This window comes from Amphibalanus amphitrite, unplaced genomic scaffold, assembly GCF_019059575.1.
Source record: "Amphibalanus amphitrite isolate SeventyFive unplaced genomic scaffold, NRLGWU_Aamphi_draft 000675F_arrow, whole genome shotgun sequence".
Lineage (NCBI taxonomy): Eukaryota > Metazoa > Arthropoda > Thecostraca > Balanomorpha > Balanidae > Amphibalanus > Amphibalanus amphitrite.
This window is the reverse complement of record NW_024882169.1, coordinates 1-103,639: the sequence shown is the minus strand read 5'-3', so window position 1 is coordinate 103,639 and position 103,639 is coordinate 1. Positions and strand designations below refer to the sequence as shown.

General features: G+C 50.1%; 5 protein-coding genes and 1 long non-coding RNA gene across 8 annotated transcripts; 2 read left to right on the top strand and 4 right to left on the bottom strand.

The window, feature by feature from the left end:
* The first annotated feature begins 2,848 nt into the window (after nucleotides 1-2,848).
* On the top strand, nucleotides 2,849-12,996 carry LOC122364409 (proto-oncogene c-Fos-like). Of its 3 annotated transcripts, none has more exons than XM_043334736.1 (5): nucleotides 2,849-3,061; nucleotides 6,070-6,138; nucleotides 8,244-8,511; nucleotides 10,231-10,338; nucleotides 11,458-12,996. In XM_043334736.1, the coding sequence occupies exons 2-5, from the start codon at nucleotides 6,092-6,094 to the stop codon at nucleotides 12,232-12,234; spliced, it is 1,200 nt and encodes a 399-aa protein (XP_043190671.1). In that variant the 5' UTR covers nucleotides 2,849-3,061; nucleotides 6,070-6,091; the 3' UTR covers nucleotides 12,235-12,996. The 3 variants fall into 3 exon arrangements, with proteins under 3 accessions (XP_043190671.1, XP_043190670.1, XP_043190672.1); XM_043334735.1 differs by having other exon boundaries at nucleotides 2,850-2,992; XM_043334737.1 differs by lacking the exon at nucleotides 6,070-6,138 and having other exon boundaries at nucleotides 2,864-2,992.
* LOC122364410 (D-beta-hydroxybutyrate dehydrogenase, mitochondrial-like) lies at nucleotides 12,997-43,982 on the bottom strand. Its single transcript, XM_043334738.1, has 4 exons — nucleotides 43,106-43,982; nucleotides 17,600-17,752; nucleotides 16,143-16,335; nucleotides 12,997-14,696 (listed from the first exon to the last, which is right to left on the bottom strand). The coding sequence occupies exons 1-4, from the start codon at nucleotides 43,464-43,466 to the stop codon at nucleotides 14,384-14,386; spliced, it is 1,020 nt and encodes a 339-aa protein (XP_043190673.1). The 5' UTR covers nucleotides 43,467-43,982; the 3' UTR covers nucleotides 12,997-14,383.
* Nucleotides 29,909-82,030, top strand: LOC122364412 (methyltransferase-like 26). The gene is made up of 2 exons (XM_043334741.1): nucleotides 29,909-30,236; nucleotides 80,843-82,030. Exons 1-2 carry the CDS (start codon nucleotides 30,219-30,221, stop codon nucleotides 81,530-81,532), a joined length of 708 nt encoding a protein of 235 aa, XP_043190676.1. The 5' UTR covers nucleotides 29,909-30,218; the 3' UTR covers nucleotides 81,533-82,030.
* LOC122364411 lies at nucleotides 47,638-50,576 on the bottom strand. Its single transcript, XM_043334739.1, has 2 exons — nucleotides 50,509-50,576; nucleotides 47,638-49,187 (listed from the first exon to the last, which is right to left on the bottom strand). The coding sequence occupies exon 2, from the start codon at nucleotides 49,082-49,084 to the stop codon at nucleotides 48,113-48,115; it is 972 nt and encodes a 323-aa protein (XP_043190674.1). The 5' UTR covers nucleotides 49,085-49,187; nucleotides 50,509-50,576; the 3' UTR covers nucleotides 47,638-48,112.
* Nucleotides 61,706-64,375, bottom strand: LOC122364408. The gene is made up of 3 exons (XM_043334734.1): nucleotides 64,231-64,375; nucleotides 63,477-63,627; nucleotides 61,706-62,977 (listed from the first exon to the last, which is right to left on the bottom strand). The coding sequence occupies exons 1-3, from the start codon at nucleotides 64,297-64,299 to the stop codon at nucleotides 61,815-61,817; spliced, it is 1,383 nt and encodes a 460-aa protein (XP_043190669.1). The 5' UTR covers nucleotides 64,300-64,375; the 3' UTR covers nucleotides 61,706-61,814.
* An 18,871-nt stretch (nucleotides 82,031-100,901) lies between the features above and the next one.
* LOC122364407 lies at nucleotides 100,902-103,639 on the bottom strand. Its single transcript, XR_006253548.1, has 2 exons — nucleotides 103,150-103,639; nucleotides 100,902-101,942 (listed from the first exon to the last, which is right to left on the bottom strand). It is a non-coding gene; the product is annotated as an uncharacterized LOC122364407 (long non-coding RNA).

Genomic DNA, 103,639 nt, shown 5'->3' with positions numbered 1-103,639 from the left:
ACGTTTAGCAGGGCATTTTGTCACATTTATTACTTTTACTCGTGTAGAGGGATTTCATGTTTTGGCCGGTATGCAGGTTTTACGCTGTGACGATGGTGTCGTGTCAGTTTCCAAGTGTCGTCATAAGTAAACGTAAATAATTATTTGCTTCAATGCTAGGACGAGTACCAAACTCCTCGCCATGCCTGCTAAATGCACTCACTGCTCACCGTAGTTCATATTTATAGAACTTCAGCAATAAATGCAACACTATATTATTTTCGGCAACGCCTACGAATATCTCACAACCGTGAAATGGCACAGACTACGTGAGAGGTGTCAATGCTTTGGATCTGTAGCGAATGTCGTTTATGCGACATCGTTGGCAACGCCCGACTAGTTACTATTGCTCCCGATAGATGTCAGGAGTCGTCCGCCTGAAGCGGTAGACTGTACCGCCGGGCGCAAGCTGCTCATAGTGTGGTGGTTATGCTGTACCCGCAATACACAAGCGGCTGGTGATACCAAGCGCGGCATAAGACTCTTCGTCCATTTGACAATTAGATAATCCTTTCGACAAATTACGTAATTCTATGCTACGTTTCCTTACTACGGTGATAAGAACCCCATCGTACATGCCAATAAATAAGAATGACTGAGGAGAGCGCATTATATTTATGTATTGGTTCACCTGTTTCCCCAAATTTCAATCACACCTATGTCTAAAAACACATGCGAACTAAAACCGTGGTGATGTTGTTCGATTAACTGTTGAATGAAAACCCGTTTAACCTGTCCAACACAATAAATAGGTTATCTACTTCCTGGCATTTACCGGTAGCACTTTCAGAGGACCAGTCTATTGTTGGCACGCTATTAAAAATATTTCGACATACCGCAGTTGTACGGTCTATCTCTGCAAGGCCATGCACACTGATGCTCCGACACCGAAATCCACTATCATTACACAACCGCCGCGGCCTCGAAGGCTACTCTTCACCGGTCCAAGCGTCCGTAGCAACGCCGAAAGCGGCTGCCAGCGCCGGCGCCAGCGTGCTGCGGCCTGGCATCACCGAGGCATCGCCGCTAAAAATCGCCCAACACCTGAAAAATGGCCGGCTTAGATGGTATCGGAGCGGCAGGAACGGGCTCGCACTAGCGTCATAACTGGTCGGAGCACCTCTTACCTAGCCATACGTCATGTGACGTCGCGTTCGGCGAACGATTAACCGGGCGACGGTGCGGCCCGCGCTCGAAATCATGGCCTACAGTTGATGTCACGCGCGGAAGGAAATGGATCACCGTCTGCACATAAACGTGCCGAAATTCAGTGACGTACGGATGTGTAGTTGCACGAGGAGTTCCGCCATCGTATTTTGTGGTGTGGGAGTGCGAGCTGGGAAGAGGAAGGGAGAGATATATTTTAGAGATGTCACTGACTGACTGACACTGACAGATGGAATATAGCTAGCGATTAGTTGGGAATGTGATGACAGCAGCCACCCATCACGGTAAAAGACACTGGCAGGCGCTCTTTTCCAGACAATTCAGCAAATAGCTAGCCCATTACCACTCTCTATAAATGTCAAAAGGCCATTTAATTATGAAATATGCTCATTTTATCGTAGACTCATACCTTCACTCAAGGCCTTGTAGCATATTTACGCATATCAGGACAGCGCTTTCATGTCCTGTACCTGCAGCAGATCGTTTTGGTTATACCCATGCCGTGACAGTGTGTAAAACCCCTCGATACAATGTGGCGTGCAGCTGCAGATCTTGATAATAATACTTTGACCACGGTGAAGTTGTTTTGTGTGCACCAGGGAGTATTAAACACGTTTTGCCTTGTTTAGTCACTCTTCAGGAAACATTTTTCTTCGCTTACATATGTAACAAAATGGCGTTGTTTGCTGTTCACTGTGGCTTGTTGCCGTGAGTTGGCATCGAGCTGGTTTCTAAGGATGTTGTACCTACTACATATTGAACGCTTTAAAGAGAAGGCGAAACACCGCCTTCATTTGAAATGACTGTCCATTAAAATATACAGGCTGGGATAAGGCTGGGATAAAATACATAAATAGGCTGGGATGCACGAAATTTGCTTTCATTCACAGCATCAACAGGTCGGCATTCATCGAAGGCTGTCATCCTATTCATAATAATTTTGGTTTCTTTTTATCACATGCTCATTATCTCTCACCTTTCATCAAATAAAACTATTCAATTTGCAGCCGTCCTATCTCCTCTCAATAGCGCGGTCGTTTGGCTGCCGTTCTGTTTTGATTACGTAACTGACCGACCTTTCTTTAGCCGCTGTTACGTCGCTCCACCGTCGTGATCGTTCCACACGTCACCGGCTGTCCGTGCCAACCAACCGGTCTGAATGACACCCACGCCCGGCGGACGGCTGCGTCACCCGTTCCGCTCAGTTCGTCACTCCTTCCGGCACCGGCCTCACCACTGGCTGCTGTTGCATAACTGACGTAACAGGTGACGTCACCCAGGTGCTCCTACCTGGACGAATGAATGGCACGAGCGAGCTACGTCGGGGAGACCACTAGCCGGGTGTTTTGTGTCAATTCTAGGCCACTCTTTCGTGTCGTGTTGATCTCAAGAGGTGAAGCGGATGCACCGGAAGAGTCGGGCCCTAAAGACGTCGCACGGGGCTCGCGTACCTGGCTACGACGGGCTCCGACACAACCTGTTTACAAATTACCCGAGCAGCTGGCCAGTCGACCGGGGGCGGGCCGACGCGAGCGAGAGCCAATCGCAGCGCGCGACACAGCCGCTCGCGAGCGTCGGCCAACCACAGGGCTCGAGGTGATGTCAGTTCTATTTATAGAACAGCGTTATATGTATGCCTGCCTGGCTGGGTGATGGCCAGTCGGTGGCGAATATCTGTGATGTGAGGGCGCGTGTGCGGATCGGATACAGTCAGTGGAGGCACGTGGCTTTACCGAGAGGCCGGAAAGCCGAGGACGGTGGAGTCCCGCAGTGCAGGTGGCCCTGGGTAGGTATCACCGGCTGGGAACCGCTTGCTTGTTTAATACGGCTATGCGGCGGAGTGTGTCGAGCAGAGGTGAGCTACCGGGACGGGACTGCACCCTCTCTGTCTCCTGAACTCGGCTTGGCATGATGGAGCATTCTGACTTTGTCTGCTGCTTATCTCTCTCGCTCTGAACTTGCTTCTCTGAGTCTGGCTCCTAACTCTGTTCTTGGCTTCGAAATCTGTCCTTTCGCCATCGCACTTTGTAACAAGATATATGTCAATAATGTTGTCTGACAGTTGCCTTTATTGTACTAATGCATATCAGCACGCATGTTTCGGATGTGCAATAAAACCAGCATTGCGATTTCAGTCATGCAATTTATTTAGCTAATATTTCTGTTTCACATTAAACGGCATTCTCGTGTTTTTTTGCATGTCTGCTTTGCCGAAACAAGTGTAACATTTTCAGCATTGTTCTGTTGATCATTGTGCTATTAAAACATCCTCAAATGATGATGTTGTGTGCTTCTAAATATGCCTTGCGCCGTCTGTTGTAATATATGTCATTAGTAGATACCTGCAACGTCGCTGATGCCTACTTGCATTGTTTTGTTTTGTTATCAATCAAACCAATATTTTACATAGACACACGGCATTGTCGCCATTCCACACATTAGTTCTTGTTGATATGTCGTATAAATTAAGCAATGAACTTGTGCAATGCGCGTTTAACTCTATTGGCCATATTCGGGTGTGAGCGTTTTGATGCTTATTTGTCAGCGCTGTTCAGTTGGATGTTACAGCCAAAACGAATCAAATGTATTGAAAATATGATAATTGTTGCAAAGTCACTAAGAAGTATGCAAAGTACATAATTCCTGATATTATTTTTAAGTCAAAATCATGTCAGCGAAAGTAGCAATGTCTTTCTGGATGCTTTTCCAATGAACTGTTGACTTCGAATACAAAAGCTTTGAATAGGTACCTGCAGTTGTCAAAGTAGCTATAAAAACAGCAATAACAAAAACAATACTGTGCAATGCATGCAAACATTTAATTGCGCATGAATACCTATCTTGCCTGGTTACATAACCGTAGACACTAGACAGTCATTAGATAGTCATCGGTTAGGCTGTTTGGCTCTATTATCCTATTTATGAAGCTGGCCTTTACGCTTAGTGCGTTAGTGTGCTGCGCTGAGAAGTTCCCTGGCTTCTTCAGCTGTCAAGCTCGAGCTGCGTGTCTCCACGCCCTTCTGCGAGGCCCCTCGACTCTCTGGGTGGCCGGTCGGTCTTTGACGTCACTAGCGGCCTCCTGCAGCCGACTCGAATGACCTCGAGTCAGCCGCGCCAGGGGAGAGTCATGGGGCGGGGGGGGGGGAGGGGGGACGCTGCAGCGCCGCCAACTGATGGCCTCGACTCTGCACTCGGAGCGGGGGGAGTCATGAGGGGGTTCGGCAGCGCTGCAGCGACTCGGATGACCTCGACTCGGCGGCGCCGAGTCACGACTCGAGTCAACCGGTTGGCTGACGACACCGCGGAGTCGGACGGACGGGCGGACGGTGGAACAGGCCATTAAATTCGGCAGCAACTGCTGAAACAGCAACTGAGACCTTGTCTTCATCTGATGGCGATACATTCGACATTTGCAATGACATGCAATGTCGGCTGTTGATGTGGTCTTATGTTGCATTAGATGCGCTTTTTAATCTTTTTCACTTAAATTGACCCCAAGTCTCTTTTGTTTTCCATTTAGGATAAACTCATAGAAGCCTTAAATTGTCCTGGCGCCTGGTTTATCAGTCAGAGACTGTCTGGCCATTATGCTTACTGCCCAAACTGCGCTGGCTGTGTCGGTTATGCACCCACTAGCGGCCGTTATTAGTCCTTTTCAGTTGACAGACGGTGGCGCGGTTATTGAATCAGTCTGCAGTGGTCAGGGTCGCTCGTAGACGGGCCATCAACAGCCTCCGTCCATCTCACAGCACCAGGCAGCGCGCTCTCGGCCCCGGGTGTGTGTCGGGAGAGCTGTAATTGACTGGGGATCGGCCTCTCGGCGCCAATAGGTGCGTGGGTCGACGCTCCGAGGTTCCGGTCGTTGAGAGCGCGTGGGTTCCGCCCCCGCTCCGAACGTGCCGTTTTGATTGATGCTTGCGCTTCCCGCGGTGGCCGCCTTATAAGGAGTGTCGGCGCCTGGGGAGGGCCGGGCCGCGCCGCGGGGCCGCTGCAGCCGCCCCCGGCCGGACCGCCGCGCCTGGCTCGTGTCAGTGGCAGTGCGGCCGGCCGCGCCGCAGATACCGGTACTATTATGTGTGCCGGCGGGCCGCAGATGTACCGGCCACTGGGGACCCCGCGGTGCGTGTCAGCGTGCGTCCAGTCGGCACTCCGCCCCCGCGCACCGCGGCAGGAGAGCAAAACCTCCGGCAGAGGCGCCCCGGCAAAAACAAACCATTTGTATCCATCGCTGCGACTGAGACGGCGATGGCACGGACAAATGCGCCACAATCGTGTCGCCGGCGCCGGTTTGCGATCGTTGTCGCGCGCAGCTGATGACAAACGAGCACTTTGGCAGCAGCGGAGCTCGCTGGCGGTCGGGTCGCTGCCAAACAGGCGTCTGTTGTGCGCGAGCGGTCGGAGGAGCTGCAGGTGGTAGGATGGGGTACGGTGGCTGTCACCCAAGACAGTGGCTGTAACAGGCTACCACTCGGGACAGCAACTGTCATTGGTGACAGCACATATCCGTTGGAGGTGACAGAAGTGTCTCTTACGAACAGCACGTGACAGTAGTCTTCTGTCTCCCCGGAAAATACCGTCTCTGTCGTCAGAGAGTATCCGGAGAGCGTTTACTACTTTCACCATGTGCGGACTGTTTTATTCGTCCCTCTAAAACCAGCCTGGGTCGTAACTGTCGCTGTTAGGCCACTTCTGTTTATTTAAACAAGCTCCGTTTCCCTCTTACGGTAATGACATGCAAGCAGCACTGTCTCACTGTCTCTGTGACGCAGTATGAAGCCATATAAGGCCGTGTGGCCACATGACCCTACTGTCAAACCCCGCAGCTCGAACGACCGACTGAGGCGCATGCTCCGTTTGTTGCAGATGTCCTGCGCTGGCGCGTGAGATGTTCGTTCACACGCCCGACTCGCCCACACTCCACGACGACAATGGGTGAGTGTTGCATCGACATCGACACACTTCCAACGCTGGTGTGTGCCCGTTCCGCCCCCGTTCGCCCTCCCTTCAACAACACCGGCCATGTCCAGTTCCACCGGTCATGGGCCGCCCACGCCCGGCGCCATTTTGTTTTCCCCGTCGTGCCCGATATCTATGCTACCGACGGCGCTCGTCCGGTCGGCTCAGGATGCAGAACGAGCGGAACGGAACGGAACGGTCCCTCCCAACTGCCGAGTTACGCCGGATGAATGTTTACGCTGTTATCAGAGTGAGCAGCGTTACACGTCTATGGAAAACAGGGTAAACCAATCAGAGGAGTTGTGACCTCAGTGGTTAACCGCATCATCGGCTAATCCGCAAACTGGCTAACTTTCAAAATGGCCGACATGGGCACTGAACCATTGTATAACCTGCCGATTGAGCTAGAGCTCAGAACACTGTCGGCAGTGTGCCGTCCCACGGCTCCGTCTGCCGTTCTGTCTAAAAGTGGCCGTGAGGGCGGCTGCTCCCCATCCTCTCTCTCTCTCTCTCTCTCTCTCTCTCTCTCTCTCTCCCATCTCTCCCTCTCCCTTTTCTCTCCGCTCTGCCGGCGCAGAGACGCGCTAATGAGTGCCGCTCCCTGAGTGCCAGCTAATGAGTGCCGCTCCTTGAGTGCCGGCCGGCGGCAGTGTTCGGCCCAGATGGGCTCGGGCCCGTGCAGCGGCCATAGCTCACCAAGCGTTCTGCAACCGAGAGCCGCCGGGCGCACCGCGGCCGGTCCTCCTCAAAGACAGCCGAGATCTCCCCTCGCCTTAACTCCCTCTCTCTTCCTGTCTCCTCCCTATCTCCCCTACCATTCCCTCGGACAAGCGGTACCTATACAAAAGGAGCTGTGCCGCCATGCTAAACAAAGATGTGCCGATACCTACTCAAATTATTCATGCGCTGAAAAATGACCTGCCCATATCGGTTGATCTGTTGAACGGTCCAGCGCCGGCAATAAGGATGTGTTCGGCAGACGTCGTGACGTCACGGAGGGGTTCTGGCGGAATGTTCTGCCGTCGAGTGGCTGAAACAGGTGCAGGGCGGGGTTGTTGGCGGCGGGGCTGACACAAAAGCGGAAACACCAGGCTGGGTGACAGACGGTCGCTATTTTAAAGGGACTATCCCACCTTCTAAAATGTTGTTAAAATTAGTTAAATAGTGCCCGACTTTATAGATTGAATGACCAGGAACACGGTTCTGGCATTTATTTTTCATTAAACATCTTAGGCTTCCCATATTCCAAACACAAACTTTCAAATATGTGACGTCACAGCCCAAAATTATATCCTTCCCCAGGCCACATTACTGTCATAAAGCTGATTCTTTTTACTCTGTAGGCACCACAACAAAGTTCAGACCAAGTTTTAAGCGATTTTTCAACGAACAAACCCATTTAAATCAGAATGACTAGACGAGGTGACGTCACACTAACGGTCGCTCCATGTTGAAGATAGGGCCTTGTACAAGGCCCATTTTCAAAAGAAGGGAACGAATTTCTTCAACACCAAGAGGCCGCGGGGGTTGCAACCTAGATAGATAGTGGTTTCTGAACCTCGCCGCAAACTTGGCTATCTCAACTCAAACCCCATGTTAAAGGTGGGATAGTCCCTTTAAAGTTATGATGTGACAGTAAATTAGTGCCGTGACGTTAAGGTCATGGCTTAAGTCGGTCATGCTTTAAGAATTAATGCCAGACAGTAGACGTGTACGGCAAGCACTGTGCATGACCGGAAGTCAGCATTGTTTTACCTAACAGGGCTGACCTTTTCGTTTCACATGTCTCCGCTATCAGTGCGGCTTTTCGCCGGCGCGACTTTTACCAGAGCTGCACGGTAGCTTTGAAGGTCGTGAGACAACAGCCCACTTATTTCCAGCGGTGGTGTCTGTTTTACAAAGAACCCGCACTATTTTACGGAATAATGTTTATCTAGTGCCAACAGTAGCTTGCAGCGCTTGCCTTATTTCCCGTACCGTATCTGTTTCGTCGAGATTTACCCCCTGCCGGCTGCAATCCGATCTGCCTCTGATCTCAAAGCCTGCGTGGTCTTCGCTGACCGGGTAACTCTTCGTTTCAGCGCCACGCCATTGGAGCTCGGTGGGGAGGGCAAGACGCTGCACACTCCCGAGCTGCTCAACTCTCTGATGACGCTGGCGCCGCCGTCGTTCCCGTCCTCGTACTCGCAGTACCAGGAGGCGGCGAGCGGCGAGCCCGGAGCGACCCCCTCCCTCCAGCAAACCACCTCTTCGCTCATCAAGGAGGGTCTCAAGGTGTCCATCAGGTCTCGGCGAGCCTCCACCGGCCAGGCACTCTTCACTGAGGAGAGGAGAGAAATCAAAACTGAGGTGAGGAGAGGAGAGAGAGAGTGAGTGAGTGAGTGAGTGAGTGAGTGAGTGAGTGAGTGAGTGAGTGAGTGAGAGAGAGAGAGAGAGAGAGAGAGAGAGAGAGGGAGAGAGATAGAAAGACCGAGAGAGAGAGAGAGAGAGAGAGAGAGAGAGAGAGAGAGAGAGAGAGAGAGAGAGAGAGAGAGAGAGAGAGAGAGAGAGAGAGAGAGAGAGAGAGAGAGAGAGAGAGAGAGAGAGAGAGAGAGAGAGAGGAGGCAGGGAGGGGCGTTTGGTGGACGTTTGTTGATCTGGTAGCACCTGTAGCAGAGGTGTGATATACGATCTAGTTATTTGAGCTGAAATCCGATTTGTGTATGAGAACAGCACGACGGGGGTGTTGGGCGTGCACGGCTCGAGACCCGCCCACCTGTCGCTAAGGACGGGTCAGCTGTTCACTACGGCGGTGACGTAGTCGGTAGTATGACGCGTCGTCGGGAGTAGGTTCCCACCTGTCCGCTGCCCTCTGCCGCTCTTCCGTCGCCCACGCTCGCCTCATCCGCGGCGTCACAGTCGGAAGCTGCGTCACCGCCGCCCGCTGAGAGCTCCCATTGGTCGCGGCCGCGCCGCGGTGAGGTCACCCGCACATATGACGTCGCCCTCGGACCACTGAGCGCGCGGCCGGCGCGGAAGAGGCCCGCCACCGGCGACCGGCCAAACAGGATACGTGACGTCAGCGGCGGCTGACATCACCGGCAGCCAGTGGCGGCGCGTGTAACAGCCGGGAGACCGTACGTCACACTGTGTACTCAGCTGCGGCGCCCCGGGCCGATAGCGGCCAGCCGCCAATGACTGCAGGACACGATGATGTCATGGGCGGCCAATAGCCGCCTGTTGCCGGGCCGAGCGGCACGTGACTGGCTCTACAGACGCGCCGCGCGCCTCCGATGAATGGGAACAGCGCCCTTGGCGGGGGAGGGGCGGCGGGGAGGAGGCCGCCGGGTCGCACGCCCCCGCCCGGAGGACAGACGCCCGCCTGTCTCGCTGCTCAGACAGCTCGGTGGGGACGCCGGATGCGCTGTGAACTCGCCGCCGCGGAAGTTGCGGTCGGGCCGTCCGCCGGCGCCGTTACGGACCTGATAGAGCCGTGTACGGAGGCACTTGAAGCGGCCACAATGGGGCCTGTTTTAGCCGCCGACAATGTTTACTCTCGGCGGCGTCTGGCGGGTGTGGTCGGTGTCATCAGAAAATGTCCTCCGGCCCCGTGTCGGACGGTCCTCTGAGCCCCCCTCCCCCCTCTGTAGGACCTCCCCGTGCCCCGTGGGTGCCGCCAGACCACTACTGAGGGCCTCTGACTACCCGTAAACACATTACACACTGCGGTGCTGAGCACTCCTTGTAAGGAAATGTCGGCACAGTGTGTGTTGTGGCTGAGCGTAAAACAGCGATAGCACTGTGGGCCGACATTTCCGATTATGTTTCCGTTGTCGGACCGTGACGGGAGCCCGTGATTCCCGTGTTGTTCCGTGGCGTGCAGCACAGCACGCTCACACTAGAACATGTGCAATAAATAGACATAGGTATCTGACGTAGTGACGTACCCACGTCTTTCACGTCACTGATAGATAGTTCAGTTGCCGTTTACTGACGTCTCTGAGTTACCGATGTATCTGGCGCCTGCTGACGTCTCTGACGTTACTGATGTCTCTTACGTAACTGACGTCCCTCTCTGTCCTGTTTCAGCTGACGTCGGTCGACGAGGCGCGTCGCCAGCGGCGTCGGGAGCGGAACAAGGTGGCCGCCACAAAGTGTCGAAACAAGAAGAAGATCGAGACACAGCACCTGATTGTGGTGAGTCTCGGGGAATCAGCACCGAAGGATGGTGGTTGTCCGTGGGCAGGGTGTCTGGCGGCTTGTTGTCAGGTGTTGTTTCCTCCGTAGCGAGAGGCTCAGAAACCCAGGCAAAAACAATCGCCCAAGGTTCAAGGCCGCAGACGCGTGCTGCCGAATTGGCCGTGCTGTTACATCTCACACCTGGCGTGTTTTATCCTTTCATCGCTCTCTCGAGTCACGTGCCACCTCCCGTTGCCAATCCGCCCACCCGCGTACCCTACCGGTCACTCCACTATCACCCCTGCCCCTCCCCGCCCCCCAGACCGCATGGGAAGCCAGCCGTTCCAACGGACGTCCTCCCGCCCCTCCCCGGCCGGCAGTCGCCCCCTGTCTGCGTCACTATGACGTAGGGACCGCAGACCGCTGCTCTGCCCCCTCCCCCTCCCCCGACCCACCGAACAGGTTGCCGGACGGGTGCAGCGGCCCACGCGTGGCCTTGGCCGATGACGTGATCTGGAACACTAGTGACATCTGGTGGATAGGAGTAGGGACACCTGGCGGCTGATAGGCGAAACTATAGTTTGTAAATTAAGCGTCTGGGTGCGCCCTGGTTCAACCGATTCGGCATCAGCTCATTCTGGGAATGCACTATGGAGCATGAGATGTACATTTAGGGTTCGTTAATTGTAGATAAGATGTTGTTTCGTGGCTGTCGTTGCGAGAAAGGTGTTAGTACGCCGGTCCCACGAAGTGCCTGATAAGCTGTTTGCACTCACTCGAGTGTGTGACTTGCTAGAGCCATGAGTTGAAGTTTGTACCCCAGCCATTATCATTATCAAGAACCATACCGAGAAGACACGTATGCCACGTGACTGGTATACTGTCGGATGAAGCCTCTTTTAGTGCGACCTCCACGTCATTGTCACCTTCATAGGCTCCAAGCCGCGGTAGACCAATGAAGGTCCCTCCCCTTCGTCCCCTTTTATTGTTTCCCCGCCCTCCCATACGAGCCCTACGGCCGTTCCCTCCCTCCCTCTGATCGTTTCCTCCTCTCCCTCCCATACCAGCCCTCAGACTTTTCCCTCCTCTCCCTCTCGTGTCAGCCCTCTAACAATGCCCTCCCCTCTGTCTCCACAGGACTCGGAGCGCCAGGTGAATCAGCACAACTCGCTCCGGCTAGAGATCATCCAGCTGCTGCAGGAGCGCAGTCAGCTGGTCTCGGCGCTCTCCTCCCACCTGCCCTGCTGCACGAGCGCCTGCGCCGACAGCACGGCCGCGGCCCTGTCGCGGTGTAACCATACCCCTCCGCCGGAGGTGCCGCGGCCGCTCTCTCCGCTCACTCCTCTCACCTCTCCCGACTCGGAGAGGAGGCCGTCCGGCAGCAGCACGTGCAGCTGGAGCAGCGTCGGCGAGATGGCGCTCGAGTCGGCGGCGTGCGCGCTGCCGTTCGGCGGCGGTGGTGGATTTCCGTGCGGCGGCTCGGTGATGGCTAACCCGGCCATGACGCCGTCGCCAACCGCCTCGGTATCGCCCGGGTACTGCGCCGGCGCCGGCGGTCGGCCCGCCAGCACCTCAGGGTACGGGCTCTACAGTCCGCCCGGCAGCGGCGCGTCCATGATGCTCTCTCCGCCGGCGTGCGCCGCGATGGTGGCGCCACACAGCGGCCAGGGGGCGCTGCTGTCACCGGCCGGCCAGCACCAGCCCGTGAAGATGAACATGGGCAGTCCTACGGGCGCTGGTTGCGCAATGTATGGAGGCCAGGGTGGCTACATGCCGCCCCCGGTAAGCCAGCCGGACGGCTATGGGTACTACAACTGTGGACCGGTAGCCCCGGCGCCTGCCCAGACACCGTACCCGGCCGGCTACGGCCCCAGCTACGGCCAAAATTATGCCGGCTACGGCCGCATGTGCTAGCGCACGGACGACGCTCGAGCCGCCGGTCGGCCGATCCTGATCGCAGTGCGAACCCGGCTAGCGCCGCGCCGCCCGGGCCTGAAATAGTGTGTGCCTTACGCGATACTGTGTGCCTCACGAGCGTAGATCGCTCCCGTGGTGATATGACGTCACCAACGTGTGGTGACTCATGACGTCACTACCTCGTGGTGATGTGTGATGTCACCACGCCCACTGGCTGTGATTTCTGTGGCTTCCAATGGGTGCGGGCCCGCTGGGGCAGGCTGGGCAGCCGGCTGCCCCGCGCCTGTCAAACGCAGCTTGTTGCCAGCGATGTGATCCTGGCACCGCAGGCCTCGGCGCAAAGTCTGACTAGTTCAGATCCTCTGACCGAGCCTGCGCGCGTTACTGAGAGTTGCTGTTTTGGGAGGGTTTGTTAGGGTCCACCGGCTCCACGGATCTGCGAACTCCGGGAGCTCGGTGGCAATCTGAACGCTTAGAGCTGTTGACATTGAGCCGCTTCCTCAAATGTGCGGTGCCGGTGCTTTCATGCTACCGCCGCCGTCGGCGCGGGCCTGGGCGACCTCCCGCAGGCAGCGAGCCTCGGCCGCCGCCGGTGCCTCGCTTCTCACGGGTGGTCGGGGTCCCGCCCGGCTCTGACTTCTGCTTACAGCTTCGTACGCACGGGCTACCTAGCAGGGGATGTTTGCTCGCGTAAGCACTAAGTGCTGTCAGTCTCTGGCGGATGGCTGACATTGTTAATACATATGTGAGAGATCGCTGTCTGGCTGTGTATCGTTTATTTGGGTACATCAAAGCCGGAGAGGGCGGACCAACGGCCTGTGGTCTCCACTGAAGTAGTGTGTGACGCGTAACGGGTGACGGGGTGACGCCGTCTGCGCCCATCCTGGGTGCGCGGGTCAGCGGAGTGCGGGTGGGGTCTACAGTACACTAACACCGAAACAGAGGGAAAACACCGATACAAAAAGAAATAAGACATCGCGGTGGCAACGCGTCTTCGAAACGCACAGGAGATAATATCTGTCCTGTTCAGTTCAATATGATTATCCTATTCTAAATCGGCACAAAAGTCGGCCATCCAAGATGAATAGAACGGCCGGGGCCAGGTGGGCCGTCCCATCTAAAATGGAGCTTATGGACTATCACTAAAACAGTCACCTAGTCAAATGTATCGGAGACTCGCATTCGAGCAATGCAGCAGCTGCCTAAAATCACATTTCCGTTCGAGCTAGCCTCTTCACGCTACTGCAGCACAACCAGCACATTACAACACAATATCCAGCACATTACAGCACACTATCCAGCACATTACAGTACACTATCCAATATCCATGCATTATCACCACGGTTTGTTCCACATAGCCTACCATTCAGCACAGCACATTTCACAACATATCTGCTATCCCTCCTCACAAGGGCAATTAGCACATCCAAACGCACGTTAGCATCACTCGTGTTATTAATGGCTTGTCATTTCCAGCAACCTTTACTACTAGCTACCTTAGTGTGCTACTTGATGGAGCATCGCCGAAAGTATAACCTACACGATTGAGCATTCATTTCCAGGGCTTATTGAGAACGGGGACAAATTGCTAAATCCTTGCCTAATATATATATTGCTAAAATACCAATTTTACCTTTACCAAAACCGTAATAATCTGCGTCTAGTGATAATGCATGCCGATCTGATGAATCGAATATAAGTTCTGCAAACCGAAGTAAAAGTTCATGTAGCCTACCGAAACGCGATGAAAGGTCACACACCGGGGTAAAACAGCATGCACTGGCTACCTAATCCTATCTTTATCTAGCGACATGCCTCGTGGATACAATATTTAAGATACACATGCAGGACCCGGCCCAAACAGTCGCTGTGTTATCTTGTGACGGCTGGCAGACGGCAGCCGCGGCAGCACGGTCCGGTGACTATTTCAAACAGCTCTGACCGCCTCTGTACGCTGCAGCGGCCGCCGGCACGGATCGTGTCCAGAGTGGATCCGGGGTTGGTGTTTATTTGGTGGTAGTAAGACGTAGCAGGCCTCTGGCGGCGCTCCTGCGAGTGTGACGCGTCTCCGTACGCCAAGGGAGCTGCTTCACGCTGCCGGTGACGCCGCCACCGCCGCCGCGCCGGTCGGCACACCGGCTCCCTCTACAGGTGCGTCACTTTGGGTAGCTGACGACGGAAGCGGCGGGTCACCAGAGCGTCCCGCAGGTCAGAGGGCAGCTGGGCCCTCAGCCAGCGGCCGAGCCGGGCGCCGACGCCCTCGGTCACTTGGTAGGCCCGCAGGGGGCGCCGGGTCAGCAGGGCGTCCTCGAAGGCGGCGCACACGGTCTTGGGGAGCGGCTGGGGCGGCGCCGCGGAGCGCAGCGTCAGTCCGCGGCTGGCCACCGCGTCCTGGTAGGCGGAGAACCTGTCCACCTCGGCAGCGTCCGGCAGGGCGGCCCGCATGGCGGCCACCTCCCTGGAACAGACGGACACAACGGTCAGAGAGGGTGCAACGGGATACTGCGGTCAGCGAGGGTGTTACGGACACACCGGTCAGGGAGGAGATGGTACGGAGCACTGAACACTGAACAGGGAGGGCACAAATACAGACCGAAACACTGGACCGTGAGTACGATGAACGGCGCGGGGCAGGGCACGGGGCATCGCATGGGAAGACAATAACGGCACTGAACATCGGTATGAGAGGGCGGCAGCACAGAATACTTGCCAGGAACGGTGGACACGGACAAACCGTATATTGAATAGGCAGCCCACGGTACCATGAAGTACAATATGCACCTACACCGGCCCTGACGGCGCGGAGGTAAGGGAGGACCATAGCTAATGGGAAGTGTGACATTTCACTGGTGAATGGTGAGGTTTTCACACACTACCACTAGCAGTCTGTCGTCGACTTCGCGTAGCAGGTCATTAGCTGGCGTTTAACATTAATATTGCGCTGTCATGAGCTCGTGTCTGATTTCGTGGGAATAAAGGAAACGGTAGTCGGTAGGGAAGTGGGGCAATACTACCAAAGTGTGCTGGTGATTTGGTCGAATATCATCGGACTCAGCTGAGATGGCAGGTTATCCTTGTCCAGATGTAATCTTAGAGTTTCTGATGAAGGATGGTTTGACAACAAGCATCGGCGACCCCATCGGCCGAAACGTTTGAACATTGAGACAGACTACTACAACTTCAAGTTCATCAGCGAAAAGTGCCGCACCCTGTTCTTTAACGGTTCATCGACCCCGTCTGTCACGAAGTAGACATGCAGGCGGCTGGACGGGGTATCATCAGCAGCAGGCGTGTCACCGCGACCCGCAGGACGGTCGAGGGTGTCCCTGCGGCGCTCGTGTTTTGAATGGAGTGCAGCCGGGGCGCGCCGCCGGGCCCGTTTGTTTGGAGAGGCCCCGTGACTCACTGAGGCCCCTTGTGCCGCCGCAGACGTGAGCAATGATCAACACCGTGCACCATGTGTGCTGCGTGATGCAACTGACCCGGCCGCTCCCACTGTGACCTGCGCCTGGGACGCAGACGCCTGAGACTCAATGCACCGGGGACCTGTGCTATCCGCAGGACGAGCTGCTGTGTTACAGACGGCTGCGGAATTTGGCCACCCAGAAGGTATGTGATTCATGAGTGCAACTGTGTGCTGCAGTCGGGTTGTATCACGCATGAAACGTAATACGTGTTGTCAAACACAGGGTGCGGTATAGGTGTCATTTAGGTCGAAGTTCTAAAAAGTATCACGAACTAAAGTGCGATGTGAAACCCACGACTACCGCTGTTATACGAGCATGAGTTACGTACTCCTTGCTGTACCTTTCAATAAGAGTACTCATGACCTGCGGTGCGCCCTTTGATTTGTCACTGACTTATGACGATTGACGCTACATGTATGTAGCGACCTGTTACTGACCTGTGATGTTCACTGAGCAGACCGGTGGTCAGACTGAAATCTCCTAGTCGAACCGTAGACACCTTGACCTGTCCCTGCGCCTCCAGTCTCAGACAATCAGCCAGGGCGTCCAGTGCGGCCGAGGTGGCCGACAGGAGACCAGCTCCCGGCAGTCCGCCATCCGTGAAACACGACGTCACGAAAACCACACGACCTATGAGACACAGGAGACGACTGTTAGATCGGCGACTATCGCCGTGATTATGGTGACAACAAAAAGCTAGAATTAGAGAGTGAGAAGAAAGAAACCGGCCTGTCGTAAAGTACATGACCAAGGCGAGCTAGTGGTGAAGGCTAACGACGGGAACGAGTCTAGATTGATAGGTGGTGCCGAAAATTGAGGTAGTTACCTTGACAAGTTCACACGAAATACAGTCAAACTTATGGCAAACAGCACGCTCTGAGCATCCAAACAAATGTAAAATATGACTGATTGTTTCCCAGAGCGTTGTTGGGTAAATTAATATAACGTAACGTGACGCTGATCGATTTGCGAATAATTCACTCGATCATATGCTTTCCCAGCGGTTCACAAATGCAGGAAATATTGTCAAACATATTTGAAGCATTTGATATTAATTCCAACACATGCGTGAGACCAATCATTAGAGCAGCTTTGCATTACAACCTATAGACTAGGGATGTAGTGCGGCACAGTATACCTACCAGTCAGTGATGTATTGCGGTACAGTATACCTACCAGGCAGTGATGTAGTGCGGTACAGTATACCTACCAGGCAGTGATGTAGTGCGGCACAGTATACCTACCAGTCAGAGATGTAGTGCGGCACAGTATACCTATCAGTCAGTGATGTAGTGCGGCACAGTATACCTACTAGTCAGGGATGTAGTGCGGCACAGTATACCTCCCCACCAGTCAGTGATGTAGTGCGGCACAGTATACCTACTAGTCAGTGATGTAGTTAGTGCGGCACAGTATACATACATACCAGTCAGTGATGTCGTGTGGTACAGTATACCAGACAGTGATGTAGTGCGGTACAGTCTACCAATCAGGGATGTAGTGTTACAGTCTACATATCAGGGATGCAGGGCAGCAGAGCTTATCATTCAGAAATCAGCCACGACATAAAGACTTTCCAAGGATACTGTGAGCTAGTATCCTTATCACATCACAGTATCCGTACTGTATCATCACAGTATATCTGATACATCACAGTATCCGCATCACAGTATCCAAGGATACTGTGATACTACTGTGATCTTCAAAGGAAATGCGCGTTACATTACTTCTGTCATTACAGCTCCGTGTTCATGTAGCTCTTATTTTGTGACATGATTTTCAGCATAAAACACGTTTCCATCATCGTCTGCAGTAAAATATAAAGGCAGCTCTGCAGACGTGGACGTATCTCTCCACTTTACCTGAAGGTAGCCGACGGTAAATATCGCCTCACCTTTGGCCTGTTGGAGCAGCGGCAGGAAGGTTTTGGTGATGCGTACGGCGCCCTCCAGGTTGACCTGGATCGACCTGTGACACTGCTCCCAGGTCAGCCACTGCAACTCCCCGGGGATGCAGACGCCGGCGTTGTTGATGACGGCCCACAGCTCTGAAACAAGAAATAAACAATATTGAGGGCTTGTCAGGTTAACGTTTTCAGCGTCGTTATGAACAGCATGCAAATCTTATTTAAATGATTTTTGATAACAAAACGTTAAAAACAAACGCATGCATGGAAACTTCCAAAAAGGAAACAATTCGAAATAAAAAAGTCTATCAACATTTCGAACACACAGGGAAGAATGTCGCAGTTTATTACTCAAAGACACAAGCGACACAATCCTACACTCGCCCTAAGCACTAACCCAGTGTTAACTACATATAAACTGCCTGACGATCGCTAGTGTTTCCACTGAACTGTTGGCAATAACAGATATACATCATGTCCGGAACGTGTCAGTCCATCTGTCGCTGAAAGCTTGTTCACTGGAAACACCCAGCATTCCATGGTTTACGGGCGCCTGAAGTTTGTTCGATGTCAGCCGCAAGTTTGATGCACCAACATCCGCTGCCTGCTGCCTTTTGCGCGTGCTACGTGCTATGTCTGTGATACATTTGTATCCGGTCGGACTTTGGGGCCGGACGGCAGTGGTAGAGGCAGCGGGGGTGGAGGCGTGGGCGGCGAACGGATACCGTTCTGTGTCCAGTGAGATCACCTTCCGCCACTGGCGGACGGCTGGACAGTGTCTGGAGAAAACTCGAAACATGACCTCCCGAGGGTCCTGCCGCAGACCACAGTCGAACACAGAAATAGTGGACGTTCCAAGAGAAGGCCAAGGCGCGTGCCACGGCCCACCGTCCTTACGATTATAACGGATCACTTTGCGAGACGACCCCAATGCTACGCTATCGATATTCTATTGCAGCGGCGCGTATGGCGATAGGGTTTATTTTCATCAGCTTCACGCGTCAACAGAGGTCGCATGGAGGTCACAGGTGCGCCACAAGGGGCGTTAAAAGTCATGTGAGGATAGAGTGCAGCAGCGTGTAGATTACTGCTCGAGTTTCGTTCACCGATCAATCAAATCTGTCGACGAGTCACCTTGCCAGACCAGATCAGGTGGCAGCTCTCATTACTCTCCTGGAGACACGTCACTCCCTCAGTTCGACAGGGAACGCGGACGCAGCAGAGATAGAGAGAGGTCAGCCTCCGTATGTCACTATCGCATAACAATGAACAGCACTAACGCTACTGGCATCCGCTGTGGTTAACTGACTTTCAATCGGAGTGATGGTGATACTTCTTGGAGTTAGGAATTGCCACTGGGCTTTCCAAGAGGAAGATGACGTATTTCTTCGGCGACAATTACACAATCGACCATTGGAAAAGGGAATTGTAGGAGAGCATGTGTAAAGTGTTTCTGAAAAATGAATAGTGACATAACTTTTCGAACAACAGCTATCTCAATGCTGTAACAGAATTTATAGCTAATTATGTAGTCCTATGCAATTTATTTCAGTAGTTCTATCGCCGAATTAAATTGATCAGCAGTCGTACTCAAATAGCAACAATTATTATTTTGAGGATTATCAAATTACAGATGTGACATATAAGTGCATGTATGGCCTTAACTTTTGAATTCATTTTAAAAGAGATAAAACGCAAAAAGTACCCAACGTTTCGCATTTATTGCTTAGTCGTGGATGTTAGAGCGCGATTGTGACACTTTGAATACATCATATGAAAATTGCATCTGAATCACAACTTTTTGGAGGAGAGGTCTTTTTCTGGGATAAATCGCTTTTCAATTCAAATGATGAGAAACTCCTGTGCCTCGCTTGCTCTTTTATTGCTCCATTTAGGGCGAAGCTTGCTTGGCGCTGAGTTCGTAAGGACTTGTTCTTCCTTGTATCTTCGAAAAAATTCGATTCGTTCGGTCGTTCGGTTTGCTTTCGTTAAAGATAGAAAGATTGCCTAACGTGATATGGCTCATTCATTGCACTTCTTGACATGCTGAGGATGTTTGCTTATTAGTTTGCTTATTGCTTATTCATACCCATCCGACTAGATAATGTGCGGAGTGCGGACTTCGAGGCTTAGCGACATTGGTTGAATATCCACGACGGATTGGATGATAATGTAAATAATAAACCATATTACTACAAATGCATTCTATGTTCAAAAAGACACAAAAAGCTTTCGGTTCATGGAAACAGTGATCAAAGTTCCATGAACCGAAAGCTTTGTGCATCTTTTTGAATATGTATGGATGCATGTGTAGTAATTGATTTACTATTTTCATCATCATTAAACGATATTTGTTGCAAATTCACATATGGTCTATCCGAAGTCACACACCTTCATTTGATTCCCATTCTTGTTAATTTCAATGAACGCTGCCAATCATATCACCCTAGCCTTGGACCCTGCTGACCTCTCTGGCCTCAACTGTGGCTTTCTGAGTCACTCAATCCTGCACCTCAGCAGCAGCGGAACCGGGAGGGGGCGGGGAGGGTCGGTGGGGTCGCCCGGGGTCATGGTGTCACACCCGGCGGACCAGACACCGTGGCGTCGTGCAGAGGCTCCGCCCCCCCCCCCCCCAGGGGTCCTTCCTGTCGGTCGAGTTCGATACCGATGCACCGCAGAGAGAGCATAGTCCACTGAGTCAAACATCGCAGAAACGGCGTCACAGCTCAGCACAACGCTGTAAAAGCAGTTGTACGTATGATTGATTATAGGGCAAGTTTTATAGTGCTTGTTTCATGTTTGCTTGTGTAGCTTGAGATGTAGGGCTAGGGACTTCCCGATCGGGTCCCATCCCTAAACGTTATCGAGAGCTATGGATTGCCTCTATAATACCGGCAGGGTTCGGCCCTCCCCCGACCCATGCCGACGACTCAGCGCCCTTAGAGTCCCAAGAGATCGGTGGTTCCCGAGCTACCACATAAGCCTCTGATTGAGCTTTGCTGTATATACCAGCGGAAGGGTATCTCGGGAAGCTTCGAATCTAAACATTCGTCATTCGTCATTCACTGGGTGACACATGTTATACGGCAATGCCTTCTGAGGCGTAGGTATATCATATGGCGTGTGACTTCTAAAAATAGCAACGAAGGCGTGACGTCATGCAAGGGGATGCCTTTACGTTGACAAAGTTATTACAGCAAGCTCAAGCTGACTCTTTACACTTGGTTTTCAGTGCGCACTTGTCAATCTGTCATCTCACTTCGCAACAATGTAGCAAGTTCAAAGCTCGCTCGATGACTTGAAAAAGTAGCATTGATGAATAGATAATTTGATCATACGGTTAAAGCCGTTACATCTTCACTAATATGATTGCAAATTAATTCTCTCAAATGAGACATACCTACGCTTTGAGCTCGCGGAATTTTGAATTCTGATGAATTGTGTCCGGATGTCCGGTTCGGTTCGACGCTGTCAGTGCTACGTCAGACCGGCGCGGCGGTGGTGGCAGAGGCACACCCACGGGATGATTTCCATTCTGAACCGTTATGTGGCCGGCCTGACCGACCGACGACCGATGGAGACGTCCCGGGGGGGGGGAGGGGAAGGTCAGGACAGAGTGACAGGGCGTCTAACGGTTCTCTCGGTCCCTCGGTGTCATGACACCCAGAGCTGCGTGACATGTGGGTTTGGAGACGTTAATTTTGAATATCTGCTGAATATGTGAATGTCGAACCTGCCGTTAATTTCATACCCAATGCCCATGCTCTCTATCAGCATTAGGTATGTAGAGGAAGAGACAGAGGATGAGAAGGGGCGGAGGAGAGAGGAGGAGAGAGGGGCAGAGCAGGAGAGCAGCTGCAACTCGTAAAACTGGAGCCGCGCTGTCTGCAGGAGCCATGTATGATCTGCGTGGTCTGCAAGCGTGCAGCGGGCTTCACGGGAACTGCATTCGAACACGGGCACTCAGCTGGAGGCACGGCCCATGTATAAGGCAGCTGTGAGAGATTATTCGGCTCGTATGACCAATGAAGAGCACACCGTCTAATTAACGTGACTGACGATGGCATTTGTTGGTATGTCATTCATTTGTCCCAGCATGCATTTAATTAGCATGTAAATCGAATTCGAAATAATTATCTGCTGTAAATCAGATCGAGCCAGCCAGATCAGTTATACTGCTCAGTGAAAATTCATACGAATATCTCATGAAACCCGGCGAAATTAGGATGGACCTGTCCTCAGGAGAAATAACCATCTTTGTAAGAATTACTCTTGCAATCTTTATAAAAATCATCAGTCTAAACTATCCTTCGACCAGCTCTGAGCCTCATGGCAGCCTGTGACCTGTCCTCGGTCATTCTCGGGCGCGTGTTGCGTGTAACCGTACTCGGTAGTAGCCTGGTGAAAGCTGTTATCAGTGTCCTGTCGACTGGGAATGCCACTCCGCCACCGCGGACCGCTCGTATCAGGGTAGGACTGCTGGAGATGCTCCAGCTCCCGCTGATGAAGTCATCACCTCGGGTCGCGGGGGCGCGGCTGGGACGGGGAGGGGTAGGCGATGGGACGGGGAGGGGTCATCGTTAGCACCATGGGGAGGAGTCATCATTAGGACTGGGGAAGGGTTGGAAAAGGCATACTGGGACTGATATGGGATTGCGAAGTGTAACAAAGTTTTTTTTTGTTGGGTTAGGCCCTTTCGGTCGACAAGACCATTGCAGAGCCGGAAGGATGATAGGAATTAGGGGGAGACATTGGTCTGGGCAGGCACCCTAGTGAGTCGCCGGGGCTGAGCCCGTCCAGAGGACAGGCCGCCCAGCCCCAAGGCACTCACTGCACCCGGCTACGGGGTGCGCTCCCTCAGGAGCAGCGGTGCCGCTCCAAGGGAGCCCGCATGAGATAAAGTTGCCTGTCCAGCCCGGAGGGGGGTTGCGGCGTGGAGGAGAAGGAGTTCAGTATCCTGAGGATAGAAGCACGGACAGGTGGTAACAAAGTGACAGGTTCGAGGAGTCACCAGTACCTACTACCACTTCTGTTGGGGAAGGAGTGGAGGGTGTGGAGGGATAAATTTATATATCCCCGACACAGCACTGCATCCGTGTAGTGCGCCGAACCTATTTGTGCAGGCTACAGCTCTCAGAGGCTGGTCACTGACTTCCCTCTTCAAAGTACCTGTGCAACGTTCAGTGACCAGGCCAAGGCAGCGATCTCAGCGTACTTACGCGCCATCTGGCGGGCAAGTTGCACACCTCTAGTGCCGGTCTTGCAAGTTCATGATTTGTCCACCAGGGGGTATTCAGCAGCCCCATGCCTGGCTATGAGCCCGTCTATATGCACATGCCTGGAACTTCGGATAGGTACCTACTGTTTTGAGCTCTGTTGGCCATGCGATGACTTGCTATGGAAGTCTAAATTTGCGCCCATGCACCTGCACAATAGTTAGGTATGTATAGGTAGGTAGGCCTATTACCCACTCAATTGCGCCCTAGCCGTTCAACCTAAGTGCAGCCTCAAGGCAAAACGGTCCACCGAATGCGTACTCATACTAAGATTGATCAGAAATATTTAAGGAAATAAAGGTAACGGCGAGCTTATTTTGCACTTTCGTTCCATTCACTGCCCAGAAAACGACTAGCCTCTTTTACCATGTGCATTTTGATAGCTTCTCTATCGAAGCAGAATTACGCCAGGCACCCATCAGAATAGCGAGACTAATGGAATGCATCCGTCTTTTGCCAAGTTTCAGGCTCTCATGCATGTGAAATGAAGTCGGCAAATTGCCCGCTCCCCGAATTCCTGAGCCCGTCGACCGTCCAAGTTGACCTTGGGTTTCGCGGTCGGCTGAAGACACTCCTCCAATCAGCTGAGGACACTCCTCTCTGACCGGCTGAGAGGACACTCCTCAGAGCAGCTGAGAAGACACTTCCCACATGAATTGAATCGGACCAGCATCGACCAGCTAAGATATCTAAGCGGAAGTTATGAGTGGGTTGGGACCAACTTGCACCCTCTCCTCAGAAGGGATTGGTGTCCTCTGCAGAGGCCTCAACTCCCATGAAATCTTGACCAGCCACGCGTCCATTTCGATGGATTTCAATTCTCCCTGAGACGGCGCAGTGACGGTAACCTGTCGCTTCATTCACCCAGCAGAGCCGGTCCCACTGAGCAGTTGCAAAACGACCCGCGCCATAAGCCGCATAGAGCTCCTATTTACATAAGTGAATGCCGACTGCCGTCCAGTAGTGTCCGTCGACTGTGGAAGAGAATAGCTGGCCGCCGAGGCCGCCGGCCGTGCGCCGCCCGTGTGCTCGCAGTAATGATAGCTAATGGTCAGCTCCGGACGCCCACGGAATTTCGCCCAGAACCGCGGGCCTTGACGCCACCGCCACCGAGACCGCATACAGTCACTATCGGCTAAGTCACCGCTGATCAGTCATCAGTCACAGCCACCACGACAACAGCTGGTCCCTGTCCTACAGCCTCAGCCAAAACATCAGTCGTCGCATCCGCCACTCACAATCGCGTCAGCCGCTGTCATCGCCACCTAAGCCGCTTCAACCATTCCTGATTCACGCAGTGCTTTACGCTTCAACCGCAGTGCTTGGCATTTCTCTGAGCCTCCTGTCGCCTGCGTTCATAAACCACAATTTTTTGCCGCCTTGTCAGCATCCACATCACAGGCCGCGTCTGCGGTGTTTGCGCGGCCGTGCGGACACAATATAATTCGGTGGAAAGTGGAAACCTGGCCCGGTCAGCAGGTGTCTCCACACTGTCCCCTGGCCACAGCGGCGCCGTTCTGACTTTCCCTCTCGCTTAGTTCTCATCGGAGTCTCTCGATGGGACATCCTCGATTGGTATCGTGTATTAGAAGTCCCGGCTCGTGGTCATCAGTAACTGCTGACTGAGATTGTGATAATGAGCTCTGAGGGATGGATAAAGCGATAAGAAGGTATCGGAGAAAATGGGAACGGCGAGAGAGCATCGGGGACAGTGTGAACTACTTTCGAGATCATCTGAGGGTAGTAATGAGAGTTAGATGTTATCTACCAGCGAAGATCACTGGCAATGGGGACATTAACATAAACCACGTTTAGATGAATGGAAACTGTATAAGTGTATGTTGGTGTCGCCGACAAACTGTCGTTCGGAGTTCTTTTCTGGTTGGATGTGGACTGTATTTATTCGGTGAGTTTGTGCGACATTCGTAGCCCGCCCGCCTGCTATGTGAGCTCCTGGGTTTTTGATAGTCGGCGATTTACAGTTGTAGATAGACGTGAAGATTTCCCGTAGAGGATTTATTGAAGTATACGCGAAGCAAGAAGCGGAAGCAGTTGTGAAGAAAACCGGTAGATGAAACACGCAGACACGGAGCACAATTCACTTTCGCTGTACAATCTGAAGCACTGACACTGCCCCGCCGGGCGCGGCTGCGCGCAGGAGAGTCGGTCTGCGCGCGTGCTTCTGTACTCTGTCCCCGCTCAGCCGGGCGAGGCGTCGAGCGGGGCAGATCAGTCCGTGCGCACAGCGCGACGGTCGAAGTGAGACTCTGCCGGGGTCGTACGTGACCCACATTTTATACGCAATGCTTAAGACGTGTGCAAAACGAGTGCGAACTTGCACTGCAGCGGGGAGGTGGCTGAGGGCGCCAGCTTGGCGGCCTACGTGCCTTAAAACGACGTGTCTTTAATTTATATCTCGGTCTCGGTGGTGGCCGCGGCGCTGCTGCGGCTCGGCAGCGTCGGCGGCACGCGTACCGACCGCCGGCCGCGTCTGCTCGCGCCCCGCCCTGCACAATGCCTCACAACTCATCCTGAGTCTGGACGGGGTGACGGCGGTGCGGCGGCGGGACGGCTGCAGCGAGCGGCGGCGGCGCCGCGGTGGCACGGCGGCCGGCCGGCTATCACGGCGGCACAGCGGTAGCGCGGGTTGGTTCGAGCACTTTCGTCGGTGACAGTTGGTATAGACTTAAGAGGTCTTTTTATTCGACCTGGGGCTTCAGAGGCACAGAGAAGCTAAGCCCCATGTCTTCGAGGAGTAAAATACAAATGCGCTTCCAATTCGAAGATAGGAGGATCAACGGACAGCGAATGCCATTAGACCGAACGGAGAGCACTTGCTGCCACCATCGAGACCACTCAAACACTAGAAGAGATTCAGGAGGTCAGCGATGGGCGTAAAAGATAAAGGGGGTTGGACGTCCATCGAGGCCTGTTTTAGCACGCGTCCCCGCCCGACAAGGTTGTATGATGACCGGATAAAGCGAGACGCTCACAAAACAACACAGCTGTGATCGGAATTCAGATACCGAACTAAAGAGAGATGCCTCCGCCGTAAGAACCCTGTGCAAAAAGGTAAACGTTTCGAGCACCATTCGAGATCACTTCCTTGACGTTTTATAGATGATATCCAAAAAGGCGAAGTCTTTGCCAACAGTCGGTCTTTTAACATCGGTTTGGAGGAAAGACCAGAAATGTAGCATGTGAGCGACCGGAACGGGAGACTGTTATAGAAAAATAAGCTTTATACTATCGATTGACCTTTGTCATTTACTGACTTAATCTCTTAATCAGAGATTGGGGAGTGCCTTCATTGTGCACACACTAAGGGCTAATCACAGCCCAAAAGCCTGATCAAGGGATAAAATGACCATACATGATGGAATCACATTAGCTTTTAATTAGAGCCTCGGCTTTCCAGCTTCATGGTCATATTCAGGGGCCAGAAAATTACAGCTTCGGGTCGGCCCACAGCACAGAGACTCCATTACCAACCAATCGCCGTAAAACTTAGTCAGTGACGTAACCTGGTCCTCTGGAGATAGGACTTTGTAACTCTCTGAGGCTGCAGCTGGACGTATGACGTCAGCGCGGCAGCTGTTCAGCAGCTGCAGCTGTCTCGGGTCAGAAGGGGCAGCTGTCCCGGTCACACAGGAGCAGCTGTCCGAAGCCAGCCAGCTGTGTAGGCGGTATCCAGCTGTGTGAGCGCCAGTGAGCAGCTCTTGACGGCGCCGCCAGGTGAGGACACATGGCGAGACGGTGTGACGCGACGCCCAAAACGATTGCCAACGCCGCCCGCCGACCGGGTCCGTCTCGAGTCCCATGTGACGTATGGTGATAAATGGATTGGGGAGCATGACAAAATATCGCCAATGGAGTTGCACAAGACAATCTTTGTGTACGTGAGCTTGAATACATTTCAGTCAGTTGATATGGATAGGCAGACGTTTGGTCACGGTGCGAGGGTAAACAGCTCAGGGTCGCTCAACAGCCTGGGGCGAGTTGAGCACCGTCCAGCGTCTCACGTCACATTTCGTGACCGTATTTCACGTACTAACCCGTGACATCCGCTTCAGCATATACACCTCCGCACTCGCGTGCCGACGCACACAACACGCGTGTTCTCACTGCTTCTAAATCCTTTCAGCCTTCATTCCTCCACCAGCCAGCCCCGCCGACATGCCTTCACGGGACGGCGGGCCTACCAAGGTCGCCGTGCCCGTCCGTCCGTCGGGCCCAACCGAGCCGGCGTCCGCCCTCACCGCTGATTTGTTCAACGAGCTGAAAACGGTCGGAACAGCAGCACCGGCGGCAGCGGCGACGGCGAACAAATTCAGCCGTTTGTCTCTGCAAGAGGCCAGCCAGGCTGTTGAATGGTCAGGCCGCGGCTGCTGATATTACGCGGGACAAAACGGAGCAGCAGCGTAGTGTGTGTGTGTGGGGGGGGGGGGAGGAGGACGGTGATGTATTTCAACTGCCCAGTGCCCATGTCAGTTCTTAGTCTAAGCTTCGTCAGGAAATACTGCGCAGTAGTCCAATCCAGGCCCTCGTATACCACCAGCTATGCGACCAGCCCTCGTATGCCCATTCTGCGACGGTCTCATAAGCTCCGAAAGCTCTGTCCAAGCAATCCCATCCAATAACCGTCCCCGACCCACCCATAGCTCTCCTGAAGCTTGCCTAGGCCCTCCCGTAATCCTGTCTCAACCCAGCCTGTCTCAACCCTCCCGCAGCCCCGCCGGATTAGCCCAGACCGGCCCAGCTCTGCCAAGCCCAGCCAAGCGCAGCCGTCCACCCAAACACAGCCTTGTCCTGCCCGGCCCAGTCCAGCTACCCCAGCCCTGCAGCTCAGTCCAGCCCAGTCCGGTACAAATCAAACCTCGGTCCAGTCAGCCGTCCGACTGGTCAGTCGGCGCGGTCCAGTCCGTGCCATATCGGGCCGGGGCTGTGGAAACACTCGTCATGCGGTGGCGAATTAAGGTGGGCAGCAGCCGTGTCGGTGGCCGCAGGTTTCGCAGGGGCCTCTCTCTCTCTCAGCCAGTGCGGTGTAGCTCTCGCCCCTCTCTTTACGGCAGCGGCGTGGACTGGCACCCGACCGGCAGGCTTGACCGAATCTGGACAGGAGTTGCTCGCGCTCGGTTGGCCTTTGCGTGGACAGTTGCCACTGTCACTAGGTGTCATCCTTATGGATGCCGCCATTGACCTGTGAAGAATTTTGGAGACGAATGACGATGCGAGATGAACTGGAGAGGAGTTATGCAAATATTCAGACATGAGTCAGCTGGACGGAGCTGGGCTAGTCAGGCTCCAAGAGATGTGCTGAGTTCAGAGGAGGTAAGTACGTTTCGATCTCCTGTGTACAAATGTACAATATAACTTATGGTCATAAACAATGAAAAAACGCAACGTTGGTCGGAAAAATAATCGGACATTTATGTATAAACGAAAGGACATCCGGGAGCTATGGAACTCTAAGCTTAAAACGCAGCGACTGGCACAACTGCATTCCTGAACATTCTGTAAGATATCGGACAGGACAATGGCAGGGTGCTGTGCCATCCTGGAGTTCAAGACGGGCCCAGGTCACGTAACATTGTTGAAAGCACTTAAATACACATCCTCGAGCATCGGACGACAATAACTTCGGTCACGAGTTCACTACGCTCTGGTAACAGGAAAACTTAGCATTGGTTAGGGAGCTCGAGCAAATGGTTCGTGAGTTTGAGTTAGTGAGACACCGCATCGTGAACTCTCACTGAATGCCTTCCATTAGAGGGACACCATGAGTGGCCGAGCTACCGTAAACGAGGCGTCCGACCCTGCGTGACGGCCGGTCCAGCTTCCGTGACGGTCGTCAGTCGAACGGCCGTCTCGTGACGAAGGCTGATGGACGGGTTTATGGCTCACTCATGGACCGGGGAAGTGTCGGGAAAGCGCAGTATGAGCCGATCATTAAATGAAGGATGAAACGGGGAAAGCGAGTCGACGTGCGAAGGAGCATGAGAAGATTTAGTTTGATCGTTTCAGTAAAATGACGTGGATCATCACATCAATGATAATAACCGTCTACAGCGCATGTTTTCCGCTAACTCCAAGGACAGTCTGGTTCAGCCCATCTATCGCTCATCAATCAGTTTCACAAATAGTTACTCGGAACTTCAGTTCCAGGAATATACCGCGCTTGACGTCAGGAATGCAGGTACCATCGCCAAGCCTGCCACTTTCCTCGACAGCCCCCCCCCCCCCGCTTGACCCATCCCCTCCTAAACTGACGGCACAATTGTTCGTGAAGGTCACGAAGCCTGCACCGATGTTCGGCAGTGAAACCAAAGCCTGTCTGACCTGTCCCTTCAGGATTCCTGACCATCCAACACATTGTTTGCCGTGGCATTTGAGCATAAACTCACAACGAGTGTCGACAGTATGTAGTACTCACACGTGTCATCAGCGAGTGAGTATATTTGAGCAGAATCTCGTATCATTCCCCGATAGCAGAGATCTGTTACTACGATATGATAAGCCCAAGTTCGGAGCAGTTGCCACGGAGCGCAGTTCTCTGCCGGACCGTGTCGTTAGAGGGCTGGATCTGGCCTCCAGCAACCTCTGCAGGAGCTGAATCAGTTGGAAACGGAACTGTCAATATCGATTTGAGAACTAAACGAATCGGTAAGTACCGAGCACGCTTGGCAGCGAAACGGTTCACTTACAAGTTAGAACAGTTTGCCATCGATATACCTATACGTTTGCAGGCAAGTAATGTGGTCTTCCAAACTTGCTATCGCATGGACTAGAGGATTAGCCGTCCTTCAGTGTACCTATATCCTCTCTCGAGAAATAATAATTGTGTCCGTTTTATATCCAGGTATACCTAGACACGACTGAGGACCAATCAGAGCTCGAAAGCCGTCTAGTGTGAGCAAATTGATAGCTCAGTTGTCGCTCTAAGTGAACACGAATAGTACAATTACTTCGCGCGTCGTTGACCAATCGTCTTCAGTAGATCCTTTGCAGCTCTAATGGGCTTCCCGAGTCATTCAGCTGCCTCGTCGGCTGTTGACGCATGCGCAGTGAGCAGCGTCGATCGATGAAGCCCCGGCTGTGCGGAGCCGACGTGGCTCCACGCGGGGTAGGGCCGCTCATACTTGGGCCGAACGGTCATACTAACGGTCATACCACGCGGTTATAATGCGGCTGTCTTAGTTTAGCGCTCCGTACATATGCTGAGTTTTGCTGCAGGACTGAGATCTTTAGCCCACTGGTTCGTTTGTTCTTGATTAGCTTTGTTTTGTGAGCTAGCTTCTGAAGCGATATCATCGAGTTGACAGTGCTGCACAATGCAGCTGCCAGATGAGGTAAGGAGGAGGGGACTCAGGGAGGGGGGAGAGGGTCTTAGCCTGTCCCTTCATTCGGGCATTGCGTTTCTAATGCATGCTGTGATTTAGTTACGTTATTCACTGCTCGAAGTGAGGAACGTGTTAGCGGTTTGAGGTACCAGATTATTTAGTTTTGCTTAGGACGCGGCTTTTAATAAGTACATAATTATATGTGTTGCATAACAAACGATGAGAGGCTTTAGACATTTAACAAACGGGAATACAGGTATACCCGTATTTGTAAAGCTTGTCCCATTATTTACCCAAATACAATTGCGTTCATGTGTCAGTAGTGAGAAGGAGAAGCAATTGATTCACAGGTTTAACTTACAACCAGGGACAATGTCACGCCACCGCACTATTTTTGGTTCTCGCACACCACTTCGAATGGTATTCTTGAACCACACCTCAGACATACATTCCTAATTCAAACTCTCGGTCATTCTTCTCGGAGCTACCGTGCTAATCGCCCGCCCAGTCGTCATTCTCTTCCACAACTTCTGCCTCATCGTCCACACCCCTGTCCATCTCTTCGTCATCATCATCGCCCTCGGTCGCGTCCGAGTCCAGCAGACCCATCTTCTCTCGGTGCTTGGCCGCCTTCCGGTCGATGATGTCTTGCCTTCTCTGCTCCCTCATCCCCTTCCTCCACTCCTTCTTCTGCTCCACCTCTCGCTCCAGCTGCTCGTCCAACTGACGCTCCAGACCCTCGTCCGTGGCGCCGAAGATCCCCGAGGTGGCTTCCTCGGGTCGGTAGGTGATGGCCGCAGGGGGAGGTCGCTCCGGCATGAAGCCGGGTTTGGGACAGAACCATCCGCAGCAGCGCTGCATAAGATACCCCCGCGAGGGTCCGTCAGGAAACCCAGAGATCATCGCCTCGTTGCTGGCCGAATCTAGGTACTTGGCCAGCAGAGCGATCAGCAGGTTCAGCCAGCACATGACCTCGGCCACGGCTCCCCAGTCGAGCATGGTGTCGTAGAAGCGGGTGACGTAGACGCCGACGGAGCAGTTGACGGCGTGCATTTTCATGTGCCGGTACACCTCCCAGGTGCGGGCCTGGCCGGGAGACGGCAGACAACGGTGGTCGTTCATGTCTGGGTTACAGCAGCTCCACGGTCGGATAGTTGGACAGTTGAAACATATATCAATGCTGCGGTTGGCGAGGGTCTCCACAATACGTCTACTGAGCGAGCTGAGGAATAGATGCTGCTGGAGGGTGCGTTCCGCACGCCAGGATCTGGAGTGCAGCTCCCGCTGGACTTTCGGAGGAAGATAATCCTCGTCCTGCAGACCCACCCAGTCGATGATGTGCCAGACCCAGATGGCCGAGCCGCCGCAGCACCGGTTCTCCGACTGAAGGCGGTCGACTTCTGCACGAGCCTCGTCGCTGTAGCGATAGAAGAAGATGGCGTCGTCAATCTTGTCCCCAAGTGTGTGCACCCAGTCACGCACTCCGCGGTACAACGCCACGTAGATCTCATGCTCGCAAATAGACATCACCAAGAGCCCAAACACCATGACGGATATGTACTCGTTGAATCTGGCGCGGGTCTGCCAGCGTGAGGTGTGGTAGCAGGCGACGGCGAACCAGATGTACACTGCCACGTGAATCGCGGCGTGGATCATCGCGATGGCCGGAGGTCGGAACATGTGCTCTGAAGGAGGGTAGAAGTAGCGGAAGCGGTACATGATGCACGCGACATCGATCGACATGATGACGACACCGGCGGTGAGCAGGAGTCCGACCATGCAGAGCAGGACCAGGACCAGACCCAGGCAGCGGCGACCGGTCTCGTTGAAGGGAACCGGACACCATGGTTTTACTGGGGTCAGGTAGAGCATTTTGACGGTGATCAGAGGGGCTCAGTGGCCGGCCGAGGCTCTTACGTCAACTGGAGAAGAGCTTGAGTGCCCTTACAGAGTCCGCCCAGGGTCGTAGTGTTCGAAGGAGAGTCGTGGAATGTTCATTCAATCGCCCAGGCATGTCACTGCGGTGGGCTTTCACTGTGTTCACGACACCGGCATAGACGTGGCTTCGTGTCTTGGCGACTCCGAAATTCCCGGTGATTATTGGACTTTACTGCCACTATTGTGGCTTCTGACTGGACTGGTGCGGTCAAACGACGGCGCTCGACGGTGATGAAGAAATGCGTTTCGAAATGCACAGGCTTACTGATGTATAACGAACCAAGCCAGTGGATGCACCAAACTTCACACACATTTTCTCGTCTCTTTTTGTGGAGTTATCAGTGGTCACCTTCTCTTGTTAATGGCTTTTTAACGGTACTAAAGACATTGCGTAAACACAGACCACAAAACGCTCTGTTTTGCCTAGGGCTCCTTCGTCTGTCGTGACAAACAATGCAGCTTGTGAGCCTGGATCTCGCTCCGGGCAGAAGCATTGGGCTGTGACGAAGACCTTGGAGTGCCGAGGACAGGACAGCCATAATTCCGGCTTCCTGAAATCCCGAGTTTCCCACGCGCAGGCGCGTATTCAGGGCGTTTGCTCACGGATGATGGTGGGGAACGGGAGTGTATAAATCTATGCAGAAAATGGGAGCACAGTGAGCATCAAATACCCAGCGTCCCCATGAGGCTGACAGGTGTGATGATCACTTTGTCGGCGGCACCGCCCAGGATTAACAAGAAATAATAATATTTTGCAGCATTATCAAAAAAAAATAAACCTAAATTAGACTGCATGGGACCATCGGTACTGGCCACGCTCCCATCGGTACCATTGGTACATACAAACAACGTGGCTTCCAGTAATTTAACCGAATTTATAAATACCGTCTGACGTTGCTGGTCAATTGGTTCAGCCCAGGAGCCGAGTTTAAAGTAAACGTAATAAAACTCCTAGCACTATCGGTAGTAACCGCCGAGCGCCGGCACATCCAGTGTTTGACGAGCCGGAGCTACAGGCCCTGAGGTGCCTTTTAACCTCCTGAGGAGAGGTCCATAAACTGTGTCCTTGCTCTTAGAGACTGAACCGGCCGACATCAACTGGGTCTATTTCGGTACTCACGGCGCGCGAGCGTTGCTAAGGCGGAGCTTGTTCCAATCTCTGCTACACACTGTGCGGTGCGACGGGCGCTTGGACGGCTTCCAGTTTCAGAGACTCGACATTTCTTTTAGCGATTTCCATCGCCTAAGGCAATTAATAGCTTTACGATACCTTATGAGGACTTATGTCTAATGTGTGGAGACGTCTTCTGCTACAGAAGTCTGCCGTCTTCTGCCTTTTAGAGCCGGCCGTGTCCCGTATAATATGACATGTGCGTCAATCAGCTTATTCATGACATTAATATAATTTTATGTTTTTGCCCGCCCACGATATCGCTTAGATGCCACTGCGTGTGTCGTTGCCACATCAACGGTTTCTATATTTTCAATTTTCTGCTGCTAATCGAAGATCATTTTCATTTACCTCGATAGTTGCCGAGTCATCTGGCATGATGAAAAAAGTATTTTGCTTGCTGTTTCCCAGATGTGCTTTATCGCACTCAACAATAGCCAATAAAGGCATGGAAAATGCAGAATGGACGTCGCAAGGCATGATAATTATACATGCAGGGATGGACAAGCTAATGCCGAAATGCAAAAACAATGTGGTGGTAAAGACAAATGTAGCAAAAAACCTACAGCAACTGGAATCAGTCTCTAACCACCATTTTCACGACGGACCCCGGGAACCGCGATGGGCAATGGATTGCAACGTTCCAGTCATCTGACAAATCACGCCAGAATTTGCATTACACACCATGTCCGAGCCTAAAACAACTCTATTCAGTGTGTCAGTGTGTCCACTGTCCAAACCAGACTGGAGACTGTTCAGAAAGTATGGCGAGTGTCTGCCACGCTGTCTTTCGCGTTTTTTTTTTTCACTACTCATCCCTATCTGACCATTGCGCCGCTAGAAATTTGTGCTCGTCACGGTCAACACCTCCGTGCACATACAGGAAGTCACTTCTCACTGCTGACCGCAGCGAATTCTCCGTGGGATCGGTCGAGCTACCGACCTCCCCCTCGGGCGGTCGCGTGAGAGTTCTGCCGAACCTCCCTGAGGCGAATTCGTGTGAGCTCGGTAGGTTTTTATATACCCGAGAGAATTCGTGAGAGCATCCGAGTTTATGACCACGGGCTACGGTTATCCAGAAGCGCAGCGATTACATTATTTCATAAGTCAATCATAGCAACTCAGTTTACGATAATTTGCTTGGATCTGACGCGAATCACAGCACAATCGGCGATGATTTGATTAGCTTAACCTCACGGTACCACACATAACAGCCCGCCTTATCGGGACTGGTTAGACGTTTTGGGCTGGTTACCAAGGAAATCGTCGAGCTGTGGGATTTCGGTATAATATTTACTGCCTGAAAAGGCACAGCAGTGCAGGTAGCTTGCGTGCCGATGCCGGTATCTCTACCGAAATAAAATCTCACAAAACAAAAACTGTTGCACCGTCAAAGTATGGCTAGCGATGAAACATCGTCAACAGTGGGATGGCTCCAAGCGATAGTGTCTTGTAACAATAAATCACATCCACACAAAAATTCTAAACTTCTAAGCTCCAGTTGGTGTTTGTGAGCATTTGGACGTTTTCAGGAAACGGTCTCTGAAATTGATACGATTACCCGCAGTGCCATTGTTTATCGGAATGGAAGTTCTACCACCTGTCAGGGCGGGATAAATGTTTACTGGCGCACCTACTGCGTGAATAAACACACCAGCTTATTTTGTCAGACCGTGTTTCTAAACGCGACGCCAAACAGGAATCCGAGAGCGGGAAGCGAGTCCCTCGCGGTCTCTATACCGCCGGCGCAGATGAACAGACAGACGGACAGACGGACGGACGGGCATGGACTCGAACGACCAGACGGACAGACGGACAGAGACTGGCGGACGTACAGACGGACAGACGGACAGACGGACAGACGGACAGACGGACAGGCGGACGAAAGGACGGACAGACGGACGGACGGACGGACAGACAGACGGACAGACGGACAGACGGACAGACGGACACACGGACAGACGGACAGACGGACAGACGGACGGACACACGGACAGACGGACAGTCGGACAGACGGACAGACGGACGGACAGAGGAGGGTCAGACGGACAGACGGACGGACACACGGACAGACGGACAGTCGGACAGACGGACAGACGGACGGACAGAGGAGGGTCAGACGGACAGACGGATAGACAGACGGACGGACGGACGGACAAAGGGACGAACGGACAGACGGACAGACGGACAGACGGACAGACGGAAGAACAGGCGGACGGACGGACGGACGGATGGACGGACGGCCGGCCGGCTGGGCGCGGCGCGGTACCACATCGTGCCAGCTCCGCCCGTGCCGAGCTGCCGAGCTGCGGGCGACAGCTGAACCGGCCTCTTCACTGGTCGCTGAACTGGCCTCCGAACTGGCTCGGACTGAGGCTTATCTGGGCTGGGCCGGCGCCCCGGGCCGGCTGGCGGCGGGCTGCGACCCGGTTTGGTCGGCTCCTATACATTCCGACTCCGCCCGGGAAGGACAGGTCTCGAGGTCAACCAGAGAACATGGCTCGTCTTGGAGACAGAGCTCATTACACGGATGGACAGGGCGGCCAGATATGGAGACCTAACAAATGGGACGGGAGTCTCCAGAGCTTCCTGAATCAATTAGGTGGCAGCAGCTCTACTTGGTTTATTTACATATATCACTGATGACCGCTAGTAATTCTTCACCTGAAACAAACGGTTTGCTAAATGTACTGCATCAACTTTTTTATTACATTTGTTTGTTGCGTATGGTTACGTTTGGTTTATGCTTGTTGATCAGTACGCCTAGCACGTTTTTTTTTCAGGAAAGATATCATTACATCCACACCGTATGATGTATCACCGTCTCCTCTTTATAAAAAACCTTGGTGCGCCCCTACGAAGCGTGGTCGGTGGCAGGAGCTCCCGACAAAGTCCACTACTCAGACGGGATCAGCCTTGGACCGGATACTGAATCAGAGTAAGCTACTTGGGTATAAGACGTGAATAGTATGCGCGCTAAAGCACATTTATGCCGCCTGCGGCATCTGACTACACAAAAAGTCAATTTTGTTAACAGTGCCTATAACTCATTTAAATGTTGAAGCAGCATCACCAACAAGGCTCTAAAAGCAGTAGGTATTACCTACACCTGTTGCGAAATTCACGGACGCGACAGAGCCCATCGATATTAAAATCAGCAATGGGAACATATAATTATGTCACTGTAACGAACGTGTTTTATCAAACAGTAACACCAACCCTAAATTGATTTGATCCAGTTTTATTAATAGAACGCAAATTCATCTTTTCGCGATTTTATCTCACTTTTATCATGGACGTTCATCGACAGACCAAGGCCGCTCTATTTGTAGATAAATGATTATTGATAATCAGAACTAATTTCTAACAAAATCCACTCACTCTCCATCATATAACCGATCTCGATGGAAAAAACCCAGGGGCCGAGCTGCCCAGCCATGCTTCTGGAAACACCCGGTCAAGATTCAGGTCTGTCGACGACAATGGTCCTGTGTCCCCCGGGACTTTGGCTGGTCAATGTGATAATCTCTCTGTCGGGGGCCCCGCCCTGCCGAGCGGTCGACAGTGCCGACCGACCGACAATTTACGGGGTCACCTGCACGGGCCAGCGGGAGGTGTGGCCACACCGAGAGGCCTGGTGGGAGCCAGTGGGATTGCGGTGTCGCTGAACATGGTTCGTTTACGGTGGAAGTGAGCGCTGGGTGTCTCGTGGGAGGTGCGTCGGCGTCCAACACCTCAGCCATCAGGTGACAAACATGACCTGCGCGGCGACCTTCCTGGCGCAGCTGTGTTTTGTCGCTTGTTTTCGAGTGGCACCGTCGCCGTCCATGAATGCTAATGGAGTTGGCACAGAGCTGGCGCATACCAATGCTGCGGTGGTGTCGCAACTGCCACGGGCGCGCCGCCACTGTCCCCGGTCGCAGTGGAAAGTGAGGTCCATTGAGCGGCTCTGGAGACGGAGCCGGTCTCAGCGTCCAGCGAGCTAGCTATGCGGTGAAACGGCTTCTCTACAGTCAGTGTCACCAGAGATATAGATAGGGAGATGTGTACTTTAGAAAGTCTACCGACAGAGCGCTTGTCACAACGCTCTCTGTCCAAGCTCAAAAGTAATAAGCTCTCAGTCAATGCTGCAGGAAATGTTGAGGAGCGAACAGAAGCGATTTACTTGGCGACTGACAAAGCTCAGAAAGCGCGTTCATGTGATCTACAACAAGCTCTTTCATCCGCCAGGCACCTATTCTAATGTAATTAACTATTCTAGTGTACAACCGCCACTCTAATGATGTCTTCCGAGAAGCACTGTCGCAATAAATCTTTATTGTCGCTTCAAGCCGTCAATATATCACGGCCTCCGACATCTTTGGGCCTCGATATTTGTTCTCAAACAGCAAATGACCAGTTCTTCCCATTGACAAAGCTGCGCTTTAATATGGCAGCGCTAACTGCTGTACTAAGTGAGGCTGCCGCCGTTCCTTTTCGAGCTTCTCAAAGTCTGTACCGCTTGTACAACACAATGGGAACATGTCACATCGGTAGCTGAACGTGCATCGCATGATGCAGCCAAGCATGCGCCTTGTTATCAGCGCGGACAGATGTTCACAACGCTTTAAAACGATCTTCTCCGCGATATAACCTCGAGTGCTTCGCTGTACTCAGATACAGCACTTACAACTGTACGGATCCATAATGACGAGCTATTTGTGGCTTCACCTAGACTAACCTTGGATGATTACTGTTCCAAACAGAATTAGACTTGTGGCTCACAGGTCGCCACATTCATTTATCAAATTGATTGGTTTTATTTAATGAATCGGTTCTGTATCATCATCATACGAATTGCCTTTCTGATGACTCGACGAGAGAAGCCGTGGCTAATTATTGTGTTATGACATCATCTTAGCCATCAGGACGGTGGCTGGGCCTGTGGGGGACCCGGTGACCCATTCAGAGTCACCGGCTGGGACTGCCGCAGGATACCGATGACTGTCTGTGACGGCGGGGTGCCGATGACTTGGTAGAGCTCGTGGGGTGGAACTCGCTGTGTCAGTGTTTGGGTGTGGCCGGTGGTTAACCTGTAGGACTGTGCAATCAGTGTCAGGTTGTGTCACCGTCGTAATAAATGAACTGTGTCGGTCGTAAGGTTCCTCGGCGCGGCCGGTCGACCTGTGGTTCTGGACCTCGCCGCCGTTACCAATGGTTTTGTGTCTACCGTAGGGTGTCAATGGCTGGGTGTGGTAGTCTGGTGTCAGTGGTTTGTGTCAGCCTGTAATGTCAGTGGTTCTGTATCGGCCGTAGAATGCCAGTGACTGGGCGCGGCCGGTGCTGGCTGCGGGCGCGTGCCGCTCGGCCGGTCAGCCGGGGCGATGCACAGTGTGGCCAAACACCAGTTTAGCGCGAATTAAATCCCAGCGCTGCTCGGATCCGTTGAAAATGGTTCCCTGGTTTCAAAATTGACACTTAAACCTATGTGAGACCTATTACGATGCATTATAAATGCTTGCTGACATATAATGGCATAGTTCCGCCTCTAAAAGTGAGGAGAACTAGCTTACGACGGGTGATGTGCTTACTAGGCCAGGGCTGTGAAGTCGATGGAGTTACTCCGACTCCGACTACGGCTTTCAAAAGTCAATTTCAACTCTGACTCCGGGCAAAACTGTCGACTTATACGATCGACTCGGACTCTGACTCCGCAGCCATGGCAAGTCCACGCAGGCGATGGATTTTCGGTGACTCAGATACGAGTCTTAGTCCGGATTCCAAAATCGATTCCCATTCCGACTCTGACTGCAGGGTCAGAACTGTTGACTCCGAACGACTCCGACTCTGATTACGAAATCCTGGAATTTAACCGCAAATAAGAGGCATAAAATTGTGGGTCCCAGCAATGATGGGCATGTTAGGAGGAGGAATCGTTTACGAAATTCCCATCATTTCTCTGGTAAATTCTTATGATTGTCCAAAGTTTGCTTGAGAAAAAAATCAACATCTAATTATGTTTCTGTGTGAATGTTCCTGGTGAAGCACATGAATCGGTAGATGGTTGCTGAGATACACGCACCGATAGGACTGAACCTCAGCAATGGGAGTAAAAACAAAGACTTACACCATAAGCACCTTCATGTCATTAACCCTCGCCCGTATTGGTGTTTTGCTAGCCGCGAACGTAGGTCGGGTCAGGTCAGGTCAGGCCAACCAGTCCTGCCGGGTATTCATAATTAATAAGTGTCAACCGCCAGTGACAGCTTCGTTGCATGTTCCGAAGGCACCAAAAGTTCTTCCTAAATGTTCAAATGGTTACTAAATTCGAAATCAGCTCCAAAAACTAGCCTGGAAGCATGTAAAACTAAAAAAGGTGAACCGAGGTCATCAAAGGTCATTGAACTGACCTGACCTTTAAGTGATCTTGACACCGACCATAATACATGGGACCAACATCATAATATCACATGTTTAGACGCTTGCAACCACGAAAAGACTGCAAACGCACGCACGGCTAATGCAAGCAAACATACGCCCAATCGCGCTTCCGGCCAAACATGGTCTCGAGAAATAGGTCACAGGTCAAAGGTCATTGGGGTCAGGGTCGTGAAATCTAATGGGTAGGTGTAAAATTGATAAACTCGAGGGTACTGAAAGTTTCATCGCGATCGGCCGCTTTTTACATGAGCTTTTTGCGAAAAACCGAGAGGGGTCCTTTCGACCCTCACCCTCACCCCCTATATGGGCGAGGGTTGAAAAATTGTCAAGATTTATTCATTGGCAACCGTATTCTGCAATACAACAAGTCAGAAATACAGCGGTTGAGCCATCCGCGTAACGTTACGGAGCCGCCGCCGCGCCCACCCTGTAGCCGGACCTACCCGGGCGGGCCAACCCGATACGTTCAAAGCTGAGCCAAAGGCCGGGGGGCAGGTTGGGGCAGGGTTTCTTGAATGGATCATGTCCAGAAAAGTGTGGCGAATCTTCTCATGGTAGATTTGGCGTGGAGTTTTTTGGCCATTTTCTTATATCTCTACGTTTTTAAGATGGACAGTGTTTTCAGGGGATGTTTGAAAAGGTCATTTTCAAATGAGCATAACTCATCGGTTAGTCCATGATACCTATAGAATTCGGGTATACTATCAAATATAGGCTCAGTAGTCATATGCCACTCCAATTATTTCCAAACCTTTCCGACAATTACGCCAAAATGTGTTGTAAACATGATGCGGGTTTTCGACGATTTCAGCACAGCCGGGACCGGCATTGCGTATGTCCACTTTAGCTAGCTTTTTGGACACCGAAATGAAGACATTGAACCAAAGTATTGTGATATTGACATACTTTGGACAATTTCCTATCGACTGATAGTTATAAAAAGTCAAAATTCAAAAATTCGTTTTTTGATTAAATTCGCGCTAATCTGGCGTTTGGCCACACTGTGCGATGGCCGGCCGCCAATCCAGGCCAGCCGAGGTCAAGGTCAGCCGGCCGCGGCCGCCGCAGTGTAGCTGCTGCGGGCTGTGTGCCGCGCTTGGCGGCAGCGGAGGTCGAGTGTGACTGGTGACTGGCGATTGGTGCTTAACTGGTCGTTGGTGCATAATTGGTGGATGGTGACTGGCGAGTGGTGACTATTGGTTCATGGCTGGTGATCGGTGATTGCCGCGTGTGAAGGGACCAACAGAACGGTGAGGATTGAGGAAGATAGTAGACAGTAGACACCCCGCATCTACCTCAGTCGTGCAGCAGATTGGTAGGCAACATGTATGGTGATGTGTCTCTGTCTATCCAGCTCGACATTTTGGGTAACATATATCCTGTAGGTCATCACTAATGAGACAACTAATTAAAATAACACATTAGTATGTTTCCTTAAATATAAAGCGATTGACAAATGCTATTGCCTCAAAGTGAATGTCTTCTGCTAGCAAATCCATATTTATCTGATCTGCGGTGCTCCACAATGCAGATTGGTGCTCTTTTTATGAAATATTGACACATGGTGAGCAGAAACCGCAATAATCAAAGCCATATTGCGCTGAAATCTTGCAAAATAAATCGAAAGGAAACTTGCAACAGAGATCGGCAATGTTCTGCTTTGTTGTGAGACGCAAGTAGATAGTCGAAGATTGCTGGTGTAGAGGAATAATCATAGAGAAGATTGCTGGTACTAAATAGGCTACTGATTATGCCCTCGTTTGCACTTACAAGTTATTTGTCATTGGATGTCTAACTTGGGGTACCTAAATGTTTTACCTCCAAGGCAGGCATCGGGAAAATCCTTTTTAAAAGGATTGCATTCCCAATCCACATTCCTAGTGCCGAAGTGGATTGCATTCCTACCCGCAATCCCCTTTTTTCACTTGGATTGTGATCAAATCAGCAATCCTTTTTTGCAATCCTGTTGTATCATTATGTGCACTAGTGGATCTGGGGGAGGGAGGGGGGCATAGGGCCGTGCCTCCATCCCCAAATCACCCATTTCTAGTACCTAGTCTTGCGTGTAATTCCTATCTAAGGCACATGTATTTTATGGGAAATATTTTTTGCCTCAAACACCCCCACATTTAAACCTCTACCCAACCAGTGTTTTATATTTTTAAAACTCGCCCTCAAATACGTAATTTTGCCCTTCCTATGTAGTTCATCAGCGTATATTATTTTGAGCGTTTAAATTAAAAGCGTCTAAATTATTTCAAGTTTCAATGTAAAGCCCTTGATAGCAAAGTACATTAAGCCGATGAAGCCGATCTCATAATTTTCAATCGCAACAAACCATTTCAAAGCACTAATCAAACACAATCCGGATTGGATTGCAAAAATTGGAAATATGATGCAATCCAATCCGCAATCAAATCCTTTTTTGGAATGGATTTCAAATCCAGGTGCAATCCACCAAAAAGGAATGCAATCAGGATTTTGCAATCCTGCAATCACAATCCTACCGATGCCTGCTCCAAGGTAATTGAAGCAGGAAGGATGTCTCATGGTGTCAGTCCTCAAGATAAGCTCATTAAATGCGTTTGGTTTCCACGCATGATTGCCCGCTTCTAAGGGCATTTGGCGGATCGATGTGACCGTAATCAGTTCAGGCAATCACGATAATAAGTCAATTAGCGCGAATATCCGTCCTAAGGAAACAGGAGTGCCGCGCCGGCTGTGGGACCCAGGAAACGCCCGCTGCTAAGCTCAGGATAATACCGGTGGATCTGCGGAGTTTTGTAGGAACGGTTGACGTCCCCATGGCACACCGTTTCCTGACGCTTTGCTGCCCACAAGGTGCATGAATAGGTGACAACGCATTGCTCTGGCTCCCGGATATGGGGTCACGTCACGGCAGAGGTTGTGCTGTGATTCAGTCGGTATCGGACTGATGCACAGAGCACGGCAAGCGCTAATGAGATGATTAAAAACAATCAGCTATTTGGGACACAGCGTGGGGCCAATAAGCGCATTGCTTAATCGGCGCAGGTCAGCCGTCCTTTCATTCGTGCAATGAGAAAGATCACACGCTAAGACGTTATCTGAGCTGCTGCAGTCAGACAGTCTTCAGTGTGTTATGGCATCACAAGGAAATTGTTTTCCAACTTAGCGGGAGCCTCAACCGTCACATACAGATCTCTTAAATCATTCGTCCTCAACGGCTAGCCGTCCTCCATATCGCTGAGAGAACCTCTCACATCTCGCTGAGCGAACTACCCTCATTTATCATTGAAAAAAAAAAAACAACCTTATTTATCCCTGACAAACCGTCCTCCCCTCCCGCCGAGGATCCATTCATTCTCACCTGTATCGGTCTCCTGCAGCTCTCGGCGCACCTGGCCGGCCGCGGCCGCCACGCTGACCTCTGAGGTCACATCCAGGTCCACCAGGCGGGTCAGCACCGAGGTACGAGCCTGAAGCCGAGCCGCTCCGGCGCCACACGGCTCGCGCACCCCGGCCAGCACCCTGAAGCCAAGAGAGTCGAGGTGGGCGGCCAGCTCGAGCCCCACGCCGCGGTCACAGCCGGTCACCAGCACGGCGCGGCCCTTGGAGCGCACCCGACGCCGGCAGACCAGGTGGCGGAGGAGGAGGACCCCGATGGCGGCGGCCACGGCGCTGATAACCAGCACCTGAGCGGCCACAACCAGGATCAGATCCGAGTGCATCCTGAGGGCTGAGAGAGCGCCGGGAGAGAAGAAGGTTCTGGTGCTGAGCTAGTGAGCACGACACCACAGCTTTTGTTGTTCACTTGGGATTGTTTTGGGTCCAGTGCTAGTCCTCGCACTGTCACTCTTCCTCGCGTCTCGCTTTTTCTCACTGAGCGCTTCCACAAAATCGCTGGGTTCTCGCTTATCTCTTCTTACACGTTTCTATCTCAATCTCACACAGTCCTGCGCTGTCCTTCCCAGGCTCGAAGTCAGTCACTCGACCTCCAGCGAGCACTGTCTTACTGATTACAACAATCTCCCAATTTACACTCGCACTGTCTACCCCTCCTTCAGCTGCCTCGATGGCGTCCAGCGTCCTCCGATGTCGTCTCTCACTCTCCGTCGTCGTCGATCACTGACGGTCACCGGCCGGCGGAGACTGTCTACAAGCGCGCCCGTTCCCGGCCGCGGTCCCGGTGCGACTCGCCGGCCGGCTGGGCCGACGGTTCCACCGGTCGGCCGGCCGGGCTGGGCGGGTAGGACATAGCGCCGCCGGCACCGGTCGCCTCGCCGTCAGGCGGGCGGGGACATCGGTGAAGGTGCAGTGGCACTGGCGTTCAGTTGTGGGGAAGGATGGATGTATTGTGATTGATTGTTACTTGTGGAATCACAAGCACAAGTCATGCTAACTGACTTATATTAAGAAATTGTGACGTATTACAAAGGTCTGCAAGGCGGCCAAATTGCCCCACTAGCAGGGTTATTTGGCCGGGGGTGTGGGGCAATTTGGCCGGTGTTAGTTTGCGGTCGGGCTTTTCTGTTATATTGCGAGTCAGCTTCAGATTCAGCAATGACGTGTGTCTTATGACGCATTTACCACATTTTGGAGGTTGACTCGTGGGGTCACAGGGGTCAAAATAGCCAAATTAGCGGCTCTAGATGCGAAGACAGTTTTTTTACGAATAACTTTTGAAGTAATCAAGCTAGGCCAAAACTTCGAGTACCATCGTAATTCTCTCGTCATTCCGCATCGAAGGATATTTGTGTTGACCTCGAGAAGTCAAGGTCAAAGGTTGACCTCAGGTCAAGTTACCTCAGGTCGCTTGACCTCAAGGTCACGTGATATCAAGGTCATCATGCATATCATTCGATGCGCCTTGGCGAGCTGAACAGAATGAGACCATTTGTGCGGCTGTACCATTTTTATGTAAGGATTTATTAGCAAAAAACGTTTGGTAACCTTTGATGACGTCACATGCTCTTACAGTTGACCAATCGGAAGTAAGGCATCAAAGTAGTCAAAGTTGGTCATGAATCATATCATTTATGGTACAATTGACCATGAAAACTTGGCCGTCCCAGCATAGTGACCATGAGCGCACCGGCCAAGTTGCCCCGCTAGTCCCGGCCAAATTACCCCATATTGCCATTCTGAAAATTTTTGTGTATAAAGTCATCACGGCTATACGGAATTCGATGAAATTGCTCTTGGAACCGCTGAACACCCCCAAGAATGGCGCTATAATGTCTGAAGTCGTTTTTAGCCCAAATACTACATGTTATACAACTTTGTAAACAGAAGTAAAAGTTACCATTTTCTAATGAAATTAACGTTTTATTAATTTTGAATAAAACTACGAGGGGCAAAGTTTTGACATTTGTCCTCCAGTTATTTCTACCCATGACAAATGCATAGAGACTAAAGTTATTTCACTCACTTTTATTAGACACCGTACAGGTGGGGGCGGCCAATTTACACCACCGGCCAAATTACCCCACTCTCCCCTACAATGGAGATCGTATGTACAAATGCAAAAACAAAATACAAATATAATGAATGTATTCAATGTTTTGCTAGCAAATAACGTATCCTTCTTTGATAAATCAGGTATTCCTATAATGTAAACAACAGTTTCTATCAAAGCTGAAACTTACTACGAAACAGCAGGTACAGTCCACAGCAGAAGTAATGTGCGGTTTCAGTCATGGGTATGTTCTGCTTCTGAAGCTTAATCCTCGCCCATGTAGGGGGGGGGGTTGGTGCAACCCCCCCCTGAGGTTTTTCTTAGCTACACGCCGAACCGTTTCAGATAGCCTACTCAAATTTTAAGTACCCTTTGGGGCATCCTTTGCGCAACTTTTGGTATTTTTTTTGTCAAGGTCATGTCAGGTCACGGAGTTATGACGTCATAAAGGGAACAACCTCCGGCCAGATTTACGCTAAATTGGAGATTACTTCACATTGGTATAAATGCCGACTGACCTGACACACTGATGGATTGTTTTAGAATCACAACTGGCTAGTGGCTGATTTGACATTGGCACAATGTCCGTTGACATTTTGAAGGTTACTTAAGGTCAAGGTAAGGTCAGTTACCTCGGTTGACCTGTGATCACTTCTTGCACTTGTATGCCTTTTCGGGGTATTTTCATGCCCTGAATTCGAATTTGCTATCCATTTCAGGCATCGTGGGTTGTTTCTTGTAGTTCATTTTGGGTCAGGGTCAGGTCAGTGACGTCACACGCCTGACGTGACCCAATGCACAAATGACCTTGCAGATCTCCGATGCTCCCAACGCATCATTTTTAGAGTTATGACATCGAAATACACACCAAACGATAGAGAATTGATCAAGGATCACGATAGTGAAGGTTTCAAGTCGATATCTCTTACCGTTTTGCCGCAATCGGCGCGGGAATCTGAAAAAGTTTGATTTTTCCGAAAAAATTGACCTTTGACCGGTCATAAGTAGGTCAAATATTGACCTAGAACCAAAAAATATACCACCAATCGCGAGATCTCGTTGAGAGCAATCCGTTGGTCTTTTCCGCTAAGCTCTACGACGCTCCGTTTTCAAACGCCAGGGGGGGGGTCGCACCAACCCCCCCCCCCCTGCATGGGCGAAGGTGGCAAAACACCGTTTACGGGCGAGGGTTAACCCTCGCCGGACCTACTGGTTTTCTACATACGCGCCGGCCGAGGGGGGGGGGCGGGTACGACCCCCCCTCGCCGTTTCGCCCCTGGTGGAGCTAGCGCGTCGCGGAAAAAACGAGCGTGTGTGCCGTTACAAGACGCAGAGATTGGTACCCGATTTTAAGGTCCTAGGTCAACCAGTGACCTCTGAGGTCAGGTCAAGTGCCCCAAGGTGCGGTTCAGTTTTTGGTGAATAACTTCGCAAAAAACGGTCGCAGAGCGCCGATTTTGGCAGCATCGTGTTCGTCTCGCTCAGGCGCGTCGAATGATATACTTTTTGTCCGGGTCAGGTCAACTTGGGGTGTTGACCTCAGGTCAAGGTCAGGTCAGCACCCCCAAGTCACGAAGTTGGTCGAAAGAGGTCATGTTGCATATCATTCGATTCGGCAGGTCTTCCTGAGTCCATTGGTGGCTTTCCCGACTCGCTATCTCAATTTGATCAAGAGTTATTGACGAAATACTAATATGACCTTGATGACGTCATAAATGACGTCACGCAAGGTCAACATTGCAAAAGTGACGCATCTTACCTTGCAAGGAGTGCATCAAATCACGATTCTGTGTGCTTGAGATAGTTGGAGATCGTTCCCGGCGCCAGAATAGCAGTTTGAATTTTTCCCCATTGACTTATGTATAATGGTGATTGGTGAGGTCACGAAAATGACCTGACCTCATATGACCTTTAGGAAAAATCCGAGATATACAAGTTGTGGGACTCATAATGGATACTAGATTCTGCAAGTTTCATTTCCCTGTGACATCTCCTCTGGCAGTGAGGGCGTTGCGAAGTTGCGACATCTGAAGACCGTGCAGAGGTTCACTTATGACGTCATAGGTCAGTGACCTGACCTGACCCAAAAATGCGGTTGGTGTCAAAAGATCCGGCTTGGATCAAAGGTCAGGTATGCCAAGTTTCAGCTCTCTATCGCCAGCGTGTTCGGAGCTATCGCGAAAAAACCCTATGGGGGGGGCGGCACCCGCCCCCCCCCCCTCGGCCGGCGAGGGTTAAGGAACGATTAACCAGACTACAATGAAACTTTGAATGTAGCTTATATGTATCGTCACCCTTGCAGCTGCAACTTTAGCTATTGACATCTTCTTTTCGATCACTCCGCATGAAACAATCGCCAGTCAAAGCCAACCGTTGAGATTGGTAAAACCCTACATTAGTTACTTTAGCGGTGGGCTGTACGTAGCTCTTTTCACAACGAAACATTTTTATTTTCTTACATGTAGTCTATTCAGTAGATAGGTACACTCATTACATTATCGCATCATTTTTTACCCTTCACAGTCCACACTCCACACAACACGTCGTGTGTGCTGCATTTCGTGACTTTAGAGCCAAAGATGAACAATAAGCATGTTTCCTCGGTCCACTCTAGTCCGTGCACCATCAAGGGTAGCCGTAGCGACCATTGCTGTAGCACGAGTTTTTCTTACAACTTAGCTAGTCTCAGCCTGCACTCAATATATTCATCTTCACTTTGAGATCACTTCAGCAAGTTTGCGGAAGTGTGTTTTTCAAGTCAGGACTTCGACAACCCGTTGCAGAAGTTTACTTCTTGCTCCCAAACACACTTCTCCGGTCTAGTGTATCGCCACAAAGAGGGACGCAGCCGAGTTCTCCAACCAGCTCTCAGGCTAGGCGATGTCGCTCGAGTTCTTACACAGGCACAACAGCACTACCTCAGATCAACTCAAGCCTGATGACGGGGATGACGAAGCCGCGCTGAGGTGTGTCTCGCAGTAGGGCGATCTGCAGGCGCCGCCTCCTCATCTGCTGTCGCCAGCGTCTGGCCATCAGCATCTGCAGGCACGGGTCCAGCACCCCCGACATGACGGTGAAGAGCGCCACATTGCCGAGGTACTTCTGCTTCAGACTCAGGTTGCTGGTGTTGAACGGCACTAGCAGAGTCTTGGCGATGACTGTGACGAGACAGAGCTGCGCCCAGCTGTACGCCGGCAGGTAGTTGCGAGGCCGACCGGTGTCCGGTGTCCCGCTGCTGACCTGCAACAGGACCAGACTGCAGAAGAACGTCCACAAGTGCATGGCGCTGTTGATGGTGAGGGGTATGTTGGTCCAGACCTTCAGCTCCGAGGACAAGGTGTCTGTGCACCAGAATGTGTAGGCCCCTGGTAGCATGTCGGCAAAGAAGAGGGACGAGAACAGGCCAGCCAGGAGGAGCATTGCGACCCGGTTCTGCCAGATGATGAACTGATGCGTGATGCGCCAGGCCACGGCCGGGCGACGGGCGACCGTCAGCTGCAGCAGACGACACAGACTGATGATACTGTTCGATGCTGTCACCAAACCGATCCCGTTCACTATCACCAGCCCGTGGATGGCACAGACCGGCCGCAGCCACGTCGCCGGTAGCATCCCTCGAAGGCTGTCCACCAGCAGGCTGAAGGCGTTCGTCATGGGCCAGCACATGCCGTTGATGAAAGCCCTCAGAAGAAGCAGCTCATCAAGAGCTCCAGGATCACGTGAGCGTTCAATGTCACGAACCAGAAACAGCGACGGAACCGCTGAGATCACTAGCTGAGCCGCACAGAGCAGCTGCATGGAAGGATCCAGCGGGTCGCCCTGCTCACCTGGCTGGAGCGAGGTCAGGTCCACCGCCGCAGATACGTTTCCAGTCGGAGCGCTCAGATGCATGATGGGGGCCAGCACCGTCGGACGCTCCTGAGACTCCTGAGACTCCCGCCGGGCGCTCCTGAGTCGGCGTAACTTCACTGTCCTGTCGGTACACAGACGGGAGCTGACTCCCGGCAGGCCAGCCGACGTTCAATGCCACGTCTCTGCGACGGATCACCAGCCCAGCTCCGGCCAAGATGCACCTGGGACTTACCCTGTCAGGTATTAGACGCATCTATGACAGCTAGTAGGCTTTCTGGCAGCTAATACCTTGACTGACAGTCACAAAACCATTTCTGCTGGAATCTGCGCTCTGGTGGTCCAAATATAGCAAATCAATGTGGAAAATGACGTTTTTTTATCGGTTAGCTCCCACTGGTCCCCGACCAAGTGACAAGCAGTGACAAGCAATGCCCAGGCATTGCTTGTCACTGCCCAGCAATGCCCAGGCTCCCAGGTCGAAATAACAAATACAGATAAGAAAGCACTGTATTTGGTCCGGTCAAAGGTAGAGCCCTCAGCGATCACAAAGACAAGGCTGAAAAAAGTGTTTCGGTGGTTGTCGTCCGAAGGAAAACGGGCTTGTTTGGTTGTCGACTAAAGATGTCTAACCCGCACCCCGTTGAGGGTCCTTGATTTCCACGCCCTGCTGGGCGGAGGGGGTCCAACACCCCGCTCTTTCAACCCTGATCCCGGGTCAAGTAGTGACAAGCAGAAAACGGCATTCGAAAGAGCGTCCAAATTAAAGGGACTATCCCACCTTTAACATGGGGTTTGAGTTGAGATAGCCAAGTTTGCGGCGAGGTTCAGAAACCACTATATATCTAGGTTGCAACCTCCGCGGTCTCTTGGTGTTGAAGAAATTCGTTCCCTTCATTTGAAAATGGGCCTTGTACAAGGCCCTATCTTCAACATGGAGCGACCGTTAGTGTGACGTCACCTCGTTTAGTCATTCTGATTTAAATGGGTTTGTTCGTTGAAAAATCGCTTAAAACTTGGTCTGAACTTTGTTGTGGTGCCTACAGAGTAAAAAGAATCAGCTTTATGACAGTAATGTGGCCTGGGGAAGGAGGTAATTTTGGGCTGTGACGTCACATATTTGAAAGTTTGTGTTTGGAATATGGGAAGCCTAAGATGTTTAATGAAAAATAAATGCCAGAACCGTGTTCCTGGTCATCCAATCTATAAAGTCGGGCACAATTTAACTGGTTTTAACAACATTTTAGAAGGTGGGATAGTCCCTTTAAGAACGAAAATGTGTCATTCAATTTTTAGGTCAAGTCAAAGGTCAGGTCACCAGATGCCATTAAATGAAAAAAGGTTGCCTATTTAAACTTTTTTTTCGAAACACCGTCACACAACTCGGAAACCAATTATAGTGCTACGGCGCCGCGGAAAAAATTCGATAGCCCTTTTGACCCTTTCCCGGGTCGACTTCCACTCACCTTTGAACAAAACGTGCTCAAGTTATAGTTCGTTTTTTTTTTTCAATAGGACGCTGGCTCAAAGTTCATTATCGAAGCTCTCACGTGAGTTTTGGCAACTTAAGCGTAGATATAAAACTTTATCGGAATTCACTGGGATTGTATTGCGTATGCAAGTCCAAATATTTCGGCCAATATTGTTTGGCCTTGGTCACTGGACAACTACAATAACCCTATAAGTTATTGGTCACTGGACAACTACAACTAACCCTATTAAGTTATAGGGTTATTGTAGTTGTCCAGTGACCAAGGCCAAACAATATTGGCCGAAATATTTGGACTTGCATACGCAATACAATCCCAGTGAATTCCGATAAAGTTTTATATCTACAAACATAAACCTGGGAAAAATATGACTCTAAAACAACTTAAGCGTCTGGCTAAGAATTTCTTGCCGAAAAAAAATGATTGATTTCAAATTGTGCTCGGTAAATACATGGAAATTGTGACTTCAAAAATGAGCATACTATCATGACGTCACTGGTGACAGCTGGCACCGAACGAAACGAAATGGTCCGTACGAAAGCTTTCATTGCCAACGAATTTTGGGAAAACTTTGTTTTTTGCTATTACCGAGGCCCAAATCGAGTAAGCGATTCTTTCCATGGTAGTTATGCATTGCATTGCATTGCAATGCAAGTTCCACAGCATGACGTCACCACTGTTCTCATGTCTAGTTCCAAAACGCAGGCATGGAATTTATCGGGAATAATTCACATGTTAAAATAAGGCGACGTTCGAGTTTCTCAGGTTCAGTTTTTGCCCGTTTTGCTCGCTAAAACACGTGCTTGTTCGAAAAACATACTTGGAGCCAGCGTCCTTTTGAAAAAAAAAAACGAACTATAGTACATGCTCTTTAGTCGTGCAGACGCCACGGACCTTGCGTGCGAATACATTCTAATTCCTCTCCTTCTTGAAAGCTTAGGGCGCTCAGCTGTCAGGCTCAAATGTCCGACGATCCTTATTCCTCGACCTCAGAAGTCCCTAGCCACCATATCCTCGTGGGCATGACATGGCGTGCCCTCCCCGCATCAAAATATTACCGACACTGGCGCGGTCCCACTGCGGACCTACCCCCAGGCGCCGCCGGGGGTGGGTATGACGTCACAAAAGGAGCCCCGGCGGATTGGAGGGGACGCTAACTGACGGGCGGCCGGGGGCGGCGCCGAAGGTTGCGGGCAGGGGCCCAGTGGCGCAGCCAGAACTCTGGCGACGGGGGTGAGAGACGTTTGCGATGGGCCCCCAGCAAAGTGGGCCCCCCTCAACCTAATGGGGGGCCCCTTACCAACAACGAAAGGTCAGATCATTGTCCTGATCATTACCAGCCAAATCGGGGAAAAGGACAAATATCTCTTGATCTGAAGAGGCACGTAAAAAACAACAGCATATTTACAGAAAACGACCATTCTGCCCATATTTGATGGACAGCGTGCAATTGATGGCCAGCGGCCACTCAAATGGTCGGGCTAGGTCAAAAAGCTTTTCAAAAAGCTCAACACCAGTTTTTCGACTATTACTTTTGATATAGGAGACGAGGTAGAGTAATGAAATTGTCTTGAAGGTGTTAATCATCCACACGGATCAGTTGATGACCATCATGAACTTCTCAAGTAAGGGCATGACCTTGATCTGCGGTCACATTTTGAAGTTGAGCTTTTTATGTGAAATTATGGGTGTTAACATTCGATGCATGTTAACGAGAGAATGATGACAAAGTAAATGTCTCATAATTTTTCTCACCAAAGTTCTTGCAAAAACTCTTAGTAAAACTATTTTGGTAAAATGCGACTATATAGATGGTTTTGCCCTCTGCTCTGTTGCCAAACCATTGACATGAGGCATTGAGGTCAAATCTTAAAAGCGAAAGCGTTTTGAAAGGCCTATCGAATGATTTTCCGCGAAGCTCTAGCTCTTTGCTTCGCGAGTTATACGGTTATTTGTAAAAATATTAAAAAAAATCGCCGTTATCATGTCTTTGTGTTTATTATAATTTTATCATAAGTTCATCTTCAATGACCTCAGCGATGACCTAATCGAAAAATGACCTCTGCGATTCTGAAGCATCCTACAGCTATCTGTTGCTTTTCTCGTCTTTCTAGCCTTCTTAAATTATGATCGGGTTTGGCCGATACGCCCCCCCCCCATGGCTAATTGCACGCGTTAGAGAGCTATCGAACCCACTTTCAGCGCGCTATAGCTTTATATGTCCTCGAGTGTCGAAATAGGCGAAACTTTTCCTTCGATGAACATGATGACGGGGGCTTTGTTCTGAACTGCAACATGACTGAAGCAATTTCTCCATGATTTTTGACGCTCTTTAGAAAGCCGCCTACCGCCGCACTTGTCGCTACGTGGCCCTGGAGTCAGGTTAGAAGGGAATATTCAAACCAGACTTGTAAGCGATTCAACTCTGATTGAATCGATTCTCATGAATTGCTTGAAAATGCCGACTCACTGTGATTGAGTCGGTTGAATCACCTCTTGTCACCATATGAATCCTGATTGAATCGGTCACACATGGCAACTGCAAGTGATTGAATCGGCAACTCATAGATTCAAGTTGATTCAATTAACAAAATGATTCAATCACCATGTGCTGGAAATTGAAGTTATGACCATATTTAGTACTATATTATGTGGAAATATATGTGGCATTTGCATCATAGTCACACACAATGCACTGCAAAATTTTTAGGTATTTTGTCAGTATTATAAATGCGCATAGCTATCAGTATTGAAAAAAAAACATAAAAAATGTTGTTTTAAGTTTTTAATCAAACTGTAAACACAAAATTATACATAAATGTCAATGCATGAAGATGAAAAAATGAATGTAAAGTTTCTTTCCAGTGCCCTAAAATCAGTATAGTAATCAAGTTAAAGGGACCCTCCCGGCTCCCACCTTCAAAAAAGTTAATGAATTGGCATGAAAGTGATGTCGCTCGGTTCAAAAAGAGCAAAAACGAATATCTACCAAATTTCATCGAAAAATATTCACCGGTTTTCAAGATATTTGACTTTTACTTTTGTTTACTTTTTGGGATCTCCGCTGTTCCTAGCGACTTTATTTGAAAGTGCGGCATTTGTTGCGCGCTAAGCAGCATATACCACCGCGTGCTACAAAACGTTTTAGTCAAACATTTAAAAATCGTTAGACACCTGCGCTGACGTCACACATTCAGAGGGGTATTCCTATGCATTAGCCCCTCTGAATCAAAATGCTGCAATTTTGAAATTCAATATTTCCGATTTAAGGCATTTCTCGATGTTGTAAGTGCCGAAACCGGTAATTGTGAGCCAGGGACCCCATTTTGGCTATCTCAACTCAAATCTAATGTTAAGGTGGGAGGGTCCCTAGCAGTAAGCAGGCGCACATTGCTCAACACCTCATGCTCATTATAGAGTTCAGTGCTCAACACACATGTTTTAGATACCATGCTAATCTTTATATTTTCAATACCCTGTTTCATCAGGACATTTGTGAGCAAGCATAGATTTAGTACTTTTCTATGTTTTTTGGTATTTTCCTAGTGTATTTGGTTGATATCTGTTTGGTATCAGTTTCCAAAAATGTCTTAAATTGATATCACATATGTATATATTTTATATAACATCTTGATTGAATCGCGTTGAGTCAAATCATGAGTTGAGTCATTCCCTGAATCACTGATAATGGGATGAGTCGTGATTGAGTTGAATCACAAGGTCCATGAGTCGTGATTGAATCGCTTGGAAAATCAGACTGTTTGATTGAGTTATGATTGAATCGGTCATTTCATCAAGTGAGTCGTGATTGAATTGATTGGAATTTTTTGAATCGTTTACAAGTCTGATTCAAACACCCCTCAGGGCCGTAAAACTGGAAAGCCTGGGGCCCTGCTCTGCGGGGCGCGGTCGAGCTAGGCTAGAGCCAGTTCGGGATGTTTACAAGCCCACGTAAAGCCCTCAAGAATCTGCATAGGGCACAGGCCTTCCAAGACTTGGGGGTTTAGATATCAACAATCGACATGGTCTTTTGAGACCTGCGTGGTGGCTATCAGAGGTCGATGGGCCCCTCAAAAGCCGGTGCAGGAGCCTCAGGTGTCAGTTTGGAGCCATCATGGACCGGTGTAGGGTCCTGATGAATACCTAGGCGTCAAAGCCCTAGACGTCAGGGTGGGGCCGGGCGGTGAGGCAGGCACAGGCCTGAAAGGAATAGTAATTTTCATATGTCGGCTTGGCATTTTAATTAACCTTCGCCCCAGTGGGGGGGGGGGGCATATGTTACCACCTTGTCGCGTTTTTTGCGTGTGAATAAAAAACCGCGGCGCGTAGCGCCGCGCCGCTTGGGGTACCTTTTGGTACATCAATTTTGGACAACGTGTGAAATTTTTGACCCCAGGTCATGTCAGGTCAGGTCACCAGGTCAAGTTAACTGACCAAGCCTAAAAAAAGTTTGCAATCATGTCCAGCCTGCAGTGTTTGTCAGAAAGGTTTTAAACTTGGTGGATTGCATGCTGTTATGGGCACCTACAATTTGTATATCTCAGATTTTTTATATCCGTGACCTAAGGTCAGGTCAGTGGCGTGACCTTTCCATTACAAGTCAATGGAGAAAAATGAAAATGCCTCTAGATCCGTGAGTACGCATCGGAACAGTCCAAATATTTCAGAATCACAATGATTTAGTCCACTCGTGATGACCAAGGTGTCATTTTTGCTGATAGCCTCTAGACAGGTCATCCGAGGTCACTTGAGGCTACAAACAGTTTTTTGCCAATAACTCGCGATTGGAAAGAGATAGAACGCTGGGGATGGTCTCATTGTGTTTGTCTTGTTGAGACGCATCGACTGATATGCAACATGACCTTTTCCGGTAAGGTCATGACCTTGACCTGAGGTCAAATTTTCAAGTTGACCTTTCAAGGTCAAATTATAGTTCATTCGACGCGTCTCGGCAAGGGGAACACGATTCTGGCAATAGAAATGTCGTGGCTTTTTGTAGTCGAAAGTTATTGTCGAAAAACACTTTTCGTAAAAACAGCTATTTTTGGAGTTTTTGCCCTCTGGAGGCTAAACCGTTGACCTGAGGTTAATATTGAGAATGACCTTTTCAAAAGAAGAGTTCAAAAGCTATCGTTTGCTTTTCCATGCGTTTTTCTAGCTACCATAGTTCCTGAAATAGCGGCATGTTTTCTGAAAAATATAATGACAATTGTCTAATTTTGACCTTTGATGACCTCTGGTGACCCCAATATTGCTCTAAGGTGAAAAATGACCGAAATACTTTCAAACGTACGCATTGAGCGCTATCGACTGCTTTTTACCGCGTCTTTCTAGCCCTCTTAGTTTTTGAGTTAGAGGTGGGTGGTAACATATGCCCCCCCCCCCCCACTAGGGCGAAGTTGGCTGAGACCGCCATTGGGGCGCGGGTTAAGGGCCCTGCATGGCTTTCTCAGAGGCTGACATATCGTACTGCGGGACCTCCATGAGCCTCAAAAACCTCTATGGGCCCCCTCACGCTTGGGGTAGGCTTCCTGAAGCATAAAATCTCTGAGCATTGAGATGGGCCCATTAGACATGAACTGGGCCATCAATATACATGTGGTGAGTTGACCTATATCAAACATGATATCGGCTCAATCAGGATTGGGATAGGCCCTCTCAGACCCAGACCAGGCACGGAGTACGGATCCTCCCACACATAGGATGATCCTTTCATTCCTGGGATGAGTCTTCTCAGGCCTGAACTGGGCCCTCTCAGACCTGAAATGGGCCCCTCTCAGGCCTGAAGTGGACCCTCTCAGGCCTCAAATAGGTCCTCTAGGGCCTGAAATGGGCCCTCTCAGGCCTGACATTAGCCCTCTCAGGCCTGACATTAACCCTCTCAGGCCTGACATTAGCCCTCTCAGACCTGAAATAGGCCCCTCTCAGGCCTCAAATAGGACCTCAAGGGCCTGAAATGGGCCCTCTCAGGCCTGACATTAGCCCTCTCAGACCTGAAGTGGGCCCCCCTCAGCCCGGAAATGGTCCCTATCATGTCGAAAAAGGGCCCCCTCATACCGTAACTGGGCCCTCTCAGGTCTGAAATGGTGCCTCTTATGCCTGAAATGGGCCCCTCTCAGGCCTCAAACGGGCCCTCTCTGGCCTCAAACAGGCCCTCTATGGCCTGAAATGAGCCCTCTCAAGCTTCAACTGGGCCCCTTTAGGCCTGAAATGAGCCCTCACAGACCTGAAATAGCCCTCTCATGCCATGGAAATGGGCCCTCCTAGGCCTTGGATTAGTTCAATCGGGCCTTCGATGTACAGTCTGTCTTGAAAGTACCGCAGCATGGCAGGGTGGCGCTGGTGGGCCGGCGCAGCGGAGGGCGGTCAGGTTTGAGGACCACTGGATCGCCTGACCCTTGGGGGGGGGGGGGAGGAGAGGGATGGGCGCTAGTGAGCGGGCTCTCGGTGCTGCCAGTGCGGCAGACAAGGCGCTGTTTTATGAATACTTATACAGAGACACCAGCTAAGCGTAGTAATTCTCGTCCTGACATGAAAGTTTTGATAAATGGAAAGTGATGCTTCCCTTTCGAGCCTCGCCAGACATTTACGTGTTACACATGTAATCCGGCCAGAGGGCAGCCGGTCCGGCCTCCGTCGTTTCACTCAGATTAAAGGGACTATCCCACCTTCTAAAATGTTGTTAAAACCAGTTAAATTGTGCCCGACTTTATAGATTGGATGACCAGGAACACGGTTCTGGCATTTATTTTTCATTAAACATCTTAGGCTTCCCATATTCCAAACACAAACTTTCAAATATGTGACGTCACAGCCCAAACTTACCTCCTTCCCCAGGCCACATTACTGTCATAAAGCTGATTCTTTTTACTCTGTAGGCACCACAACAAAGTTCAGACCAAGTTTTAAGCGATTTTTCAACGAACAAACCCGTTTAAATCAGAATGACTAAACGAGGTGACGTCACACTAACGGTCGCTCCATGTTGAAGATAGGGCCTTGTACAAGGCCCATTTTCAAATGAAGGGAACGAATTTCTTCAACACCAAGAGGCCGCGGGGGTTGCAACCTAGATAGATAGGGGTTTCTGAACCTCGCCGCAAACTTGGCTATCTCAACTCAAACCCCATGTTAAAGGTGGGATAGTCCCTTTAAAGGTAGTGTGCCACCTTCCAATGATTTCCCATTTTATTTTTCCTAGGATAAGAAGCTTCTGTTTTTACCTAATATCGCAAAAAAAAAATCAAAAATGGGCTTAAAATAGTGCTTTTTTCGCCTAAAAGTTTATCGGTTTTTCGATATGTATGTTACAGGGAGTTTGAGAAATCCGTGAGTTTGCAAACTCCCTAGAGAGTTTTCAAACTCCCTGACCCATCAGTGAGTTTGCAAACTCACTAGGGAGTTTGCAAACTCACTGACCGGTCAGGGAGTTTGAGAAATTCCAGGGCGATTGGGACAAATAAAAACAAGTGTGCAACATATGGCTGGCATACGTACCGTCCGTGATCTTAAAACAAAGGCGGCTAGTTGTACGGCCTATTTAACATTCGCACGCTGACAAAAAGCTTACAGATCATACGCACACCATACTTTTGATTTTAAACTGTTCAGTGATCTAGCCCAAACATGCAGCGCCGCTTTATTTAGTCATACATTTATATAGTTCACGGCCCAATGGGGCGTTCTAGGGGAAACTAATCCACCAGGTGGCTCTGCTAAGCAAAGCCTCAAAGGCGTTTGGCGCAGCTGTTACAAATCTGGCGCGCATACATATTGCAGGCTTTGAAAGGCTGCGACTAGCGAGTTGTGCGGGTGAGGAGAGGAAGGGGAGTCGATTATCTGAGCATATATTTAATTGTATTGTTGTAAAAGTTATAGGAAGCGTTCTTGCACGAACCTTGCTTTGAAATCTTAGTGCCTCGTACTATGGAGGTCGGATATGAAACGTGGAGTGTACCAAGACTGAAGGAAGAGCTGAAGCTGAGGAACAGTAAAACGTCTGGTCGAAAATCGGCTCTAGTGCAGAGGTAAGGTTTATTTGAGTATGTTTTCTTTTATGATGTTTATCCCTTCAAAGATTCTAGCTATGCCCATTGATGCAAGGGCACTCACAAAGTAAGGGCGTAAGGGCCCATGCGGAATGCCATCCCCATGGCCCATTTAAATTGGGATTTGGGGGCCTGCCTCAAATGTGTTCAGATGGCCCCTAATGGGTTCTCAAATCAAACGAGCCCTTAATTTTAAGACTGCCAAAGACCATCTAAAAATTGATGGTGAATGAAACCCCTGGGAGGGCCCATCTCGGGTGAATTTTCCGGCTGGGGCCCCTGGCATGAGGGGCCCAGTTGGCAGGTCATGCCCACCTGGCACCTACAGCTACATAAAGAATCCTTATGAGTAGTGGTCCCTAAAGGCTAAAACTATTATCTGAATGGACAAACTGCATCATATGTAGCATAACCGTGCTCTTGGCACGTAGCTTCCACCTGTCTTTAAGTGAAAAATACGGATAATGAGATAAGAGAGTAAAGAAGGCGTGTTATCATTGTGACTTTTTGTAGTTCTCCATTTCTTCAAAAAAGTTAAAGGTTTCTTTTCATATGTCGTGTTATCAAATTGTGATGCATCTCTTTTTCACTTTCATTGGAACATTTTTCCCTAACATACTGAATATTTTTTTCAGACTTCAAACTTTGGACTCTGCGTCTTACGTCCCTGGTGAATCAGAAACCAACCAGGAAAATGATCCAACACGGGCTGACTCAACTGCTTGGCCTCAATCTACTGATTTCAAGATGTATGATGGAAATCAGCAGGAAAGTCTGACAAATGTAGAAATCAGCTTTTTCTTTGCTTCACACAGTCAGTCAGTGAGCCGAATGAAAGTGGAAAATCAGGCTGGGTACAAGATGCTTCATGAGATGTTCCTTCTGTCCCTACTTCATGCAGGCAATGGTGAGGCAGACTTTTTCCGTGCACATGTCCATGCAGAAATGTCGAAGACTGTGACATACTATGCATATGTCCGTCTGCATGGTGGCTCAGTTGAGTTTTGCCACTGTGAGTGTCCTGCAGGTGCAGGGCCTCATGCTACGTGTAAACATGTTGCAACTGTGCTCTATGCCATTGAACATGCAGGCAGGACAGGGGAAGTTTTGGTGCGGAAAAGTGTGACTCAAAAACAGCAAAAGTGGCATGAGCCAAAGAGGGTGAGAGTGGCTCCGTGCGCACTGTCCTCAAGAGATATGCCACTGAATGTGTCTCAGGCATCCTCAAGTGATGAACATCATGCAAGTGGTTCTGGAGAATTTGTATTCGACCCACGACAAGAGCATGACAGAAACGTGCCAAAGGCGGAGAAACAAGCCAGGCTGAGATCTCTGCTGTTGAATTACCATGCCAACAAGTCTGGGCCACAAATGGCGATCATGCAAGGTTTTGATGACAAAGCCAACTGGGAGGCAATCATGCTAGACCATGATTATCTTGATGTTCCTCTCGACATCCAGTGGCTCTTCAGGCAGCTGAAGGTAATAAGGCCTAGGTTTAGTTTATTGATAGTCACCATTGAATATTGTATTTTTCGTTGTTATTGCTTGTTCAAAGACATATAACAACTTATATGCAAAATATCTTTATTACTATTCTGTTGCCTGGAATAAGAAAAAAACATAGCCTTTTTCCATATACAACATATACAGCAATCAAACGGTACGAGGAACTCACTGGGTGTGGGGTGATGAAGAGCGGGCTCGTCATACATCCAGAGCTAAGAGCCCTCGCAGCATCGCCCGATGGCATTGTGGGCGATAAAGTGATCGAGGTAAAGTGTCCCTATAGTATAAGGAAAAGTGCTATATCGCCCTCGAACTACTCGCATATCGAGATCAAAGAAGGAGCTCTCATGCTCAAGCGGTCGTCCCCATACTGGTGGCAAGTCCAAACGCAGATGTTTTGCACCGACAAAGTCGAGTGTGACTTTGTAGTGTGCACAAAAGTTGATACAAAGATCATCAGTGTCCCTGCTGATACAGCAACTTTCCGCAACGTAGCTCTGCCCAAACTGGCATCCTTCTACGACACCTATATGGTGCCAGCAATTCTGTCTGCTAAACTTGGGATAACGAAGCCATCATCCATGGACATAGATGAGGAGCTGGCTCTTACTTACTTTTAAGCATCGCATGCGCGTTCCCGTTTAGCGCTCTGTCTGTGCTTGCAGCGTGCCCGTTTGAATGTCAAACTTGTGTATCAATCACCAAAAGGGCAAAGAAAGTGAAACATTTTCGTACACAAAGTGTTGGTACATGCTTTAATAGTAATAGGTACATCCCTGTTCGCCTCGTTTGATCCGTGGCCCCCGCCTTACCCCATCCGGGCTAACCCGTGCCCGGCCCCCTGCATAAGCAGGGCAGGCCGGGCCGCCGGCCTGTCGCGCGGACCGCCTTTGGCCCGCGGGACTGGCCGGTGGTCAGGGGGCGCCGCCTCGCGTGGAAAGTCGCACTGAGGTGCGAGGCGGCGCGGGCGGGGGCCAGCGATCTTGTCTCAGCCACGTGTGTGACGGGCTGGGGTCCGGCATATCTAGACATGCTTATGTATGAAGGTGCGCCCCGACCGGGGAGCGTGTCTTACCGTGATCTGTGAAGGGCACTGGGAGGTGTCGGGTACATGATCAGTGTTTACTGTGAAGATGCATTGGCTCGTCAAAAACTGTGACTTGACGCGCCGTGCCTTTTCTTCTTCAGCTGGACTTCCGCGTCTCTGTGAAGTGTCGTTTGCTCTGTTCATTGCTCTCGTCGTGAAAATGACCCTCAATGCAAGGTGTATTGGTTAAAAAAGGGATATCCCTGTTTGTGTTGTGTTCGGTGGTCATGTATATTTTCCCTGTGCTGTAATGTGTCACAATACATTGAGCATTCCCTGAACGCTCCTTTGTTTTATGTCGTTTCATAGGAATTGATTGCACGGTCATTGGTTATCAAAACGCAACAATGCTCTTTACAAATGTACACGGACAATTAAGTTACGGTACATCGTTGATCTCACACCCGCGAGTAACAGCAACAAGGGTAATAGCGGCTGCCTGGTATTTGAGATTCGGCTCAACTCTGTTACTACACGCGCCTGTATGCGTCCCTGTATTACACGTTTCTGAAAACTGCAAAAATTGATGTAATATGAGACGTGTATTCATTGATCTGTCGGAACATAGTAAGTCAGAGACATACATAGGTAGACACTAGGACATTCAGAACCTCTCGACTCGCTGGAGTGTGGTACGCTTACTTCACTATATTCCTTCGGAAGTTCGCGAGCATGAAGCAGATGTACACTATTTCCGTGCTTAGCTTAACCTGGGATACACACATCCGACCACGTAGAATAGCGTAGGTCTTGGCTAACCCAATAACACGTTCCACGTGTATGCGTCGAGATGACAGGGCCCCCGATGCGGCTCTTTCGCTAGGCGGTAACTGTCCTCTACCCTTCATCGAGGCTGGGGTCACAAGCTTCACAGATCTAGACTCGGCGAGGCAGCGATCAGTGAATCCACGGTCAGCAATGACCTCCGCTCCCGGCCCGAGGCTCTCCAACAAGCCGCTTTCCTGCACTATCGCATTATCGCTGGTGCTTCCACCATATGTCTGGGAAACGTGAGTTACGATACCCGAGGGTGTTATTGCCACTAGTGTCTTCATGGTGTTTGTAGATTTGTACGTACTATACGTGGCCTGCTGCGCGATCACGTTTCCAGGCTTCACAGTTGCTACCTCTGTACAGTCTATAATCACCTTTGTGATCCCTGAATCCTCGCTGCGGCCCGCCCCGAACCCACAACCTAGTCCCATGTCCAGAAACTCGCGATACATAAAGTTCACCCATGTGATGACTATGTTGGATATCAGCGAGACTGACACGTCATACATCATGCTCAGTTCAAAAAGTTCTTTGTTTCTCTTTAACTTTACCAGTGTAATGAAGAAACAGTCTAGAGGAGGGATCACCGTGCAAGCAGAGCCATCCGGGTAATATTGAAGCCTATGCGCTGCCGGACCCAGGCAGTCAAATACGATCTGGAAGTGTTCGAAGCTATCAAACCCGGTATAGAACTTGATGGCCTTGTCATTGTTACTGAAGCGGTCTACTGAGAAGTTCACGCTACTTTGCTCTGCTTGCACGGATTTATCAGCACGCTCAGGTTGAGGTGCAGACTCATCAGCGACTTCAGCATTTTCATGGTAGTCATTCTCAGCAACAACTTCCTCAACTGTATCAAAGTTGCCTATCCTATCAAGAGTTGCATCAGGCTCTTCAGCAACATCTTCTTGTTTAGATGTGTGCTGTCTTTGTTTGCTCCTGGCTCTCCTCTGCACTTCTACCTTATTCTTTGCAGAAGTCCATGGGAAAATGCTTGGGACAGCATCTTTTTTCAGCTGCTTCCTGACTGAAAGCAAAACAGGAGGAATTGTGGTTAGATTATGCATCAAAATGAACACAATATCAAAGGTGAAATGTTAATAGGTATAAACTACCTGGCAAAGAATTGCTATTTATTGACCTTGGCGTGATATTTTATATTGAATTGTGTTGCATTCCTTAACAATCTATGGAGTTGCTGATTATGGATGTCTTTGTTCTCAAATGAATTGTGTCCTGATTTGCATTTTAAAAAGAAAGAATAGGTACCTACTGAGGCAAGGCTAGTGTAGGATTGCTTATGCTGGATCACATGTTAAGTTACATTTCTTCACATAATAAGCGAAACATAAAAAGTGATAAGTGAAAATACGGATTCATCAACATGAAAAAGCAAACATGGGTACCTGTACCTGTATATACCTGTAGCAAATGTTGAAAGTGAGTGCCAGATTTGAAATCCCATGCTTAGATGACAAATTGTTTTTGAATGAAAATTGTTTTTTGTTGACAATTTATTTACTTACCAATTCCTGCCATCTTGGATGTCCAGGATGGCTCCATATAATCATTCGGTGTGAAGTGTTTTCGACAAACTACAGATGATGCTGAAGGCTTCCACACAGATCCTCGTTTTGAACCTTCTCTCCTGATCTTCACCAACCAGGTCTTGCGGAGCTGTGGTGGGTAAAAACAGTCATGTAAAATGTGGCAATGTCTTTATGTGAGATCTGAAGAAATAGCTTTACATTTGCATTACTTGTGCAAGCAAGCATGTTAATACATTTCCAGGTCAGGGTATCAAGACCAATTTATAAGAATGTGCAAGTTGCATGTGAAAACAGACATTACGGCATCAGTGAGACATCTTTAAGCCAAAAGGCTGTGGAAAGTTCAAAAGGAGTTTCAGCAATGGCATACTTAAATGACAGGCAGCCGACATGATATACTACACATGATCAATCCATGATAGGTATGCCCTTCAGGCTGTATCAGTAGCAAACATATGCCAATTTCTTGTACACATAGCCCTTGGTGGAGAATGGTTTCAAAAGTTGGTGTCAGTGTGGCGAGGAACATCTCGGTGTGGCCTAGCATCATCTATGTTGTGGTCTGGGTCATGCCACACCTGTAATGCCACATTATCCACCCATGTACATGACTGATGCATTTAATGAGCTAAAACCTCTGACAAAATTTCAAGTCCACCTTGCCATTTGGACATAAAAACATTGAATATGTTATATGACGTGTGGTAACCGGGTTATTTACTTGGCTCACCTTCTCTTCACGTGGTATTTTGTGCCCTCCAACAGTGCTACTGCATCCAGGAACACAGCAGCCAACCATGTTTGCAGGCTTCTTTATTTTATCCTAGGCCTTCTAACGCTTTTATCTAACGCTTCCGATCGTCTTTACAACAAGCTCAATCACAATCTGATAAACCCGACTCTAAACTCTACTCAGATTCAAGTTCGAAAGACATACGCATTATATTCGAAATTTCTTCCCAGCGTCAGTCAGCCATCATTTCCATGAAACTGATTCGCTTACAATGGCAACTGAGAGCAGCTCCAGTACAAAAAAGTAAAAATGAACACGATAAGACTGCGCCGCATTTGGAACATCTGCGCAAAAAAACTTTGAGGCTTTGACTAGCAGCGACATCTATATGAGCTTCTCGTGGAACGCCCCATTGTATCTGTTCCACACAAGTGTGGCTATTCCAGAGTCAGGCTCAATATATCAAAGTAGAAACAGCTCAGTTGGTCATTTATGCTAAAGCATATAAGGCATACGTGTGGAAAACTTGTGTGGAACGGATCTATAATTGGGACGTGAACTAAATAAGTGTATGACTAAATGAAGCGGCGTTACATGTTTGGGCTAGATCACTGAACAGTTTAAAATCTTAACCCACGCCCTGGTGGGGTCTGTTTATAACGCGACCTGGTGGGGGGGGGGGCTATTTTTTGCCCCCCCCCCTCGTATATCCGATACTACTGGACGGATCCGCAAAATTCAAACGGCGTTCGAAAGGCCTGTCAAATTTGTCGAAGGAAACTAAATTTCATTGACCTCGGGGTCACCAATGACGTCACAGGTCAGGTCAACGATGAAATGTTTCACCGTTCACGGGTCCTCTAGGGAATGCGCTATAACACCGAGGAAAACGCATTTTGTCGAGAATCAGCGATAGGGCGTCAGTTGCCTAGTAGATAGGTATGTTGCTATTAGAGGTCACTGACAATACTAGGTCAGGTCACAGGTCAGGTCACCAAGGGTCACAGGTCAGGTCACATGAGCCCAACTTTACTAAGGTTGTGTGATGCATGTTTTATGGCCAATTTTTCATTTCCAACTCAATGGTGTTGGTTATAAGACTATCAGGTACGGCTTAGGTCACTTTCTAGTGAAGTTCAGGTCAAGGTCAGGTCAAGGTCAGGCCAAAAAAGGTCAAATTTTAAAGTTTATAGTTTTGCATAATATGGTTATTGATTCGATGCAGCTCGTCACGGGGAGTCTGATGGTGGTCTTTGTTTTGCGCTACGGGGTCTCGAATTGCAAAAAAAATTGAGTTTGAAAATTTGACGTCATCAATTTTGAACAGTTTTTTTGCTATAACTTCGCCAAAAAATAGGTATCAATCTCAAATTTGGTATGTGGATGGAAGGCGGTAAGGATTATCACATATATTCCGGTTTTTGCGAAATTCAAAAACCTTTTTGGATTTTTCGATTATTAAAAAAAAAATATTTTTTGATTTTTTGGGGTCAAAATCCAAAAATTTCAAAAATCCGAGATAGCAGTTTTGTAGCCCTGTTGATTCTACAGCTTTTATGTACTTATCATTTTTCTGTATTTGCAAAGCTATAGGCCTGACAGCTCTTCCCGCGAAACCCTTTTTTGGGTCGAAAACGGCAGAATATGACGTCATTCTGACGTCATTTCCGGCCAACCTATCATAGCCTTAAGAATTTTTTTTTATCACAATGTGTAAAATTGATGTCCGGGAGGGTACTGAAAGTTTGGTGACGATCGGCGTAGCGGTTCTCGAGATATATCGAAAAGTCTGGAGGGGGGGGGGCAAAAAATAGCCCCCCCCCACCAGGTCGCGGGTTAAGTAGGCATTTATGGTGTGCATATGATCTGCAGGCTTTTTGTCACCGTGTGACTGTTAACCCTATTAGTGGCAGGGGGGGTTGTTTTCATCCACCCCTCAGGTATTTCGGGAATATCTCCGAAACCGCTGAAGCTACGATGCTGAAATTTTCTGACTTTTCCTAAAACTAAATTGGGCACATTCCCTGAAAATTTCAAGTTCATAACTTTACCAGGGGCGGCTCCAGAGCTTTGGAAATTGGGGGGTCCTATTCGTGAAGCGAGTCATTTGGGCGATGATCACGATGCTGATGTATTATAACTGTATGCACCAGTTTTATCATGTGATAACATATACAAAGTTATTGTGCATCCTCTTTTGACACGTTTTTGCTATAAAAGGCGGATCCAGGCGTCCAAAAAGGGGGGTTATGTTTTACCTCCCATCATAGGTGCCCTGACACCGCCTATGCATGACCAATACAATTGTAGTCGTTCTCTCATAAGAAAATTGTAACATAACAAGACCATTACCACCCTTTTTAGAAACAGTGCCAACAAAAACCTTATTTACTATACTTTTTGTGTACCCCCAATCTAATTGATCTGTATCCGCCTATGATTTTTGAAAATGCATATTTTTAGGATCCATGTGAATTCCTGGTTCATTCTCTATCGATCGGCAAAAGTTGCGTTAAGATTGGTTCAGAAACCTGGCCGTGATAAACAGTCTAAAATGTATCTGCAATTTGCCCGTTTTTACCCCCCTTTTGACATTTTCTTAATTTTTATTTTTTAGAAATGTAGATCACGTTGAGCGAAATCGAATGCCGTTTGAATTTTGAAAATCGGCCCGTTAGATCTCGAGATATCAAGGGGGGGGGTCGTAAACAGCCCCCCCTGCCACTAATAGGGGTAGCCAGGAGCCCGCCACTAATAGGGTTAAATAGGCCGTACAACTAGCCGCCTTTGTTTTAACATCACGGACGGCACGTATGCCACCCACATGCTGCACACTTGTTTTTATTCGTCCCAATCGCTCTGGAATTTCTCAAACTCCCTGACTGGTCAGTGAGTTTGCAGAATCCCTAGTGAATTTGCAAACTCACTGATGGGTCAGGGAGTTGCAAACTCACGGATTTCTCAAACTCCCTGTAACATATATATATATATATATATATATATATATATATATATATATATATATATATATATATATATATATATATATATATATATATATATATATATATATATATATATATATATATATATATATATATATATATATATATATATATATAACGGCCCGTTTGAAAACCCGGCCCGTATTAATGCTGCCCGGCCCGCATTAATACTGACCGGAGACCTGGCCCGTATTAATACGGCCCCCGGTCAGCATTAATGCGGGCCGCCTGGCGGTCAGCATTAATACGGGCCGGGCAGTATTAATACAGCCCACTTTTTTCCTCACGGCCATATGAAAACTCGGGCCATATCAAAACTAGCCAACTAGTCTCTATTCCATGTCTAAGCAAATGCTGCGTAGGCCTGCAGTGGTCTTAATGTCTTTTATATTTTTTGACTGTTGGCTAGTAAATGTTTGTTTCGTGGTATCTTCAGCGTATAGACGATAGAGCATGTCGGTCATCTCATTCAAGTAACATTGAAAGACAGTGTGTTTTTTTTTTTTTACTTATTATTGCACGTTCTGCTCTTGTGACAACGCGAGGAGCACATCCGTCCGCTGCTGACACATTTGCAGCGCCCACGACACACACGTTTGCAGGTGCACTTCAGTATCCCTTGACCGGTGCCCCCCGACGCACGCCGCGCTGCCTCCCTCAATGTCACCGGTTCGCCATCCGGGATGAACTCTGGCGTGAGAAAGTCGACGTCTGATGGAGTGAGTGACGCACGACTGTAAACTCCGGAAAGGCGACCGTACTCTGTACCCAAGGTGTATCCGTCTTCGCGAACCTGAAACATAATAGCGGTCTTACACAGCGCCACATCATTCAGGTATGGTGTGAGAGACTAAAAGGGTCGTCAAACGATTAAAAGACAAGTGGTGAGTACCTACGAGCCGAACATGTGGGTGGAAACATACTATGCCCAGAGAGAAACCAATGTCCAATGCAATACTATGCTCCCCTCCCTTACCTCCCCTTGCACAAATGGGTTCGATAAATGCAGGTGAAGGTGTCTACTAGCGATATCGACCAGCAATGACTTGAAACAAAATTGACATCCAGATTGAACGGCTAAGTGCCTACCAAAATGGTAATTAACGTCAATACAAACGACCCATTTTATTTGAAAGATTTAATCAAAACAAGCACATCCATGCGCATAAAACGACTTGTGCATATTACCCTGCTTTGTCCAAAACAATAGTGCCTTACCTCAGTTATAATTGCCAAAATGTTTGGTGGCTGGTTCCTGGCACGGTCTACGTCGGGTATGCCGAGCCTCACGGTTTGGCCGACAAGGAGGCGAGACTGCCGCGATCTACGCAGCATCTTGGCCGCCTGCTGCTGTTGCGCTGCTGATGCCTCTCTGCGGTGACGTTTCGCTGACTTTGCTTTTTGACAGAGCCTGCAGGAGCTGTCCCCCTGCTGTACCCGCAGCCCACAGGAGACACATTGCAGGCCGCTAGGTCCTGGCTGCGGCTCAGCCGAGCCAGACGTTGGATGATGCGTGGGCTGAGATGACGGCGACCTCCTGTTCGGTGACTGTGACGGCGACGGCGATCCCCTTCCCGTTGACGGTGGGAGCGACTCCCTGTCCGGTGACGGTGGGAGCGACTCCCTGACCGGCGACGGTGGCAGCGACTCCCTGACCGGCGACGATGACGGAGACCATGACGGAGACGATGACGGAGACGATGACGGCGACCCTGTTCCCGGTGGTGGCTGCCTCGCTGCAGTCGGCGAGGTCAGCGGCCTGCTGACCGACGGGCAGTCCCCACTGACTGGCGGTGAGTCGTCGCGACGAGACGGTCCTGCTGCTGCGAGATCTTCGAGCTCCTGCTGAGTTCTCAGGGTTTTTGCGATGCTCCTGGGAATTTTGGAGTCGCGAAGTCCGAGATGAGGTTTCTGTCCAAAGGTCGCTTCGAAAGGGGTCCTTTTGATTCCCTCGTGGACCTGCAACGGGTGTTGAAATACATCGTCAGAGAGCTTTTACACGAAGCATCATTGATGACAGAAGATGAGCTTAAAAGACCAACACTAGACATGCTATGGCTTAATAAAAAATGTATTTATATATAAATATGCAACTTCGTGAAACAAAATCGTTAACACCTATTATTATTAGCAGCCTCCTGCCTCCTGGATACACCTATTTGTGGCAGGGGCTGACGTAAACCGACCCATTGCCACCAAAAGGCTTTAAAGGGACCCTCCCACCTTCAAAAAAGTTAATGAATTGGCATGAAAGTGATGTCCCTTGGTTCAGAAAGAGCGAAAACGAATATCTACCAAATTTCACCGAAAAATATTCACTGGTTTTCAAGATATTAGGCTTTTACTTTTGTTTACTTTTTGGGATCTCCCCTGTTACTAGCGACTTTATTTGGAAGCAATAATTTGGCAGCCTTAAAGTGCGGCAGACGTTGCGCACAAAGCAGCGTATACCACCACGTGTTAACGATAGGTTTAGTCTAAGATTTAAAAATCGTTAGATCTCCGCTGACGTCACAAATTCTAAGGGGGCATTCCAATGCATTAGCCCCTTAGAATCCGAAAACTGCAAGTTTGAAATTCCATATCTTCGAATTAAAGCATTTTTCGATGCTGTGAGTGCCCAAACCGGTATTTGCAGGTCATGGCCACCAATTTGGCTATCTCAACTCAAAACTAATGTTAAGGTGGGAGTGTCCCTTTAATGGCATGCGAAGTGAATGTCTGCAATGCATCAAATGCCATGGATAACGAACGACACACTGTTTAATCTTAGAGTTATGAATTAATGCGGTAAGGGTGTTTTTATCTGAAAATTAAGCAATGAGGTTGTTTTACCTGCGTGTTCATCGCCCACTGAACAAATCGGAGGCCCTCAGGCCATTTGCAGCCAGGGTTTTCTGACAGCCAGCACCTCAGCTTCTCCTGCACCACTCTGTTGCTGCGCTCCACTGATCCCTGCAGGAGAAACGTGGAAATGTAATATACATGCAATGTACATGCAGCTGTGTAATGAACAAACAGTCCGTGGATACTTTACGACATATACGGGTGTAAATGCAAATGCTAACGACTTATAGTAAATGTAACAATAATAATCGTAATTAATATTGAACGTATCCCTTTAACTGAATTACAAGTGAAATGAATTGCTTGAGTGCTTTTTACACCCAAGACAATTTCTATGCACTACGTCAAAAAGGGGAAATATCTGTTGAAGAAAGGACTCCACCCCATTTATAGTTCATCGACAGAAAGAATGACGTGTTGGCTGACCAACCTGTGACTGTGAGTGTCTCGGTCTTCCATGCACCAGCATCAGCTGTGGCCACATCAGCTTCAGGTCGTCCAGCAAGGCGTTCCGGAACTCTGCACCGTTATCAGACTGAAACAAATCCGGAAACATTTGAAACGTTCCGGGAAAGAAGTATGCGATACAAAGTTGTTTCACAGACCTGACATAATAGTTACAACAGTTGATAGCAATGCGCAATAAACAGTTACGTTATGACAACTAATTACGAAATTGTTATGGTAAACTAGTAATCTTAACTGAACTATTATTCTGCCAATTTAACCCTACAACAGCTCACTTGTATAATGTTCGGTGCACCGATCAGACAAAAAATGTCCAGGAGATGGTATGCAACCTCTTGAGCCGTCTCCTTCTTCAGTGGGCGTAAAATCACAAATTTTGACAAGTGATCCTGGAAGTTTAAGATGTACCCAAATCCAGCTGATCGCTAGTCACTAGTCCAGTCTATGAGGTCTATCTGCGCTCGTCTTGAAACGTCATCAGTCAGAATTGGCCGCGTGACCGTCTTGTCCCTTGGCCGTGCTCTCTTGAGCTCGCAGCTTTTACACGTTTGCAAGTATATCTCGATAGCCACTCGATGCACATTATAGTAACGACGCTGACACTCCGCGAGCATCTTGTTTCGTCCAGCGTGTCCCAGCTGTATGTGGACGTCGTGTATAACGTCGAACATTCTGGACATCTGTACCACCTCATTTCCAGACTTTCTCTCTAAAATTCTTTCTGCATCACCGCACGTCTCCAGTACAAAACGCTTCACCCAGATATACCCAATTTTGTTGTTTTGAGCAGGTTTGACGCCATTTTCGAAGTCTTTTAGTGTTTCTAACACATTTGCGTATTTTTCGTCGCTGTGTACCCTCACATTATTTCCTTTTCCCCTGCAAAATGTTTTGTACTTTCTCCAGAAAACCTCGCTTGACATCTGTAACATGTTACAGGTTTCAGTTATCTGCAGTTATTTGGGCTGGAAAATACGTTAAAGCTAATACAATTATTCAAAGTAGGATAATGTCCTTATGAAATCAACCTGTTCTTAAACGATCTTACACGTTCAGCACATGTAAATAAGATTATAAAAAAATCTTACTTCTTTCTCCCTTGTCTAATTTGACCGATTGCGCATTCACTATTGAGGTTTCAGGAGGACGTTAACTAGCGTCGTTAAAAAAGGTGGGGTCGATTCGACCTTTCCTGAGGTATCAGAATACCTCTGGACTGATTTTGATATGGCTTAGTAGCGTATCATTATGGTTATGATGAAGAACACCCTAACAAAGAAGTACCCAATTTAGAGCTTAGGGAAAAGGTGTGAACGAAACTGTAGTAAGTCTCAATGTTAATAGTAATGCTATTTTAACGGTTTCAATCGAGGAAGACCACGTTGCATGGAATTTTCTTCACACTTCTATCAACTATAATTTCTAGGGGGAGAACTCTCCAAATTAAAGTGCCCAAGTACTTTAAATTGTAATTGAAGAACTGTACCTTCCCAGGTATTAGAGAAATAGAGCAAAATATCTTACACGTAGAATGAAACACTTCACCCCAAAAAAATTAACGTCCTTATCTTTTAAGTGGAAATCAGTGCTAAAGTCCTCGAATTATGACATTTTCAAAATGAAGTTGCCATACTCTTTATGATCACTAGTTATTAAGATCAGATAATGAAACAGATGCGTGATACGCTGATACTCACTGTCGGTCATCCAGCGGTAATGGCAACTTAGCGGCCCCCCGGCTAAGAGGCGTTGGGCGAGGGCAGACAGATGCCGGAGAGAGCGAGGGAGAGGGAGGGAGGGTGGGAGGGAGAGAGATAAGCGGAGCGGGCGGGCTGGGGCGGGAGGCACGAGGGGAGCGCGGGATATAGGACAGTCAGAGACGAGCCAGCGAAGGGGACGGACCATCGGTCATGGTCTCAACAATTTTTTTTTGGCTTCTCTCATTGTGTGACACTCGGAGTGACAGAGTGACAGAGAGGCTATGAATAGTGACGGTGAAAGAGGGAGTGGTGGCATGGGACTCAGAAGGGCGGTGCCTTGCGATTCAGCGCAGCGCAGGAGCTGGGAGGCAGAGAATCAACCGCCTGTGACGACTCATGACGCGAGGTTTGTCAGTAGATGCCACTGACTACAGGTAAGCGAAGGGCCGAGTTCGCTGTTGTGTAACTGGCCGGGTGCTGCGACACCTTGATGGGCGCAGTAACCTGCGCTCTCGAGAGCAGGGATGCTTTTGTGGGCAGACCGCGAGGGCGCTACTTTCCAGCTCTTGGGAGCTTATTATCATGGCTGTCAGCTGTCGATGTATAATCAGCGGGTAGACAGAATTCGCGCGACTTGCGCCATTGCGGAGTCACGCGCTGTCTAATCTGGATGGTGTTGTCCGACATCTCGTGCTACAAATTGATAGGCTGGCATATCGGCTTGGGAGAGACGGTCGTGGACGTTTTTTTTCGTTGCTTCGTCAAGAGCTTTGGACGCTTGAAGCGCGCCACCGCGGCAGCTGTGGTCGTGGGAGCGCTCCGTGAGGACCCAGACTGTGGGTTAGCGCCTGCCTGGTCTCCCTTTGTCACAGTTCGGTGACTGGTTGCCAGCGCGACTGCCGACTGCGGCGGGGGAGCGGGACGGGGTCAGACGTCCCTGTGCATATGGAGTGTGGCAGCGGCTGAGGGGCCTGCTGGTTGGTCCGTGAAGCCTTTGGGGGCTGGTGGGTGCGGTGCGGTACCCTTGGGGGCGAACGCGGTCAGTGACATGGTGACCTCGGGTGACATTTTCAGGGCTGATATCAGGTTTGGCCCGTGACCACCTGCACCCTGGTATCGCTGCGCGCTGCACGGGGCAGCGGCGCTAACCCCTGCGCGCCGGCTGAGCAAGCGGAGCCGGGTGGGTGACGTCATCGAAGCACGCCGCACGCAGCTAGATCTACATAGGCGCCGGGCCAGAGCCCTGTTTGCGGCCGCTGCCAGCGTGCGCATCACACGTGCTAATTGGGTTTCCATGACATCCGTACATCCGTATCTCCAACCCTGCCAAAATGTCGTCACATGTGTGACTTCAGCTCGCAAAACGCGATAGCAGCGTGTTAGCAGCATCGAGTGAAATGCCGCTCAAAAACGGGAATGGCCCTCCCTTTGTCCGCGCGGTCCACGGGCCCGCCGGCGCCGCGACGCGGCGGACCGGGCGCGGAAACCCAATAAAGTAAACAGCCCGGCCTTATCGGTCACGGTGTCGTATGGCGGCGCCCGGCCGCATGGCTCACAGCTGGGGCATGGGTGAATGCCCGCTGGAGTCATGGGACGGGCAGTGGGACAGGGCCAAAGTGAAAGGAACATGGTGTTTGAGGGAGAGTCGAGGGGGCAGTGACCCTTCCGGAACGGGGTGATCGTGGTGGACCCAGATGATGTCTTATTGAGTTTTTTTACAGACCTAAAGCGCGCGCAGCGGCGCGCCGTCGGTTCGCAGGCACACCACGGCTAGGTCTATCGGCTGTCGCTGTTCCGGACCACGCGGGCTCTGACGTGCCCGCGTCTTTGCGTGGCTTGACCGCCTTTGCCGGGCGAGGAGCAGCCGCGTGAGCGGTCGAGGGTCAGTTTGACCGAGTGGTGCGGGTCGCTGGTTGTTGGCAGAATACAATGCGACGCCGCGGACCGATTAGTGGTGTCACCTGGGATTGGACCTTCGGCATTCCGATTTGTCTAATGTTCATTTCGGGAGATGGTTGGACAAAGGTTACACTGGCTTGGACAGCTTGAACAATCACTTGCTCGGGGGACGAGAAACGCTATTTCTTCTATCCCTGTTTCCTGGTTGATAAGAACGAGCTTAGACAAGCTTCGGCAGGGTGCGCTGAAGGAGCAGAGCGCCGGTGGCGACCGGGCAAGCGCCGCGGGATGACCGGGGGGGGGGGAAGGGTGGCAGACCGCTACGGGCGCCACTATCGAGGGCCTGACGGGCGGCCGTGGGAGCTCTTGGGAGTTTCCTGCCCTTGAAGGCGACAGTAGCTGTCCTAGCTCTCGAGCTTATTGCCCTTGGGGGCGAGCTTGCTGCCCCGTGGGGGCGACGGTAGCTGTTACAGCCCTTGGGAGTTAATTGTCTTTGGGGCGACGATGGCTGTACAAGCTCTTGAGGAGCTTATTGCCCTTGGGGGCAACTGAGGCTGCACGGGCTCTTGGGAGCTTATTGCCCGTGGGGGCGACGATGGCTGTACAAGCTCTTGGGGAGCTTATTGCCCTTGGGGGCGGCTGTGGCTGCACGGGCTCTTGGGAGCTTTGCCCTTGGGGGCGACGATGGTCGTACGAGCTCTTGGGAGCTTATTGCCCTTGGGGCGACGACGGCCGTACAAGCTCCTGGGAGCTTATTGTCCTTGGGGGCGACTGAAGCTATACGAGCTCTCGGGAGCTTTGCTCGTGGGGGCGACTGAGGCTGCACGGGCTCTTGGGAGCTTGCCCTTGGGGGCGACGATGGTTGTACGAGCTCTTGGGAGCTTATTCCTCTTGGGGGCGAGCTTGCTGCCCTTGGGGGCGACGGTAGCCGTACGAGCTCTTGGGAGCTTATTGCCCTTGGGGGCGACGATGGCTGTACAAGCTCTTGGGAGCTTATTGCCCTTGGGGGCGGCTTGGGAGCTTATTGCTCTTGGGGGCGAACTTGCTGCCCTTGGGGGCGACGGTAGCCGTCCGGGCTCTTGGGAGCTTATTGCCCTTGGGGGCGACGATGGTTGTACAAGCTCTTGGGAGCTTATTGCCCTTGGGGGCGACTGAGGCTGTACAAGCTCTTGGGAGCTTTGCACTCGAGGCGACGATGGTTGTTCAAGCTCTTGGGAGCTTATTGCCCTTGGGGGCGACGGTAACCGTACAAGCCTTTAGGTGCTTATTACCCTTGGGGGCGACGAGCTTGCTGCCCTGGGGAGCGACGGTAGCCGTACGAGCTCTTGGGAGCTTACGGCCCTTGGGGGCGACGATGGCTGTACAAGCTCTTGGGAGCTTATTGCCCTTGGGGGTGACTGAGGCTATACAAGCTCTTGGGAGCTTTGCCCTTGGGGCGACGATGGTTGTACAAGCTCTTGGGAGCTTATTGCCCTTGGGGGCGACGGTAACCGTACGAGCCTTTGGGCGCTTATTGCCCTTGGGGGCGACGATGGCTGTACGAGCTCTTGGGAGCTTATTTTTTCCTTGGGGGCGGGCTTTCTGCCCTTGAGGCGACAGTAGCTGTACGAGCTCTTGGGAGCTTATTGCCCTTGGGGTGACGATGGCTACACGAGCGTTTGGGAGCTCATCGCCCTTGGGGGCGAGCTTGCTGCCCCTGGGGGGCGACGGTAGCTTTTGGGTGCTTCTTGCCCTTGAGGGCGACGTTGGCTGTGCGGGCTGTTAGGAGCTTTTTGCTCTTAGGGGCGAGCTTGCTGCCCTCGAAGGCGACAGTAGCCGTATGAGCTCTTAGGAGCTCACCGCCCTTGGGGGCGACGATGGATGGCTGTATGAGCTCTTGGAAGCTTATTGCCCTTGGGGGCGAGCTTGCTGCCTGCACTCGAAGGCTTCAGCACAAGTCCGAACTCTTGAAGCTTGCCTTTGAGGGCGACGACGGCCGTTCGAGCTCTTGGGAGCTTATTGCCCTGGGAGCGAGCTTGCTGCCCTTGGAGGCGACGGTCGCTGTACGAGCTCATGTGAGCTTTGCCCTTGGGGTGACGATGGCTGCGCAAGCTCTTGGGAGCTTTGGCCTTGGGGCGACGATGGCTGTACGAGCTCTTGGGAGCTTATTGCCCCTGGGGGAGAGTTTTCTGCCTTTGGGGGCGACGGTAGCTGTACGTGTTCTTGGTAGCTTAGCGCTTGCTGCCCTTGGGGGTGACGGTAGCCCTATTGCCCTTGGGGGCGACTGAGGCGGTACGAGCTCTTGGGAGCTTATTGCACCTAGTGGCGACGACGGCTGTATGAGCTCGTGGGAGCTTATTGCCCTTGGGGCCAGCTTACTCCCCTTGGGGCGACGGTAGCTGTACGAGCTCTTGGGAGCTTATTGCCCTTGGAGCGACCGAGGCTGTACGAGCTCTTGAGAGCTTTGCCTTTGGGACCGACGGCAGCCGTACGAGCTCTTTGGAAGCTTATTGCCCTTAGGCGCAGCTTGGCCGGCTCGAGTAGCGCGGCGGCGCACACGCCGGGGCGCTCGCCACCCCCCTCCCTCGTCACTCGCAGGGGGGGGGGGGTAGGCGCGAACGGCTCGGCCATCTGCGGGCAGTTTGCGACGGTTCGCACGTGTCGCGGCGGCGCGGGGACCGGCGCTGGGTTGACGAGGAGGGCGTAACGCGCTGCCTTTTTCGGCGGGCTGCGTGCCAGCAATTCTTTCGTTTCACAACCGGGCCGCGGGCCGCGGCGGGTGTGAGCTCCGTATGTGTGGACGCGCCAGAGCGACCCGTCCGACTACCTGTATCTGCCGGCGACCTATTACGGTCATCTGACCGGTGCGGGCGTTTGGGCTGTACTGCAACTTGGGGCTGTGCAAGCTCTGGGGAGCTCATTGCCCTTGGGGGCAGACCGCGTGGATGCTACTGTCGGGAGCCTGGGGGAGAATGACGGGGGCTTGCGAGCTCTTGGAAGATCATAGTTGACGGTGCGAGCTCTTGGGAGCTTATGGCCCCTGGGGGCACACCGTTAGGGACGCTACAGTCGAAGCTCTTGGGAGTCTGACGAGGGGACTGTGCCAGCTCTTGGGAGCTTATTGCCCTTGGGGGCAGGCTGCATGTGCGCTACTGTCCAGGGCTCTTGGGAGCATAACGGGTGGCCGTGCGAGCTCTTGGGAGATCATAGTTGGTGGTGCGAGCTCTTGGAGCATATAGCCCTCGGGGGCACACCGTTAGTGACTCTACTGTCGAGAGCTCTTGGGGGCATGTCAGGTGGCTGTGCGAGCTTTTGGGTGCTCTTGCCCTGGGACATGCCGTTATGGGCGCTGATGTCGAGAGCTCCTGGGAGCCTGACGAAGGGAGCTGCGCGAGCTATTGGGTACGACTGCCCTTGGTGCAGACCGTCAAGGCCACTGTTGTCGAGAGTTCTTGGGAGCCTGACCGGTGGCCGGGCGAGCTATTTGGAGCTTTTTGCCCTGGGGGCTAGCTGCTACGATCGTTTTCTGTCGCGACCTCCAGGAAGCTTGACGGGTTACAGTGCGAGCTCTCGGGAGCTCATTGCCCTTGGGGGCAGGCCGCTATGGGTGCTACTGTAGAGAGCTATTGGGAGCCTGAAGGATGGCTGCGCGAGCTCGCGAGAGCTTCTTGCCCTTGGGGACAGACCGCCATGGTTGCCAATGTCTAGAGCTCGTTGAAGCCGGACGGGTGGCTGCGCAAACTCTTCAGAGCTATTGCTCTTGGGGGCAGACCGCATAGGCGCTACTGTTGGAAGCTTTAGAAGCCAAGCGACTGCTCGAGCCGGCGGGAACCTATTGTCCTTAGGAGCAGACGGATACGGGTGCTACTGTCGAGAGCTCTTGGGAGCCGACGGATGGCCGTGCGAGCTCTTGGAAGCTTATTGCCCTCGGGGGAAGCCTCTATGGGGCTAGTGTCGAGAGCTCCTGGGAGCTTACAGTTGGCTGTGCGAGCTCTTAGGAGCCTCTTGCCGTTGGGGGCAGACCGCTAAGAGTGTTCACATCGGGAGCTCTATTGAGCATGACGAGTAACCGTGCGAGCTCTCGGGAGCTTATTGCTCTAGGGCTACTGACGAGAGCTCTTGGGAGCTTACAGTTGGCTGTGCGAGCTCCGAGCTCTTGAGAGCATCTTGCTTGGGGGGCAGACCGCTACGTATGTTTCATGCCACGAGCTCTAGGGAGCGCAAGAGAGCATCACGGATGGCTGCGATTTGCGAGAGCTCTTGGGAGCTTAAAGTTGGCTAAACAAGCTCTCGGGAGCTTCCTGCCTTTCAGGACAGGCCGCTTCGGGTGTTTTCCCCTGCGCGAGCTAGGAAACATGACGGGTGGCCGTGGCAGCTCTCGGGAGCTCTCCACTTGACTGCGCGAGCTTTTGGGAGCTTAATGCCCTCGGGGCAGACTGCTACGGGCGTTTTCCTGGCGCAGCTCAAGGGAGTATGATAGGTGGCCGTGGGGGCTCAATTGGGAACTTGCAGTTGGCTGGTTAAGCTTGGGAGTTCCTTGCCCCGGGGGCAGACTGCTACGGGGGTTTTCCTGTCGCGAGCTCAAGGGAGCATGGCGAGTGGCTGTGAGCTCTTGGGAGGCTGGACCAGCTCTCGGGTTCCTGCCCTTGGGGGCAGACCGCTCCGGATGGTTCCGGACCCGATCTCTAGGGAACACTACGAGTGGCTGTGGAAGCTCTTCGGAGCTTACAATTAGCTACGTGGCCTATTGCGTGGTCGCTCCGTTTGGCGGGGTTTGGCGGGTGGTTCCAGGAGCAGGAACTGCCACCAGTGGGCGATCGGCCTTTACTCAGCCAACAGAGTGTCTAGATCACGGAGGCGTCAGGCATGAGCCCAATGGCAACTTAGCGGCCCCCCGGCTAAGAGGCGTTGGGCGAGGGCAGACAGATGCCGGAGAGAGCGAGGGAGAGGGAGGGAGGGTGGGAGGGAGAGAGATAAGCGGAGCGGGCGGGCTGGGGCGGGAGGCACGAGGGGAGCGCGGGATATAGGACAGTCAGAGACGAGCCAGCGAAGGGGACGGACCATCGGTCATGGTCTCAACAATTTTTTTTTTGTTCTTTGTTTTTGTTTTTTCCTGTCGTGACCCCACTGTGGCGGGTGGTTCCAGGAGCAGGAACTGCCACCAGTGGGCGATCGGCCTTTACTCAGCCAACAGAGTGTCTAGATCACGGAGGCGTCAGGCATGAGCCCAATGGAAGAAATGGGCGCGCGGCAGTGTCGGCACTCCCTGAGGTGACCTTGGGCGATGTGTTAGTTAGACCTGCTTTTATTACCCTGGGCAACGTCTAGATGAATATTGCTGGTTGTCTCTACAAAATTATGATAAACCCTCGTTTGTTTTCTCTAAATGGTGTTTTGAACTATTTTAATCACGTATAACGTATAATAGCATCTATTTTCTCGAGCACGTTTTGTTCCATATCATTGCCGAGCACTATAGTTTCAACTGCTTGCCCAATTCACTGCCTTTCGATCTGTTCGCTAGTCTCGGGGTACTGTTCCGGTCTTGTAATCGAATGGTTGTGGGTTCGAGGCGGGGTTGGCGAATATTTACACATGGCGCTCAACTTTTATCAGTAAGCCGCCGTCTATAAAGACATGCTAATGTAATTGATTTTGCAGCAGACGGATAAGTTTTGAAATAAAAGGTGGGCAGCATTAATACTGCCCACCTAAATCGGCCGCATTAATACCGACCGGCAAGGCGGCCCGCATTAATGCTGACCGGCCCGTATTAATACGGGCCAGGTCTCCGGTCAGTATTAATGCGGGCCGGGCAGCATTAATACGGGCCGGGTTTTCAAACGGGCCGTAACATATATATATATGCATTTTGACATTGTCTCTACCAGATCGCCTTGGGCTATCAAGGAATGACTATCGACTGCAAATATATGGCGACAGTTCAATTTATGTAGCGACGGATTGGGTCCTCGGCCGTAGCGAAATAGGGTCAGAGGTCACGAGCAGCTTTGAGAAAATAAGGTGCCGCTCGATATTCGCAGTTCACCAAAAAGATGACAGCTTTTGGGCTGGAAAGGACCCTGCGCGCCTCATAGGCGAAGTAAGATGCATTAGGATGCTTGAAGCATCCTAAGAAAAATAGTAAAAAGGTTCTCGAAAGTTGCTCCCCCCTTTTAAACAACGCTATACTTCGTCCCAAAAAAGTCCAATTCGCAAGCCCTACAATTCTTGGCATAGCTTAGCTTTTGTCCTGATCGAATCAAATCACGAACGATCTAATCTCATGATCGAATTATGAATGAAAGCCAATGTCAAAACGCAGACTGAGCTGAACACAGCGCAGCGCATGCTATAATCCTTCGTCAAGGAATGATGTGGTGAACTTTGGCCATTGACCTCGGTAAGCTGTCCTGTTGGACGTATGCTAATGCTTTTAACCGGTTTGAGTCCAGTGCGATGCAGCTCTACCTTCAGTGAAGCCGTCCGGTCTGTGGATTTGGCATAAGACGGCAATGGCCTTTTTAGAGGAGGTCAAGACTCATGACCAATGACCATGAAGCACCGACCAGCGGAGGTCAAGGCTCATGGCCAATGACCATGAAGCACCGACCAGCCTCTTTACTAGGTACAACATTCAACCAGCCCCTTACCTCTACTCCCTTTCTCACCATCTCATCCGTCTCACCCCGTGCTCCTTCTCTCCGGCAGATGCTGCACAGCCAGGTGGCCGATCAGAACAAGGACCTCCTCCTGGCCGCCGTCCGTCAGCTGAGCCTGCCCTCCGGCGGTCACGTGCTCGAGATCGCCTCGGGCACCGGTCAGCACGTGACCCACCTGGCCGCCGGCCTGCCGGAGCTGACCTTCCACCCTTCTGACGTAAACAGTCACATGCTGGCTACTCTTCGGAAACGTCTGGCCGACGAGCCGCTAAGCAACGTGTGTCCTCCTCGTGTCGCCGACGCCGCCGAGCCAGATACGTGGCCCGTGCCGGGCGACACGTGCCGCACGTGTTCTCCGGACCGCACGGCGCGCTGCGAGGCGTGCCGGACGCGCGCGCACGTCCCCGGCTGGCTGGACGCGGTGCTGTGCATCAACATGACGCACGTGGCGCCTCCAGAGAGCTGGCGAGGGCTGCTGACAGGTGCCGGGCGCTGGCTGAGGCCCGGTGGAGCGCTGCTACTCTACGGACCCTTCCAGCGGGAAGGAAAAATTCCAGCCAATCTGGAGACCTTCCAGCAGCGTCTCCAGCAGGAGAACCCGTCCTGGGGACTGCGGGACGTCAGTGAGCTGTGCGAACACGCCGAGAGCTGTGGCCTGCGGCTGGAGTCAGATACGCAGCCAGCGCCCAACCAGAGCCTGTTGGTGTGGAGGAGGAGGACGGCTGATCCGGGTAGCTGAGGAAATGGAGAGAAACAGCAGTGAACTCTGCTGACTTGGAGATGACGGGGAGATGACTCCTGCTACCCCTCGGGGTAGCAGGAGAATGGAAAGGACATTGTTGGTTTGGAGATAATGAGCGCCAGGCCTGTGTGGCTGACGATAAAGAAGAGAAAGAGAGAGAGAAGAAGGGATAAATAATGTCAAAACCGTGAAGGTGGTTATCTGCGAGATAAATCTTGCTAAAGAGGAGCCTTCCTGGTATCACGAAAAAGGGGTTGGGCATCATGACAAATTGTTGGCTCTGAACGATTCATCCGGGAAGAAGCCGGAACCGCAGGGTAGATGTGGGAAGATGTTGAGGTCTGAGCCGTTAAACAGAGACCAGAGATGTCAACCACGAGATATATGTAGTTGTGATTGGATAAGGTGGAGTAGAAAGGGTCAGATGTGATCACCTGAGGGGATTTTAGCTGGCGACCGAGTTCGGTAGCGGTTAGAGGGACCAGAGTATCTATCGTAACTAATCAGAACGGATACAACCGTCCCATTTGACATTCATATTTAGAATGACAGTCATCAGGCTTTTTTTGCCGCTGGGACAACTATTAGAAAAGTGTGCCAAAGGCGTAGGTTTTTGGTAGGTATCTATAGCTACGCGCAATGTTATAAAGGCAATTACATGACCTGACAACAGGAACAAGTGAAATACTCGTAGAGTCGAAGTAGACTGTCTGAAAGTGCCCCTAAAACAAGTACCTAATTAATTCGATGTGACTTGTGAGGGTTAGAGATTGTCAGCTGCCAAAGTCATGCCAGTCCTGAGATGCCATGCAGTTGTGTTTACTGCCGTGTAAAATTATCGAGACGTTCAGGTACGTTTATATTACATATGCTCCTATGTACTGTTTAACTTGTCTTAGCTTTTAATGCTGCTTGATGTGCATAATCGACACAGAGTATTATATGTGCTTAATATGTATTGCTGAGTGTGTTCATCATAACTGTTTAGTGTTTATTGTTATAAGCATGGATGAGTATTGTCTCATCCATGGTACCTGCATTTATGTTATGGTAATGTGCGTATAAATATGCGATCTTACTCGGTCTCGCAGAAACTGCATTATGCGTTGATGAAAATTTGCGTGCAGCAGCTGTGAAAGCTGGCTGAAGCTCATCTGACCATGTGGAAATACACCTAATTCGATCGCAATCAATTCTTCAAGTGTTTTCTTACAGATTCATGGTCTCTGACTTTCGCTTAGCGACAATAGGCTACGTAGGATCACCAGAATGCTATACATTCTAAGTTGCTGCGCTAAGTGCACTAGGTACCACTTAGCTCTTCTGTTTGTTTTGTGGGGCTAGGCTCCTTCGGTCAAACAAGACGATTTCAGAGCCGGAAGGACGATAGGAATTAGGGGGAGACAAAGATATCTGGGCAGGCACCCGGGTGACCCTTCGGGGCTGAGCCCGTCCAGAGGACACGCCACGCAGTCCCCCCCCCCCCCCCCCGACGATTACCGCACCCGACTGCGCGCCTGCTCCGATGGGGTGGGTTGCATAGGATAAAATAGCCCGTCCATCCCGGAACAAGGGGTGGAAGCACGGAGAAGAAGGATTTTACTATCCTGACGACGGAAACGACGGAACGGAGGACCTCGTAACTCCACAGATTCCAAGCGCTATTATGCACAAACACAAGCATACATGGCCAAAGTCCGGGGTCGGGGACAGTCCTGCTCAAACGGAATGGATCACACACTATAGAGTGCCTACCTACCTACCTACCAGTCGGAGACCGAGAAAGCCCAACATGTCTCATCCTATTCATCTCCTCCCATGGACCTGAAATATATTATCATACCCGAAGAGACTAACTCAACAAAGCAAGCAAGCGAACAAAATGTAAATGCCTTCTAGTCCACGTTAGAGTAGGTATTATGCATGGTGCTTACCAGCAAAACCGGGGGATGAGAGCTAAAGTAAGAAAGAGGCGGAGGAAGAGCTTACCATTGAACGGTTCCAGGCCTCTGGTGGCGAAAGCTTGTACTAATGTTTCCTCTCTTGGACACTGCTATAGACGAGCTGTTGCACGGTTTTAACGGCAGCTCCTACATTAGGCTGTTGGCATCTTCTGGCTGGATTTTTTTTTTTTAATATCAGCGAGCGTGCTACTTGAGCTGAGTTTTCTGAGCTGAGCTTCCTGAACTATTGTGATGCCTGAGCTAAACTTACCGGGGTGGCTCAGGCCTCAGTTGAGCTTGCTAGGCTAAGCCAGCATAGTTGAACTATGATGGAGCTAGCTGAGGTGGTCCAGTAGAAATGGGAGCTAGAGCAATAATTACTGAACAGGTCGATGGACTTATAACATAATTTTCATAATATCCCATTCACGGAAGAGGCGCCTTGCGCCCCTTCCGACGAGCATGGTTGCATACAGTGGCGTAGTCACTAAGTGAACTATTACTTCTCTCTTTTGCCGTCAGGTGGCAGCAGCGCACCACTCGAGCTCCTCACGCCGACGGAAGGTTATCAATTAAGCAATGCGTCGGCCGGCTGGCCGCTGTTTCGACATTTGGCCCGGCTGTTAACACGTGTCACGCCGTGCCCTCTCTCGCTCAACAGGCGGTCGGAAGGGGTCGGTGGGAGGGGGTGGTGGGTCAGGAGGGAGGGCCGGTGACTCCGGTCCCGGTGAGGGGATCGAGGACTCACCTCCGCTCGACGACGACTCTGGTGACGGAGAATCGATCCTAGCTGGTGGATGGGAACGGAGCACAAGGTCAGACCGGGCGGCGGCCACAGACGCGGCGCTTAGAGACGCAGCGGCCGGCCCGCCGCGTCCGGGCGGGGGCAGGGACATGTCGTGAGCCGTGAGGAGACACAGGGGCAAGGTCATCACGAGGAGAGGTGTGCCGTGGTTGGGACTTTTTGGGAAAGATACCTCAAATGAGGAGTGGGTAAAGAAATTGGCTTTTATGCGATTCGAAACGGAAAGTTCTTACCCTTTGTTATAACTTATAAATTGTGATTGCATCTTGAGCGCCGGCTCTTTACAATTTATGTGATGATCCGTAGACCGTAACCAGTTAATACCACCGATATGTTTCACTCTTTACTCCAACATTTAATGTTTGATGAATGATGAATGAGGTTACAGGCTCCCAATTCCGGAAAACGTCACCGTGAGAAACGATCCGACTTCTGAGAGCTGCCGGCCGCGTCTGTCCAACAGCTGCGGGAGCTCAACTCTTTCAGATTACGAAAAAGATGGACCGGCCGCAGATGCAAGCATATTAACATAAAATTTAACTTGTATGCATCTGAACACCACGAAATTCTGCAAATTGTCTGCAGATCTTGCTGCACAAGCAATGGACTTTGATTTCAGCTGGCTCCGGAACATCCTTTTATCTTGCTGACTGTCGAACACCGTGTTCGATGATGAAGAAAGAAAGAAGCAGCTGACACATCGTTTGGGACGCGCGACTCGCAGATTTTAGTGCTATTTATTGTGGCCGAGATCTGGTGGATAACTCATTGGCTGCTTTGACGCTTGTTCAAGCGGAAACAAAACTTCTTGCGGCTGGCTGTCGTTTTATTTATCGGCTGTGGTTTTATTCGATGCTTCAATCAGTATGCTCTTTCTGAAACACGAATCAAATGAAAACAACAGGGCCCGAAGGATCGATTACATAATACATTCTACAATTCATCCCTTGTTTGTTAGTTGTGACTTTTGTGAGTTGTGACTGATGTTGGAAGGGTGTAAGAATGGCATGCTTATGGTATGCACTCTTATGCATACCTTTTAAGCTTGAAATCATCCACATTTTGACAACGATTGGAATTTAACAGTGTTTTGTTGCATGAAAAAAAAAACGGAAAGCCACAGTTGCAATGATCCAACAGTGAGCCACTTGTGCTGTGAGTGTGGACTTAAGTTAGCCGTTAATTGATCACATATACTAAGTCACGAGCCTCAACTCGATGGCATTTTTCACCCCACCCCTCGTCGCACAGACATATCCTGCATTGGGTCCGCCACTGTCAAGGATCATTTCCTCTCCCAGCCAGTTGCAGCGAGTGCCACGGCTCGAAAACACACCGATTTCGTCCCTGTTGCGCAACATTGCACGCGGTGCGGTGGTGGCTGGTTTGTCACGCGATGCACCGCGTGCTGGTGCAATGTGGTGTGTGGACTGTGTGCCACTTCGTGCTCTTGTAGTGAACTCCGTGCGACGGCAACAGCTACTGGGATCTTTTCCCAGTGTGGTGCATTTTTTTTTTCTGTCTGCCTTTGTTTGTGCCGGAACTTGCTTCCTGTATTATCTTATCCGCTCGTCAAGTACACAGACTTGGTACTGATGGCACTCACAAAGAGATAGTGCAAGCATGACAAGCATGTTGCTTTGTGACTGATTACTCTGTCCCACTTAACCCGAGCGGGGCTGGGGGGGGGGGTAAATTTTACCCACCCTCGCGAATTTTTGCGATAACTCAAAAACGGCGGCGCGCAGCGCCGCCAAACTTTCAGTACCTTTTCTTACATCACTTTGACACGTTCCCTGAAAATTTGAGCGAAATCCGTCGGAAATTTTTTAGAAATTGACGTTTTAGTGACGTCATGTTCGCCATTTTCGCCTCAAAAACGGCAAAAGTTCAAACGCCGCTAACATCTTCATTTTTAAAGGAATCAAGACGTAACAAAAAGCGTTATACGTAATTCTACTTTGTCTATCAAATGGCTATCTCGGTTTTTTGAAAATTTTGGATTTTGGCCAAACTTTTTTCAAAAAACTGACTTTTTTGGGAAAATAATTATAAAATCAAAAATTTTGAGTGTATAAAAAAAACCGGAATATATGTCAGAGATGTGGTCTATGTGCACCTACATACCAATTTTTAGAAGAATCGGTTCAAAAATTTGGGAGTTATTAAAAATTTCATGACGTCACGACACACACAAATTTTGAAAAATGATTTTTTTTTTAAGTTCTAGACCTCGTACGGAAACAAAAATAGCACCATTCGATTTGCCGTGAAAAACTGCATCAGATAGACACCTTTTTAGGCCTTAACAACCAACTTCAAAATTTGACCTCACTTGACCTGACCTTGACCTGACCTCGACCTAAAATTCATCCAGATGTGGTCCATATCACCTATTGAGTGTGCCCATTGAATTGTATGAATAAAATGACCCATAAAGCATGTGTCGCACATGCCCTTTTCTATATTTTGTTTTTGGTGACCTGACCTGACCTGACCTGACCTTGACCTTGACCTCTGAATGATATTTTATGCAGCGAATATTGTCTTGATAGCCTAAGAACACGTTTTGGGCAATCAGTCTCAGTCCATTCTTCGGCAACTACGGTGCAAGGCCGATACTGTAGAAACTTGCAATTTGTACCCTTGACCTGACCTTGACCTTGACCTCAAGGCTCAAACTTTAAATTAGGTACATGTTTTTAGTTGTTCGAGATGAGATCTTTCGATTGGCGTTTGAATTTTCCAAATCGGACCATTAGTTCGGGAGATAACAGGGGGGGGGGGGGGTAAAATTTGCCCACCCCCAGCCCCGCGCGTTTGGCTGGAGACCCCAGCCTCGCGCGGGTTAATTCAACTGTTAAGTAATGTATGGATAAGTAGAGACACTTGGCGAGCGGTATGCCTGCTGCGATCAAGGTCAGTTGCGACCCGATCAATTAGAAGGCGTCGCCTATAAATCGGTGTCAAACAGTGAAATAATGAGTGTGGTCTAATTTCCTAAACTTATTTGATGTAATACTTTCATCAGATCCAGTTCATCTGCGCTTCCCATGCTATTTTCTACAAACCGTTAAAAACCACCCTCCCGACATAAATTTCGTGTGACGGCTTCTGCGGTCGTAACTGTAGCCCAGAGTTCCTGTTGTATTTCCATCGACATCATCCCGGTCAGTGGGGTCACCTCTCCGGGGGATACGGGGGGGGGGGGGCTCCTCGGCCCGACAGCGGTAACAAGCCACTCGGGCCGCCGCACACCGACCTATTGACCCAGCCGACGCCGCTCTGTGGGCCACAGGCCGCCAACGTCGGCCTGCCTGGGAATGGCGAGCGGTCTGCTGCCGTGCATTGGGAGCGGAGCGAGCGGCATAGGTTGGAGTTACTGGCCGATCACTGCAGATGAGGAGCGCTCGAGTTAAAGTGATTACAAAGCAATAAATAATGAATTATCTATTATCTTATTGCATATGCAGTCACAAAGTCATGTAAAATGTTGCGGAGAGCGGTGACTGAAAAGATAGCAAGATTCGCTTCTATGCGTACCTAACCTAATTCATAACCTTTCTAATGCACAGATAAACTTAAGTTAGGTATACCTAACTCACACTTGATTATACAGTTTGATCCTTGCAAAGCATTATTAAATTCAAGCAGCGGTGATGTCTACAAAAACCGACACCACTATAAACTTCCGTCGTCTCTACAATTCACCTTTCACATCGTAAACTGTCTGACCTGCGACCCAATGTGCCGGTTTACAGCCTCCCGAGCCGTGTAGCGGTTTCATACCACGAGGTAACTACCGGTCGGTACGCCTACTGATTGACTGGAAGACAGGTAACAGTTTGGCAAAGCGGGATGTGTATTTTGACCACAAACAGGTCAGATTACTAGATAAGTCTAGTTTTGAATAAAGTAATTGATGTTACATAAAGTAGATGACGCCACAGATGATGATGTGATGATGCGGTCAGATTTCCGCAAATAACTATGTTCTTACTATTTTGTCAGTAATCGAACCCAATACTGGTTTAACCATATTTCCGCTTTTTGAGAGGAAAATAATTGGGCTTAACGCAGAAGCCCTACCAAGCTTAGCGCACAAATCAACGGCCACTGGGTCAACACGTAAACCATCTTCCCATGCAAATATTTTGGCATTGTCGTCTACCTCATTTGTATCATGAAACGCCTCGCTGCCTCTCACGGCATATTTCATTTCCGGCGTGCAAATGCTCCACGACGTCGTCCGTACTGCGGGAGAGCACGGCTCATCGAGTCGTGAAATCGCTGAGGCTTCTGTGACCCCAGTCGGAGCCACCACAGAGGTCAGCCTGCAGCTGGCGGCTCGGGCAGGTACAAATCGAATCTGTGCCACCCTGAGTGGGCGCTGACTGCACTCCCGACCGACCGATCGACACAGGCGGGATCTTCAGCTGCCGGGGAAATCTGGGAACAACCTGTCTCTTCTCGCCAGTGCAGTGTCCGAGATGGTAGCCTGTGTGAGTTTCGATGGGCTAATGGTGGTGGTGGGGGTGAAAAGGGGGTTCTACCGGAGTCGGGTTATTACTCACTAATGACCCATCAACACAAAACATTCCAGACACTGATTGCGCTCCAATCGAGTTTGCCACCGGTACGAACATGCTATATGATTGGTATCCTTATATGTAGGTACTACCGGGGATGTTACCGATCCAGTTAGTTCGGGTTCTCGACCCATCAACGTTGGATGGTCAACGGTCAGCGGACCTAATCATTTAGCAATGTTTTTATTGGTCTCTGTGTTTTACTATCTTTCGCTTTGTTGGTAAACACCCATGCATGGGAATATCTTTTTGAGAAAACCAACGACACATTAAAACTATGAGAATGCATGCCGCAACTCGCTTAGTTCCTCTTTTAACCCTCGCCCGTAAACGGTGTTTAGCCACCTTCGCCCATGCAGGGGGGGGGTTGGTGCGACCCCCCCTGGCGTTTGAAAACGGAGCGTCGTAGAGCTTAGCGGAAAAAACCAACGGATTGCTCTCAACGAGATCTCGCGATTGGTGGTATATTTTTTGGTCCTAGGTCAACATTTGACCTAGGTACTTATGACCGGTCAAAGGTCAAATTTTCGGAAAAATCTAACTTTTTCAGATTTCCGCGCCGATTGCGGCAAAACGGTAAGAGATTTCGACATGAAACTTTCACTATCGTGATCCTTGATCAATTCTCTATCGTTTGGTGTGTATTGCGATGTCATAACTCTAAAAATGATGCGTTGGGAGCATCGGAAGTCTGCAAGGTCATTTGTGCATTGGGTCACGTCAGGCGTGTGACGTCACTGACCTGACCAGTGACCCTGACCCAAAATGAACTACAAGAAACAACCGACGATGCCTGAAATGGATAGCAAATTCGAATTCAGGGCATCAAAATACCCCGAAAAGGCATACAAGTGCAAGAAGTCATTACAGGTCAACCGAGGTCACTGACCTTACCTTGACCTTAAGTAACCTTCAAAATTGCCTGTCCCGTAGCTCAGTTGGTAGAGCATCGGACTCCCGGTAGTGAGAGCCCGGGTTCGAGACGCTCCGGCGCTCGATATATGAGACTCCTGACGGGGATGGTCTGCGGTTGGTGGGAGCAGCCGCAGCCAGTTGAAGTCAGTTGAGTGGGACAGGCCGTGTCCGGCTTTGAAGGGCACGTTAAACTTTGGCATCTAAATTCTCCCGTTACCCGGAATTGCGCGATCGGACGGTAGGGGTCGGGGTCTACGCAACAAGCTCTGCTTAGCGTGGACTCCGGCTCTGTCAATCCGTCCATTCAAACATTCGAGCTAAATTTATTAAAAAAAAAAATGTCAACGGACATTGTGCCCATGTCAAATCAGCCAGTTGTGATTCTAAAACAATCCATCAGTGTGTCAGGTCAGTCGGCATTTATACCAATGTGAAGCAATCTCCAATTTAGCGTAAATCTGGCCGGAGGTTGTTCCCAATTTATGACGTCATAACTCCGTGACCTGACATGACCTTGACAAAAATAAAATACCAAAAGTTGCGCAAAGGATGCCCCAAAGGGTACTGAAAATTTGAGCAGGGTATCTGAAACGGTTCGGCGTGTAGCTAAGAAAAACCTCAGGGGGGGGGGGGTTGCACCCCCCCTACATGGGCGAGTGTTAATACACAATCGATACGAGATGGATTGGTTGCCCCGATAGCCAGAACAATGCACCCCTAGTCAATGCCAGTCTCTATATTGTTCCGGTGTGTTCAATCTATATACTTGGGTCCTATTGGACCCCAGCGGGGTCTGCCGATGGGTCTTTCCCATTTAAGTGTAATTAGGCCTTTTGTAGGCTTTTTTACCGGAGTTCTTGTGCGAACTGCCGCATTGTTTGGTGAGGATTTACCGTCCGAAGCATTTAATCTGTCATTTGCTCGTTCATTCGATCAATTGTGCTACAATAGCTGCTAACTGGTGGCATTGTTTCTTCGTATTAAATCTGCGTCAATGATGCATTGATGAATGAGCAGAAGAGGCATAGAGTCAACCGTTACAAAGTACTGAAGTGTATAGAGTTCAGACTGCAGATGCACAAATGTGATATGCATTGAGCAGAGCGAGCGAGCGAGAGAGAGAGAGAGAGAGAGAGAGAGAGAGAGAGAGAGAGAGAGAGAGAGAGAGAGAGAGAGAGAGAGAGAGAGAGAGAGAGAGAGAGAGAGAGAGAGAGAGAGAGAGAGAGAGAGAGAGAAAGAGACAAACAGACAGACGGACAGACAGACAGACAGACAGACAGACAGACAGAGAGACAGACAGAGAGACAGACAGACAGATGGACAGACATACAGCCAGAGAGAAGTAGAGACTAGAGAGAAACCTTTTTGTCACTGGTGCACATCGATCACATCTTATTAGTGTCGTACCTTCCAAGCATTTTGTTTCTTTATATCTGCCCTGCTCAAAATACGAACCCTCCTCTCTGGGGACCTGTATCAAGTTCCACCCACTCGACTGGTTCCCCGTTCGCCTTCCTCTCTCCCGTGCCTATCACCATTACGGTAATCCTTTCATCCAGGCCTCTATCTGAGCCTGAGCGCTAGTAACAGTCAATGGCCTAACTCGGTGAGTGAACAGAGCAAGGTGGGCGGTGGATGAGAGGGTCGGAGATGGGGTCTGTCAGTCTGTCAGTCGGTCTTTCGGACTGTCAGTCTGTCAGTCTGTTAGTCTGTAGGTCTGTCTGGTATTCTGTCGGTCGGTCTGCCTGTCTGTCGGTCCTTCTGTCGGTCTGTCAGTCTGCCAGTTTTTCAGTCTGCCAGTCTGTCGGTTTATTAATCGGTCTGTCAGTCTGCCGGTCTGTCGGTTCGTCCGTCTGTCCGTCTGCTCGTCTGTCGGCATGTCGGTCTGTCGGTCTATCGGTCCGTTGGTCTGTCTGTCTGTCTGTCTGTCTGTCTGTCTGTCTGTCTGTCTGTCTGTCTGTCGGTCTATCGGTCCGTTGGTCTGTCTGTCTGTCTGTCTGTCTGTCTGTCTGTCTGTCTGTCTGTCTGTCTGTCTGTCTGTCTGTCTGTCTGTCTGTGTCTCTGTCAGGCTCTCTCTATCAGTCTGTTGGTCCGTTTCCCCGTCAACCTGCCGCTTGTCGGTCTGACGGTCTGTCAGTCTGTAACAGTCAATCGGTCTGTTGGTCTGTCGGTCTATCGGTCCGTTGGTCTGTCTGTCTGTCTGTCTGTCTGTCTGTCTGTCTGTCTGTTTTTCGATCGGTCGATCTGTGGGTAGGAAACAAAAGCACTGTTGCCTGTCTATTCTTGTCTTCTGATGCGAAAGCCAAGAGATTCTGTTCTAACTGCCGTAGTGACTATCTGATGCAGTTCAAGCGAAGACAAAAGAGCGACACACCGACAATCTCAGCGATAACGACGTTTTAAGCTCAATAGCATGTTTCACGTCAGGCTTTATCTTACCTTTACCATGCTGTCAAGTACTTACCACACACAGGTCCACACATTATTTCAAGGTCGCAGCAGACAAGAATAACTTTTGAAACTTGCACTGTCCTACCCACATCGTATCATGGATGACTTGTCCACCAAACCCTAAACAGCCCAGCAATCCCCCTGAGGTCAGTACACCGTTCATCGGGTTCCGGCGTTCCTCCGGTCGCACTCGCAGTGCGGTGTGCGCAGAGACCGGACAAAGCAGGGCGTGGTTGCCGACACAACGTGTGACCTGAATGGTTATTAGACCCTCAGCCCGGGCGGCAGCTCCGGTCACTAACGTCCACAACGAGCTCAGCCGACAGGTTACCTGTCTCCGAACTGGCTCACAATGGTGGTAACTCAGTGTTCAACGAGTTTGTACTTTTGCATTTATCACAACACTTGAACGAAGGAATAAGTTAAACGCATCGTTCTTCAAGCTATGCAAATACTCTTAATCAACGAAACGGAATGATGTTTATGTGGAAATTGGCAACCCGAAATCGACAGTTTATTGGAAAAAAAGACAATCCGAAAGATCCGCAGTGCGAATTCAACACTACCTATATAGTATCAGTACAAACACTTCAACGTTTCACACAGTCCCTGATGAACGATGTTCGATTCCTATATGCTCGGTATATTCTGCAGTTGCACGTTATCCGTCAGGGATTCTCTGGTGCATCTCATCGATCAGCCATCACCCAGACGGTCGACATACTGGGTTAGGTAGGCTGTGCCGGAGTACACCCACGTGACCCGGCACATGACTTACCACCGCAGGCGGCTGAGCGGCGTTACCCATAGTGCTAGAGTGGCCGCTGACAGTCGACTCCGAGCCCCATCGAGTGCGGGGCATGCGGCCGGATGAAAGGACGCGGAGTATTACGTCCCCAGCACCAGACTTGTGACAGCTCAAGAAAAAAGTGAGCTCGCTCAGCTCAACTCCGTCTTATACGCTCCCGCTCAGCTCCCGCTCAGTTTAACGTGGCTCAGCTCAGCTCACGTTCCGCTCAAACCGGCTGCGCTCCGCTCACGCTCAGCTCAGCTCAGCTCAGTTTCCGCTCAGCTCAGCTCAGCTCAGTTTCCGCTCAGCTCAGCTCAGCTCAGTTTCCGCTCAGCTCAGTTCAGTTTCCGCTCAGCTCAGCTCAGTTTCCGCTCAGCTCAGCTCAGCTCAGCTCAGCTCAACTCAGTTCCCGTTCAGCTCAGCTCAGTTTCCGCTCAATTCAGCTCATCTCAGTTTCCGCTCAGAAAAATGTACCGACGAAAAAATGCACGGGCGAAAAAATGCGAGACGAAAAAAGTCTGACGAAAATCTGCAAACGAAAAATTGTCCGACGAAAATCTTCTAGACGAAAAAAAACGCCATGGAATCATCTCAACTAGGCGGTGTTTCACGGCCGAGAGCATCACGCCCACGCCGCCATCCGCTCTTGGCACCCTGCCAGGAGCTGACGTTACATTTTGGGGTTGTGTTGGAACTTGGAGATAAGAGTTTGTCTAAATCTCCATAGAAACCCCATTTGACACGTGTGATAGCAGGGCATATTTTAAGGCACTTACTGCGTCCCATTCTGGGACGCAGCCCCCTCGCCTTGGGACGTAGCCCCTGCTGATTTGACCCACTGCGTCCCTGCCCTGTGCCCTGTCCGGTTCCCTGACCTGTGCCCTGCTGTGTGACCTGACCTGTACCCTTCCTCTAAAATGTCCTGTGCCATGCCCTGTAACCTGCCGTGCCCTACTTTCTGCCCTCCTCAGTGCCCACTGCCCAGTGCCCTACTCTGATCCTTGCCCTGTGCCCTTTAGTCGTAGCACGTGCCCTCTGCTCAACTTTGGGACGCAGTAAAAATTCGTTATAATATGCCCTGTGTGATAGCAGCGTGCTGTTATCAGTGAAACCTATAACACCACCCTGATCTCGACCAAGGAAATGTCAACACTATTAGAATTCATAGTCGGCGTGTGAATAAGGGCGCTTTTCCCATATAATGGACATCAGAAGGTGAGAGTTCCAGCTAGCGCCTCTGTCCCACCCCACTTAACACTTTCAATAGGATATGGTTGCTTAGCCCACATTCAACCAACGAAGAGTAACTTTATTTGCTAATTCCTAATTGTAAATATTTTATGCAGAGGTAAGAACCCTTATTGATAAAATTAATTTAAATAACTGCTTAAATAACAAAGTGAAGAATGCTGAATTGTACATTGCGGAGCAGAGTGTCAAGGCGAAGCATCAAAGCCTGACAGTAGGGTAGGTATTCATCTTGCAGTCAGACTTGAAAGTTGAGACTGGCTGTATTAGCCTGTAAATTGGCCAAGACCCTGTTCTTCCAATTTCCATGCAATATGGGTGAAAGAAATTAAGCTTGATTAGTGATTACTATTGATTTCTTTAGAGTTTTGATCTTTTTAAGTGCGATCACAAAGACAGTGTAATTGCTCACTCCATAGCTAGCTCATAGCTGAAGCATCAAAGCCTGAGTTAATTTCCAAGCATGAACTGAAAAGAATTAGAACTGGATCAGCTCAGCTCAGCTAAATCAGCTCAGCTCAATCAGCTCAGCTCAGCTCAGCTCGCTCAGCTCAATCAGCTCAGCTCAGCTCGCTCAGCTCAGCTCAGCTCAGCTCAGCTCAATCAGCTCAGCTCAGTTCAGCTCAGCTCAAGCTCATTCAGCTCAGCTCAGATCAAGCTCATTCAGCTCAGCTCAGACAGCAGCTCAGCTCAATGCATTACTGAGCCGGCTCAGCTCACAGCTCAACAATTTGGCAAAATGTTGAGCCGGCTCATGAGCTGAGCTGATTTTTGAGCCGGCTCAACTGAGCTGATCACAAGTCTGCCCAGCACCATGACGCGTCGGTCAACAAATCAAGGTCAGAAATAACAGCAGTGTATTACGCTCGTACTGGCATGATATGAAAATAACGAATGTGCTTTTATTTTTATTTTATTTTTATTTTATTTTTTACCGTCATGCAGTGGGATATGAGCTGCGGGGAAAATGTATCGATTACATTTCATCTTGATATCAAGGTCATGTTGTCATGTGACCAGATTTCGCATAGCGTTAAGCCTATTTGTTCTGAAGAGTATTCCAATGGACAAAGTTAGATGTATGGCACGTAAGTTGACCCTCTGTCCGGTCGCGGTTTAACGGAGCCTGTGTGCGGTCTGACCCTTAGTTAGAGGCAGAACAAATTATATTTTCCCGAGCTGCATTGTGTCGAGTAAAATACACTCCACACCATGCAAATAAAGATGTGGCAATGTTAAATGGAAACTGTCACATTTGGAGATGCCTCGAGTGAGACAAAGACACCAAAGCGAGATAATTAAAAACAAACAAAACGGCAATTAACGATGCTACGTTCTGCCAAGACCGGTCCTAGCACACCACTCTTCGTATAGTGGTCGCCCAGCCAGGGTTTCGTCCGTATACTCCGTACTCTGTTCTAGCTATGTAACAGCTGGAAGCTGTAACATTTTTTCCGTACATCAAAAAAAGACATCTCTCACACTCTATACGTAAGGACGATCGCACTGTCTGCCGCGGCGCTGAGCCGGCGTGGGGAGGGGGTCGACCAAACGATCCCCGACTCGTCGGCCGGTCACCATTAAGCGAAGATCAAAGGCTCGCCGAAGGGTGGAGTACAAACACACCCATCCGGGCCGGCGCAGTGGCCGCCGACAAACGAAACGCAGCCGGAACCACCTGCTCCCGGTGCTGGACCAGCCTCCCGACGCCTGGCGCCACGCACATCCTGCCGACGCAGCTGACAGGAAGGTGAGAGGATGTCGTTGCGGTCAGCCGTCCGGCACAGGCAGGGACCGACATCCGGCGAAAATCGAGTGTGAAAACGTCATCCGGCAGGAGACAGCTGAGACGGATGAGCCGAGCAAGTGAGGATGACGTCACGTTCCGGCGGAATGGAGGAGGAGGGCGACGGTCTCGACTCCGGATGCGAGACGGGATGTCGCCAATTTTCTGCCCCGGTCAGCGAGGCCCGGCGACGCCCGGAACCTCCGGCCCGGAAATCACAGGAGAACAAAAACTCAATGCAGAAGAAGAAGGGGACGAGACAGACCCGGGACGGATCACCGGAGGTCGACCACCAGAGACAGAACGCCTCGGGACTCGGCGCGGGACACCCCCCCGCCCGGCTTCGGCCGGAGCGGCCTCTCTGCTGATCGGATCATCACTGCACCGGACCTCAGCTGGAGTGGACAGCAATCATCAAACACTGTCAAGTGAGTCATCTCATCTGTCCGCCCCATCAAGACTGCCTCCCGTCATGGACAATTCACCTCCCATTTACCCATCGGATGTCTCTGATCTGGATTACAAATGCCACTCCCTGAGGTCTAACTTGAGCCACCATTAGGAGGGTAATGGGTTAACACCGTGCAGGGGAGGGCGGTAGGATGGTCTCGCGCGCTCCATATTGCGTCCCGGCCGGGCAGACCGCGGTACGACCTGTTTGTAAGGGAGGGCAGATGGTCATTACATTCCGCTCCCGACCGAGTAGCGCGGCAGTGGTGCGTCTGTTTGTAAAGACGGGGAGGGGTGTGAATGGGTCCGACTAGTCCGGCATTACCAATGGGGTGGGGAGAGGGTTAGCGCGACAGCCGGGGCGGGTCAGTAATGGTCAGTGTAGGCTAATGGCTCACCATTACATTGGTATTGGGGGAGCGCTATCCGTCGGCCATCGCGCGCGCGGTCTGGCAGCAGTGAGGTGGGGGATTCAATGTATGAGGGGAGGGGAATAGGTCAGGTGGTGTCATTTTTGGGGCGCTGGTCACTATTGACGCGTCAAACTACGTCAGATGACGTCATGACGGTTCAATTCGCGATGGTTTGTAATTAAGTTCTCTGCAGTTAGGGCGTTGGGATTAGATTTAAGGCTAAGTTGGCATTGGCGAGCTGACAACCGATCGTGGTACACCGGTTGAAAATGACCAGCATTGTATCGTCCGTTTGTAAATATAGCGTGAAAATTCAATAATCTGTCTGGGAAAGAAGGGAGGGTTACTTCAGATATGTTGCTGATTCGGATTCACAGAGACCGCTAACGTAATTATCTTTAAGTTGTCACGTCGACCACACGACCTTACGCCGGCATAACATCACAGACTCACCGGGACTGCACCGCGGCGATCTGATCGCGAATCAACGGAAATGCAATGATCACTCCTCACCATGCGACCATCACAGATCCCTTTTTTTTTTGTTCGAAGCTAGTAGGTCAACATAAGCCGTTTCATAATCTAACTAGTTTGAACTCGGTAGGCCAGCGTATCAATCCATTGTCAATCTAGTGTTAATCCCAAGTCTGTCAATCGATTCTCAATTCTTACAAGTGCTGTTCGAGATAAATCGACGGTCAGCGTAGGATCGCCACATTCCTGGGACAGATTCACCATTTGGATAAGGTTTGATACGAAGGCGGCCCAAGAAGTCGTAACGTGTTCAGTTACATTCGGATAAGGAGAGTAAACATAAACATCAAACATTATTCTGCTCCTTCGGCAGCTCAGCGCCAGAACAAGAACGCTGGGGGTCTGAATCGCCTTCCGGGTTGTTATTAAATCAGCATTGAGTCGTTTCGTGATTCGCGTTCATATAACCGATACAAATCTGAATCACCATTTCAATCGTTATAAATTTATCGCTGTTCGTAACCTGTCAATCAATCCCCCTTTCTCTCCTAGCATCATCAGTACCTAACTGATATTGATGCCAGCTCCCCCTTCGAGGTATATCAAAGATTAACGTGGAAATGTCACGGTTGTTAAATTGATGCATCATTTGAGACAATTACACATAAACATCAAGCGAGTTACCGTTCAATGTGATGTGACTATGTCAAAATGTCACCCCGCTTGTACACATCTAGAGTTTGTTACGGAGGGAAGCGAGAAATTATCACCGCCCATTAATCACCATTCAGGTATGATAAGGACCGTTTTGTTCAGATCGGATTACTGAATAGTCTGCAGACCCCAATTAATTGACAGGAACCACGTAACGTGCACGGTCACACCACGCATTATGCCGCCGGCAGCATTTGCCTACACTTCCAGCCCACTCAAGTTAGTTAACACAGGGATTGTGAACGTGACCACGCCCACCCGTTCCTTGAAGTAATTTGTGATTAATTTTGGGAGTATGTTGGGCCCCGTGAGTTTTACTAAAAACTGAGCGATTGTAGTCCGCGCGAAATGAAAATGTATGACCTTTGACCTTAAACATGACCTTAAACAATTAACAGATCAATTGACGCACCAACGGTAGCACCACTAGCGCCACCTACAAGATCCATTTGCCTTCGGTACAAACTCCGATAGCGCTCAGATGCAGCTGACAGTACTAGCAGTGCCGCCTAGCGTGAAATAGACCAAGCTGGTTCCCTAAACTGCCGCAAGAGGTCCCTCTTGTCGGCACGCAATTGCGTGTGACTGACTGAAATGAGTGGGTGAGTGAGAGAGCAAATGTGAATGATCAGAGTGAGCGAGAGAGAGAGAGAGAGAGAGAGAGAGAGAGAGAGAGAGAGAGAGAGAGAGAGAGAGAGAGAGAGAGAGAGAGAGAGAGAGAGAGAGAGAGAGAGGGGGAGGAGGAGGATGTCGAAGCAAAACGTTTTAATTCAGTCTTTACAAAGATCGACCCCATAAATGAAAGCTTTTGGTACGAATTAGATGCGTGGCACTCTACTGCCACCTAGCCCGTATAACCTACAACTACATCCACTAGGCGGCGCCAAAAGCGTCGGTGAGTCAGAATGATCGCCGGTCAGGCGTGGAACAAGGTCATGTCACCGCTAAGCTCATAATTACCAGCATTTTAAATGGTTATCACCTAACTCTCTGCGTTGGCTTAAATCACAGATATCGTATAGATTCGATGAAATATCTTTTGTTTAAAGAACTCAGACCAACAGCAAACCCAAGGTCTGAGTTTCAACTTCGTTTCAACATCTAACAAATGAGGAAATCAAACAAGATAGCTTTTGATCACCGGGCACATTCTCAAAGGAATTAGCATTTAGAGATCATTGCATGTAATTACGTTCAATTTGTCGAACCCCTTCAAGTCCTTTCAAGTAAGGCGTGATAACTCATTTAACCAGCAGGCAACGTGACCGTCATGTTAATATAACCCAGATAAGGCCAACGGCAAAGACAGTGAATCTCACGAGCACAACCCGGTCCCTCGCCGCTGGATCGGAAAGAGCGCTGGTCAGCGGCCCTCAGCTGCACCGCGAACAATGCACCAATATGGACCTGCTGAGAGAAACAAATTATCTGTTAAGACAGCTGGACGAACCCTTCTTTCAACGATTGACCCACGATGACCTCAGTAGAAAAGACGGACAAATTTGCGGGTGGTCAAAAAAGGGGAGAATAGACAGCAGCCACATATGATCAAAAATTTAGAAAATTTTGGTGAACAACTCTACGGTCTGATTCTGGGAGAAACTGGTTACCTTTGTCAGTCGAAACCAAACTGTACATCGCGAGGCACGCTACCAAATCAGATTAGTAGACAATTATAGGCTAAAGGCAGGAATGGAGAATTATTTGGTTATGATTGAGCGTGCATCACTAAAACCTCGAAATTGGAAGAAAGTGACATGGCTGAGTCAGATGGTGTTAGATTCAACTGAGCAGCACCAGGGACTTATGAGGAAATTGCACCAACCCCAGTCACATTTCTAGTGTCGTTCCCTCAATATGTCAAAGGTCATTGCCACCCCAAGCCTTGGAGGACATTCACCTCATGTCATGCGTGGTGTGAAAAGTACTGACAACCGTACTTACAAAGTTTTGGAGGGATATGTAGAAATTAATGAATGCAGATGATAAACAGCAACATGTATCAATTCAAGTCAGATTATTCCCAGTAACACCTAAGGTTATGTGATCCCTTTCTATTGACATGATCTATTGAACATGGAATTTCAATGTCAACGATCATTGACCTCACAAGTCACAACTGATCTCATATCTGGCCTCGGATGCTAACACCACAGTTTCGGACCAGTGTGGTTTCACTTAAAAAGGGATATCCTGGAATTCAGTCCCACGCACAAGGGGGAAAAGCTCAAATTATTGAGCGCTCAAAAAATTGAGCGGGCCCCATTATGAAGGAATAGGCGAAACGATGGTATGCCTCTATGCCTCTAGCGTCCCACTACGGCAAATATCGTATCCAAATAAGGTATCAATGGCAAGAGAGAGCAACAAGGTTTCTTCTCGAACACTCGCCGTGATAATTTATATCGGTGTTTTTGGAAAGAAAATGCCCTAAAGACGCTCAACTTTTTGAGCGCCACTTGTCGTTCGGGACCGCGATACTCAATAAATTGAGCGCCACGACAGACGACAGTCAGCTGGCGCTCAAAAAATTGAGTGCCGGCCAGCATCTACACTCAATTTATTGAGCCTTCTCCGTGACAGGTGAAGCCGGTACTGGCTGCCATTTTTGATGTTATGTTCGTTGAAATACGTTAATCTGAGTTGAAACAGAAATGCAGGAAGTTGAATGCTAACGTGGTACCTAAACTTTTCACAAACCCATGGCATCATGTCACATTTTCCGCTAGTAGTTTTATCGGTCGCCTTTCGGATTCGGCACACCTCAAATAATTATACAGGGCTTGAATAATCCGTATGAATACTGTATTGATATTTTCTGACAGTACTGGGATAAGGGAATACGTGATTACAGAAAGATATCCACCCACGCTTGAATATTGGAGAATTATACAGGAAAAACTGTATTGCCACGGTTACAACTTACGAGGCCATCGGCCGCAAACAAACAAAAATACTATACAATGTGGGTTAGATTCACAAACATCAAGTGTGGAACACAGAGACGAGCAAAACAACATCACATTATCGCATGCCAGCCCGACCACATTGGAACCGGGTGAGCTGCGACCGGAACCTGCGTCTTGCCAGCATACATCACAAAAGCAGGAGGCAGTGTCGTACTGCTTTGATCCAAAATATGCCATATAACAAATGATATAAACGACCTAAGCTCGGACTAAGCTTATCATTATCAAATCCTTAACATGTAAAAGACGAATGGAAACATCGAGTCTCAGACCAGCAGTAGCAACCATCACAGTAGCAACATCACAAAGAACACGCGGCATTATCAGACAGCCGTTTTGTTATCGGGCTACAGGCGGCGACGGCGTGGTTGCAGACCAGCTGCGAGGTAGCGGCGTGCGGGCAAAAGGCGCGGGCACACCTCCATGTGGCCGTGCGGACAGTGCGCGGTCGGCGTCGCATAGTGGGCGGCATCGGGCTGTCCCGGGGCCGTCGAAGCCGCACAGGTTGTCGGCGCATGTGGGCGCGCGCGGTCACCACGGCCAGCTGCTCACCACCAGCACAGACTGCGCAGCGTCGCCGCTCCGCCGGCCAGAACACGCAGACAACCCTTCTTGCAGTTGCACAACACGTCGCCAAACTCATTCCCCTGCTCCACCATGTTGTTGATGTCACCGAGTCGTTCAAGTTGTGGCTCGTGCCGTCGAGCATGACCTGCCCGATCGGACACGGGTCAGCGGCTTCTGCTCCAGCGAAGTCTTCATCTTGGTGACGTCTTGCTGATCTCCACAAAGGCTGAGCAGATGACCTTACCCACAGGGACGGCCGACGTCCTCGCCAGCGACCGCTTGGTTGTGCAGACCTGCCAGAAAAAGAAAAGCTGTTTGGTGATCTCAAACGATTTTCTTTTCTTTATGCAGTGGAACAAAATGGAAAATATGTCATACAACAGGAACTAAAAAAAGATGCAGCCTAGGTCGTCTAAGAAATGGGTGCAACATTGATAAAATTCTTCCTTGAATGAATTCTACAAATGCTTTTGATAAAATGTGTGGTGATTATAAGGAGACCACTTTACTATAAAATTGCTCAGGATTCCCTATCTGGACCTGTCAAAAAATCCTGACTGCACACCAACAATGAGCATTAAATCCGAAACCTCTACCAGGTACCTAGGGATAATTAAATTCTGATTCAGGAAAATATTTCACATCATACAAATAAAAACCTTTACTATATTGAAACTGAAAATGTGATGCCGATCCCGTGACCTAAGGGTCTCAAAGTATAATAATGAATTAATCTATTATAAATTTGGTGGTGACTGCCAACTGGCGTCTGGCAGCCTAGACCTTGAGGCTTGAAAGTGGCCTTCCTTTTCCGTTGACTCCGATCCTCCAGATGGAAATGATATAAATGATCATTTTTATCTTATTTCAAATGAGCCAGTCAGCAAAGTGGCTATCCTGTTTCAGCATTCACACACACACAATAGTTGACTGTCAGTCTGTCATGCTGTCAGTGTTGTGAACTAAGTAACGAAGGAGTTGAGTTTTGTTGATTTTAAATTGTGATATTATGTAAAGGACTGGAAAATGAATGTGAAAACTATGGAAACATATTGGCAGAGTATTGTCACTTACTATCAGGACATATGGATAGAGAATACATTCAACTTAATAAGAAATGTCAAATATCAAGGTACTCAATCACTGATAGCAGTGGACTATCATATGTTTTAATGTCAATTATATGAAAGTTAAGACTGAAACTACCTTTTACTTCATCATACCTAATGAAAAATTGTGTGAAGAAAACATTCACAGCCTCTTTGAAGCACTTAGACCACTAAAAAACAAAAATTTTCACGTAAATATGTTGTGTCTCTTTCCCTCAAAACATCATATCGGATGGCGCCACTTTCGTCGACAGTTACTTATCTGCACGCAAATCGAGGAAAACGTGAATTGATTGACGTTTACGTGTTTCCAAAGTTAAAATCACAGCATATTCAAACTTTTCAGTGTACCTTTTAACATCTAAATATAACTAAAACGATAAAAACTTACCTTCAACACAAGGACGACGACAACCACGCGACCGGAGACGTCGCGACGAAATAAACAAACGGCGCCGCCAAATGAAAAATATTCTCTGATATGGGTGATGTGAAATTGAGTCGCAATCATTTTGGGTAGTATGAAAAATGCTCTTTCCAACAGAACCCTAGTAAAAAACGTGAATGGACAAAAAATAACTTTTATTTCGACATAAATATTGGCCTGTTTTTAAGGCATCCTGGTATGCCGTAAGATTTCGACCTAGAAATTGGTGTTCCCCCAATCATTGAAGCTTGAGCAGTGAAAAATATGAAAGCCTAATCTGTTTTGCATCATTAGTGATTCTCCTAGGGTGTTGCCATTTCTCCCTAGGTGTTGCGAGTTGCTTTTGCAAAACGTGTTCCTGAAACGGCTCAATTTTTTGAGCCCTCAGCATTACGCCTATGGGAGCCTCTGACGTCACACGCTCAATATTTTGAGCGCTCAATAATTTGAGCTT

Coding starts and splice junctions, on each gene's coding strand:
- LOC122364410 (XM_043334738.1), bottom strand. CDS start 43,466: ATGCACTCGGATCTGATCCTGGTTGTGGCCGCTCAGGTGCTGGTTATC. Junction 17,753..43,105: donor GCTGCAGGAGACCGATACAG/GTGAGAATGAAT, acceptor TTCTTGTTTCAG/AGCTGTGGGCCGTCATCAAC. Junction 16,336..17,599: donor GCTGCTCCAACAGGCCAAAG/GTGAGGCGATAT, acceptor TGTGTCTCATAG/GTCGTGTGGTTTTCGTGACG.
- LOC122364409 (XM_043334736.1), top strand. CDS start 6,092: ATGTTCGTTCACACGCCCGACTCGCCCACACTCCACGACGACAATGG. Junction 6,139..8,243: donor ACACTCCACGACGACAATGG/GTGAGTGTTGCA, acceptor TCTTCGTTTCAG/CGCCACGCCATTGGAGCTCG. Junction 8,512..10,230: donor GGAGAGAAATCAAAACTGAG/GTGAGGAGAGGA, acceptor GTCCTGTTTCAG/CTGACGTCGGTCGACGAGGC.
- LOC122364408 (XM_043334734.1), bottom strand. CDS start 64,299: ATGGTTGGCTGCTGTGTTCCTGGATGCAGTAGCACTGTTGGAGGGCAC. Junction 63,628..64,230: donor AAATACCACGTGAAGAGAAG/GTGAGCCAAGTA, acceptor TACCCACCACAG/CTCCGCAAGACCTGGTTGGT. Junction 62,978..63,476: donor ATCCAAGATGGCAGGAATTG/GTAAGTAAATAA, acceptor TTTTGCTTTCAG/TCAGGAAGCAGCTGAAAAAA.
- LOC122364411 (XM_043334739.1), bottom strand. CDS start 49,084: ATGCATCTGAGCGCTCCGACTGGAAACGTATCTGCGGCGGTGGACCTG.